At 41.6% G+C, this 144,179-nt stretch overlaps 1 protein-coding gene across 2 annotated transcripts; it reads left to right on the top strand.

Annotated features, from left to right (window-relative positions):
• Positions 1–28,127: 28,127 nt before the first annotated feature.
• On the top strand, positions 28,128–124,398 carry LOC126236618 (facilitated trehalose transporter Tret1-like). 2 transcript variants are annotated; one of them, XM_049946071.1, is made up of 3 exons: positions 28,128–28,219; positions 114,005–115,035; positions 123,304–124,398. In XM_049946071.1, the coding sequence occupies exons 1-3, from the start codon at positions 28,174–28,176 to the stop codon at positions 123,643–123,645; spliced, it is 1,419 nt and encodes a 472-aa protein (XP_049802028.1). In that variant the 5' UTR covers positions 28,128–28,173; the 3' UTR covers positions 123,646–124,398. The 2 variants fall into 2 exon arrangements, with proteins under 2 accessions (XP_049802028.1, XP_049802020.1); XM_049946063.1 differs by lacking the exon at positions 28,128–28,219 and adding an exon at positions 91,833–91,924.
• The last annotated feature ends 19,781 nt before the right edge of the window (positions 124,399–144,179 follow it).

The following is a 144,179-nucleotide window of genomic DNA, read 5'->3' as shown; positions in this document are numbered from 1 at the left end:
TTGTTCTAAGTTCTAGGGGACTGATGACCTTAGAAGTTAAGTCCCATAGTGCTCAGAGCCATTTGAACCATTTTTTTTTTGAAGCGTATTTTTTGTTTCTACGTCTGGTTCAGGTTGCATCTGTTCACATTAAAATGATGTCTGTCCTCTCGGTGCAGAAATATGAATGGATATGGGAGGATATCATATGAACGGTGTGTGTCTGCAGTGCTTTGTGGCCCTCCTCTTCTTCGTTGTACAATTGTGTCACATCTTGTGGCTTCACCGTCCGCTATTACGATGGCGACTTCGTCCGCCTGAGCTGCATTAAATCGACAATGGTGTTCTCCAGCCAGCAGTCGTCAGAAATCATTCTGGCTAGTGCTGTCCTGAATGTGTGAATCAGTTGATTGTATTTTTCTAAGATCTGCTGTGTATCTTGACCTATATCTCGTCTCAATCCACTGATGTTTGTGTATCGTCGGTCAGTGCCTGTTTCTTCAATTCCGACGAAATGTAGAAATTTATGGTCTTCGTTGGGTAGTGGCAATAATGACCCATGCTGTGTTGGATTTGTCCTTCGATGCAAAAACAATCGATTTCATCTCTGTTAGTGTTAGTCGAAACGACACCGTAGGTCATTTGGAAGCAAGCATTGTATGCTTTCATGTTTTGAAGAAAGTGTTTTGATTCTGGAATTTCCCCGGTCTTGTAATGCAAAAATTCCTGCGGAGTTGCTTCCATTGGTGGAAATCGAACTCTTCTATTCATGCAGCAGAGTCCTGGTGTTTCTCTACTGAATTTTTTCGCGTTGCAAAATTGGTACACGTTATCCAGTTTTCGATTACGATGTGTTTGTGTTTGTTATATTCTTTCGTCGGGTCGTACTGGAATCCTTTGTTTTTTAGGATATACTGCTTACTTTTCCTCGTCCGCCCTTCTCGTAGGGTGATATTTTCATGGCTGGCTTGAGTTTGCAGTCTGTTATTACAAGATTGTGTCGCAATTCTTGACTGTTCAACACATTAGTTTTATAGAAACTTCCTGGCAGATTAAAACTGTGCGCCGGACCGAGACTCGAGCTCGGAACCTTAGCCTTTAGCGAACAAGTGCTCTACCATCTGAGCTACCCAAGCGCGACTCACGCCCCCTCCTCACAGCTTTATTTCTGCCAGTACCTAGACTCCTACTTTCTAAACTTCGCAGAAGCTCTCATGCGAACTTTGCAGAACTAGCACTCCTGGAAGAAAGGATATTGCGGAGACATAGCTTAGCCACAGCCTGGGGGATCTTTCCAGAATGATGTTTCTCATTCTGGAAACATCCCCCAGGCTGTGGCTAAGACTTGGCTCAGGAGAGGAGAGGGGCATGATGACGTCATCTTGCAGCACCTGTTCTCTTTACTGCAGCCCTGGCGAGCTGACGGTTTAAGATCGTTTTTGGCTGTTGTATTCCTAATCGCTGGAAAAGTTTTTTGAACTGATGTGTTGTAACTAGACCAACAATACACACTATGTGATCAAAAGTATCTGGACCTGGTAAAAAATCACTTACAAGTTCGTGTCGCCCTCCAGTGGTAATGCTGGAATTCATTATGGTGTTGGCCCACCCTTAGCCTTGATGACAGCTTCCACTCTCGCAGGCATGCGTTCAATCGGGTGCTGGAAGGTTTCTTGCGGAATGGCAGCCCATTCTTCACGAAGTGCTGCACTGAGGAGAGGTGTCGATGTCGGTCGGTGAGGTTTGGCACGAAGTCGGCTTTCCAAAACATCCCAAAGGTGTTATATAGGGTTCAAGTCAGGACTCTGTGCAAGCCAGTCCATTACAGGGATGTTATTGTCGTGTAACCACTGCGCCACAGACGATGCATTTTCAACAGGTGCTCGATCGTGTTGAAAGATGCAATCACCATCCCCCAATTGCTCTCCAACAGTGGGAAACAAGAAGGTGCTTAAAACATCAATGTAGGCCTGTGCTGTGATAGTGCCAAGCAAAACAACAAAGAGTGCAAGCCCCTTCCATGAAAAACACCACCACACCATAACACCACCGCCTCCGAATTTTGCTGTTGGCACTACACATGCTGGCAGATAACGTTCACCGGGCATTCGCCATGCCTACACCCTGCCATCGGATCGCCACATTGTGTAACGTGATTCGTCACTTCACACAACGTTTTTCCACTGTTCAATCGTCCAATGTTTACGCTCCTTACACCTAGCGAGGCGTCGTTTGGCATTTACCGGCGTGATGTGCGGCTTATGAGCAGCCGCTCAACCATGAAATCCAAGTTTTCTCACCTCCCGCCTGACTGTCATAGTACTTGCAGTGGATCCTGATGCAAGTTGGATATCCTGTGTGATGGTCTGGATAGATGTCTGCCTATTACACATTACGCCCCTCTTCAACTGTCGGCGGTCTCTGTCAGTCAACAGACGATGTAGGCCTAAACGCTTTTTTGCTGTAATGCCCCTTCGCGTTTCCACTTCACTATCACGTCGGAAGCAGTGGACCTAAGGATGTTTGGGAGGGTGGAAATCTCTATTACAGACGTATGGCACAGGTGACGCCCAATCACCTGACCACGTTCGAAGTCCGTGAGTTCCGCGGAACGCCCCATTCTGCTCTCTCACGATGTCTAATGACTACTGAGGTCGCTTATATGGAGTACCTGGCAGTAGGTGGCAGCACAATGCACCTAATACGAGAAACGTAAGTTTTTGGGTGTGTCAGGATACTTTCGATCATATAGTGTATCTCCTATTGCTACTTACACTTGAGGTATATGGAGTTCATACAGTGAAAGCAAAAACTGTTTGAGAACCTAGATATTTCTTTTTTGAAACTCGTTCAGGATAAAATCACTGCACTAACAAGACAATATACTAGAAATGTCAGTGCAAAAAGTTAAAAATGTAACGCTAATACGTCAGATAAAATAAATTCGGAAATAGTTGTCCGTTTCTGGCGTGCAAGTGTTTATAGCTGTACCAAAAGGTATTCATAAATTCATCATTTGAATTTGCTGCTGTTACATTTGAATCGTTTACAGTTAAAGTTATTGAATATAAGGTCCATCTGTTACGCAAAACACTGCTTTTTCATATGACCATATATATTTTAGCACCTCAGTGTCATCGACAATGTTTCTTTTATTCAGCTTTTTGAAATGTGAACATTTTTTAAGTAATAACTAAGCTGCGAAAATTAGACCTAAAGACAGTTTTTTGTTTTTTATCGTTGCCTTAATTTTACGTTATACTGCTGGGAAGGACCACTTGTACATTATTATGTACTGCTAAATTATCGTCTGCAACCAGATGATATTAACTGGTTGGCAAGTTGACACGTCGCTTTTATATATAAATGTAATTTTTTGTGTCAAGACATCTCGCACATATATTTGGTATTAATTATGTTTGCGATTTCAAATACTTTTTCTTTTGCGTTCTCATGAGTTAACAAGAAACACACATGGAATAACAAATATATTTTGGAGGATTTTGTTTACAACAAACACTTTTCACTTTGCCAAAGCACAGAGTAAACAATGCCATTGTGTGATCCTTCCTAGTCGGCGTTCACATGTTCTCAAGTGAGCTTGGCGCCGATTTTGAATACGTATTCTCTCTCTCTCTCTCTGTGTGTGTGTTTGTGTGCCTCTTAACTGTTTATGTTGTCTTTTTTGTAAAGTTTCTTTAATGTGTCAAATACGTTGAGATGACGGAAGTCTTGGATAGCGATACGCACATATACAGATGGCGGTAGTATCGCGTACACGTGGTAGAAAGGGGTACCGCATTGGCAGAGCGGTCATTTGTACTCGGATGATTCATTTGTAAAGGTTTATGACTGAATATGGCTGCAGGACGGCAATTAACTGACTTTGGACGCGGAATGGTAGTTGGAGCTAGACGCATGCGATATTCCATTTGGGAAGCGTTAGGGAATTCAATATTCCAAGATCCACAGTGTCAAGTGTGTGTCGAGAATTCCACATTTCAGGCATTAACTCCCACCATGGACAACACAGTGGCCGACGGCCTTGACTTAGCGATCTAGAGCAGCGGCGTTTGCGTAGAGTTGCCTGTGCCAGCATACAAGCAACATTGCTTGAAATAACCGCAGGAATCAAAATGGAACGTACGAACAAACGTAACAGTTAGGACAGTGTGGCGAAATCTGTCGTTAATCGGCTATGACAGCCATGCCATATCACCTGCAGCAGCTGCCCTGAGCACGGGACCATTTCGATAGGACCCTAGACGACTGGGAAACCGTGGCCTGATCAGATGAATCTCGATTTCAGTGGGCAAGAGCTGATGGTAGGTTTCGAGTGTGCCGAGACCCTCTAAAATCATGGAACAAGTTGTCAAAAAGGCACTGCGCAAATTAGTGGTGGCTCCATAATGGTGTTTACATGTAATGGGCTGTGGCTTCTGGATGTTCTGCTACTTGAAGACCATTTGCAGCCATTCACGGACTTTATTTTCCCTAACAAATTGGAATTTTGTGGTAAGGTCTTATGGGACAAAACTGCTGAGGTCATCGGTCCCTAAGCCTACACACTACTTAATCTAACTTAAACTAACTTACGCTATGGACAACACACACACCCATGCCGAAGGGAGGACTCGAACCTTCGACGGGTGGAGCCGCATGGACCGTGCGTGACAAGGCGCCCATAGACCGCGCGGCTACCACGTGAGGCCTTCCCTAACAACAACAGAACTTTTATGGGTGACAATGCACCAAGTCACCGGGCCACAGTTGTTTTCAACCGGTTTGAAGAACTTTATGTAAATCTGAGCGAATGCTTTGGCCACCCAGACCATCTGACATGAATTCCGTTGAACATTTATGGAACGTAATCTAGAGGTCAGTTCGTGAACAAAATCCTCCCCCGGCAACATTTTCGCAATTATGAGCGGCTGCAGAGGCAGCACGGCTCAATATTTCTGCAGGTGACTTCCAACGACTTGTTGAGTTCAAGTCATGTCGAGCTGCTACACTACTCAGAGCAAAAGAAAATCCGATACGATGTTAGGAGGTACCGCATGACATTTGTCACCTCAGTTTAATGCATCTTTGCGTAGTGTAGTGTATTCCTATATAACCTGTTTACCTTCTGCCATTGTTTTCTGTATGTGGAAGTTTCCTTCTGTTGTTATTTTACGGTATAGTCTGTGAATAGATTTTAGTATTTTTAAATCAGTTTATATTTTAGTTGGGTGGGGATTGTGGGCTGTTAGGTGGTCAGCAATTGTAGTGTGGGAGCTTTTACTTTGCAGAGTTCTGAGGTTTTCTGAAAATCTTGTTTAAAAGTTCCTGCACGTTCCTCACTGATATTGCACGTGAGTTCGTAGATGCCTGATCTGTTGAATTTACAGATGCACACAAAACCTTACACAACAGAGAGGGAAAGAAGACAGAAATACTCAGAAAACAGGAAACATATTGAGGAACATACAGCATCTTGCAATCAGCACGAGTGCAGGCATCTGGGCATGGAGAAGGCAAGTAATCAGAATTCACGGAATCTGATTTACGACTCACTTATTGCATAAAAAAAGGCTTTGTAGTGCGGCTGATGGGAGCAACTCAACATAAAACATAGACTCTTTTGCACAGACTGCAACGGGAAGCCATCACAGAAGATTATGAACTCCGATAAAGAGTTCAAAACATTCCCCTCAGTGTGGGATCAGTAGGTGGAAGACGATATAACAAGTGAACAACTTTGCTAGAGGACGTCACTTCCTAGTCGATGTCTGCCAACCAGCAGCAGTACTAAGTACTTCAGGTGTGTATCGCAAATTTTTATTAGCTGTAACAATAGCCAATAGTTAACTGTGAGTAGACAACTATTAACGTGAGTAGCTTACAGAATACAAACTTTTAGTTGATATTTCCATACAGTCAAGTGTGCACCCTACACTGGCGTTTTAGCTCAACAGGCGCCTCGCTTCAGTCGTGGCGGAGCCTACGTTTGCAAGCTGTTACACCATCAGAGGATGAGTTTTCACAGAACACATAATCTCTTTGTACACGGTTATGTAACTGGGTAGCTCGTTACTTCCTCGTCTTCAAGTAGAACAACTCGCGTCGTAACGTAACAAACAACTTCTAGATAAGGTGAAATGGAGTTGCTTCCTAACAACGCGTATAACGCTTACTATCTTGTGCAGCACTGTAAACCGATAACTTCACAAGATAGAGCCTCTCTTGGTTGGACCATTTTGTAGTGTTTAGGTATGAGAAGGTGGAGTCAAAGTTTTCTCGCATTTTCTTATATGCCTCAATTACCTATGCCACCTAGGTAACTTAAATCCTTGCGAACAGCCCTCGCAAGGTCCAGGATGATTTTTCAGAGAACGCATAACCTCTTCGTACACGTTTATGTAACCTGATAGCCTGTTACTTCATCGTCTTCAAGCACAACTCTCGTCGTAACCCAACAACCAACTTCTAGATAAGGTGCAATGAACGGTTGTTTCCGAACAACGCAGATAACGGTTATTATCTTGCACAGGTCGGGTAATTGATAACTTGGCAAGATAGGCCTCTCCTGGTTGGGCCACTTTGCAGTGTTTTAAGTATGAGAAGATAGAGTCAAAGTTTTCTCGGATTTTATTTCGTGTCTCAGTTGCCTATGCCACCTTGGTAACTTAACTCCGTCCGTACAGGCCTCGCATGGCCCAACGGTACCGACCTATTGCCTGTCATCGTCAGCCGATAGGACGCGAATATGGAAGGGCATGTGGTCAGGGCATGTGTCAGTTTTCGTGGCAGGAATCGCTACTTCTCAGTCTAGTAGCTCCTCAGTTATCCTCACAAGGGCTGAGTGCGCCCCACTTGCCAACAGCGCCCAGTGGACCCGCACGGTCACCCATTCCCCTTTAGGTAGCGGAATGCTTAAACCGCCCCCAAAATACCGGATGTTTCGGAAAATGTGTTTTACTCTGTAGCTTGCAAAACAGCAAATGAAAGGAATATTTATTTACATAGTAAACCTAAGAAACGGAATTCTCTCTGTGTGGTTGTGAACACAGACTGACAAAAAAAGGGAAGCACCTAGAAGGAGAGCAGGAAACGCAATAAAACCATTTATACGAGGTGTGGCTAGAAAAAAACCGGAATAGTACTGGTGAAACAATAAAACGAATGCAATAAGGCTGAAAGTCGCGTGGCCTGTCACGTGACTCTCGCTCCGCCTACTGCTCGAGTTTCATCTGCCTCCTGCACTCAGTCTGCCCGTGGCGTCTGTTTTAAGTAGTTGACGTTTTGTCTGTGCGTCGGGAAATGTTGAGTGTACAGAAAGAACAGCGTGTTAACATCAAATTTTGTTTCAAACTAGGAAAATCTGCAAGTAAAACGTTTGTAATGTTACAACAAGTGTACGGCGATGATTGTTTATCGCGAACACAAGTGTTTGAGTGGTTTAAACGATTTAAAGATGGCCGCTAAGACACCAGTGATCACACTCGCACTGGCAGACCATTGTCAGCAAAAACTGATGCAAACATTGAAAAAATCGGTAAACTTGTTCGACAAGATCGCCGTTTAACAATTAGAGCAGTGTCTGAGTTAACAGGAGTTGACAAGGAAAGTGTCGAACAAGTTTACCGTGCTTCAAAATTGCTAAATATGTGTGGCAACTGGACATACGTCCTAATCTGAGATAAATAGAAATAAAATTAAAAAAATGAATCCTTATCACAGAAACATTTCATTTATCTCTAATGAATGAAGTTAACACGTTTCATTGTGTTTTCGCTTTTTGCGTGCGAAGACACAGTGTGAGCAGTTTTATCTCTCTGTTATTGTGGACGGTTCCGGTGTTACAAGATCTGTGGCTTCAATATTATCTGGTGCTTTGGTCTTTGAAAGCTTTATCAACTTATCGGTAGCTAAGATGTTTCGGATTATTTTTGGCTCCGAGAAAAGCCATCCCATAACTCAACATAATTTATTCTCTTCTCCAACTTCGTGCGCCAAAATACAAAAGAAGCACTGGACTACATTATACAGACTTCTACTTCTTTTTTTCTGAGTCATCAGTCTTCCGACTCTGACGCGGCCCCTCACGAATTCCTCTACTGTGTCAACGTCTGAGAGTAGCACTTGCAATCTGTGTCCTCAATTATTTGCCGGATCTGTTCCAGTCTCTGTCTTCCTATACAGATTTTACGCTCTAGAGCTCCCTCTAGCATTATGGAAGAGATTCCATGATGTCTTAACAAATGTCGTGTCATCTCGTCCCTTCTTCTTGTCAGTGTTTTCTATACATTCCTTCCTCTCCGATTCTGCGCAGAACTTCCTCGTTTCTTACCGTATCAGTCCACCTGATTTTCAACATTATTCAGTAGCACCACATCTCAAATGCTCTTCTGTTCCGATTTTCTCATAGTCCATGTTTCCCTACCACACTATGCTGTTTTTCAAATGTAAATTCTCAGTAATTTCTTCCTCAAATTAAGACCTATGTTTGATACTAATAGACTTCTCTTTGCCAGGAATGCCCTTTTTACCAGTGCTAGTCTAATTTTTACGAGGTCTGTTCACAAAATTCCGGAACATTCGCAATTGCGCGCCAATGGTGTGTTGGAGCAGAGTGCGGTTGGCATCCTTGAACATCCCTGTGCTTAATGTGTGACTATCGGAAGTTTCATTGTTGTATGTGTGTTAGTTATTCCTCAGTGCTGCATTGATTAGAGCGTTGTGTCGCACAGTTTGTGAATTTCGAGATGGCAGAGTTAGGGCAGTGACGCGTCTGCATTAAATTTTGCGTGAAACTCAAGAAAACCTTTACAGAGACACGCCCAATTATGCAGGAAGCCTACACTGATGAGTGCTTAAGCTACAGTCGGTGTTACGAGTGGTTTTACGCTTTAAAATGGTCGGACGGAAGTTAGAGATGACCCTCGTTCAGAAAGTCCTTCGACGTCTACCGACGAACGTCAACGAAACTGTGCGTGCCAATCGAAGACTGTCTGTCCGAGAGATTGCAGAAGACTGTAACATTTCACTTGGATCATGTCATGAAATCGTGATACAGCATGTTGGAATGCAGCGTGCTGCCGCCAAGTTCGATCCACGGCTCATTAGCCAAGACCAGAAAGACCTTCGCCTCGCAGTCTGTGAAGAGGTTTTGGATCGCACAAATGAGAACGAGACGTTCCTTAAGAGAATCATAACTGGTGATAGACCAAGATTCAGTCTGCACAATGAGTCGGGAGAGGTTCTCCAAGACCAAAAAAAGCTCATCATGCAAGCTCAAATGTCAAAGCCATGCCGATAGCCTTCTTCGACTTTGAAGGATTAGTTTATCATGAAATCATACCACAGGGAAAAAACTGTTAATCGATGGTACTATAGGGACGTGTTGGGACGCTTGCGAGGAAATGTGGGAAGGAAACGGTCTGAAATGCAGCGAGACAAATCATGGGAATGGTTGAAACTTTGTAATGGTTGAAACTTACATTTGTATTCTGAGTGCCCCCCATGAAGACATTTACAGAGAAAAACAGGATCACTCAGGTCTCTAAAAACTGGTTTCATTTCATTCATAGCAGTTTCAGGAAAGGAATGCTTAAGACCGTATATTTGACCACTTTCTTTTGCTTTTTGGTAACCACATCAAGAATCTGCTCCTTTAGGGTAAAGTCCGTGAACAGGGTGGTCATCTCTGGACAACTTATGAAAGTAGGTGGCCCATACAGCTTTTTTCATTGCTGTACTCCTCCTGTGCAGTTCGTCTAATGGCCAGTCCATAATAACTCTGAAGAAGGTCTATTTCAATTCCTGTCAATCTCCCTTGGCCAGACAGAGATTTTCCATCAAACAGCAACCTTCCTTTCATTTCTCTTCGTAGCTTCCTCAACCTAGCACGCATCCTCTTTTGCACATGTCCACAACACCCCATTTTTGTTACCAAGGTATCACCATAAACATTGAACGCATTAATTTTGTTGAAAGGTTTAGATTCCCCATCTCCTAGGTTCTTCGTATATCTAAAAAACGGGCACCGATCTCTGAAATATTTTTGGAGCTCCATCACACTCCGTACCTCCACTGTAACCATCATAAGTCTTAGAACGCTGATGTTCAATATGTTCCTTCACTGTTTTAATGGCAGGCGTGGCAGTACTTGCACTCAACATCAACAACTTTCCCATTCTCCAGAGAAGTAGCACTTAAAACACCATTCAGGGAACGATGTCCTCGACGTTACCATGTCCCATCAAGTGCAACAGCAATGTCCCTGGTTCCAGTAACATTTACAGTTTCTTCTACTGCACGTTTCATAGATGCTTTAGACACAACCGTCAAGGCACCAAAAGTTTTTTATGTACTTGCTGAAGCTACTGGAAGGAGGAGGAAGGTCCATCAAACCACAAAACGTTTGAGTAGCCTTTTTTCCTTTTCATATTGCACGCATTGCATACACTAACTTCAAATTCATATCATATGCATTATGCACAACGTTCGAAGTCATTTTCGAGGTAGATTTCTTGCAGAATCTACACAGAACAACTAGTTTTGACGCTAAACCCCTCCTGCTACTTTGTTGTTCTGTTATTTCCAGACAGCCTACAGAATCACACTGTTTACATTTTGCCACTTCCTTTATCAAAGAAGATAAGGTGACCACATCAACAAGAACAAATCCACTACAAACAGCGTCATTGTTAAACACAAAAATTTGGATTACCAGGAGGTGTGCCATGTGGGGGTTTCTTCCTCGAAGAACTGATACATAGGTTACTTTCAACAGTGTGGCTTGCTTTGTTTGTGAACTGGTTACCACGGAATTTCCTTTAATTGAATTTCTTGATGCGTGGCATAGTTCGTATTTATTGAACACTAAAGTATATGTAATTCCACAAATATATGAAGCACTGCGACAACAAACATTTAGTAACACGTGAACAAACTACTTTAGCGAAACAAAAGTAAATACTAGCAAAGATACAGACACTAGAAACCTGTACTGTTACCAACATATACAATGTATCATACGTATAATAGCTGGAAACCGAAAGTTCACAGTTCTTTCCGAAGCAATACTGGTTTCTGTAACAGAAATGAAGAGGATGTGGCGGCGTACATGACTGTAACTTTAAAATTTTGTATATATAAGTTGAAAAGCGTCAAAGCTTTTCATGTTTATAATTAAAGGAGATAATTGCTTTTAAAATCGGTCATTAGTTTATTGCAATATATGAAGTGTGATGGAGGTGATTTATCGTGTCATTAAGCATCGGTAAAGGGCTATGATTCTTCTCTTTGCAAACTTGGTACACTTTGTGTATGAATGGAATTTTTTGAAGCGTTCCTAGATGGGAAGCCCGGCGACCAGGTGGACACAGGTAGTGCCAATGGATCTATGTCGGCACGCTTCACAGAGGGCAGGCCCCCAGGATTAGCGACAGGCGAAGACGCTGCATACATCAACACGCTGCCAAGGGAAGCCGTGGACATTCACAAGTGTGCCCGAGGCAGCGGAAACTACAAACTTCGAGCGAAAAACAGTTTTGTCACGATTCTGGGTAACACGGACAGAGCGGCGAGTTGAATAGCAACAGCACGACTTGGGTGTCCAAGAATCTCAAGTGGCCCGCTTTCCTAGCTGCGCATTCTTCTTTCGCTTTCTTCAATTTCTTTGCAATGTGTTAAATGCTCATAAAAATGCAAGACACAGTATTCACCGTTTGCCCGCTAAGAGAGTCATATGTTCAGCTGCTTTTTTTTCTTTTTTTTTTTTATTCCTTCCTCATTTATTACACCAGGTCAACCTGTCTCGTGTAATTTATTTATATGTTAAATTAGAATGAAGTCATACAATGCTCATGTTAAAAGGCAAATACCAGGGCAGGCACCTTATATAATTCACTTTTTGTGTGCTGCTGGTGCCAATTCAATTATATTTGTTGTTTTTTATGATACTTTCTACAGTAACTGGCGACTCAATTTTTTTTACTTTTGTTTATCATTATTTGAATAATTTGTGTGTGATTGTTAAATGAACTGGATAAAATTTCAATAATTATTGCATATGCAGTTTTATGCAGTCTCACTGAATAAACCACTTATATGTTGAACAGCCCACCTTGCGCATTTCATTTATAGAGTTTAAATAAAAATTCACACCTCTTTCTCCCTTCCACCAAGGTATATTGCACAACGACAGTTCAACTTGACAGTAACTATATATTGGCTGCTGCTCTGCTATAGGGCTTACATATTATTATTATTATCTTTACTTTCTCAGACGTTAAGTCTGGTGAGGAATGTAGTGACGCGGACCTTTATCAAGCGTCACTTCCTTTTTGCTGTACGGTATATGTTATATTGCATTTAGGAACTTTCGGGTAATTGAACATGTATCAATAATTACGGATTTCTGTAATTGTATATATATGTTTGGATGTAGCTGTATTGCATTGATGTATTGGTGGATATTGTGTGGTATGACTCCTGTAGTTGATAGTATAATTGGTATGATGTCTACTTTATCCTGATGCCACATGTCTTTGACTTCCTCAGCCAGTTGGATGTATTTTTCAATTTTTTCTCCTGTTTTCTTTTGTATATTTGTTGTATTGGGTATTATTATTATTATTATTATTATTATTATCTCTATTATTCTCAACATTATTATTGGTGGCAGTGGTCAGACATAAAGCACTGGCTCCGTGAGCTAATTTCTATCACTTCAGAAGTAAGGAGTTCAGCAATCAAGTGATTTACAAACAGTAAGTATAATGAATGCATTTTAACTTGGTTGATTTTTAATGGAAGTGCAGAGTTTGGGTGAAGCGAATATCACTTCACTAAGGAGAGGAGGATGCATATTTCGTAACAAATGTGGTACTCTCAATGTGGATAGTTAGCTTTCATTTGTGGGAAGGAGTTGTAGATGTCATTCACAATACACTGGGATTGCTTTACCATTCAATAAAAAAATGTTGTTCGAAGTTGGTAGTACTAGTGTGCTGAAAGGTGGCCGTCAATCCATCTTTCCCCTCCCGCCGGAGGTTCGAGCCCTCCCCCTGGCATGAGTGTGTGTGTGTTCATAGCATGAGTTAGTTTAAGTAGTGTGTAGGTTTAGGGACCGATGACCTCAGCAGTTTGGTCCCTGAAGAATTTACACATATTTGAACATTTTGATTGAATCCATCTTGGAAGTGGTTTAGTAACATTCTTAAATTCGGCAGACTGTCCTTTCTCTTCCTACGTTTTCTCAGATTTTTATTATGCCTAGGGGAAACTGATCTGATTGATTGTTACTCTCATTTGCTTTATGCCTGATATTCGTCATACCATATACCTTTATCCACCTTTCTGAAACTTGGATGGTTGCTCGATTGTATGAATGTGAGTATAGCTGCAAATGCTTGCATGCCGGTAAATACGGATGGATTTTCTTGGTTTCGCCTTGTAGCATGGCCTGGAAACGGCCATGGGGTTTGTCTCGGAGGCTAGCTTGCAGCACCCTTTCGGCGGGACCTCTGCCTGCTCGTCCTTTCTCAACACAGGGCCTCCGATTAGTTCCTTCAGAGCCAGATGCAAGAAAAATGGTTGTCCAAATTGGAGAAGTTGAGATGGTGGGAAATTTTGAAAAGAGGAAGCAGGCGTTGTGTCTACTGTCCCCTGATTGAAGAAGATGCCTGGTACCATTGCAAATTGGTTTTGTCAGTTGGTCAGTTCGCCACTGCCGAGTTTTTTTTTCTGTCTCTGTCCACGGAGTAGGATAGGATTGAATTTCGTTCAGAGTTAGCAGACGTTGTTCGGTATCTGGCGAGATGATGTGCCACTGCCTTGTGGGCTTGGAATGTGATTGTGGATGTGAATTAGTCAGTTTTTTCACGTTAGGAGGTTTCTGTTATTGTTAATTCATTTGTGGGTGGCATTTTTGTGCCCAATTAAGTTTTGTGATTTCTTTTCGCCACAGGTCACAAGCAAGCTCTCACAACTCAAAGTGTGCTAGAGATGGAGAACTTTGCCTTCCATTATCTCTGAGTGTATGAATTTTTGTAGCACTTATGCCTATGTTGCATTCTTCACTTAACATAATCCTTGCTAAATACTGATGACAAACTTTGTGTAAGGCATCCCTTAAAGAACCCTACTGACTGCTGAAGTTGAGGAGTTAACCCTTTTCATGAATAAATGTAACTTGGAATCAACTTAGTATGCTAAACTTCTTCCTAATGTGCACTCCGGCATACCCTCCAGTATCCCTGAGTCCATTAACCTCAACTGTCTTGTATTGAAAAGATATGAGAAGGCACATGTTGAAATTTTATCTCCTGATCACCTGTTTTGAAGCCTGATAATCAGAATTCCCGTTGCTACAAAACTTAGGGCCAAATTATTAATGTGACTTCAGCTGGCGGAGCATTCAGTGAGGGTTAAGAGAATGCTGGGTATGGTTTGTTGAAAAGAAAGCATCCAACTACGAAAAAGTCTACGTTATGTACTGAAATTTCATCCCACAGTAAACTCTGTTACAAAATTTAAAATTTTGATGATATCAGTGTTTTTTAAACAGTGGGTTTATTTAGTGTCATTGACTAGTTAGCTCGTGATTTAATAAAATACCTACAAAAAGTAAACATTTGTCTTTCGTCGTTTCAGAAATAGAAGTTTTCAAAATATTATTTTCCTTATGTCGAAGAAGAGAGGGCAGTGGAGGGCGGGGAGTACTAGCTAACATCTGATTGCATTCAGGGGTAATAGTCTCAGAAAAACTGGGAATCACTGCAATAGAGGCAGGGGTGCGCGAAGAGGTGGCCAGTGGGGGCAGCTGCCCTTAGTGAGAAATTTTACAGTTTAACTCTCCAAAGCCTGAGAGTTAAATTGATACGTAATTGAAAATTCTAAGCTTGTATAAAATGTTAAGTGTTAGTGGAGTAACTGGCTTGGTTTCAAATCTTCTTGACTATGAGAACTTTGGAATATCTCAAGGATGTAATTACTATTCGCACTGGCAAATCGGACTTCGCAAATTAAATAACAAGCGGGTTCTGAGTAATGACTACAATCTGCAGCCGTCTCAGTGAGATGGCCGGAATGGAGGCCACGCGAACTTGCACGAAGCCCCTTATTTCCGTTCACACAATATGAGACTCAGCTGTCTTTACAATAAAAAAAACCTGTTAATAACATATAAAGGATATTAGTGGTAAGACATAAAAAAGTATGTGTGAAGTCAGGTTTGTTGTTACTATTGTTCAGACACATTACATTAACATATACTTCTTTAGAATGCAAGGCCAGCAGGAGAGAGGGTGAAGAAGGTAGCGGTAGGTGAAGGGTTTCTTATTTCTCATTACAAATAACACCTTTTGTAGGCAGATTATTATATCTGCTCTTCAAATACGACAGGAAATAATTTCACTTAAACAAGAAAATAAATAAAAAATACTATTTTGTCTCTAAATTGCCCTCTTGATCGAGGCTCGGGAATATCCATATTTACTTGACGAAATCAAACTCGTTCGCCTTTCATTAATTCTAAAAGTCCATACACTGTAAAAATTTTGTTTTTAAATAGGTTAAACACTCGAGTAAGTATTTATTCGAGGACGGAAGTCAAGTCTTTCATAATTTTCTTCGTTAGAACCACAAATTGCGCAATTACTGTTTTCATCATACTGAGCTGTCGAGTGGTCCTGTGACGTTCTTTTACAAAGAAAGCTTTTATACTTTGAAATGCTTAAATGAAAGTGTAAAGTTCTTTAAAAGAAAACTTTATGATTACATTGAATGAATGTCTGAACTGTAGACTGGATACTAAACTCGAATTATAGTGTAACGTGTTTTAAGTGCAATTGGTGTGCTTACTCTGTGTTATTGTTAGCAAAAGCTGTACATGAACTGTTCGGGCAATGCAACTCCCAATATCAGTAAAGAAATACAGTTACTGAAAAATACATTCAGCACCATAGGCAATTAATCCTCTTGCCCTGTTCAAAACTGATAACCTTGGTCCCTGTGCACATAACAATAAATGAAATGGTCTTACCTCTAAAGCAGCACGGTGGAAAGCGATATATTCTGGTCTCTCATGAAAAAAATACAAGCTACAGGCTCAGCGGTGTGCTATACCGGCGGTAATACTAAGAAATGTACAAGAAATTCTACTGGGTGATAAATGAAAACATTTAAGAAAACAACTTCTTTGAAAAACATATGACCTGGATAGGGAGGCGGTGCTGATTGTGGTAAATAACTAATACTGATTTTTTTAGCAAATTGTATTGCAAGTTAAGTTTGTCTTTTCGAAAACATCTGACAATTGAAGTTGGTTATGATCTGGACAGGGAGGCGGTACTGATTGTGGTGAATTAATGAGTTTTTTAATAGCAAAATTACATTTCAAGCTAAATTTGTCTTTTCAAAAACGTCTACAATTGAAGTTACACTAGTTAGAATAATATATCACATTTACTAATTGATCCACAAACAGTGAGACTTATACAGCAAGTGTTATCTAACCTTACTAAACCGGCATAAATGCAAATCATCAAATTACATGTAGCTCTGATAACAAATCATAGAAACATTACAAAAGTGAAATATCTAACTAGTCTTTTTATCGAATCAGTTTGCGTATAATCTGGGTTACTCAACAATTACAAATTTTCAGGTAACTCATCTATACTAACGCACTGGCAAAACAAAAATCATAATTATTTAACATCTTTACCTTGCTTATGAGAGGACTTCTGCTTAAATGTTCTCGTAATTCCTACATTAATCTAACTCTTGGTTGCTTCATACAGCACACCACAAAAACTGCCTAGTCCATCGTCTTTCGCTCACAGACAGCTACCTACTCTAACACAAGACTCTCAGGCCAGAAGTAGTATCTTTGGCTCAGAGATCGTACAGATCCGCATTATAAACCCTATCAAAGACATACATCATTTATAGTATACTACTTTCATTTTAATTTACATTAATATTGTTGTCATATTCGGGTGCCACATACATGTGTGCCCCAGTAGACTCCTTTCAGTCCAAAGTTGTGTTTTTTACAATTCTATCAGTGACACAATTATTACAAGAAGGTTACTCAAAGTCTAACACTAAAATACAATCGACTTGTTTACGGATATAGGCTGCTTATTAAAAAAGGTCTTTATAAAAATTCCTTAGTTAAGTCATTCATGTGAATCTTACGTAAGCGTCCCAACTGGATGGTGTCGTAGACACGAGCGCTGCAGACGACGAATCAGGCGTGTAGGACTGCAGTCGTTATGGCGCGTTGGCTTGGAACCCAGAATCGGAAGCCAGGACCATACAGGAAGGTTCTCTGGAATTAATGGACAGAATACCACGAGTTTATTCAGGACGGGACTCTAGAACATTATAACGACGTCCACATTTGGGGGAATCACATGAAAAGACACATAGACATGAATTATATTAGTTTCACACACAATATTCTTGCCTGCGTGATAAGAAAAGCTTATTTTAGTATATGGATAATTTGTGTTATCTTCACTTAACATTAATAATTATCATTTGAATCAACATTTATTTACGAGTATAAATTTGAACCCACTGTACACTTTCGTGGCTACGCCAGTTTCACTTTAGTACAATTTATTTGTGGAATACTATGGATAGCTCTGTCTTTGTGCATGTTTTGTCACTTTACAAAAATGGCTCTGAGCACTATGGGACTTAACATCTGAGGTCATCAGTCCCCTAGAACTTAGAATTACTTAAACCTAACTAACCTAAGGACATCACACACATCCATGCCCGAGGCAGGATTCGAACCTGCGACCGTAGCAGTCGCGGGGTTCCGGACTGAAGCGCCTAGAACCGCACGGCCACCGAGGCCGGCTTTGTCATTTTAAAACACCTCTTACTTGTCGACGTTAAAAATGTAGGCGTCTGTATCAGAACTGTGGTCTCACGTCACAACACCGGACAACTGAATCTCAATCGCATCCCGCTGCCACGCTGCTGGGGCCTACACACTGATTTAGTGAACGTTCAAGACGCGTGTATTACCAGCAGTTTACAGTATGTGGTGTTATTCACTGAACGAAGCGAAGACTCCTTTTGAGACTGGTATTGGCAGTCGCTTCCGCAACGTCCCACCACTGGTAAGTGAAATGTACTTTCACATCCACATAGTTTATTCAGAGTGTGGCCCAGTTACTTCGCAGAGCCACCCATTACCATTTCACTATTTATCCATCACAAAAAATCCTAGATGCAGGTCACACAATTCGTTGCAAAATCTGAATCAAACAAATTAATTCTCTCTTCTTTGCCGTACTTACAGAACATTTTATATTTGTTTGGGCCGCAGTCACGAGTGGTTAATTAACATTTAGCCAAGATTTCATCCGATGCTTTCACACTGCGTTACAAAATTTTATACATTTACAGCTTTCTTTTTCTTTGTGCGGAGATCATCCGAGTGATCGGAGTATTAATATTTCGCTCTACAATTCCTCTCAGACGGGAACACAATTACGTATCTATAGTGTAGTCAGAGTGTACTAAACAAGACAATATCACTCACTCGTTCATTGGAAAGTGACTGCAACAAATTGTCAATACGCAAACTAAATCATCACAAGCACCGTTGTGCGCAGGAATCGGCCTCATGAAAGGAGACAAGCCATGAAACGTATAGCTGTGGAGCTGTTCGAAAGAAAAATAGAAATAAAATCAATTTATTTGATACTTGTACACAGAATTCTATAGTATTTCTCATTTACTTATATGTTCCTTGAGATAAGTAGGAAATATCGCTATAAACATAAATGGATGGGAAAAAATCACAGCATCAGGAAGGAGTCGTATGACATAAACAATAGTTGGTAGGTATGTTTCTACACCTGATAGATGATGTCTGTTCAAATTTCACACCAGTCTCATAAGAGTGCTAGGACACACTGGGCTGCACCTGCAGTTATGGCCTGGGCTCTGATTTCGTACGACACAGCAGGAGCTCTCTCGTGGTTATCCCACGCAACCTGTCGCGCAAATTTGTACGTCAGTCTGGTGATTTCAACCTGCTCTGCTGCCACTCATTGAAAGCATTCCATAGGGTGTTTTTCAACAGGATAACGCTCGTCCACATACCGCTATTGTAACCCAATAGGCTCTTCAGTGTGTCGACATGTTGCCTTGGCCTGCTCAGTCATCAGATCTGTCTCCAGCCGAACCTGTATGATACACCATCAGACGACAATTCCAATGTCATCCACAAACAGCATTAACCGTCCCTGTATTTAGAGATAAAGTGCAACAGGCATGGTACTCCGTCTCACAAACTGACATCCGGCACCTGTACAACACAATGCACACTCGTTTGCATGCTTACATTCAACATTCTGGCGGTTACACTGGTTACTAACGTATCAGCATTTCAAATTTATAATGGCTTATATTTTAATCTGTGATATAGCAGTTTTAATCGCTTAAATATGTTGCCTGGATAAATGTATTACCGAAACTTCATTACTACTCACGTATCAAATGATAGTTTAATGACTGTTCTGGTGTATCACTACTTATTTACTGACTACGAATGTGTATATTTTCGTTTACAAAAGTTCATGAGAATAGAAGATAGCTGAAACATCACGTGCCATTCAAAATTCTGCACTTACTTCAAAATCTTGACCAGTGATATGTTCGTGGCATACCAAGCATCATATTATCCTTTTTTACTTGTTAATTCTGCTTAAAACATTTCTTATCATCTGCTTTACATACGTACAGCTCAGAACGCCATTATGTAGCCAAACTACTTGTCAATATATGGTCATTGAGTTCATGCCATAAATACTACGACTTTATCTCCTAGGTAGAGCATAGCTTACTCCAGCGGTCATGGCCGGCCGCGGTGGTCTCGCGGTTCTAGGCGCGCAGTCCGGAACCGTGCGACTGCTACGGTCGCAGGTTCGAATCCTGCCTCGGGCATGGATGTGTGTGATGTCCTTAGGTTAGTTAGGTTTAAGTAGTTCTAAGTTCTAGGGGACTGATAACCACAGCAGTTGAGTCCCATAGTGCTCAGAGCCATTTGAACCATTTGAAACCAGCGGTCATGATTAAAGTCTATTTTTATTCTTATTACATTACCAACACATGTCGCTTATGGTCAGCCTTTATTACAAATGCCTTTTACAGCTTTGTTTTGTTAACATGAGGCAGTTACTTATGCCTTAGAGAAAGGGATCCTCATATAACTACTAGATTTCATTTTATTAATCAAATTGCTTCCACGGTATTTGGTGCTATACTCTCATCAAATTGAAGTGAAAAGCTTACTTTTATTCACAGTGTATGAATTCTCCATAAACGCTGTGAACGAACGCTGCATCAAGTATCATGGCCAAGGCTTCAGACCTGAGTATTCATATTCCTTATTCATATTCCTTTTATCACTTAACACAGTTAAACTAAGATTCGCATAGGCGCTTGTTACCGGATAACTTATTCATACAGTTATATTTTAGCTAACAATGATAACATTTCCTGCTCTACCTCAGACAGTGTCTCAATATTGCACAGATCCTTAAACATCTGTTTACACGTCCGTTAGTTAAATTCCATTCCTTATGGAAGGTCTGTCCATTAGTCCCTTCGCAACATTCCGTACTCCCGACGAAACTATATCTAATTACTCATTTGGGCCGTGTCAGTTGACTCCGATTCCGCTTTACGAAATTTTCCTAAAATTGCAGTGGTTGTATACCTATCCTTACTCACCACAACAAGCATCTGGCCATCAGTGTATTCTAATTAGTTACAAAACACCATTTAAATTCACGTTATAGAACATAGCCAGAGTATTTCAGAAATAAGTTAGGATGTCATTCGTTTCTTAAGAATAGGACAATAGGTGTTAACTTTTATATTACCGTAGTTTAACCGTAATTTGAAAGCATTCAACGGTGCCTAACGGAACAAGTAAAAAATATGTCATGTAAAGAACTGTAATTTATGAGCGCCTTGTTCACTTTCTACTTCTGACGTGGTGAAAGTATTTCCTTAGATCTCGATGTGAATAGAGTCCTTTAATCTTTTTACTAGTGGGGCATGCTAACAAGTAACTGGCATCATGTGGAATCTTTACTGTTTGAAAAGATCCTGTGTTCGTCAACTATCAGTTCTTGTTAATACCATTGAGGGTTAAATGAGGCCAACCTTGTTTGTTAAACTAGTGACAAGACGGCTCTCGTCAGTGAAGTCAGCAACACTGACTGCGGGATTCTGATTTTGCCACTTCGTGCCATCATTGCTGTTCAGTTTAGTGTTCGGTTGTTGCGAAATGCCATTTACATTAAAAGGTGTCTCACTCCTTTCACTAGAATGCCACTGATTACTTGAACCGTGTGCCTTAGAGTAAATCATATTTGATTTTATGCACTGGAATACCACTGATTATAACTACTATGGTTATTCCAGGGACGTGATTAATTATTATGGCGGCTAGGATTATACCCACCATCGGTCCTCCACCTCTTTTTACGGTTCGGACAACTTCAATTCATGCATCCACTGCCACACGACATCTGCGGAGCCGGCGCGACCGTCAGTTGCTCTCCGGTGATTGTTGAAAGTACTGACTGTGTGGTTTGACTCTTGCCATTGCGGTTTCGGTAATCATTATTGTTATCGCTAGCTCTAACGTCTTCGTTTCATAAATCAGTTGTGTCTAGCACTGATAAGAAATATTCTAAGTTTGACTCAGAGACTTGGACTAACTTTTTACTAATGTTGATCGGCAATTTACCTTTTAAAATATGTAATACATCGTTGTGGAATTATGGTTCATCCCAGAAGTGAGTTTTATTTAGATACTTCACAGCGTACATTCTTCAGTTTCGTTGTTTTACATTACATGGCTCTGGATTTAGTGGTTATTTTCGCAAACAGTCCTGAACGCATTTATACCAATATTTCAACTAAGGGGCATTTTCAAACTGTTCGTATGTGTGGTAAAATGCAGCTGTAGCAGTTGCTCAGAGGACGGTTTCACCTGCACGAAAATGTATTGTATCTTTTGCTCGTAATACCATGATTTGGGCAATACACCTTTAAAAGGTGTAATAAAAATAACAGAATGTACACTTTTCTTTTCCGGTATTAACTGTCTGTGTTTAAGGAAATTCTCTTCCAGACAAACGGAAGAAAGAACAGAGCCCGTCCCCATACTCCTACTTCTGTGGTTTTGTCGTAACTGATTACTACAATGTATTTTGTCAACGTAAGTATTTTCATTCGGTACTGGACTATGATAAATATCAAAAGTCTCAGCTATCTGAGCTACGTGGGATGAGTCATTCGTAACCTATATCTTTATCATTTTTCATTCTTTCTCTGTGTTTCCTATCTGATCATTAAACGGAGTCTGAACATCCTCTTGCCATTTAGGCAAATCTTGTGTGAATGTTTTTGTATGAATTCTAATTCATCTTTAACCTTCTGTGCAGAAATGCTCTGTTCGGAATACACTTCGGCAATAGTTTGCCGCTCAGCGTACTTAAGCTTTAATATATTTCTGTAATTTTTTGCCCTTTTCCTTTAAAAAAAATTCCTCAATTTTCTTTCATGAACAGTGCAGACACTCTGCTTGGGTTACTACCTGTTGAAGGGTGAATTTCAAAGTATCCTGCTCGAGCTGCAAAGTACCGAGTTTTTCAGTCAATTTCTCTACAGATTCAGGAATGCCTCCAGTGGCGCTTTTCAAATCCGAACACTCGTTAGTTATGGTCTCTAATCGGCTCACAGCTTGTTGGTCACGTGAGTAGCAACCTCGATTTTTGACTGCTGAGATTCATTGCTGACCTGTCCAGTTATTTGCTCAACTTGATTTGATAAACTGTCTTATTGCTGTTTCATAAACGCAAAGTCATTAGACATAGTTTCTTGCTGTCGACTCATACTTTCTTGCCTTTGATCAGTATTGCGTACTTGTTGATTCTGAATGATTGTATTGTTATCCATATCATCTAGTTTTTGTAAAAGGATCTAGTTCCGCACTAACAGATTTAGCTATGGTCCCGCCTTTAGACAGTGACGGTAATTTCACACGCCGCAGGTATCAAGTCATTTACGTTTACAGCTCTGTATTCGCCCACTGGTCCTTGATCTGACTCAGTCTGTGGATTTGTAAGAGGCCATCATACTGAATTGTCTTCTTGTAATATCATACTGACGTTCAATATAATTTGATGAAACTGCTGATTGCAATGCAGCTAATGTGTAAACAGCTCGTAGATGGTATTTCCGAGCAACTCAACATTATGAAACACTTCTTTGAAGGAGAATTGCAGATCGCAACTGCAAGCTACACGTCCGTAATTACGGAAATCCGCCGTCATTTACAATATATGGATCAATTACATAATAACTACAAAATTTTCAGATGATTAATTCTTTCAGTCTACAAGCCTCAAATAAGGGATTTTAGTGCTACGAAAGCCAGCAATAATATTTACTGCTGAATGATTGATGTATTGTCGCACTGTATTACCACGTGTTGTAACCGCAACAATGACGTCTTACCAAAAATGTGTCAGTTGCAGTTTTTTTCTTATTTCATGCCTTTTTCATGGATTCATTGGTTTTAAATACTTTCTCGAGGTAGTTTACGTCTATCTTCAAGGGTCCTCCAGTTCAGTTCTTTCAGTATTTCTGTGACACTCTCCCACGGATTAGACAGACCTGTGACCATTCGTGCTGCCTTTCCTTGTATACGTTCAATATCCCCTGTTAGTTCTATCTGGTCTGATGACCTACGATGTCTAATAGTGCTTAGAGCCATTTGACCCATCGTATCCGGTACGGATCCCGCACAATTGAGCAATATTCCAAACCAGTCGCACGACTGATTTGTAAGTCATGTCCTTTGCAGGCTGACTGTGCTTCCTCAGTATTCTACCAATAAACGACTGGACCTATGTGATCATTCCATTTCATATGCCTAGAAAATATATTTATATCAGTTGGCCGATTGTAATAGCGACTCACTTATATTGTAATCATTGAATACTACGTTTTTTGCGTCATGAGAAGTGCAAAATTTCACGTTTCTGAATATTCAGAGCAAGTTACCAGTCTCTGCACCACTTTGAAATCTTACCAAGATCTGACTGAATATTTAAGCAGATCGTTTCAGATAGCACTTCATTATAGATAACAGCCTCATCTGCAAAATGCCTGATTTTACTACTGATGTTGTCTGCAGGGTAATTAATATAGAACACGAACTGCAAGGGTCCTAACGCAATTCACTGTGGCACACCCCAAGTTACTTCTTTATCTGACGATGCATCTCCATCCAAGATAACATGCTGCATCCTGCCTGATAAAATCCCCCAATGCGGTCATAAATTTCAGTTGATACCCCATATGATCGTACTTTCGACGATAAGCATTGCTCGTCAGCATCCTTGGTCTGTCAACATTTGGTACGGTATTAAAGGCGTCAGTTTAATCCACTCCCTATAATGCATGTTACGCCGATTAACTTCGACGTGGTTCATAAATGTTGACGCGTTAGAGAACATTACGTGAGAAAAGAATTGCAAGTCTCTCTCTGTTTGTTTGAGTGCCTAATTGCAAAACTGCATCTGATTCTGAAAATCATTCCGAAAGAGTTCTTGGCACATGGAGATTCGGTAAGGACGGCATTTGTGACGGCGTAAGATCACCAAACACTTGGGTGGGCAATTCAAGACTGCCGCGGTGGCAATTCAAGACTGCCGCGGTGTTTTCGGTTACTTGCATGTGGATTTGAGGTACCACAGCAAGACCTGCGATTTCATTATTGATGTTTCCTTTTAGTTGCTCTGCGAGTGCGGTGTTTCGGCGTCAGACTTTCCTCGGTAGTAAACTGTTGCACAACACGATGAATAGTTGTACAGGATCACGGCCCATCAGCAAAACGTTCTGCATAAAGAACAGTAGCGGCGTCAACTTTCTTGCCGCCTGGCCGTTAATTAAAATTGTTTCGGTGTTCTCTGCAACAGATTCAACGTCCATTACGTCAACTGTGCCAAAAAAAGAAAGAAAAACAGGCTCCAGAGAGGAGTGGTGCCGAGACTTCACTGCACGTTGTGGGCCGCAGAGCGATGGGACGGGCTGGTGAATGTTTACACGACACGTGTAAAACCATGGCAGGTGCGACTGTCATATCACTTAATGGACATTTCACTATATTGTGGTGGCTGTGGTTTCTATTTCGCCAGTAGTCGCTTAGCGGCTAGCGCAGAAGTTTCGGCGGTTGGGTAGAAACACACTGAAACCAACACCCTGATGACGTGGACTAGCACGGCCACCGAAATTAAGCATTCCGACGGTTTCGGGACTCACTACAATCAAATCCGTAGCGAACAGAAAACTATGTTATGATACAAGTATCTTATTTACTACAAATGCCAATGTGGAGCCTTATTAGTTGTACTATACAATCACATTTTCAATACTAAAGCATCATTTGAACGTAAGAGTCAACCGTTAGAACACAAGGTTTACATTTACATCGTGAGTGAAGTATAGAATCAAATGCGTCCGTTCTTGATTGTAAAAATAGGTACACTTCATATTTGTCGATTACAGCGCCACCTACCACGAATGGAAAACAATGCTTTGAGTAAACCATACCTATTTTTTGACGTAGAATCCGAATATGCCTTAAAAATGGGATGTTCCCATTTTAAAATACAAGGTTGACCCCACCCATGAAGGAGGGATTGCTAGGAGATGGCCAGTAAAACACAGACAGGTGTCCCATTTACTGATATTAACTTTTCACCTAGAACATTTTCTTTTTCATACGATGCGTCGTTTGCGAGAAATTTAGTTGTCTCGAGTTAAGTACTAAAAGCAATGCTACATATTTACAATACAAATTTTGGTATTTCTATGCATTTATTTCACTGTTGTACAAGATTGTATTCTTCCGTATTATTATTTACAGTATAATCTTGAAATGCTGAACAAATGATTTCTGCATTACGATGTTTATTATCCTCTTTTATACACTCCTGGAAATGGAAAAAAGAACACATTGACACCGGTGTGTCAGACCCACCATACTTGCTCCGGACACTGCGAGAGGGCTGTACAAGCAATGATCACACGCACGGCACAGCGGACACACCAGGAACCGCGGTGTTGGCCGTCGAATGGCGCTAGCTGCGCAGCATTTGTGCACCGCCGCCGTCAGTGTCAGCCAGTTTGCCGTGGCATACGGAGCTCCATCGCAGTCTTTAACACTGGTAGCATGCCGCGACAGCGTGGACGTGAACCGTATGTGCAGTTGACGGACTTTGAGCGAGGGCGTATAGTGGGCATGCGGGAGGCCGGGTGGACGTACCGCCGAATTGCTCAACACGTGGGGCGTGAGGTCTCCACAGTACATCGATGTTGTCGCCAGTGGTCGGCGGAAGGTGCACGTGCCCGTCGACCTGGGACCGGACCGCAGCGACACACGGATGCACGCCAAGACCGTAGGATCCTACGCAGTGCCGTAGGGGACCGCACCGCCACTTCCCAGCAAATTAGGGACACTGTTGCTCCTGGGGTATCGGCGAGGACCATTCGCAACCGTCTCCATGAAGCTGGGCTACGGTCCCGCACACCGTTAGGCCGTCTTCCGCTCACGCCCCAACATCGTGCAGCCCGCCTCCAGTGGTGTCGCGACAGGCGTGAATGGAGGGACGAATGGAGACGTGTCGTCTTCAGCGATGAGAGTCGCTTCTGCCTTGGTGCCAATGATGGTCGTATGCGTGTTTGGCGCCGTGCAGGTGAGCGCCACAATCAGGACTGCATACGACCGAGGCACACAGGGCCAACACCCGGCATCATGGTGTGGGGAGCGATCTCCTACACTGGCCGTACACCACTGGTGATCGTCGAGGGGACACTGAATAGTGCACGGTACATCCAAACCGTCATCGAACCCATCGTTCTACCATTCCTAGACCGGCAAGGGAACTTGCTGTTCCAACAGGACAATGCACGTCCGCATGTATCCCGTGCCACCCAACGTGCTCTAGAAGGTGTAAGTCAACTACCCTGGCCAGCAAGATCTCCGGATCTGTCCCCCATTGAGCATGTTTGGGACTGGATGAAGCGTCGTCTCACGCGGTCTGCACGTCCAGCACGAACGCTGGTCCAACTGAGGCGCCAAGTGGAAATGGCATGGCAAGCCGTTCCACAGGACTACATCCAGCATCTCTACGATCGTCTCCATGGGAGAATAGCAGCCTGCATTGCTGCGAAAGGTGGATATACACTGTACTAGTGCCGACATTGTGCATGCTCTGTTGCCTGTGTCTATGTGCCTGTGGTTCTGTCAGTGTGATCATGTGATGTATCTGACCCCAGGAATGTGTCAATAAAGTTTCCCCTTCCTGGGACAATGAATTCACGGTGTTCTTATTTCAATTTCCAGGAGTGTATAAGGGAGGCCCAAAGGCCTTGCTATAGTGGTAACATCGTTTCGCGTAAGATCACCAAAGTTTAGCGATGTCGGGCTTGGCTATCACTTCGATGGAAGACCACCAGGGTGCGCCGTGCGCTGTTGGCAAGCCGGTTGCTCTCAGCCGTTGTCAGTCCAAGTGAGGAGCTATTTGACTGGGAAGTAGGGGCTTCGGTCACGAAAACTGACAACGGTAGGGAGAGCGGTGTGCTGGCCACATGTTCCTCCATATCCGCATCCAGTGACGCCTATCGGCTGAGGATGTCAAGGCGGTCTGTGGGTACCGTTGGGCCTTTCGAAGCGTGCTCGGACCGAGAGAGAGTTTATATAAGGGAGGATGAAGGTAACCTCTATAAGGCCACTCATAGACCCCCATATGCCTTCACACTCAGCCGAAATATTGAAAGTGAATCGTCTTGGTTGATATGTTATCTTCAAGGAATGATTAGGAGAATAATAATTTGGAAGCTAATGACACGAAAGCTTTAACTGCGTAGTTTCGAGGATAGAGATAAATTGTTATTCACTAAATAATAACTTGTAGATAATAAGAACTGGAAATAAGAGCTTCCTCCAAGTCGATTAGCATCTACGGATTATCTGCAGGTACTTATCGAGCTATTAACAGCGCAAATTGCGGGGTATTCCACCATTCGTGCGAGGAGCTTTGGCTGCGCCTGGATCTGTTCGCAACAGCCACGGCAGTCTGGAGCACGATGCAGAAACGCAGCCGGCGGTTGCAGTACCTGGCTACACTAGCAGGTAAACAGGCGCTGTGACGTTTCCCATGCTCTCTGGGGATCATTTATAAGTAAGGTAGTGTGAAACGTAGTCCATTTCTGTCGTTGTGCAGGACTAAAAAAAAAAAAAAAAAAAAACGAAACGTCTTCCCGCGCATATGAAATAGGAGGATGTAACATGTGTGGTTACGATATTTGCGGATGCTGATGGAGACAGATACTGAGCCGGCCGGAGTGGCCGTGCGGTTCTAGGCGCTACAGTCTGGAACCGCGAGACCGCTACGGTCGCAGGTTCGAATCCTGCAACGGGCGTGGATGTGTGTGATGTCCTTAGGTTAGTTAGGTTCTAAGTTCTAGGGGACTGATGACCTCAGAAGTTGAGTCCCATAGTGCTCAGAGCCATTTGAACCATTGAGCAGATACTGACAGGTCTCCGGCTCTAGACAACGTACTCGATTTCTGTATCTACTAAGTCTGGTAACTAGTTCTACCTGTATTATAGGCCCTCGCAGGAAATACAGTTGGGTGTAAGTCGGAAACAGCTGGAATACTATTCACTAAAAGTTATCCCACTGATGGTTAAAACTGATGTAGTTCCCTTCTGCTATGTATTTTCTTGGCTACTAAATATTTAAAAAAATTAATTATTCTAGTGGAACAAAAGTACCTCATAGAAAATAGTGTCTTCTTAAACAATGTGAACAAACAACAGTGATCTACTACGATGACGAGAAAAATGTAGACATGAAATATTTTAGCGTTGGCGTAAATAATTTAACGAGTAACAGATATGAGTTTGACAGCACAACTCTTTTAGTTCATATATCGCCAAAGTAAAGGAATTTGTTTCTTTGTTGTATTTGTTAATTACACGCACAGTGCCACGGTGTATTGTTATCTGGAAAAGCTTTTCCAAACGAAAGTTTCTTCCATTTGATCGTAGGAGCAGTGGGCACTTTCCTTGTATACTGAGTCTATATTCTCTACTTTCTCTCCAAGTACGTATTTTACTTATGTGATATTCCTCTGACTACCAGCGGATTTCGATTAGTCTTGATGAGAGTCCTTGGCCGGCGTCAGCTCAGCAGCTTACGTCGTCCAAAGTTTGAGTAATTTTCTAGTAGACTTAAATGGTATTTTTATAAATGGTAGCCGAAGTCCCAGTTTTTCGTTCTGTCACGGGTTGCTCGCCAAGAAATATGTTTAAATAATAATGAAAAGTTGCCTGTAGTTGTATTCGGTCTGATTCCTGATACTGTACCTGCAAACATTCAAGTATTCTTTTACATTCTTTCTCCTGTACGTAGATGTATAATGTGTCACATTTTCTGCCAGATATCAGCTTCATATTTGGCAGCGTTGAGTGGTTTGCAGTCGGGCTGCAAAATATTGAATTTACTGTGCGGACTACATTTCGTGTGATGAGACCTCGGTCTTTTCTGGTACATTTCCTAATAGTCATCGTGTGCTAGCATGAAAACAAGTGGATGATAATTTCCTGCACATAGCTCTTATCGTCGCAAACCGAAGTTTTTATTAGATTTATCCTTTGCCTCCTTTCCAGAGATGTCACTAAATCTGACCATGACGCTGTCACTTTAATGGGCAGGAATCTAGAATCAACAATGTTCCAAATTAGGCTCCAATTTGTTTCTGGATGTTTCAGTGTCAAGTAATGTCTCGGGACATGCCACGAGTGAAAGTGGTATAGACATACAGCCGTCTGTTTGGATCGGTGTAGTTATGTTGCAGATAATAATAATAAATACAGCATGGTATTGATCGCCCCGCATCTAGATTTATTGGTTTGGTGGCATTTGTTGACATATTTTGAGGCGTGTTGGTATCTTCCTGTTATAGTGCCTTCGTTCTTACTAACAAATCTGTAAATGTCTTTAACTATATGGCCACGCAATGTTTGTAAGTGTCGCGCAAGCCAAGGTTACCACCATGGTAATGGAACACAGTTTTGAGAATGTATAATTTAAATATATTTAAACTCTACACGAACCACGCCACTAATGCCATGATTTATCTAGCATAATTTCTTCCCATCTGTAAGACTGCCGAGAAGTAACCGTGTTTTGCAAGGAGATAAATAGTGTTTGCATCTGTTCAAGTTGTGCAGATGCAGATATGTACCTAACAAAAATAATAAGATAATACTAAAACCTCATGGTTCACAAAATTGATCAGAACACTGTTCCAGATGCAACGAAAAAAACGTGCCAGATTTGACGCTTTATCTACTGTAATTGTAAAACCTGTAAAGCCAAGCTCCATCATTTTCATTTTCATTGTCAATGAAGTATTATTTAATTCACAGCAAATTATTTTGTTTGAAAAATGATAGGGATTCATTAAAATGCATGAATCGTTCAGAGATCTTGTAAGTCCGAACGCTGTTATACAGGCGAAGTACGCTGAAGTGAAAAAAATAGTGGGGTACCTCTTGATATCGTGTCGGGCCTCCTTTCGGCCGTCGTAGTGCAGCAACCCGATGTCGCAGGGACTCAGCAAGTCGTTGGAAGTCCCTTACAGAAGTACATAGCATGCTACCTTTATAGCTGTCTATAGTTGCGAAAGTGCTCCAGGTGGAGGATTTTGTGCACGAACTGACCTCTGAATTATGTTTCAAAAATGTTCGATGGGATTCATGTCAGCAATCTGGGTGGCTAAATCATTCTTTCAAATTGTCCATAATGTTCTACAAACCAATCGCAAACAATTGTGGCCCGGTGACAAGGCGCATATCATCCATAAAGATTTCATCATTACTTGGGAATGTGAAGTCCACGAATGGCTGAAAATGGTCTCCAAGTAGCTGATCATAACCATTTCCAGTTAGTTGGACCAGAGGACCCAGCCCATTCCATGTAAACACAGCCCACACTATTATAGAGCCACCACCAGTTTTCACAGTGTATTGTTGACAACTAGGATCCATGGCTTCGGGGGAGGGGGGTGGGGGAGTGATGCGTCATACTCGAACCCCGTCACCTCATACCAACTGAAATCGGGACTCAACTAACCAGGTCACACTTTCCCAGTCGTCTTGCTTTCAGGTCCAACTGTTATGGTGACGATCCCAGCAGAAGCACTGCAGGCGATGTCGTGCTGTTATCAAAGGCACTCTCATTGGTTGTCTGCTGCCATAGCCCATTAACGTCCGGATTCGCTGCGAGGCCCTAATGATACGATGGTCGCATGTCCTACCCTGTTTCTGCTGTTATTTCACACAATTTTACTTGTCTGTTATTACTGACAACTCCAAACAAACGCTGCTGCTCTCGGTCGTTAAGTGAAGGCCGTCGGTCCTTTCGTTGTTCGTGGGGAGAGGTAATACCTGAAATTTTTATATTCTTGGTACACTCTTAACACTGAGGTTTTCCGAATATTCGATTCCCTAAGGATTTCTGAATGTTCCATGCGTCTAGCTCCAACTACCATTTCGCGTTCAAAGTCTGTTAATTTCCGTCGTGCAGCCATAATCATAGGGGAAACCTTTTCACATGAATCACCTGGCTACAAATGACAGCTCCTCCTAAGCACTGCCCTTTTATAACTTGTGTATGCGGTACTGCCGCTATGTGTACATGCGCATATCGCTATCCCACGACTTTTGTTATCTCAGTGTACATCAAGAGACTGAGAAGTCCAAAAACACTCATACAGTATGATTATTACTTATGGTGATACTTATAAATTCAGTAAAAATATTACATTCTCAACACTTTGATTTGGGTCTACATTTCCTCTTTGTAGATGAGCTTCATATCTGCCTCTTGAATTAACAAATGTTGGCTTTTTTTCTGAAAACTTATGTCGTTTGGAAACGAAAATGCTGTCTTTTTTCTGCTTGGAGTAGAAAGAGAATATATTTTTTTTTTCGTCCCTTCCATTGTTCTGGACGTTCGCTTTCAAAGTGTGAGTAGAGCAAGTGCAGTTCTACATTTGAAATCAATCAATGGATGTGTCCCTTTTACGCCAGAGTGTGAAATGTAGGGATACATGAGGGTCATTTCAACCACTGAAAAAAACGTTCAGTACCAATACTGTTTTGACTTTCTGTCTATCTTATGTGGAGATCTCACCATATCAGTTCTATCTGCGCGACCCAAGTGTTCATTATAATCATATACGACTGTTAGTGACTCCACTTCAATCTTTGATCCATCGTTCTGGTTTCTGAACATACTGCATACTTTATTTTCATGATAATTTGAAAAAAAGTGGATTGCACGATTGTCAGTCCACATTCTGCGAAGTATTAGCACATACCTGAAGAGATGCCATTTGAATATTTTGTTCATTGCCTGCGTCTTTCTCATTAGCACTTAGTTCAGGTTCATTAATATTTTGTGAGGTACTAGCATACGCCTGAAGAATATTTGCGTTATTAGTCCGTGGAGTTACGCATCATTTCACCCTCACTGTCGTCACTACATTCAGAGAGTGTATTAATATCATCAATTTTCTAGTTGAGTACGAATTTCTTTGTCTGTTAGGCCTCGTCTTCAATAGGTAGTCATAACCTGAAACAAAAAGTTCACTAACGTTTTACAAATCAAGCATTATTTCTATTGCTTTTTTTATAAAATGAAACGTCATATTGTAATCAGCAAGTTTATGTCTGTATTTACAAAATGTGAAAGCAGAAAAAAAGCTGTAAACATCAAAACAAACTTGTGAAGTCCCTATCCTGGACCTGACGGGACTGATAAATCCCAATCATATTTTCCGTTGTAACTGAATATTATTGTTGTACAGTATTGATATTTTACCCGGATTAACATTTGTTTGCACAAAGGTAAGTTCACAGAAATTATCACATATATTAGTTCACATATAAATCTTATTTTTACTTACGTAACATTGCAGCGTTGATCCACACACCAAGCAGCCATTTGTAGTACAGTTGCTCACATTTCAGGCTGGTGTATTGGCTTCGGAACGGCTGTACTGACATCCAGCGTAGTAAGCAAAAACTGCGTGAAATAAGTCTAACAGGTTAACTCCAACCTCCCACCACTCAATGAAGGGCTGAAAGAAGGTAGAACCCCAAAGATTGGCGAAGTTTTACCGAAGCTCGAAATTTTGCGCAAACTTATGTGAGATGCTTTTAATAGTTTCGATAGCGAAACTCTGTCTCGAAATCTGGCAGAAATCAAAAATAGATTCTGGTCACATGTGAAGAACACCAGCGGCAAGACGCCATCGATACCCTCACTGTGCGATAACAAAGGTTATGTTACTGATGACAGTGCAATTATACAAGAGTTACTAAACTCTGTTTTCCGAAATTCCTTTATCAAAGAAGACGAAGTAAATATTCCAGATTTAGTATCAAGAACTACTGCGACCACGAGTAACTGAAAAACAAATATCCTCGGTGTTACGAAGCAACTTACATCACTTAATAATCGCAAGCCCTCCGGTCCAGATTGTACCCCAGTGAAGTTCCTCTCAGAGTATGCTTAAACAATAGCTCCATTCTTAAAAGTCGTAAACAACCGCTTTCTCGTCGATAGATTCGCATGCAATGATTGGCAAGCTGCAGAGGCCACATCAATATCCAAGAAATCACAGAGCCATATCGCTAACGTCTATTTGCAGCATGATTTTGGAATATACAGGGTTATTACAAATGATTGAAGCGACTTCACAGCTCTACAATAACTTTATTATTTGAGATATTTTCACAATGCTTTGCACACACATACAAAAACTCAAAAAGTTTTTTTAGGCATTCACGAATGTTCGATATGTGCCCCTGTAGTGATTCGGCAGACATCGAGCCGATAATCAAGTTCCTCCCACACTCGGCTCGTCATGTCCCCATCACTGAGTTCGAAAGCATCGTTGATGCGAGCTCGCAGTTCTGGCACGTTTCTTGGTAGAGGAGGTTTAAACACTGAATCTTTCACATAACCCCACAGAAAGAAATCGCATGGTGTGGTGGTCGTTAGTGTTTAACGTCCCGTCGACAACGAGAGCATTAGAGACGGAGCTCATGCTCGGGTTAGGGAAGGATTGGGAAGGAAATCGGCCGTGCCCTTTCAAAGGAACCATCCCGGCATTTGCCTGAAGCGATTTAGGGAAATCACGGAAAATCTAAATCAGGATGGCTGGAGACGGGATTGAACCGTCGTCCTCCCGAATGCGAGTCCAGTGTGCTAACCACTGCGCCACCTCGCTCGGTAAAATCGCATGGGGTTAAGTCGGGAGAGCGTGGAGGTCATGACATGAATTGCTGATCATGATCTCCACCACGACCGATCCATCGGTTTTCCAATCTCCTGTTTAAGAAATGCCGAACATCATGATGGAAGTGCGGTGGAGCACCATCCTGTTGAAAGATGAAGTCGGCGCTGTCGGTCTCCAGTTGTGGCACGAGCCAATTTTCCAGCATGTCCACATACACGTGTCCTGTAACGTTTTTTTCGCAGAAGAAAAAGGGGCCGTAAACTTTAAACCGTGAGATTGCACAAAACAAGTTAACTTTGGGTGAATTGCGAATTTGCTGCACGAATGCGTGAGGATTCTCTACCGCCCAGATTCGCACATTGTGTCTGTTCACTTCACCATTAAGAAAAAATGTTGCTTCATCACTGAAAACAAGTTTCGCACTGAACTCATCCTCTTCCATGAGCTGTTGCAACCGCGCCGAAAATTCAAAGCGTTTGACTTTGTCATCGGGTGTCAGGGCTTGTAGCAATTGAAAACGGTAAGGCTTCTGCTTTAGCCTTTTCCGTAAGATTTTCCAAACCGTCGGCTGTGGTACGTTTAGCCCCCTGCTTGCTTTATTCGTCGACTTCCGCGGGCTACGCGTGAAACTTGCCCGCACGCGTTCAACCGTTTCTTCGCTCACTGCAGGTCGACCCGTTGATTTCCCCTTACAGAGGCATCCAGAAGCTTTAAACTGCGCATACCATTGCCGAATGGAGTTAGCAGTTGGCGGATCTTTGTTGAACTTCGTCCTGAAGTGTCGTTGCACTGTTATGACTGACTGATGTGAGTGCATTTCAAGCACGACATACGCTTTCTCGGCTCCTGTCGCCATTTTGTCTCACTGCCCTCTCAAGCGCTCTGGCGGCAGAAACCTGAAGTGCGGCTTCAGCCGAACAAAACTTTATGAGTTTTTCTACGTATCTGTAGTGTGTCGTGACCATATGTCAATGAATGGAGCTACAGTGAATTTATGAAATCGCTGCAATCATTTGTAATAGCCCTGTATAATGCGTTCGAATATTATGCATTAGGTCGAAGGAAACGATTTATTGATAAACAGGCAACAGGGATTTAGAAAATATCGTTCTTGTGAAACACAACTAGTTCTTTATTCTCACAAAGTAATGGGTGCTATCGACAGGGGATGTCATATTGATTCCATATTTTTATATTTTCGGATGGATTTTGAGACCGTTCCTCACAAGCGACTTCTAATCAAACGGCGTGCCTATGAAGTATCGTCTCCGATATGCGACTGGATACGCGATTTCATGTCAGAAAGGCCACAGTTCGTAGTAACTAATGCAAAGTGCTCGAGTAAAGCGTGCGCCTGCTTAGCTGGGTGGTAGCGTGCTTCCATTCTCTGTACTGGGTCCGGGTTCGATTCCTGGCCGGGTTGGAAATTTTCTCCACTCGGGGACTGAGTTTTGAGTTGTCCTCATCAGCGGCCGCAAGTCGCGCCGACTGAAATATGACTTGCACTTGGCGGCCGATCCCGATTGGAACATCCCGACCAAAAATGCAATAGGATAGTTTTTTTTAATCGAGTAATGCAAGGAAGTTTTATGTACCCTCTGCTGTTCCTGCTCTACATTGTTTGTAGATGATGCTGTCATTTACCGCCTTGTGATGTCAACAGATGATCAAAACCAATTGCAAAATTATTTATACAAGATATCTGTAGGCTGCGAAAAGTGACATTCGATTCGAAATAATGAAAAGTGTAAAGTCTTCCACAGGAGTAGTAAAGTCAGTCAGCTAAATTTGTATTACACTATAAATCAAGCAAATCTAAAGGCAGTCAATGAAACTAAATGCTTAGGGATTACAATTACGAACAAGTAAAACTGGAACGATCACATAGATAATGTGGGAAGAGCAAACCAAAAACTGCGATTTATTCGAGAAACACATAGAAAGTGCAACAGGTCTACTAAAATGAGTGCTTACACTACCCTTGTCCGCCATCTTCTGGAGTATTACTTTGCGATGTGGGATTCGCATCAGTTAGGATGACGAAGGACACCGAAAGAGTACAAACAAGGGCAATTCGTTTTGCACTGTCGCGAAATAGGGGAGAGAGTGCCACCGATATTATACGCAAATTGGAGTGGCAATCATTAAAACCAAGGCGCTTTTCATTGCGGCAGGATCTTCTCGTGAAATTTCAATCACCAACTATTTCCTTATAGTGTGAGAATATTTTGTTGGCGTCCTCATACATAGGGAGAAATGATCGTCGTAATAAAATAAGAGGAACTGGATCCTGCACGATAATATTTAAGTGTTTGTTTTGCTACGCGCTACTCGAGAGCGGAACGGTAGAGTAATAGCTTGAAGGTGATTCGATGAACCCTCTGCCAGGCACAAAAATTGTGAACTTCTGAGCAGTCACATAGATGCAGATGTAGATGCTATTCCATTAATGAAGCCTTAATTAGCTGTACTTGCCTTCACAACGTTTTTCCTTTTTTCTCTTGTGGCTTGGCTCTAATGAAGTTTCTCAACTAGAGTCTGGAGTGTATGTATATCTTCGAATATACTCCGCCAGTCACTATGCAGTGTGCACGGTGGAGGGCACATCGTACCGGTATTAGAGATGGCTGTCTGTATGCCTCCTTACACCCCTTATCTCTCTTGTCTTACTCTTACGATCTGCACGCTTGTTATGCGATTGTGGCAGCGTAATGGTCACACAGTCGTCTTAGAATATAAGCTCTCTAAACTAACCCATGAGGGTTCCACAAGAACTAGGGTGGATTCTTTCTTTCCTTGCAACGATTCCTATTTGAGTTCCACGAGTATTTCCGTTACACTTTCGTATGGACTATGCCGACCTGTTACGATCGCTCGACGTTTCTGGTCTCAATAAGGACTCCGGCAAATGGGATAATACGCTACAAATGAACACAATGGAGTCTCGTATTCTGTTGTTATAACAGATGCACTCCATCAAATCTAAGACTTCTCTTCGCCTTTCCTAACACAGCTTTTCCTGTAATGTCCCAATCGTGCAACTTGTTAATAGTTTTGTTACGTACTTATACGGTGTGATACGCTCAGGATGCTCACCATAAACCTTGTAATCAGCTATTATAGGGTACGTCATCTCTGTTATAGTCATACTCTTGCGTCTAGCGATACTGAATCAGAGCTGCCATCCGTCCTACCAACTGTAAATCTTTTGCAAGTCGTCTGCATTTCCTTATCGTCAACTAAAGACGACACTTTCCTGTCTACGATAGCATCGTCAGCCAACAGTCTGATAGTGCTTCTGAACATATCTGATAAATTGTTTACGCGTACTAAGTCTGAGGCGGCTGGAAATTAGGCGATGAGAAATTAGGGCCCATACGTAGACTTACAAACAGCCGTTTTTTCCCTCTGTTTTTGCGGGTGGAACAGGAAGAGAGATGACTGGTAGTGGTACACTCACCGTGCGGTGGCTTGCGGAGTGTGTAAGTAGATGTAGTGGAACAAGCTTGTAGGGAAGGCGAATGGATGACTTCGATTTACTTCCAGAATTTTGGGAAAGTGAGGTTCGTCTGTAGAGGAGACCGCCTCTAGGACGCTAGTGCGACCTAAGTTTTAATCTTGGTATCGTTGATTTTTTTCGTGTAAAACAAACTGAAAAAGAATGTCTCCAGTCGCAGGTTTATGCTCCTGAAAACACACTGTTCCGGAAATCCACTTACATTATTTTTTTCTGTTTTAAGTTGCGTTTCTAACATTTCTATAAAGTCAAGGTGTAGCGGATGTCTCCCAGTCCGTTCTGTTGAAAAAGATGGAAATAGGGGCTCTATGTGCCTTGATAAGTTACTACCTCCAAATATGGTAACATAGTAAGTTGGCCGTTAGAAGAAGTTGCATATTGAGGGGATAAACTGCACGTCTGTCAGAATGAAGTTGGCGCTCCACTGATTGTCTGAGATGAGGACTGTTTGCCTCAAATCTCTTGAAGACGTCTCGTTGCTCCTACTTGGAAACCTTCCCCGCAGATAGCTTTTTTTTACGCTTTATTGCGGCCCCCTCTTTGCTACACACCAGCGGCTATTTGCCGCGAGTCCTTTGTTACCAGCCATCTCCGCCGTCCCCGCAGAGTCTTCTGGGCTTGACGCCCCGGGGCAATCTCGCTTCGCGTTAGAAAGATGTCGACGCCTGGTCACGTCCGAGGAACATGGACGCTTACATGTCTCCGGCAAATGCATCTCATATCCTGTGTTAAATAAAGAGTATTCCCCTGCTGTTAGCGTCTTGCTGACGACCGATCCCGTAACGCCCGCGTGGGAGAGCAACTACGCCAGCCTCACGACCGGAGGAACGGCTACCCACCCCTCCAGTAGCGGGCATACCACGACAGGCGGTTACGTCTGAGAGAACCTTGCTTAGCTCCAGGAAGGTCACAGTGTTGAAACGTGGGGTATGATCTAGAACCATGAAACAGACGGATGTTAGCGATATTGGTTGCAGTACTATGCATTAGACTCTTACCCTTTTTGTGAACAGCGCAAGAGGCTCTTGATAAATGTGAGGAGGAAAAGTAGTTGTCTCCTCGATGTATTCAATGTAAAATCTAATGTAATTCCGTCAGGGCCTGGTGCATTGTTCGCTTTAAATAGTCTTAACTGTTTCTCGATATTGACGGTGCAAGTACCCAAATCTCCCAATTGTGAGTAAGGGTGGCAATCAAACATGGATGCATTGGTATCTTCTTGCGTGAATACATATTTCAACGCAGAATTCTTTCAGTTTCCTACTTCTATCTTCAGTTTCAACACGAGACGGGTTCACAATAGACTGCATGATACGGTCCCGTTCAGTTACTTCGATTAGGATGAGAACTTTTCCTACGATTCTATAATAACGTCTGAGTGTGGAAATTATCACAGGCCTCACGTATCACCCTTCTAACAGATGCATGAGTTGCTATCAACTTCTTCCTTTCCACATCTACATTTACACCGTATGGTGCATGGCGAGGGGTACCTTCTACCACTCCCATCAGTTGCCTTTCATGTTCCACTCGCAAATGGATCGACGAGAAAACGACTGCCTGTATGCTCCCTTTCAAGCACTAATTTATTATTATCGTGATTTCGCAGAGCTTACCAAAAATATACGTTGGTGGCAGTAGAATATCGTTCTGCAGCCCGATGCAAATGCCGATTCTCTAAGTCGTCCCTACAGGGATTCCCATTTTAGTTCACAAACGAGCTCTGTATTACTCGCGTGCTGATCGAATCTGCCAGTAACAAATCTAGCAGCACGCCTCGGAATTGCTTCGACGTCTTACTTTGATCCAACATGATGGGAATCGCAAACACTCGAGAGCAGTACTCAAGATGGGTCGTACTAGTTTTCTATACGCGGAGTCCTTTATAGATGAGCTACACTTTCCGAGAATTCTCCTAATAAACCGAAATATACCATTCGCCTAACCCGCTACCACCCTTAGAGCGAGTTACATCTCATATCACTTTGCAACGTTTCGCCTAGACATCACCAATAGTGTATTTGAACATTACAGATATGTTTTTCCTGCTCATCTGCATTAAGTTACAATCGTCTAAGTTTATAGTTATCTGCCACTCATCATACCAAATAGAAATTTTGTCAATTCAACCTGTGTCCTCGTATAGTCGCTCAACGACGTCACTGCCCCATGCACTACAGCGCCATCAGTAAACTCGCTGCCTGCTACTCACCCTATCCGTTAGATAATTCAGTTATACAGAGAACAAGAGCGCTCTTATCACATTTCCTTGCGGCATCCCTGACGAAACCTCTGTCTTTGTTGAATACTCACTGTCCAAGACGGGTTCTATTACTTAAGAAGTCTTCAATCACTGACATCTGATAACTTATTCCCTTTATTCGGAACTTCTGTGTGTGAGCATGTGTGTCTGTGTGGCTAAGGGACCAAACTGCTGAGGTCATTGGTCCCTAGACTTACACACTGCTTGAACTAGCTTATACTAAGAACAACACACACGCCGGAGGGAGGACTTGCTTCTCCATCGGGAGGGGCGGTGCAATGGGTGACATGGCTCCTCAATCCGCGCGACCACTTCGCGCCGGCAATGGGGCATTGTACCAGACGCAGCCTAGTAATATGCAATCTGGCAGTTGCCCTTCACCTGTCATTCGCAGGATATCGTGTGATAAAAAGCAAGCTGAGTTTGGCAAGAGAGATATTTTCCAACTCCGTGATGATCTATTGTCAGAAGTTCTTCTGTCTCAAGCAAATTGTTTTATTTCAGCTTAGAATGTGCTCAGAATTCTGCAACAAACCGATGATACCGATTTGGTTTGTAATTTTGCTTGTCCTTTCTTTTGCCTCCTTATTTATAGCGCAATTACCTGCGCTTTTTTCTCGTCGCTTACAGCTTTTCGCTGGCTGAGAGATCGCGATAAGTGCATGCTTAGTAAGGGGCCAGTTCCGAAGAAATCTCTATGTAAAACCGAACTGGGATTTTAGTTATTTCTCAACGCCAGGGATGTCCTTCATAAGGAAGCCTGTGCAACGATCAAACGAAGTTATCTCTGTACGATCCTCCTGGGTGAATGATTTTGTAAACGCGAAGTTTAAACTTCAGGTGCCCTTTTTCATTCTTTTGTGCCGCAGCAAACTTGTCGACGAGAAGCTGGGTAGAAGCCTTCGACCAGCTTAGAAATTATCCACAGCACTGGAATTTTCATCGGTCCCTGGCGAGATCTTCCGCTAAGGTGTTGCTGTGGATATCGTTGCATGGGTTACGCATCGATCTTTTTATAGAAGCACGCATTTATACTAACTTTTACCAGTCAATATTTTCACTTTCTGTTTTGAACATAGAATAAGACCGTCTCTATTTCCTTAGGAATTTTTGAATTTTGTTATTAAACCACGGTAAGTCTTTTCTGTCCTTAACCCACTTACTCGGCACATATTTATCCAGAATGTAGTGTACAAACAGTTTGTACTTTGTCCATAGTTCCTCTGAGTCCATCATATTAGAACATATTTTTTTTTGTCTATGTATGATGCTAATAATTGACTATGTGCTCTTTCCAGCATAAAATCTCTCGCAGCCTTTTTGATGGTTTTATTAACTTTAGTATGCCAATAGTACTGCACCGGTTGTATTGGTCGCTAAACAAGCCACCAGATTTCTTGTTTAATGACCCATACAGCAGTTGCGGAGTATCCTTATTGATTTGCATTGTGGTTGCATTCTTCCTGAGCGACTTTATGTTACAATTATATACCTTAGTCACATTATGGTTGCTTGGTTGACTAGGGGGAGGGTATCAAACAGTGAGGTAGTCGATCCCATCGGATTAGAGAAGGATGAGAAAGGAAATCGGCTGTGCCCTTTTCAAGTGAACCATCCCAGCATTTGCCTGAAGCGATTTGTGGAAATCACGGAAAACCTAAATCAGGAGATGTCATCGCGATCACACTCGATAAGGCCGGGCATGTTTCTACTATAAGGTCTAAAATACAACTGGGTGGTTTGTGACTGGTCCGAAACAAGAACTGTTGAGCCCAGGGTAGCAGGTAAGTGCAGCAATTTAGAAAAGATGGTCAGGTAGTGAAAAGGTGGTTTTTAAGGATGTGATTCTGGTAATGTTGGCAGGTAGCCAAAAAGAATGACCAGATACATCACAACAGGGGCCATTGATTATTAGACCTTACACGAGTAGATCTAACTATTGTGTGTTACTTGAGCGTTCCTGTTCTCAGCATGTGCAGATGGTAATTGTCGGGTGTCACTGAGTAGCAGCAATGTGAGCCTACCCTTTGGAAGTAGTTGGTGTTTACTTGCAATCAGTTCCTGTGGACACCCACACGTAGGTTTCCCCAAGTGAAAAGGTTGAACTGGGTAATCCTGGCACCATACATGTATCAGCTTTGCAGGGAATACTCAGCCGTCCATGCTACCATTTACACGTGTATGGCGTGCACTCAAAGGTACAGTCTCTGCCTGTACTCCAAAGCTGACCCAGGATCAAATCTCCGCACCCTATAGGAAGAGGATTTTCAGTTAGCCTGTAATGCTATCCTGTGACCTAAGGTAGTACACATAAGCTGAAGTAGCTACAGAAGTAATTCATTCATTCAGCCAGGTCTTGCATTCCTTCTCTACCACTTACCACCCCCCACACCAAGGAAGCCACTAGCAACTGAGATGGGGTTCTGGGTCTACCTTAAACAGGCGAACTCGCCCCCTCATGCATGATATTGCTACATGTCATGAGATGTAACTTTACATTGTTACAAACGACATTTAGACCACCTGACAAGGCCCTTGGTATCACGTACAGCATTTATTAGTCTTCCCTGGTCCATTCTCACATTGACTAGATCCAAAGTTAAAAATCCAGTGGTTAGCCAATGCCTTTGCTACTGTCTTTGTTTGCTAATTTTGCACAGTAATGATGGACAAATAACGTGAAAGTGATCAGTTTAGTCAAACATGTCGATTGGCTCCTAATTCTGTGCAAGGGGTACAAGAATATCCATACCAATTATTTGGAACAATTTGTTGGTCTCTGGTAATATGTGCAATGAAGTATGAAATTCAATGATGATTCGGCTCATCTCTTTGCGCACTTAAGCTTGCTGGCGCATCTGTATGTCGTCTGGACTATGTTTGTTTGTACATCACTACACTGTCACCACAGAACCGACTCTGAGTCAAGAACTGCTGTCAGTCTTAGCCAGTGGCCTGAAACTTGAGTCGCACATCTGCAGAAATGTCAACAACTTCCACTGTGCATACTATTAATCTGTGAAAGTGAGGACAGGACTAGTCATCAATAAGTGCTTTATTCACACAAAGGTTTCTCGACTATCAGGAGTCCACTGAAACTTTATTACCGTCTTTAATGGATGTATATATGGAATCTAGCTATTTTTGCCAACTTCAACACAAACTGCATGGGCTGGTACCCTCATCCGTTACTCCAACATGGTGTTGTCATTAATTGCTTCATCATATGTGATGTGTAACTTGGTATGGTTTCCTGTATAAGGCGTTTCATACCCAGAGGATACAGTAGACAATACCAAGTTCCACGTCACCTCCAACAAGAGATGATGGAATTTATAAACTAAAAGCACCATGACAGGATAACAGAAGAGAATACCAAGGCCACGGAGTTCACTGGTAGTAATTGTGCAAAAAAAAAAAAAAAAAAAAAAAAAAACTCAGATAGAATAACGCTTGTACATTCTGTTGTTACTATCGATATTTAAATCAACATGTGGTGACAGATATACACCTAATGCCACACATTATAGAAACTCTGGTTAAACTGAGGTAACAACTTTATTTTATGACCATCGATTTATTAAGTGGGTGCCATCGATTGGAGGAAACGCCTGAGGCATCACCAAGGCGATTTTGCAGTATTGTTATTGAGATATTAAACTTAATAAACCTGTCAAAAAGGCTGTGAGAGATTTTATGCTGGAAAGAGCAGATATGCAGTTGTTAGCACTTTACTTAGACAATGAATTCAGTTTAGTATGATGGGCTTAAAAGAATTCTGGACAGAGTTTAAAGTGTTTTGTAAATCGCATTGGACGGAAAAGATTAATCTTGGTTTGATTACAAAATTTAGATAATCCCATGGAAAGAACTGTCGCATTCTCGGTTAAAAAAAAAAAATCACGCAGGAGGGTCATACAGAGATACCTACGTTTGATCGTCGCGCTGACTACCGTATGAAGAACATCACTATCCCTGAGGAGCAAGTAAAAGAGTTGTCAACAAGTAAGTCGCCAGGTCCAGATGAAATTCAACTTGAGTTTTACAGAGTGTTTTCCTTTCAATTGGCCTCTTACTTAACTTGCACTTACCGTGATCTCTCAGCCAGCAGAAAGTTCGAAGGGATTAAACAAAGAGCCGATGATTGCTGTATAAGAGCAAAAGAGCGGGCCCGCAAAATTACAGACCAAATCCTTAACATCTTGTGCAACCAAGACTGTTTTAATTTCCAAAAACCTTTCACGGTACTTCATACCAAAAAGAGAAAAGCGTTTTGTTTTCATTAAACAGGAAATTGATGATAAACCAACTTGTAACTATCTGTGCACCTGACTTCTAAGCGAAACGCGTGTGTTAGTCATGTGTGGAAACTTGAAAGAGAGAATCACAGCTCAAATAGAAGTCAGGACTTCAGAGATTCCGCATGCTCTCAAAGAAGGAAATTGCTTGAACCCGGCGTGTGCACTCGTTGCCACATGTTAACAAAAATGGTTCAAATGGCTCTGAGCACTATGCGACTTAACTTCTGCGGTCATCAGTCGCCTAGAACTTAGAACTAATTAAACCTAACTAACCTAAGGACGTCACACACATCCATGCCCGAGGCAGGATTCGAAACTGCGACCGTAGCTGTCGCTCGGCTCCAGACTCTAGCGCCTGGAACCGCACGGCCACTCCGGCCGGCCACATGTTAACCTCTAATAGAGTATGATAAAAATAAAAATGTTCTGGAATGTTTGCGAATAGTCTGGAACATTCGGGAAGAATCCAGAATGTTCGGTAACATCCCGGAACATCCAAGACCATTGTGGAGCATTTCAGAACACTCTGAAATGTTGTGGAATAATCTGGAACATTCGAAGCCTTTTTTCGGTGTTCTGCAATTCGCCTCTGTTGGGGCTACCCGACGGTAAATACCCGTCGTAGCTTCGAACGTCAGTGACGAAGGGAGGAAGTGAAAAAGTTGTGCAGTCAGTGAATAAAAAGAAACAGTGAAGTGTGAGTACTCAAAGTGATACAGTGACTGAATATAAAGCGAAAATAAAATGTGAAAAGTGTGTAAAGTGTACTTACTGTATTTGTTAATAAAAAGATGATTTGATTTACATTTTAGACAATACCCAAACGTAAAAGAGGATGAGATCTTGCCAGTTCTGAAGCAAAACGGCGAAAACAAAAATAACAGCGTAACAGCAAAAGAGACGAAGAGCTTGAAGCTCGATTAAGTCGCCAACGAATGACAATAAACACAGTGAGAAGCAGAGAAATCGAAGAACAACGAGACGAACAGACTGAGGAATCAAGAATTGTGACGCAAACTTATAATAAAAGACTGCGAACTCAAACCACACACGAAAATATACCCCTACGAGAAACTCGGACGAGGGCAAGTAACAGTACAACCTAACAAATGAAGGATTCCACTACAACCCAACGAATGGATATAACAAACTCAAACACGACCTAATCAGAAAAATAGATAACATCTGCCAATATTGCAAAGCGAAAAAAATCAGTGGAGAAGCTCCAGGATTTTGTTGGATGCATGGAAAAATTCGGTTACCACCACTGGAACTACTCCCGCAGGAATTTTTACATTACATGACTGGGTAAACTTTAGAATCAAAACGCTGTCTTCATAATATAAAAGATACAACGCTTGCTTCCAAATGACTTATTCAACACTAACAGAGATGAAATCGATTATGTTTTTTCCATCCGAGGAGAATTCTGTCACACCATGGGATCATTACTACCACTACTCGAACTAGATCACAAATATCTGCAGGTACATTTCATTGGAAATGAAGGAGCAGAAATTGATCTACGATGCACAAATGTCAGCGGATTGAGACGAGAAGTAGTCCAAGTTGTACAGAGGATGTTACACACATATTATTTACTGATTCACATATTCATAACAACACTAGACCGAATGGTTTCTGATGACTATAAAGTTATAATTCGAGCTGACAAAAGACCATCTGAAGAACACGAACGTCGATTTAGTTCACCTCAAAGACGAAGTCGCCATCGTAATTGTGGACAATGAAAACACAAGCCGTGACATAATTGTACAACGAAGAAAAGGACGTCATCGCATAGCAGAAACACACGGTTCATATGATGCCCTCAAATATTCATGAATATTTCTGCACCTAAAAATGTGAAAAAAATAACCAAAAACAGGCATAGAAACAAAACAAAAAAAAGAAACTTTCAAGTAGTTCTACGCTTACCACTTAATGATCAGAGACAATGAAACATACAATCCCATTCTCAGCACTCACCGTTTATTCCAACAACCCCTAGTAGACATGTACGCTAAAATAGAAGCGGATCGGACGCTTTACATAAGACTGAATCAGAAGAAACTATGCACTTCGAGACGCAGTCAAAATGACGGAAACATTGACGACGTTGAAACAATGGTAATCTAACCCTCACCATACAGAGGAAGTCAGAAAAACGTAGACGAATACACTCAAGATACCAAGACCTAAATAAGAAAATATGGACGACGTGGCCTCTTCATAACATTCACGTGCAGCTTGTGGCCCGAAATCAAAGAACCGCTAAGACACAGACAAGCCCCCATGCATCGACACGACGTCAGAGCCCAGGTTTCCGACAAAAACAAATGAGATTTATTGAAATCATCGACAAATTACCACACCTTTAGAACAGTTAGATACTGGATGTACACAATTGAATGGCAAAGATAAGGACTGCCTCTTTCACACTATCTCATATGGCTACATGGCAGAATTCATCCCGCGGATATCGACAAAATCATCCAAGCTCAATTTCCCAATCGAGAAGACGATGCAGAACTGTACGACGTAGTAGTGAAAAACATGATTCACGGACCATACGGCCATTAACCCTTTGTGTGTCACATTTAGAAAAAAATTGGGAAAACTTTTTTTGTGATGAATATTTAGTGTATATGTTGCACATATGCAATATCCATTGCAAAAGTTCTTTTGAAGCTATTGGTTAGTAAATAAAATAATGATTCCAAATGGTATCATTAGAAATTACATAATAATTACCGGTACTCAAAAAAAGCATATTGTAAACTTACCGTATTTCTTTCCCTTGCCCTTGAGGAACTACTTAAAGTTGGTTCGATAACCAAGAATTTGAGTATAGACAGAATAAAACTAAACACAACAGTTATTGTTTACTCACAAATGCAGTAGCACAACTCACGGAACTTCTCTGTTCTGCATTTCAAACAAACGGCGAGTCATGAAAGCAAACGCCACTATGACCTATTGGCCAAACTTGGAACTATGTGAAGCGATGCCAAACGGTATCATTGAAGCATTGGGAAGCTCAAAAAGCCAGGAATACTTAATGATTCCATTTGGAATCGCAGACACAGAAAGGGTTAAACCCCAATTCGCCATGTATGAGTGATGGAAAAGGCACAAAAAAGTACCCGCAACCGTACTTGAACGATACAAAAACCGGAGGTGATGACCATCGCAAACATGGAATGCGATCACCGTAAAACGGTCGCTTCTCAGCAACGAACTTGAAATGGATAATCAGTGGGTAGTACCATTTAACACACTACTTTCCAAAATGTTTCGAGCACACATAAACTTAGAATACTGCTATTCAGTGAAAGACCTCAAGTATGTGAATAAAGGCAGCGACATGACAGTATTTCAAATAGCAGCGTGGCGTATTTTCGGTTTTCCCATACACGAACGCGAACCACACGTGCAAAATTTATCACTACATTTGGAGAAAGGACAGAGAGTTCACTTCACTAAAGACACCGCCAGGAGAATTGCAAGCGCACCACCTCGGAAGACAGCATTAGCACCTTTTAGCAACTGTGCCAAACTGATCAAATCCCGAAAACATTACTATATGTCGACGTTTTTACCCATTATATGTGGAACACAACAGGAAAAATCTTTCAGCGAGGAAAATAAGGAATTCTAGTAGACGATAATACAGGAATCATGAAAGCTGGCGCACTAAGCCAAGTATACGCTGTACATCCCAACAACGCCGAGTGTTTCTATCTCCGGACGTTACTACACGAAATGCGGGGAACCACAAATTTTACAAATCTCAAGACTATTGACGGATACTTATGCCAGACGTACACAGAAGCATCCCAACGCTTAGGAATACTGTAAAACGACAACCACTGGTAATTAACACTACAAGAAGTATCACTCACAGTACCAGCTGAACAAATGAGACACTTTTTCGCCATAATTCTAACAGCATGCAGCACATCGACTTCAAAACAGCTATGGAACACCTTCAAAGAGAGTAAGCGTGATTAAATACTTTACCAAATCCGACAAGTTTATCCAGAACTGACCATCGAATTCAACGACGGTATCTTTAACGAAACGCTCATTCACTTACAAACAGACCTTGTGCTACAACCTGGGATGCTAGCACCACGAAAAGATGCTGTCAGTGCGTTAAACTTCGAAATTGCAAAGGAAGAAAGCTACAACATCAACGAAGTACTTAAATACATTGCTCACAACAAACCACTCCTCAAAGACAATCAAAAGGAAATTTACAAGTTCATCATGCACCGGGCCGGCAACAACACTGGCGGAATTACTTACTTTGACGCTCTGGCAGTGACATCATCTGGCATTGCAGGCAGCCACACTTCCGGGAGGAGGACGAGCTGCCCATTCCACCCTACAGCTACCGTTGAATACAGCCAAAGGACAATGCCCATTATGTAAAATCTCAAAAGTATCTGGACACGGTGAACCTCTAAAGGAAGCTAAAGCTATCTTGTAGGATGATTGCACAACAGCACATAAAAAAATCAATCGAAGCCGTGATCAGAACGTTACTAAACTTGGGAGGAAACTCTCAAGTGATGGGAGGATCTCTCTACTCATACTCTCAGGACATTTTCGATAAACATTTCTAGTTACCCCCCCCCCCCCCAAGTCAATACCAGCAAACGAGATCATGTTTTCTTAAAAAACCGCACACACATAAATATTGCGACTAAGAAAAAATATGAGAGCTGAACTATGAAAAGGCGAAACAGCAGCACATTTTGCTCAACAAGTTTCACAGATAGTCGAAGGCACATATCCTACTGACCAGACGACCGGCCTCATTAAACTCAACAGTGATTTCTGCACCATAGCCACTGCTGAAAACGAACTCATCAACCAAATTTATCCAACCATTTTTCAGAACTATAACAATCCGGACTGGCTGTTTAAAAGGACAACTTTGGCAACTAAAAATAATACTGTGGACGATATCAATTTTAATACATAGAAAATTTCCGGTGAAGAGAGAATATACAAATCAATTGACAGGATGGCAAACGTTGAAGAAAGTGTGAACTTTTCTACAGAATTTCAAAACTCTTCGCAAGTACCAGGAATACCATTACACTGTCCTCAACTTGAAATTGGATCTCCGATCATACTACTCAGAAATCTCAACTCACCAAAACTATCTAATGGAACAAGGATGATCATCAAACAGCTATAAAATAATATCATCGAAGCCGAAATTGTGACTGGAAAGTACGAAGGATACACACTATTTATCTCCAGAATACCACTGATCTCTGCTGAACTGCCATTTCAATTTAAAAGACTGTAATTTTCAATCAAATTAGCCTACAGTTTTGCACTTAACAAAGCGCAAGCACAAACTTCGAAATATTGCGGTATTAATCTCAATGACTCCTGCTTCTCTCACGGTCAACTCTTGAGTAGGAAATTTATACATATATACCTCGGATAACAAAATGAAAAATGTTGTTTGTAAACAAATATTGTAAATTGTTAGAAATGTTTTTAATAAAATATTTTTACCTCTTATACTTTAGTTAGTATTGTAAATAGTTACAATATATTTCCAATAATTTCTTCTACTTCTTATATTTTAAAGTTTGTTCTATTTTTCCAACTGTCACATAATCTCGTATCAGCTCCGTGAGTGAAGCCGGGTACCCCAGCTAGTAATTCATAAGACCATAAGACCTCAGAAGACGTAACTGTATAGAAGAACACGTATGTTTTGATATTTTTGTGATCAATATGTTAAGCTTAATTTATTGATATGAGATATTTAAGAAAAGCTATGTTTTGAAAATTTTTTGTAATTGGTGAGTTGAATTTAATGTATTCATATGATGTCTGGTGTTACTTGTGCATATATTGAAAGAAATACTTTCAATACATACATTTGCAGTATATGAACAATTAACGCCAGACATCACAGGAATAATTTAAGCTTGAAACATCAGTCACAAAAAAGTTTCAAAATGGTCCCTGTTTTACGTATGGGTACTTCTTTTGTGATCTTATGAATTATTTACGTTTTTACATCATTAAACAACTGAATGGGTGTTAGTCGAAGTGTGACAGCAACTTAACGTTTTCTGTCTTGGAGTAGCAACCTTTATTCTCTAGTAGCTGCACTTCCCTGTAGTTTCATAAAAGCAGGATGTATCTGTCAATGATGCGCTCCCTGGTTCTTTCAATAACTTTATGCATCAGATCATATATTTCAGGACTGTGTGAACTATAGACATCATTATACACCTGCTTTCAAGTTTCTCTGAAAATGTTAATAAGATATTACGACTAGATTTCTTACCTGAATGGTAATTATTAGGCTGTGTACTGTAATTTCTTGATTGTAGATGACCACTATGCGTATAGAACTTGAAATTTCAGAACTTCAGGGATGCTTTAAACGTAGTATCGTTGATTTCTCTCATGTAAAACGAACTGGAAAAGAGTATTACGTCCCCAACCACAGGATTACATCCGTGAAAAAACACTGCTCTGACAGTTCCCTTCAAGTAATTTTCTTTTGAAGTTGATTTTGTAACATTCCATCCTGTTGAAAAAGATGGAAACAAGGAGCCTATTGAAAAAGATGGAGGTAGGTACTCCACTTGCCCTGATACATTACTGCATCTAAACATGATAAAACAGTAATTTAATTTGCCCGTTAGCTGAAGTTGCACACGGAGGCCAACGTTGGACAAATGGGAAGTCTATCAGTCTACACTCGGCGGGTCGCTGATTGTTTGAGGACTATCCGCCTCGTACCTTCTGAAGCAGTCTCTTTGCCCACTGGAAATCTTCTCCGTAGGTCGCGGCATTCAGCATTCGTATTTTTTAAGGTGTAATTTGATGTGGCTTTTGGGATTGATACTGTTCTCACTACATTAATATTCAAGTATTTAAGGAAAAGGGGGTGCTACCTTACTTATTAGTCTAAATGAAATAAGTGAACACTTCTATCTGGCGATATGACAAAAACAATGCTACGGAAGAGGCAGTCAAAATCCAGAAATCAATGAAATGAGAGCAATGTCTAAGTATACTATCTCGAGCAGCGTAACTTCATTATCAAATTCACGTTTCAGGATCCAAGATTATAGTTTTCATTGCTTTTACTTACAGAAATACACCCAGTACATTTGATCACGAGTTACGATTTCAAATGATAATGTCCCGACTGAGTGATACATGGTGACATCAAAGAGGCTGATAGATGACTACTACTAAACGTTTCCCGTCTGACCGCGCAGGAAGCTTTTTCGTGATACCTCGACTATCTCCGCCGATATTCGTCATAGAAATCTAATTCATTTGCTATCTTTTGCTACTTAGCCTTGAATAAAAAAATAACAGTTATATAGCGCCATCATTTGCAAAGACTCTAGCGTATTTAGACTGGTTTCTAACAAGTCATGCATTGAATATTATTGCTGAAATGTTTGCAATTTTGGAGTGGAAGTTCCTCCAGTCTGGCGTCGTTCAAGGGCAAACTCTCTTACTGTCAAAACATTCATACATTTCTGTTCTAGGGATCTTGACCATCATTCATTAGCGGAGTGGGTAGTATACACAATCTTGTAGTTTCATCGTTTTTACAGGTTGCTGGCTGTCTTATTCATAGTGGAAGGGGACGAGTAACATCATTCAGATCCGAATGATTCCCACATTATTCCTTAAATAAGTTTGACTCTCTCCCTGCCCTGTTTTCTACTCGTCAGTAACCTTCATCCGTTCTTCCCCTCTTTCATCCATCTGTTTTATTTATCTGATAAGTATCATAGGACAGGAAACAAACCAACTGTATATCGATACAAAATTATCCAACTATCTACAATGTAAATAGTTTTCCATAGATTTACACCTAATGCATCAATTTCCTGTCTAGATTGTTCTGTAGTAGTATTTATTGCTAGTCTTTTAAGCTATTAAACTTAACTTCTTCTTGCAACTAAAGTGGATTATACAGGATGAGCACAAAGTCTTGCTCAGATTATAAAAATTTATTTCAGAATAGCCGTTTGACTTAATAATTTACATTTGATGCCGTTACCTAGGTTAGTGTTACTAGTTTTTTTTAAGACCACTTACGTTTGTGCTCCATTGGAAGCTCGGAGAATGTCGAGGCGGTATTCCAGTTCCCGCAGGTGTTTCGTAACATGTGTTCTGTCACAGTACCCACAGCAGCTTGTATCCTAGCCTTCAGTTCGTCGACGTCAGCAGCTGGTGTGACGAAGACTCTGTCCTTGATATAGCCCCAGAAAAAAAGTCTAGGGGCGTAATGTCTGGAGAGGGGAGTAATGTCCGGATCTGTGGATTGGAAGGAACGGTCCAACAGCCTGGCCACCCCTCTCTCCAGATATTACGCCCCTTGACTTTTTTTCTGGGGCTACATCAAGGACAGAGTTTTCGTCACACCAGCTGCTGACGTCGACGAACTGAAGGCTAGGATACAAGCTGCTGTGGGTACTGTGACAGAACACATGTTATGAAACACCTGCGGGAACTGAAATACCGCCTCTAAATTCTGTGAGCTACCAAGAGGCCACACGGTGAGGTTTACTAATGTAAGTGGTCTTTAAAAAAATAAAATAACCTATGTAACGGCATCAAATGTAACTTATTATGTCAAACGGTTATTCTGTTACAAATTTTTATAATTAGGGCAAGACTTTGTACTAACCCTGTATATTTACTTCTTCCGTTATATTTGCTTTTTCCAGCTGTGTGTGAACACATCGTTACCCTGTATCCACAAAATCCTGTTTTAATCTCAGCACTAGATCAGATTTCCATCTACTCTCAAACTGTCGCTTACTGATACACATAATGCAGTAACTACAGTAATGTGGATGCCCATTGCAGCAAATATTTCACACGCCCATACTTTCCATATATTTACAGAAACTAAACTATTTTGTTATATATGTATAATTACACTACCATTACTTAGTTGAACTGAATCAGATCCTGGCTGTATAAATCTTTTATCCAAGTTCGCTTATGGCAACCACTACAACAATCAATAAACCATGTTATAACTTTAATTAAAATCTTTAGCTGTAAGTCGTTTGCTTAAATGTACCCAAAAAATTTAATTTTGAATTCAGCATGGAGGAAAAAATTAATCTGGTGAAGTAACTATGTTAATGTCGTCAAGAAATACGATGCTGCAGTGCCTGTGTTCTTAAGACGAGCGATGGAATGTTGCTTCGGATAGGCTCGCGGTGACTACGACCATTACGAAACACGAGTGCCTGTAATGTATTCGCAGCGACATCTATCAGCTGTATAATGGAATGATGAGAATGAAAATTCTTGTGCCGGATCGAACTCGAACCTGGATTTCCGGTTTTACGCGAGTGGTTGCCTTAATCGCTTTGGCTATTCGTGCAAGACTCACATCCACCTCCAAACTTGCATATACAAGGTGAGTCACCTAACGTTACCGCTGGATATATTTCGTAAACCACATCAAATACTGACGAACCGATTCCACAGACCGAACGTGAGGAGAGGGGCTAGTGTAATTGTTTAATACAAACCATACAAAAATACACGGAAGTATGATTTTTTAACACAAACCTACGTTTTTTTAAATGGAACCACGTTAGTTTTGTTAGCACATCTGAACATATAAACAAATACGTAATCAGTGCCGTTTGTTGCATTGTAAAATGTTAATTACATCCGGAGATATTGTAACCTAAAGTTGACGCTTGAAACCTCCGACGTTCAGTTGCGTGTTGTAACAAACACGGGCCACGGTCGGCGAGCAGCATCTGCAGGGACATGTTTAAGATGACGACCGTGTTTACGATTGTGGCTGTAGTCCACTGTTGTGGTTTGGTCTAGCTGTCGCAGTGTCCGCATGTAGCGCTTGCTGCTATTGTTATTCTGCATTCGACTACGCACGCAGACCAACTGTAGTACACCGTGTTACCAGACGATAGTGTAGTGTTGTAGGAACTGTGACCATGGTGTATTCGAACTCTGAAAAGGCGGAGATGATACTCATTTATGGCGAGTGTCGACGAAATGCAGCTGAAGCCTGCAGGGTGTATGCAGAACGGTACCCGGACAGAGAGCATCCAACGTGCCGCACATTGCAAAACATCCACCGCCAACTGTATGCAACAGGTATGGTCGTAGCACGCAAACGGGTCCGTAACAGGCCCGTCACAGGAGAAGTGGGTGCAGTTGGTGTGTTAGCTGCTGTTGCCATGAACCCACACATGAGTACACGGGACATTGCGAGAGCCGGTGGACTGAGTCAAAGTAGTGTCATGCGCATACTGCATCGTCACCGCTTTCACCCGTTTCATGTGTCGCTACATCAGCAATTACATGGTGATGACTTTAATCATCGAGTGCAATTCTGTCAATGGGCATTAACAGAGAATGCGTTGCAGTTCTACCTGTTTACCGATGAAGCGGGTTTCACAAACCACGGGGCAGTGAATCTACGGAACATGCATTACTGGTCCGTGGACATTCCTCGCTGGCTCAGACAGGTAGAGCGACAGCGACCGTGGACTGTAAATGTATGGTGCGGAATCATTGGCGACCACCTCATTGGTCCTCACTTCATTGCAGGGGCCCAAACAGCTGCAACATACATCGCGTTTCTACAGAATGATCTGCCAACGTTGCTCGAAAATGTCCCACTGGAAACGCGTCGACGTATGTGGTATCAGCATGATGGTACACCTGCACATTCCGCAATTAACACTAGGCCGACCCTTGACGGGATGTTCGACGGGCGTTTCATAGGACGTGGAGGACGCATAAATTGGCCAGCCCGTTCTCCTGATCTTACACCTCTGGACTTCTTTCTGTGGGGTACGTTAAAGGAGAATGTGTACCGTGATGTGCCTAGAACCCCAGAGGATATGAAACAACGTATTGTGGCAGCCTGCGGCGACATTACACCAGATGTACTGCGGCGTGTACGACATTCATTACGCCAGAGATTGCAATTGTGTGCAGCAAATGATGGCCACCACATTGAACATCTATTGGCCTAACATGTCGGGACACACTCTATTCCACTCCGTAATTGAAAACGGAAACCACGTGTGTACGTGTACCTCACCCGTCATGGTAATGTACATGTGCGTCATCGAAAAAGACCAATAAAAAGGTGTTAGCATGTGGACGTAATGTGCTGTTCCAGTCTCTTCTGTACCTAAGGTCCATCACCGTTCCCTTTGGATCCCTACGTGATTCGGTGCTCTCCGATACACCCGATCGAACAGCGGAGGAGTGGCACTCAATCGTCACCTTTAGGTTACAATATCTCCGGATTTAATTAACATTTTACAATGCAACAAACGGCACTGATTACGTATTTGTTTATATGTTCAGACGTGCTAACAAAACTAACGGGGTTCCATTTAAAAAAACATAGGTTTGTGTTAAAAAACATACGTGCATTTTTTTACGATTTGTATTAACCAATTACACTAGCCCCTCTCCTCACGTTCGGTCTGTGGAATCGATTCGTCAGTATTTGATGTAGTTTACGAAATATATCCAGCGGTAATGTTAGGTGACTCACCCTGTGTCACAACCTATACTCGTACACACATTATGTAGTTTCCGTACAGGGAAGGACATTTTAATTTATCCGTCGACACCAGGCAGCGATTTTAATGTCCTCCCCTGTATGGGAATTACATGATGCGTGTACAGGTTATCACGCAGGAACGACGACATACGGGAGTTTGGATCCTGCCATGGAGCGTACGTGGATAGCCACAGCAGTTAAGGTGACCGCTCGCGTAAAAGGGGAAACCTTGGTTCGGTACAAATTTCCACTGTCGTCATTTCTTTACACAGCTGATGGTTGTATTCGCAAATGGTTCAAATGGCTCTGAGCACTATGGGACTTAACTTCTGAGGTCATCAATCCCCTAGAACTTAGAACTACTTAAAACTAACTAACCTAAGGACATCACACACATCCATGCCCGAGGCAGGATTCGAACCTGCGACCGTAGCGTTCGCGCGGTCCCAGACTGAAGCGCCTAGAATCGCTCGGCCACACCGGCCGGCTCTTATCCGCAACTGCGAATACATTTCATGTTATCAATAAATTGCTCTAATTTCATGCAACCAAGCAAAATTAAGGGGGAGACAACTGTATCAGTGCTTCATACTTTGACACAATACAATGGAAGTAGTAATTATGTATTGGGTGATAGAATGAGATATGAATCAAAATATTACGCGGCTGGAAAATCTGTTGCAATATCATGAAGTTTGTTTTGGAATGTGTATCAGTGGTTACATTTCATTTACTCATATTAACGGTAGGGCAAGGCGGGAGTTCAATGAATCATTTCAACTCTTTGGGACCGAAAGGGGCAGTAAATATCTTACTACGCATGTTAAATTGTGACTGTGAATATATCATACATACAAGTTTTGTTTGATACAGGTACATTGCTTTGAGGTCTATTCTTCTTCGTTGTAAACAACTACATTTAAAATGTAGGAACAACGGAAGAATTAAAAATTTGTCGGGGTATTTGTATCGTAAATGGGGCTACGTGAATCATCCTAAAATACCATACAAATATACACCGTGTGGAAGATTCCACTCATCAACTGTTACAGTTGTTGGTACACGCATTTCCCATGCGGAATTGGTTACGACCAGCTGTCCCCATACAAATTTCGTGAGACCACACGTTGCACTTATCACACCTGATTTCACCTTTTTTCACAAGTAATACTTGATGCTTGAGAAACCACAATATATGTTTTATTCCTCCGCGTCAGCTTCAGGTGATGATGGAGGCGAATCCTTTGCTCGATTTGAAGGTTTCTTTTGGACATCCAGCGCTTTTCTGCAACCCTTGATCTTCTATCGTTGGTAGTTTTCAAAAAGGAATTTCCTCTTCTCTCTTGTAAGACTGAGATGAACTGGTGAAGTCAGATAACAAGCTGAATTTTCCTCTCTCGTTGCCCATCTGGTACCTGTGGGTTTCGTTGCGGATGGAGAAACAGAAGAAAATGATGGTGACGCTGAGCTCTGCCTTTTCGAATTTCTTGGAGGATTAGTAACTGCACGACCTGGATTTACTTCTGATTCTGTGTTCACAGTGTGGTACTAATCGTATAGGAATGTTGACGAAGGAAGAAACTTGTGTGATGGTATTTTGATGGGATTGAATGGGAATAATTGCCGTGCAGTCTGATCTCTTCACATAACTTCCTACGTTAGCTCCACGTCTCCAGGTGACATCGAAAATTTTACTAAAAACAATGTTTTTAATGGAGGCTGAGTGATTATTGTGTATCATTAGGCTACATAAATACTTTAAAGATACAGAATGCATATTACATTCAGAAAGCCCCACGAAGACTGATTCGCCTAGCTCCAATACCTTATTTTGTAAATGTAAGCAGTCGCTCAGATTTATAACAGATGTCGCTAGTTGTTCTGTAGACTGACCTGGTAGGTGCTACACGGTACTGTAAATCAATATAAAGTCATGGATCTTCGAAGGAAAATTAACATTGTCTAGTGGAATAGTTGTGCATAGTGTATATGCATTAGTATGAGATCGAGTACATTGACCAATGAACCCAGGTGGTACCACACTTGATGTCACTAGTAGGCTACATAACAAGACGTCAACAATTTAGGTGGAAGAGAATGGAACTCTGTGTGAAGGCAGTGGGCTCTGCGTAGTGCTAGTGTGAGTCTATGTGCCTACACTGCGGATAGGAAACATACGCCAGTAGTGGCAGTGCGGAGGAAATGAAAATCTCTAATCGTCCGGTCGCAAAGAGGTTGAATCGTTCATGTACAGTGATTGATTATGTGAGTGCACGATAGGGACAGAATGGAAATTATGGGCTAAGCAGAAAATTATTTGAGGCATCGAAACCGATCTTTTTGCGAAAAGCGAGGGATCACGAACCGTTATTCTTCTCAATCTGTTGCTAATTTACAGTTGCCAGTAACTGCCAAACGTGTGCAACAGACATCCTGAACCAAGAAACGACTGCAGTAAAGTTTTCTAACATTCAAACCTAAACAGGCTAGTTTGATGTTCGCTAAGAAACCTAAGTCATGGACTTCATAATGGGTAAAGTGATCTTCAGTGATGAGTGTAATTTAGATGGGCCTGATAAATTTCAGTCTTTAATGTCATGATCTGAGAACAGAGAAGGAGGTAGGAACGAGCAAAAATTTTGGGTGGGGTGGGGGAAATGTAATGATTTGGACAGCTTTCTGCAGTAAAGGCACATCTTGCATTGCTTGGCTGAACATTGAAATGAACTCTAACATGCACACTGAGATTCTAGAGACAACTGATTAGAATGCATGAGGATTGAGGGAAAGAATGTCTAATGTTTTATAACAAGATAGTGCACGTGTTCGTGTTTCTGCTACAACCAAAAAGTGATTCGAAGATAAAGATATCGCTGCCTTGCCCTGTCCTGCACGTAGCCCAGTCATTATCCCTAGAAAACCTTTGGGGAATATTTGCAAGGCATGCTAATCGCAATGGAAGACAGTTTGAGAACGATACGAGAAGAGTGGGCGACAATTTCACTGCAAGAACTACAAACCCTAACGAAAATAAATCCGGAGAGAATTTTTGAGGTGATTTAGAAGAAGGCAGGTTGGGCAAAGTAATGACAATGTAATAACACAGCAGGACAGCGAGGGATTTTCTATCAATTTCCATCCAGGACATGCAAACGCTTTACTTGGCACTCGTGTTATGAGATAAACTATGTAATTCCGTCTTGATTGTTTATGTCTCATGTGTATCTGTTACTTTCATAATAAATTCATACAGTATGCTACAGATATTGCACTATTATTTTCGTAGTAACCATGCCTTTGTACTGACTTCAAATACTGTACAATTGGCAGCGGAAAGATTTTTAATCAAATTAATGTATTTCAACAATAGACCTTATTTTAAAAAGACTTAATAGTGCATGGCGATTTGTTATGAGCAACACCGTCTTATCCCTTCTACCTCCTTCTGGATGTTTACTGTCTGAATTAAATATATTTGGAAAAAGCACCTTCTCGCCTCTGCACTACTTCTCTAGCAACAGTCCTGTAACGTAAAGGCGTCTGAGTTGCGCACATGGGCTGACCAGTAGAATATTTTCTTATTTCTACCCACATATCCCAATGATTAGGAAAGCCCCACCATAACCTACGTTTTAATGGCATTCTTTCATTTTATGTTGTAAGGTGTTAAGCAAATCCAACACCTTCCATGAAAACCTTACATGACAGCAAATCCGGCAGTATGTCACATAGAACCAAATAAATCCTGACATTAAATTAACCAAAGTAATATGATCAACGAGTGAGCAAATGGAATACCACGGACTAACACAAGAACGCCTAAATGCATGCCATACCTTCCCACTGTGAAACACACGCAGTTCCGAGGGGAGAAACGAGAACAGAAGCTGAGAGCAGAGTCGTGTGGGCTAGGAGGCCCTACGATAAGGGACGGACACCCACATCGCCGGCCGATCGCTAAGAGCAGCCCCCAGCACATGTTAAAAGATAGAGCCCTCCAGAAGAACAGTATAGATCTTACGATAACACTAAAAGGGCCACACTAGCTGCAAGTTTTAGCGTGAGACTATACGCATCTCTGTTACGTATCAAACATTAGAAACATTGCCCCACCACGAAAAGTATAACGTTTCTCATTGGATAGACAGAATTTTTGTAGGCGGAGCTTAAGGTTAACATTGAGACCCGAAAACACAGCCAGATACCTTTTTCTTAAAGCCACTTCAGTAAATTGTAATAAAGGGAAGTTCGAGAGAGTTGCTACCGAGATGGCAACGTGTGTGGAGCTGTGCCGCCTGCCGCCCCCTGACGCTGCCTAACCACCAACAACGTAATGAACGCACGCGATGCCACATAAGGGCGCATAAGGCTTCTCTCAGAACTGCAGAAGTCTCATCTGTTACATCCCCTTTTTACGTAATACTAGTGTCGATCGTCAATTAAACTTCGTGGTATTCACACTTGCTACTTGAAGTTAAAATCTGAAACGCGATGATTTTTCTGTTATATAATTATTGAGAAGCCACATTAGCCACTGTAATTTACAAGTTAAATAAATAATTAAAGATAATTGAGGGTCACTGTAGACCATTTTTTATAGTTTTATCTTTTATGAAACTTAATTTAAACCTAGATTATAGATGTGATATGGCATAGGTCATCCTTCGATCCATTATAGAACTTGGAAACCCATTCAGGGAATATTCGTTCACATTTTTGTTGAACGAAGTTGGTTTTTATCATCCTGTATTAAAATATTTCCTTTTATCAATAGTGCAATTTATAAACAATATTTTGTGAGTAGAATAAAAATTCCAATGGTAAACGTAACTGCTTTTTCGACGTTATTTTACCAGCAAACTAAGAATAGGAAAGCCTTGAACCCCTTCCACTAAATTTAGTTAGTATTAAGATTCTTTTACATGGAGTGAAGTGGAGCTGACGCTGAAATCATTAAGTATTTGGTTATATCATCGCTAGTGTCACTGAACTCTTCTGAACTCTACATGTCATGTGTGGTCTGGCGTCTCCTTACCAGCAACAGGTCACAGGTTCAAACTAGTCAATTCCCTAAAAAACACGCTCAGAGCGTCGTTGCGCGAAAGTGGTAGGGAGACACGACTCAGAACAAACAGACACCATGCAGAATGTTAGAATGTTAATAGCTTTCTTTGGCCTATCACAATTTTTTCTGTGTTTATTTTATTTATACCATAATTGTTAGCCTCTGTAAATTACCAATATGAGTTTTTTCACAACCAGCTTCAATTAGATAACAATTTTAATTGTATGTTCACAGCGTCGGTGATACACTTCGCTTTCGGCACGTTCATGGCTTGGTCGCCGACGACTGTTCCCATCCTGCAGGAGGAGGACTCGCCGGTGCCGCTGACGCCGGACCAGGGCTCGTGGATTGTGTCCATCAACTCGCTTACTAGCTTGGCGGCCGTCCTTACCACTGCCTATGTAGCTGATGTCTTCGGGCGGAAGACGCTGATACTGGCGGGCGCCGTGCCCGCTCTCGTTTGGTGGCTGATGGTCGCCTTTGCCAACTCCTATGAAGTGCTGATCACCGCCAGGGCCATTGGGAGCTTAACTGGCGGTTTCATCGGTGGCTCTACCACCATGTTCGTGTGTGAGATAGCTGACATCGAGATAAGGGGGACGCTCATGGCGTTTCACAATATCTTCATGCACTGTGGAAGTCTGCTCATGTACTGTATCGTGCCCTATCTGCCCGTAGCTACTGTTGCCTTCAGCTGCATATCTGTTCCCATTATATTTTTGCTCACGTTCATATGGATGCCGAAGACCCCGTATTTTTATCTCCTACGGGGCAGAGAATCGGAAGCTGTAAAGTCTCTTGTGAGGTACAAAGGCGAGCTGACACCAGAGGAACTCCAGTTCGAGCTAGAAACGATGTACAAAGCTATCCGCCAGAAGCAAGAAACCAAAGGGAAGTGGAAAGACGTATTTCTCGTGCCAGTTTACCGGAGAACGTTGCTTTTAATGCTTGGATACGGACTGATTCATACATCAATGGGATCTATTGCGTTCTCTAACTACACGACCTACATATTTCAGAAGAGTGGAAGTGAAATAGATGCGAATGTGTCTTCGATCATAGTGACTACTGTTTCTTTAGTTGCAAGTCTAGCGTCGTCATTTGTCATCGAGAGGGTCGGCCGGCGACCTCTAGCCGTAGGCACAGCACTAGTGATGGGCGTCTGCCTTGCCATAATGGGCGGATACTTTTATGCTGACGCCGTCCACGGCGACGTGAACTCCGCCTTCGACTGGGTACCACTCACTTGCTTCATCTGTTACAATGTAAGCACATATTTATTTTTACGACGAGGGCGTTCTGAAAACTAATGCCTTCTACTTTTTTTATTCTGTTCTGAGAATCGGTTGAGGTGTAAAACGTCATGCTTGATAGTCGACTTTCTGCTTCGATGACGCAAGTTGAAACCCTCTGCCGATAGAAGGTCCGAATTCTAGCTCGTAAAGGCGTGATGTACAGTAACTATGTCGTGTGGAAAAGAGTTTGTGTAATAGACTTTGTAACCGCAGAAAATTTCGTCCACACATGGCGCGCCCTCTCACGACACACCGATCGCTGCAGCATCTGCAATAATCTGACGCCTTGGGTTCACTGTCATTGATCGTCCTCGATATAGTCCCAACTTCGACCCAGCCGATCGTATGGTTACAAAACTTTTAGAACACCTTCGAGGACTTCAGTAATGAATCGACGCAAGCTGAGGTGAGGTTGTAGCTCCGTCAACAAAGTCAAACATTGTACAGTAACGGTATCAATAAACTGGGAGTCATTTGTTCGCCTCAATGGTGATGTAGAATGTTGTCAGAATTTGTTCGATTTAAGAAGTCTTAAGATTTTTCACATAAAAAAATTCGGAGGCATTACTTTTCAGCACACCCAAGTATTTATTTATTGTTGAACTTCCTTCAGTATTTTTTCCTCTATAGAACGTAACATTATGTTTTTCTTCCACATAATTTACTTTGTTGTTTACTCCTCACGCTTGCCGCACATATGGTTACAAGTTACATTGATAAACCAAAGCCGGCCGTTATGGCCGAGCGGTTCTAGGCCCATCAGTCCGGAATGCGCTGCTGCTGCGGTCGTAGGTTCGAATCCTGCCTCGGGCATGGATGTGTGTGATGTCCTTAGGTTAGTTAGGTTTAAGTAGCTCTAAGTCTACTGGACTGATGACCTCAGATGATAAGTCCTATAGTGCTTAGAGCCATTTGAACCAGTTTTTGATAAACCAAAGCATTATGACCACTTCGAAGCGAGCACGTGATGAGGGAACAAAAGTATGTAAGGGGAGCAGACACTCGCTCTAGCGAAGATATGGGCTTCAAGTGTGGAAATCCCTTGAGACAAGCGACTTTGACAAAGTGCGTATTATTATTACGCAGCGCCTGTGAACAAGTATCTCGGAAACGGCGAAGCTAATCAATCTTCATGTACTACTGTCGTGAGCAAAAGATGTAGGAAGACAGTAAAACTACCAATAGACGTTAAATGGTTGGACGTCCACCACTCTTCACATTATGTGCGGTTCTGAGGCTTGTCTGTTCGGTAAAGTAGGGTAGATGGTGCTCTGTGGCATCTTTGGTGAAAGAGTACAACGCTAGTGCACGCACAAGTGTTTCGGAGCATACCGTTCATCGTTCGTTGTTGAACATGGAGCTCCGCAGCAGAGCACCCCTAGGCGTTGACATCTTGACCCAACGACATCGTCAGTTACGATTGCAGTGGGCGCGGGACCATTGGGATTCGGCTCTCGATCAATGGATACGCGTCCACTTTTCGGGAGAATCACATTTTTGCTACGCTAAGTCGATGGTCTTCTCCACAAACGCCGTCATCGAGGTGAACGGCGCCTCGAAACGAGCAGCGCGCAGATGACGCAGGCTGGTGGGAGCGTCATCAAAGTATGGGAGAGTTTCTCAAACGCTTGCGTGGCACCTGTGGCAGTAAACGAAGACACGCTGACGGCTTCGACCACCTGCATCCCTTCATGCTTGATGACTTCCCTGACGGCAGTGTCAGCTTTCAGTGGTACAGTTGTCTGCGTCTCGGAGCCAGAACCTTACTATTGTGCTTTGAGGAGCTCCATAGTCTCTCTCGGTGACCAAATTTGCCTGCCGTGAATCCTATGGAACGCATTTGGGTAGCTATCGGGTGCTACCACCGCGTGCGCAAAACAGTGTCCCGTTATTTACGCTAATTACATGACTTGTGCGTAGACATCTAACGCCACATACCTCCACAAACCTACCAATGAACTGTCGGTTCCCTGATATGTAGGATCAGTGATGTATTTCGTTGCAAAGACGGACACTCAAACTATTAAGCAGGTGGTCATAATGTCTTGGCTCATCAGTGTGTACTGATACGCATGTTTCATGACCACAACAGTATGATGATTTCATGCTTTTTCTGTTTCGACAGACAATTTGCAGCAACAACCTATAGTCAGACATGATAACGTCCATAGTTATGGACTGCAAATGAACTCGTAATTTAGAAACAAACCGTACATTTGTATTTATTAAAATATTTTTCTCAGCCTTACAGAAGGTACGCAGTGCCCAATACACTGCATCACAAATGTTAGTTACTACACAAGGAAGAAAGTCTCCTCTTTGACCAAAGCTCGAGAGATACTACGGTGTAAAACCAAAAGAGTAATGTGGATGATGAAATTGAAATTCTGTCCTTTGCAGCAATGGGGCCTCAAATAAATTCAGTGGCGACAAGTCAAAATTTGTACCGGCAAGGGACTCGAACACGGAACTCCCGGTTTAAGCGAGAGGCTGCATGAACCGTGTCAGCTGTGTGAGCTCACGTCGTGTCCAACCGAAATTCTCTACTTGTCGCACATTACAGACTCAGTGTGTCTCCACTACTCTCATTGTTCGCAACCCTACGATGATTCCGAGGAGTCTTTGGACACTCGGTAGGCCATTCTTTGCCGGAAAACAGCGAAGAGTGCTAAGTGAAGTGTCGAGACAGCATGTAATCACACCTTCTGCGCAACGACACAAACTCAGCACAAAAGGCTGTAGGATGATAGGACTGGAACAAAGTAACACATCAGGCAATCACCATCGACAGTTGCACCTAACATTTTATTTGTTACCTTTGAGCAAGAGAACTTGACAAATAAAACCACCACATGTTTAAAACTACCACACATCATCGAAATTTACCATTCAGGTGAAAATAAATTAGTTCAGTTTTAAAAATTCATAAAAACGTGGCACTTATGGCCTATTTCAAGTTTACTGAAATGAGTTAAATTTTATAACTAATGTACTCTTTCATTAGTGATTGTTATTGCCAAAATAATTCAATTAATTTAGCATTTAACATATAAAATTTCATGTGAGTAAACAAGCTCGTGAGATTCAACAACTACGCTCAGAAAACGGACGATTGCCCGTTCAGCTGTTTCCAATACAGGCTCGACATGGCCCCCCAGATGGGAGCAGCAACGGTCAAGAGTGAGCACGAGAAAATCACAGAACTAGTGGGTATCTACAACAGGCTGACATCTGCCTTAAATAACTAGAAACATAATAACTCATTACAACACATCAGTAAAATTAATCCATGAAATTAATTACAATATCGATCTACTGTAATTGAAGGAATTCTAGAACCACCATCAACAGAATCCGTTTCAGGCCATTAAACACACAATAACAGCTGGCCTCTCAATAACTGGTAAGAATTTAGGAAACTACTGATTTCAAAAGAATTCACGTGGCTCTCAGACTCGCTATTAGTTCAAACAGAAACGTAACAGTAATGTTATTACAATTCAGAGATAAATATATCCAGGGAAATATATTTAAGCGACTGGCCACCTTTTAACTCCGTGGTGTGATATAAATACAATAACCAGGCTGTACTTAAACAAGGACCAGCAAACTGTTTCAATGGTGGTTAAACCTTGACAGTAGGGATCTACAACGGAATGACTCAGCATTCCAGGCCCTCGTAAACGTTAATGATCACACTACATACAACATAAAACGTTGCGTATTAAACCAATTAAAATCAACACATTGTAGGCAAGACTCAGTAGGAGCAGCGACGGTCGCCCAAGAAAATACAGTCAACCGCACAGATCCCAGTAACTGACGCTGACTACAACTTACAGGACAAGCGGGGCCCTTCCTTGCCCTCTTGCTTGTTCGACGAAGCCAGCCGCCGCAGATCCCGATGCCAGGAGACATGAAGCAAGCGGAAAAACAACACCAACGGCTTCCCAGTAACGTCTCTTTCCACGCTGGCGGTATTTGGTACGGCGCCGTCACCCGGGTAAACGGCCCCTTCTTGACTTGCCCTCCTTGCTGGCTGACACCGGACCCTAGCTGTCTGGCACAGTTGTCTTAACGCCGTTACTGCACAGCCTTCCAAAGCCAAATCACTCCCTCTTCCTCAGCTTTTCCTCTCGCTCCCTACCCGCCCGATAGGTGGCGCCAGCGCGCGCTCTGCGCACACCGCCGGAAAGATGACCCATACCGGCGGCGGGACTATCGCTGATCGAGCCACGCGGCTCACTAAGGAATACAACAATGCAATTAATGTGGGAATCGCTCGTCAGAAAACTGCTATTAATCAAGTCACTTTAAGAAGAGGTCGATCATGCAGCTGTCTGGTTGGTTGGTTGGTTGGTTGGGGAAGGAGACCAGACAGCGTGGTCATCGGTCTCATCGGATTAGGGAAGGATGGGGAAGGAAGTCGGCCGTGCCCTTTCAGAGGAACCATCCCGGCACTTGCCTGGAATGATTTAGGGAAATCACGGAAAACCTAAATCAGGATGGCCGGACGCGGGATTGAACCGTCGTCCTCCCGAATGCGAGTCCAGTGTCTAACCGCTGCGCCACCTCGCTCGGTATGCAGCTGTCTGGTACAACCCGTGCGCATACGAAATGCAGATATTGGCGAACCCATCGGCACGGGTGTAGGGAGTGTCATTTGACTTTGGCACAGACTCTACAAGCCAAAGGGGAACAAGCTCTAGGAACTAAAATCAGCAATATCCTTTCGATGAAATATTTATTAAATACAGTTAAAATCGTAATTATTTACCAGTTTCAGTTAAAACCACCAACAGACTGTGGTCGGATGGTCTAACAGAGAAGCCTTTTCCTCTAAAAGTGATACTGAAGGTGCCTGTCATCAATGCAGCAGCCAAACCTATGCACAAAGGGGCGAGTGAACTGCTTTTCACTGAAACGGAGGGAATACACGAAACATGGTTCAAAATGGCTTTGAGCACTATGGGGCTAAACTGCTGTGATCATCAGTCCCCTAGAACTTAGAACTACTTAAACATAACTAACCTAAGGACATCACACACATCCATGCCCGAGGCAGGATTCGAACCTGCGACCGTAGCGGTCGGTCGGTTCCAGACTGTAGCGCCTAGGAGGGGAAAGGACTGATTAGCTGAGCACCTAGAAGAATGTCTGTGTGTGGGGGGGTGGGGGGTCTACGAGCACACAAAGCTAAATCTCTGTGCTTTATGGAGTCAGAGGGGCAAATTTTTTAGGTTAGACCAGGTCATAGGCGTGCAGTAAGGATAGAAATTAGAAAGAATAGGACCTTAATACATGTGACAGTTTCCAGAAAAGGAAAATTGCTTTGTTTCGTCAGAACGCTAGGGGGCTGATTCACAAGATAGATGAGCTTCTTGTATGTGTACGAGATGTGGAAATTTCTGTAGTAGATGTTCTGTCTATGTCTGAAAACCATGTAACTACAGGGATGGAGAAGTTTAATGTAAAGGATTATAGGCTAGCATCATTTTATGTGGAGTGAACAAGTTAACACAAAGTTTATAATATTGATACAGGCTGTTTTTGTGTAGAGAAACACGTACTTGTGAGCTGTTACTGCAGAATATTTCTGCAGTTTATAAATACCCTCTAGGAAACTTTCAACTGGTTATAAGTAATCTATATACTTTATTGAGTTACCTGTCAGACATGAAGGAACTGATTATACACTCCTGGAAATTGAAATAAGAACACCGTGAATTCATTGTCCCAGGAAGGGGAAACTTTATTGACACATTCCTGGGGTCAGATACATCACATGATCACACTGACAGAACCACAGGCACATAGACACAGGCAACAGAGCATGCACAATGTCGGCACCAGTACAGTGTATATCCACCTTTCGCAGCAATGCAGGCTGCTATTCTCCCATGGAGACGATCGTAGAGATGCTGGATGTAGTCCTGTGGAACGGCTTGCCATGCCATTTCCACCTGGCGCCTCAGTTGGACCAGCGTTCGTGCTGGACGTGCAGACCGCGTGAGACGACGCTTCATCCAGTCCCAAACATGCTCAATGGGGGACAGATCCGGAGATCTTGCTAGCCAGGGTAGTTGACTTACACCTTCTAGAGCACGTTGGGTGGCACGGGATACATGCGGACGTGCATTGTCCTGTTGGAACAGCAAGTTCCCTTGCCGGTCTAGGAATGGTAGAACGATGGGTTCGATGACGGTTTGGATGTACCGTGCACTATTCAGTGTCCCCTCGACGATCACCAGTGGTGTACGGCCAGTGTAGGAGATCGCTCCCCACACTATGATGCCGGGTGTTGGCCCTGTGTGCCTCGGTCGTATGCAGTCCTGATTGTGGCGCTCACCTGCACGGCGCCAAACACGCATACGACCATCATTGGCACCAAGGCAGAAGCGACTCTCATCGCTGAAGACGACACGTCTCCATTCGTCCCTCCATTCACGCCTGTCGCGACACCACTGGAGGCGGGCTGCACGATGTTGGGGCGTGAGCGGAAGACGGCCTAACGGTGTGCGGGACCGTAGCCCAGCTTCATGGAGACGGTTGCGAATGGTCCTCGCCGATACCCCAGGAGCAACAGTGTCCCTAATTTGCTGGGAAGTGGCGGTGCGGTCCCCTACGGCACTGCGTAGGATCCTACGGTCTTGGCGTGCATCCGTGCGTCGCTGCGGTCCGGTCCCAGGTCGACGGGCACGTGCACCTTCCGCCGACCACTGGCGACAACATCGATGTACTGTGGAGACCTCACGCCCCACGTGTTGAGCAATTCGGCGGTACGTCCACCCGGCCTCCCGCATGCCCACTATACGCCCTCGCTCAAAGTCCGTCAACTGCACATACGGTTCACGTCCACGCTGTCGCGGCATGCTACCAGTGTTAAAGACTGCGATGGAGCTCCGTATGCCACGGCAAACTGGCTGACACTGACGGCGGCGGTGCACAAATGCTGCGCAGCTAGCGCCATTCGACGGCCAACACCGCGGTTCCTGGTGTGTCCGCTGTGCCGTGCGTGTGATCATTGCTTGTACAGCCCTCTCGCAGTGTCCGGAGCAAGTATGGCGGGTCTGACACACCGGTGTCAATGTGTTCTTTTTTCCATTTCCAGGAGTGTAGTTTGTGGAGGTTTCAATGTAGGTTTATTAAAATATTCTGATAGGAAAAACAAAATGTATTCATTATTTTGTTGTGTGAGCCTCATTTCAATGACAAATTTTTCAGCTTGCATGCAGCCTGATAGCAAGATCTGATTCATAAAATTTTTAAGGGTGGTGCTCAGCCTGAAACAATTAACATATTCCAAATTGTTAATGGACTAGATGATCATGAGGCACAATTAATGAGGACAAACAAATCACCATCTTACGCGGCTGAGAAGTGGCGCTTACTTGTAATAATGAGAAAAGTATAAAATGTTTTAAGAAGAAGTTAAAAGAGATAGTGTGTGATGAGGTACATAAAGAAAGAAATGCTAACGCGAAATTAAATGTATTCCATGGAAAATTTGTGTCAATATCTGAAAGTAGTTTTCCTAAAAAGTTATCCAGAGAGTACATAAAACATATGAGCAATGATAAACAGAAAATGCGTGTTTATGTTAAGGCCAGAGTAAGTCAAGAACTGACGTAACTTGAATTCTACAAAAAATTATGTAATATTTTAAGGAACGTCATTAATATGTCCAGAAATATGCTCTTCGTAACAGAAATTTATAATACAGATAATAAGATTAAAACTCTAAGAGGTACAGTGGAATGGGAGAGAGGGCAACCATTCAGTGCACAACGTATCACAACAATTAAAGAAAATGACAATGTTGTGACTGGTAATCCACAAGTTGCAAGTACCTTTAAGAATTACTTTCTAAGTGTAGCATTAGAAATGGGATAAAATGGTTGAGCTTAAGAAGCAGGAGAATGTATTAGAGAAGTCATTCCATAAAACTTTAGGCTAATAGATGTAGAAACAACATTCTGCACTAAAAATTAATAGAATTTTAAAGATTCTAAAACATGAAAGCTCAAAGAGTGTTGACAGAATCTGAGAAGGAATTCTGAAAAATTGTATCATTGGCAGAAGGAATTTTTCTAGAATAGATTTTTTTAAAAAAAGTGACATAGAAGACTTAAAGATTTATGATCCAATTTCGGTACACACGTTTTTTTTTTCAGAATGTTCGAAAATTGTACACTGGTCTTACGTTTGAAACAACTTACTTAGCAAATAACAGTTTGGATTCCAGAAGGGTTGCTCTACAAAGAATGTTATTTGTACATTCACTTGCCAAACATTACAAGCCTTAAATCATAAAATGTGGATAGTTGGGATTTTTTGTGATCTTACCAAGGCATTTCATTGAGGAAAACATGTTACTCTCTTAGAAAAAGTTACATTTTATGGAACTGATGCCATCACACACAGCTGGTTGGCACCATATTTAAAAAACAGAATGTAAAATGTTGAAGTGAATAAATCAAACAGTGTTGAAAGGGGAGAGAATTTTAGTGCATGGGGTCAAATCGCAAAGGGAGTGTCAAAGGTTGAATTTTGGGTCCACTCCTATTCCATGTCTATGTGAATGAGCTTAAACTTAACAGTGATAATTGGTACTTTTTGCGGACAATACTAGCTTTACCACAAATCCCATTAAAGAGAAAGACAAGGAAGAGATCGTTAATGATATTTTTCAACGAATTATTATATTATTCTCTGAAAATGAACTCTCTTTCAATTTTGAGAAAACACCCTATGTTCAGCTCTGAAAAATAAACTGTCATAGCAACAAGTGATGTAGCGCAAGTACAGGAGGAAGCAAACGGGGTAGAATACTCCAAAGTTTTAGATGTGTGTGCTGATGAAAGCTTGAACTGAAAGAAATGTATTACTGGACTACTCACACATTACGTTCATCTGCCTCTGTCTTTCATATAATTGCTATACTTAGAAACAAGCGATTCAATCTTATGACATAGTTCGCACTTTTGCAGTCAATATGATCTTGTTGATTAATTTTCTTGGATAACTTACCACTTAGAAAGTGTTCAAAGCTCATATGCGGGCAGTAAGAATAATATGTAGTGTTTACCCAGGGTCACCGTATAGACACATCTTTAAGAGGCTAGGCATTTTAATTGCACCATCGCAGTACATATATTCGCTAATGGTCGTTTTAAATCTAACTTAAAATCATTTCTCCTGAACATCTCTCTTATTCCATGGATGAATTTTTAAAAACTGATTGCCTGTATTCAGCGGCATGATTAGGACTAAAAACTGTGTTCACTAATGGTGACACTAATCGCGTCCAGGTATCCTATAAACTGACTCTTTCCACACAATTTCGATAAAAGAACCGTTAAAATGAAATACGGAACATGTAACTACCTAAATACCTATCAGAGATGCCCTGAGAGACTTTCAGGAACCGCAAGTTCACTACAGGTGCCGCCAGGTACTCCCAGTAACACTCATAGAAACAGAGTTCACTTTCCTGAGTTGAACTTCTGAGCACGGTCTTGTGATGAAACTGATAAGTAATTACAGATAATTACGATTTGGATTGTATTCAACGAATATTTTTTCATAATTTGGAACAAACACAACACGTACACAGATAAAACGGAATCTTAAGACAATACTTCTAAACATGGAGCTCAAGATATATACATGCATTCCAAAACCACAAGAAAACAAGTGACACGGTACATAATGAGTGAGAGACATTCGGAACTGCGCATGAAATAAGGAAACGGGGCCCATACGACATGTCTGCGGCAGTAACAATTCGTTCTTCTGCGGTTCAGTTTAGAATGGTGCTAACTATGTGAGCTTATATAAAAGAATAAATTATACACATCTGTAAAAGTTAAAAAATATTTGATTCAGTTCATAAAATACTTAGGTCACTTTAACTTAACGTTACATATTAATGCATAGTCATTGAGATGCAAATAATGTGTCAACATCACATTTTTGTTGTCGCTGTCACAAGTAGACAACTATGGGGCAAGGTAAAATGTAGTTTGCAAGTTTCATAGACACGAATTTCAAGTGGCGGATATATTGTAGCTTTAATTTCAAAATTACAGTGCTGCTTGCAGAAAAATGAGGTGACAAGAAAAAACAATATTCAAAGAGTGTAAGTTTTAAGCAGAAGTTAAATATTCTATATTCATAGAACCCTTCAGTAATGTTATTTTTTATTATTAACTAGCTGAGTCCCTGGAACTGCTCCGGTATGTAGGAGTATTTATTCCAATTTTCTGATAGTCTACCTCGTCTTTTGCCTCTTTCTGTCCATCTCATCCCACTCTCTACCATCTCCTCCTCCCTCATCACTATCTATCTCCTCCTAACCTCTCTATGTCCAATTCCTCCTACCCCCTCTCTGAGACTGCTCCTCCTCCTCCTCTCTCTGAGCATTTGCTCCTTCCACCCTTTGTCAATCTGCTACTTACCCCACTGAGCATATTCCCTACTGCTCGCTCCATATCCTCCTCAACCTCTGTATCTCCTACCCCCGCCATCTTCCTCTCGCTTACCCGTCTCCCTCGTATATGTGTCCTTGTTTTCCTTTCTCCTGTCTGTCTGTCTGTCCATCTCTTCCTCCCCCCTTCTTTCTCCACGTTAGGACGTTGCTGGTTCTTACCCCCTTTCCAGACTGTAAATAATATGAGCAACAAGTCTGGTTGAAATCGATAGATCGGTTTAGAAGGAGTATTTTACCCACGGATTTGCTCACATATGTTCATGCCACATGTATTTGGCATATATTTAATATATTTCTCATATAACTGCACACGTATTTCATTTGTATCTCTAGTGAATTTCGACCTGTAATTTCGTTTACACGAAGCTCGATGTGTATGATGTCATATCGCCTGAAGAATAAGTCGTACAATGATATAATTTTGCAGGTACATTTAGCGGCTTATGTGGACTCTGTCTGTGAAATGTGTAGCAAGTAGAGTTAGTGGGATATAAGTAATAAGTTTAAACGGCATGTATAATGCTGTAGTTTTTCACGCATTTAAGTTTTTATGATGCCTTATCTCCTGAGCTTCGTGTCGTACGATGATACAGTTTTGCAGATACATTTGAGAGATATTATTTGAGAAAGTGACCCGTATACATTTATTAGTAAAGAAGTAATAAAATGTCATACCCGATGCAGTAGTTTTACTGCACGAAAAGTGAAAATGGGATAAGCGATAACCTCTTTTTTCCTTTCATAATTTTGTTTGGTTTGTCAGCGAGTAAAAGTGTGGAGTTATCAGTACTCATTCTCGAATACATGTTGAACAAATTCTGGGTATTCGCGTGTCGAGGTTTAGACTTCGTTTTCATCCCCCATTTCCATCCTTTGACAAGCAGCTGGTTTTTAGCCCCAAAGCTATTCTCTCCAGACAGTTAGTGATATTTTTACCAAGCTGGTCTGATATCGGTCCCCTGGCTTAGGAGGAGATGAGGAACATACTGTATGTACATACACAGATTCATATGTGGACGGTCCAGTTACATTAGTGCGATCACCTGTCAGAAGCATGAATAACCACCTATCCCAGCGTGCCGGAAGAGAGTCAGTGAGGTTCTGGAAGATATCAACAAGGATGTGGAGGCATGTCGACTCCAGTGACGAGGCCATGCTGCAAAGAGCCCGATGAAGGTGGTTTCATAAATTCTCAATTGGCTTTAAATCCGGAGAATTTGGTGGCTAGGGGAGTACCGTAAGTTCAATGTGGCGCTCTTCGAACCGTGAACGTACACTAGGAACTGTGTGACAAGTTGCACTGTTCATCTGGTAGGTACCGTCGTGTCGAGGAAAAACAAACTGCATGTAGTGGTGGACGTCCCCAAGGATTACCTGTTTTTATCCAATGTGCCTCCCAGAATGGCGAGATTGTCCAGTGAATGCATGGAAAATATTTTCCAGATCATAACGCTCTCTCATCTGGCATGGTCACTTCCGACGATTGTTGCAGCGCCGTACACGCCAATGGCCATCTGTCCGATGGAGCATAAAAGGTGATTCATCTGTAAAGGTTTCCTGTTGTCCGGGAATGACGAAGGTTGCTGATATGGGAACAGAAAGTTCTTTCTTGATATTATTCTTGAACTCGACAGGTAATGCGATTTTATTGCTCAACTTGTGACTTGTATTAGTAATATTTGTCGAAGGTGATAGTAAAAAAATAAAATGTTCTAATGCACCCCAATGTCATGAGTTTCCTGAATCATCTGAAAAAGCCCCCTGTCACCACTCAGTGGACGTCCAGCTACGGTACAGGCTTGAAAATTCCAGCCTTCATCGTCGATGAACAGCTGCCAGCTTAGGTGCACGAACCATGTGACTGTTGTGGATGGAGGCCGTAACGTTCTTTGAACGGTAGTTGAGGACATACTTTTGGTAGCCCCTTGGTTCGTCTAGGCGCTCAGTTTCTCAACTGTTGGACGTACGAGGGCGGACCAAAAAGAAACCGGATTGTTGTCATAAAAAAATTATTGATGAACCTTTTTACAAAATTACATCAGTCACCTTCAAAATACTCTCCATGACATGCGATCCACTTGTCAAGTCTCTTTTCCCACTGTTGGAAGCATGTTTGGGACTCTTCACGTTTGATATTGTCCAGTGCCCTTTGCGAAGCAGTTTTTACCGCCTCCACATCGTCATAACACTTCCCTTTTAGCGTTTTTTTAATTCGTGGAAATAGGAAAAAGTCGCACGGGGCTAGGTCCGGCGAATACGGAGCGTGGGGAACGACAGACCACCTCTGAGATACCAAATAGTGGTCACGCGTAAGGCCGTGTGTGCTGGAGCGTTGTCGTGATGCAGAAACCAGTCACCTGATCGCCAAAGTTCCGGGTGTTTCCTCCTCACATCCACTCGCAGACGCCTTACAACATCCAAATAAAAGTGTTGGTTAACAGTCTGGCCAGGGGGTACGAATTCCTCATGCACAATTCCACGAACATAAAAAAAGACAATGATCATCGTCTTCACATTTGACCTCACTTGCCTTGCTCTTATTGGTCTGGGAGAGTTGGGAGTCCTCCACTGGCTTGACGCTTGCTTGGTTTCTAGGTCATACCCGTAACACCAACTCTCATCCCCTGTAATGACTTTGTTCAAGAAGTCTGGATCACGTGCAATCTCTGTTTTCAAGTCCTGACACACATTCATGCGGATGGTTTTTTGCTCCTGTGTGAGAAGGCGCGGAACATAGTAGCAACACGTCTCATGTGCAAATCGTCACTCAAAATCCGCTGGCACGAGCTACAACTGATTCCTGTCTCTGCTGAAATTTGGTCGATCGTTTGGCGACGATCCTCGTTGATATTTTGGCGGATCTTTTCAATGTTCTCCTCATTTCGCGATGTTGAAGGGCGTCCAGAACGAGCTTGGTCTTCAACACATATCTCACCACGTTTAAAGCGCCCAAACCACTCGAAAACCTGTGTGCGGCTCATAGCGTCCTCCTGGAAAGCTTCCTGAAGCATTTGATGTGTCTACGTTGCAGTTTTTTAAAGCAGGAAACAAAATTTCACACACACACACTCTTTGTTATTTTAAAATTGCCATAACGACTTCGCAAAGGTAACCCGCCAACAGTCAGAGAAACACAATACCACACTTGCACGTTCAGCTCTACACACTGACGCCGTCTGCACAGCTGTTTCATGAAGGTCTCTACTAACACCATCTAGCGTGGGAACCCTGCACTACGTCTACGAGTCGCAGCACCCTCGGAGTCCGGTTTCTTTTGGGTCCCCCCTCGTATGTCTGCCCATTAAATATTTCCACGGCCCTCGTTCACCCCGTCATCTACGCCCCCTGATGCAGCAGTTACCTCGGCGCCGTTTATGGATAGCACCATTTGGCATGCGCCGTGTGCTTCAACCATGGCTGCACGTGACTCGGAAGCCACTATTCATGCTCTTTTGGACATCAGATAAATTGCTCCGTTTCCGCATAACGACAGCGAGTGTACTGATTACCGCTTTCTCACTGTATTTAAACCCCCTACTGCCAGTGCGATCATCTGCTATATGTGAGCGGTTATTGCACGTTCACGTCGAACTTTTTCGGCGCTGGTCATACTAACGTGGGTGGGCCGTCTACAACGGGCATTAAAAAGTTCCCGTTCTAAGACCGTACAGTCCAGAATAAGTATCCCAGTCAGGCAAAATCGTGTGTTGGCTTAATTTCAGCGTTACGTTATTTGGGATCTGGCGACGTGCGTTCTCATGAAGCAGCAACGCCCCTTGGCCCCTTTTTCCCTGAAATTTCGCCTTAACTGCGAGCCGTAGTTTCTCCACCGTTGTGCAGTACCTTTCCCCACTGATGGAAACATCAGGTTTCTTGAAATCAATAAGCAATGGGCCTACCAGGTCGACCGGCGTCTCGTGTTGAATCGTGGCGAGTAAGAAACTTCGGGCAGGATTTCACAATGGTGGTTTTCGACAGACAAGCTGTCTCTTACACATTCTCCATTCTCTGAAGGATGTCTGCCGGTGTTTATCCTTTGGTAACAAATTATAAAATAGCACGTTGTTCCCCCTTGGACGCTCGTGGTAATAACGTTGCCGTAGTGCACGCTTCCGCATTTGTCGCACACACGTTGGAAAGACGCGAATCCCTTGCCTACATATCGGAGATTATATACACTCGTCGAAATCTTGCTACGTTGCATACACGCTTCGTCAGCACCCTCAAACGTAAACTATTGATGCCCCTCTTACTTACACACATACATCCACCCATTCTTATAACATGTATGGACTCACAAAAGATAAAAGATAAAATGACCTGGGAGTCAGCATAACAAATAACCACAATAAATACCTTCTCTCAGTGCAAAATAAATTATTATGACCATAGGATTGTTGTAGGATTTAAGTGAACGGTAAGTGACAGTAGTTTTAATAGTATCGTGATGAAAAAGAGTGCCATAGTTCAATGATAAATATTTATTTATGAGCCAACTAGTTTCACGGCATTAGAGGCACATCTTCGGCGATACGTTAGGTATATAAACAAGAGCAAAACGTATAAAAATCCTGTTTTGGCTAAAATGAAGTTGAACTGTACACAAAGGAAAATTATTTATTCATTTATTTCAGCGATAGCCAATACACGACCAAACATTCTCTGTCCAATTGTACTAAAATTGTTCGACCGTAAAGAGGTCGATAGTGAAGTAAAAATACGGCAAACTGTAGGGACATCATTCCGATAAAGAAAACTTAGAATAAGGACAAAGCGATAAACCAGAAGGATGTAAAAGAATAAAACAAATTATATGTGGTATAATGAAAACCTACGTTAAACTGGTAAGCTAAAGTAAATCTCAAAAAAAGAGTCTTCATAGTTTTAAAATAGATAACGAAGGCCAAATCTAGCTAAAATGCTGTTTACAGAATTGACAGTCATCGAGATAAAAGAATGACCCGGAAATGGAAAATTAAAAGTATTATGCAGGGTGAACATTAGCAAAACCGACAAACTGCAGCGACGGACTGCTGACTGGAAATGGAGGAAAAGGGGTCCTAAGAACATGTGTCAGGAAATGCATCGTTGCCACGATAGGTGCCACTGCCGAATGAAATTTACTCTGACACGTGCCATGTGTTCCTTGCTGTTGCAGGTGTGTGATGGACGCAGCGTACTGTAAGCAGCAGAATGGTTCATTATTCATGTCGGGAACAAGCCGAGGTAGTGTTTGTGCAGATCGAAACGGTCGAGAGGCAGCTCTGCTATACCAAAACAAGTTCCCTCACACAACCGCATCACACAATATTTCAAGTCATTTTTGGGCGTTTGTGTGATAATGGGTCCTTTCAAAAAGACGTACTGTACGTATACTATATTTGGCAGGCAGAATTCTATAGGATATTGAGACGAACCCTAGTACAAGTTCCAGGCTAATGGCCCGCCACCGTGGTGCAAGCCAAAGTACGATTACATGTATCCTGCATGACAACCGCCACTATACCTATCACATACAAACGTAAGGACTATCAGCAGCGGATTTCCCTCTACAGGAAGGATTTTATGGACAGTTTTTGCACCAGATCATCACAAATATGGGATTTATGCCGTCAGTCCTCTTTACCGGCGGAGTATCAATCTGCATAATCATCATCTGACGGCTACAGGGAATCTTTGGGGAATGGTCGAGGCGCCTCATCAGCATCGATTCAGCATCAATGTGTGGGCAGGGATTCTTGACGACCGCATACTTTGACCTGTTATTACTCCTCAGCGGAGGAACTTATGTGTAGTTCCTGCGGAAGCCTGGGCTGCTTGAGAATGTGCCTTTGGTAGTACGACAAGTTATGCGGTGTCTTCATGACGGATCACCACCCTACTTCCACATTACAGTTCGTTGACACCTCAGAAACATCTTCCCTGGACGTTGCGTAGGACATGGAGGCCCTGTACCATGGCCTACTACGCCACCGGACTTATGCACCCGGGATTCCTACCTGTCGGGGCATCCGAAACGCTTTGTGTAAGCTGGACCAGTCCCTGATGTGCAGGCCCTAAAGCAGTGTCTTTCACGTCGCCTGTGACTCTATCCGGAGAGCAGTCGGAACGCTCGAGAGAGTGCGGCAATCCACGATGTGACGTGTGAACACGTGCACTGCATCCCATGGAGGTCGCTTTGAACATCTGTCGTGTCGTGGGTGTGATGCAGCTCTGTCCTGTTTCCGGGATTATTTGTTATCGCACGCACACTGTGCGTGTCCGGACACATGTTCATAGGACTTTGTTTCCTCCATTTCCAATCAAGAATCAGTCCCTGTAGTTACCAAGACTGCAACTGAGCTGAACCAGAGATGGTAGTGACAAGGAAAACGGGCGCATGCTCATAAGAACGTGTACACAAGGAGGCGACATGGGAACAATATCATAAAATATGGCACAGAAATTTGGGTAGCATCTATACAAGTAATTTTACAAATGAAAGATAGAAGAACGTAAGGTATAATAGTTACCAGAAGACACAAAAAGCGCTCCAAATGCATACACTCAACGGGTAATTAGAGTTGCGTCATTGCAGTGTTTTAACTGACTATGATTGCTTGAGTAGAATAACCTAGTACATATATTCTGCTCCCTATTTCAAACCGTTTTTATATGGAGTCATGTGGCAATCATCTCTGAAATCACTGTACTCCACTCTGCCGTTCCCTTGATTCACCTCTGGTATTGTCATTATTGTTATGTGGTTTATACATCACCATTTATGTAATTCCTGCTCCTAAAGTTGTTTTTAATAAACTTGTACATATTTGTTATTTTATAATTGTATTCCACTAAGCATGGTTGCCCCCAAATTGGTTAGGTAATAAAACAACTATTGTAACATTTTATGATTCTGTCTCTTGTCGCCTCCCGGTGTATACCTTCTTACGCGTATCCACCTGTTTTCCTTATCAATACTGCCCACGGTTAAGCTCAGCTGTAGTCTTGGCTGTCTCTGCGTGCCTCATGTTGTCACCACGATATTACAACTTTCGTACTTCTATACAATACATTTAATTTTCCCTTTCCTCAGCTCTTCTTTTAACTCGATTTTTTAAGCAGCATTTTACTGAGACTTAACTTCAATATTTATCTTGCAATTATGCAGATTCTATTTTTGAGATTTAGGTTTTCATCATGTACACATATAATTAGATTTATACTTTTATGTCGATCTGTTTCACGACTTTACCTTTATTCATTGTTCTGTTTATCGGATTGATGTTCCTATAGTCTGCCATATTTTAACTTGACTACCGAGCTCTTAACGGTCGAACGTTTTTAGCACAAATGGACAGAGAATGTTGGGTCATCTACTGGTTCTCACTTAAACTAAGTTATTAAATAGATTTGAGTATATAATTTCACTGTATAGTTTCGTGCACAGTTCCAAACTGGATTTTTATACGTTTTGCTATTGTTTGTATACATGTGTATGTCTGAAGATGTGGCTGTAAGGCCATGAAACTGTTTGGCTCGTAAATATATGTTTATCATACACCTTAAGCGGTCTTTTCCATAACGATACAACAGCTGTGGATGCCCACCATACAAAACTTTCAGTAGTTTTGTTAGTGTAAGTTATTTCAGGCAAGTGCTCACGCAGACATATGGCAATACAGGTTACGATAATTCTTGGCTTATGATTGTGTCAGACCATGCAACGGATGTATAATCCCATCAGACTGCTACCAGTAATATACAAATGTTGCGCTGTATTCTCAGAAATGGAGTAAAATCTTAACATCACTGAGGTGGTATTGAAAGTCGCGAGCTGTATCTTCTTATCTCGTTTTCTACTGAAAATCTCGTGCTTGTACTCTTGTTAACTTCACTATTGCACAGATCGCCTAAACTTTATTATTTTTTTAACTGGTCCTGTGCGCAACAAATAACTTACTTGGTCTTTCTGCTGCCACTTCTTGATCTGCTGCATTCCATTATTTAACAAAAACATAAAAACCTATTATTCATGCTGAGTGCAATGCATGTCCTGTATGGCGGCTCCTGCTGTTTCTGCGGTTGCTACTGCTAACTACAACTAGATGTAATTCAAGAGAAAGGGTTTGGTCAAATCTAAACTCGATAAATGATAACCCAAACAAGTAATTCCTTTTTTCAAAAACTATATTCTGAAAGCGATTCTTTCTCATTCAATCAACAAAACGCTAGAAGCTCTTTGAACAATCGCTTCGTATGTAAATCTGCCTCCAGTGGCATTAAAGCAATATTACAAATTAATCAGACTCTTGAGACAGACTGTAATACTTCTCAATTAAATACACAGTGAAACAATTGCCTGACAATTACAAAAGAAATCAATGACAAAAATCAATACTTAATCTATTCGCCTAACAATGGTTTCCCTTACGAGTTCAACTCCTATCATTATCAAAATTACCGTCTGCTGCTACGCACATACACGAACCCTTTTCTTTAAATTAATAAGCGCGCTGCAAATTATAAAAAATATCAACTCAATACCAAATCCTGTGTCGCTGTTGGCTGACACGGCAGTACGCAGCTCGGCGACGACCCCTCGCCCAACACACTTGTGCACCGCAGCAGGCGGGCTCCTACACTGGCTTCCAGACTGCCACTAATTAATCCGTGCGCTGCGAAGCGCGGCAACAATATCTTAGATTCCAGAGCTTGTGTATGCGCGCTGTAGCCAACCTTTAAATCCTAAGAGAGTATTGCCAACTCTCAGTATGTCCAAGGGTGTCAATGAAATAAAGTGTTTATTTAAAGTGGAATAAGAAATATAGAAAAATTAATTTTTTTTATAAAAAGTTAGTAGCAGTCATGGACCCAAGAACTAAAAGAAACGTTTAATGCAAAATTAATTTGGTAAAATCTATGCTCGTCTTTAGTTACTCATCATATTCACCTATGAATCGCCAACAATAGTTCCTGTAATTTATATTTTGCAGAATATTTAGTTGTCAAGGGATATAAAAGTCCTTTACATTTGATCTGTAGCATTTTGCTAAAAAGAACTTAATATGTTTCAGCTATGTAGTAGTGGTGCGTCAGCGCCAATTGGATCCCTGCTCACAGGAGAGGTGTTCCACGTGTCCGTTAAGGCCATCTGCCTGACGTTATACAGCACAACAATAGCTCTCTATGGCTTTGTCCTGAAGAAGCTGTTCCAAGTGGTGTCGGACGGCCTGGGCGCTTACTACTCCTTCTGGGCGTTCTCTTTCATGTGCTTTGTCTGTGCAGTGTACATGTACAAGCTACTGCCCGAAACAAGAGGAAAGACCTTTGCAGAGATCAACGACGATATGGAAAACATCACTGTCGGACATGCTGACGGTGACAATAAAGATTCAACGAAGACAGGTTCTGGCTGAAAGTTAAAAAGAGCTTGATCTTATACCTAAGTTAATGACGCAGCAATGAAGTAAGATACTGCGTTCCACTTCATACCTGTTACATCAAGAGCAATAACTCTGAAGGGAAGGAGCAACTGAATCCATTTCCATTAAAGAAACACCTTGAAATGTCATACAGACGAACCTGGTGCATGTTTCGTAGAAACTCAAAGTGTGTGACGTTTCACGAAAAGTTGTTGGATGATGTTATTCTCATAATAGACAGTGCATCCTTCACCAATCTTTGTACTGTAAGTTTGACAACTATAGCTTCTGTATACGTAATATAATTTATCATAGGCGATCTTTTGCTCATGGTAACAAATATGATGTATGGATGACGTTTTCCCCACGTTAACAAATACGTTTTCTGTATGATCTGTTTCTGAACAGCTACATCTCAGTGATGTCACCACATTTAAAAAAGACTTAAAAAGTAAAGCACCGCAAGAGAAACTTTCAAAAAATTGGAAGTGATTATCTAATTGTCGACGGGACGTGTTTTTAATGACAGCAGATTGTTTGTTATTTACCCTAAGAGAGTGAAAGACGAATCTTGCTTTGGAAAAAATTGTTCAATCGTCATATTGTGTTCATTTCTATGAGATTTTACCACTTATTGCTGAGATTTATATGGGGTTTAAATTAACCTTCTTGTAGTTTCTTAGATTTACCATTATAATGAAATTTTAAGCGTTATTACTGTGCTAGAAGAAAAATGAATTTATGCTTGCGAGAATCTGATTTTCATTAAATTATTTAATCATAAAGTTAGCTGCGAATTCACTATTTTATCATTACTGTGATGTAAGTCTATTTAGCTTTCTAATACGCTAGACATTGTGAAACTGTCGGCTTTTATCAGTTAATTGTGACGTGAAGTAAAAAGTTTGGTACTTACCGTAACTCCTTCCGTAAGTTTTAGTAGCATCTGCAGTGGTGTGCGTCTTCAGACGAAAATTGCTTGGAATGAAAATAATGTGGCTTTGTCTTGCTTTCCTTAACAAATGTGAAGTATGTGTAAAGAACTGGTCAACTAATTTTATTTATCAAGAAAGCAATTCTCTTCTCGCATTATTTTATAGAACGTCTTTACAATACTACCAAACAAACATAACATTTTCAGGAAACATCATTCTTTGTATGCTGAAGAACTGTTCTCGTTTGGTGCTCGGACTGTAACATTATTTTAACAAGAACATAATTCAAACAAAATTCGGAATAAGAGTCCACGAAATATATCTTTTAGCTACTGAAAATGAAGCTTCTCTAAGAAAAACTACTAGCGAATACTTTCAGTTTTCGATACAATAACAGTAGCTGTAAAAATTGTCCATGTTACAAGTGGGTGGCAAAGTAATTAAGTGACAACACTTCATTTAAAGCTTTCATCGCTTGCGTTTCTCAACACTCACCACGTCTTCCTGTACATAGACAAACGTGTGTGTCCTACTCAGTGTACAAACTCTGCTGCACTGAAGAACCAAAGAGACTGGTACACCTGACTAATATCGTGTGGGGCCCCCGCGAGCACGAAGAAGTGCCGTAACACGACGCGGCATGGACTCTACTAATGTCTGAAGTAGTGCTGGAGGGAAATGACACCATGAATCCTGCAGGGCTGTCCATAAATCCGTAAGAGTACGAAGAGGTGGAGATCTATTCTGAGCAGCATGTTGCATGGCATCCCAGATATGCTCAATAATTTTCATGTATCGGGAGTTTGGCGGCCAGCGGAAGTGCTTAAACTCAGAAGAGTGTTCCTGGAGCCATTCTGTAGCAATCCCGGACGTGTGAGGTGTCGTATTGCCCAGCTTGAATTTCCCAAGTCCGTCGGAATGGATAATGGACATGAATAGGTGCAGATCGTCAGACAGGATGCTTATGTAGGTGTCACCTGTCCGAGTCGTGTCTAAACGTGTCAGGGGTCCCAACTGCACACGCCCCACACCGTTACAGAGTCTCCACCAACTTCAACAGTCCCCTGCTAACATGCAGGGTCCATGGTTTCATGAGGTTGTGTCCAAACCCGTACACATCCATCCGCTCCATATAATTTGAAATGAGACTCCTCCTATCAGCAACATGTTTCCAGTTATCAACAGTCCAATGTCGACGTTGACGGGCCCGACGAGCATAAAGTTTTGTGGCGTGCAGTCACAAGGGTACATGAGTGGACCTTCTGCTCCGAAAGCCCATGTGGATGACGTTTCCTTGAATGGTTCGCACGCAGACACGTATTGATGGCCCAGCACTGAAATCTGCAGCAATCTTCGGAATGGTTGCACTTCTGTCATGATGAACGATTTTCATCGTCATTGGTCCCATTCTTCCAGGATCTTTTTCCGGCCGCAGCGATGTCGGAGATTTGATGTTTTGTCGGATTTCTGATATTCACGGTACACTCGTCTACTGTTGAGTTTTAATACTAATAATGAAAGTCGCTGGTGCTTGCGCCCACTGCTGATTCGTGTGTTCCATATTTTCCAAACGATTATGCTTCAAATAAATAATTACAGACACAACGAAACAACTGCATGAAACAAAGCCAAATTTCACATATCACTTTCTGCCATCTACTACTTCCAACTTTTAGCCATGAAATACAGATATAATATATTTATCAAATAAATTATTTTGCTTGACAAATAAGTTACTTATAAATAATATTTTTTCTTATTATTTGAAAAGATTAAATTTAACAGCTGTAATGAAATGACTTCAAATAAAACAAAAAAATGAATCACGGAACTTCGAAATAAGTATAGTTCCGTAGTAGAAACCGTATTCTATTTTTAAGCAATATATTTCACATGTTAAATAATAGTGACGCCTCACTTGTAATATTAACTTATAGTGCATTACAATTTTGCCTGCTAAAGTTGGTTTCTTCTTTGCTTCAGTGACATTCTCTGCCTATGTCACTGTAATGTATGTTTTCGTATGATAATCAGATGAAATTAATATTACTCTACATATCTCTGAACATTCATGTTTACTAAATTAGATTTACTGTACCTCTCATCAACCATTTTTATTGCTCTTTTTCTTTAATTATGAATAATTTCCGATTATTTGATACTACATGATTTCATAAACATAATTTACTACCATACATGACATACAGTCCCTAACTACAGCTTCCTCAACCTCCATTTATCACCACATTTATTTTTGCTCACATAAAATATCATCATAAAGCCCTAATACATTCTAAATATCTCACAAGTTACAGTGCTTCAAAGCTTTCTCAAAAGCAATAAACTTTCATCTTACAGTAACATCATGACAGTGCATTTTACTAGCGTTACTACAAGGCACCATCTGAACCACGCCATGACTATGTCCTCTACATTACCTACGTCACACACATTAGGAAAAGAGCATATAATACTAGTTCTCAATTACTATAGCTAAATAAATCAATTAGTCTGACTATACGTTAAGCTGTTCAACTGCAACAGTTGACAAATGTTTCTCACTGCGTCCAGAATGACTGAAAATAGCTGTGATTGATGACAAGCACATTCATTCAGATCTCTGCCTCCATATTACCTTTAACAACATCAGTATTCTCACATAAATCTTTACATTTATTACTACAGCATGGCAATGCAAACCAAACTAACACCACTCCTATCTATAATCTTAGATGGGTCTGGGGCATTCACCTGCCTCGAGATGACTGCATGATTGTGTTGTCCTCATCGTTTCATCATCATTCATGAAAGTGGCGAGATTGGACTTAGCAAAGGTTGGGAATTGTTATGGGCGCTGACAACCGCATAGATGAGTGCTCCACAAAGGATATATCATCATCATCACCTATGAACTAGAAAAGTAACTCTAGTGGGACTAAATAAATGATTGAGAATGTCGGCATAATTTTAGTGTTCCAACAACATTTATGTTTCCTAAAAACAGACATAAATTATGCTAAACAAGTTATTGATTGAATACCGTAAACAACTAACGGGTTACTTAAGACTACACTGGACAAGTATCCTGCGTGACAGACACAGTTTAACTAGTGGAGTGAGTCAAGTACTCTGGCCCTAAAAATGTGGATAACGCAGTCTGAATTGATCTCTACATAGGTGCAGCTGAGAGCAAGTGGCGATTGAGATCCGTACGCCCTGACAATGACGGAGCAGCAGTACGTTACCCCGTTTGCTTCGTGTTGCGATGTAGCTTGCAGCTGGCGTGATGTGTGCGTAGGAGCGAGACACGGAGTGGCACCTGAGATTCGATCGCGGCCACGAAAGAAATGCAGAAATCTCACGGTCTAGCGATCAGGCAGACAGACCGCAATTTACTCTCCACGAGAGCCCTGAAATCACGGTAGATTTCAGTGTGTGACACTCCCAGTGTGTGACACTCCCATTCGCTGGTCGTACCCAGGACCAATCTGTCATATGGCAGAGCGCACAAGGATACCAAACGCCAAGACAGGTAAACCAAACATGAATAAGTGTGCCCTCGGCAAACGAGCAACCTGAGACGTTTGAAGTCACACTGTTGGTACACTAAGAACTTCACCACAGGCTCCCCACTCTAAACTACTCGCTATTGAAGTCAGTCTCAGGATAGGTCCCAATTACCAACCACACATGCCAGAGACTCGACCAGAAGTGCCTACCAGATCCAAGTCCTGCACCTGAGTGCTTCGCAGCATTCCAGAAAAAAATCCGTTTTTCCCCAAAGTGCACAAACAACATCGCCTTCACACCATCTTGAGCCAATCATAGAGCTGTAGACGCGCTAAATCTCCCCTCTCAGATGACAGCACAAACGCATGTCAAACCAGGCAAGAGTTAAGAAACCTACATCTCTGAAAAAAAAGAAACCGCCAATTACTGGATTTTTTAAGTTCTAGTAGAGGGGGAGAGCTGATTTTCTCCAAAGTCATGTTGCTTTCCACGGCAACAAGCTAACAGATACAATCTCAAAGATCTTTATGTAAATCGTCTGTGCCTTGGAGCTTGTTAGTTCTATCTATGCAGTGTAATGAAGATTCTATATCTCATTGTTTCTCAAACGCCACAGGGTTCTTATACAACCGAGGCAGCCAATGGAAGTGGTTACTGGCCTATTTGCACTATCAGCAAACACAAAAACAGGTAAATTTTTATCCCGCACGGCTCTGCACACAATGCCTGGTTTATGACTCCATTGTGTAGATGCATTCCTTTAGACTGTCGCCCCAGCCCAGGTCTTCTGCTAGTGCCATGGCAGGTAGCATGGCATTGTTCTGCTGGAGACTTGTCTCGATGAGGAACTGCCCTGTCTGCCCTGTATGGCTGTGCACCTATCTAACAAGATTTACTAAGGGATGGACTCGCTGCCAATTGATTTCAGCTCCCAACATGCCGTTTCTATGAGCTAAGAATCATAAAACTGCCTCATGCTTCTAGCGCCCTAGCAGGCTCCATCAATGTCTGCTCAGGACGTTAACTTTCTAGCGTCTTGTTCAAAGTGTGTCAGGTTGTAATAAAATCTTTAATAATTTTCCGCATACGAAAAATAGGTGAGAGAGTAACTTGTCCTCTTTCACAGTCTCTGCCCCACTTTGAAATCTTATCAAGATGTGACTGAAGACTTATGCAGCTTCCTATAGATAGCACTTCATTATAGATAGCTGCATCATCTTCAAAAACCATGATTTTACTATTAATTTTGTCTGGTCAAATGGTTCAAATGGCTCTGAGCACTATGGGACTTAACATCTGTGGTCATCAGTCCCCTAGAACTTAGAACTACTTAAACCTAACTAACCTAAGGACATTACACACATCCATGCCCGAGGCAGGATTCGAACCTGCGACCGTAGCAGTCGCGCGGTTCCGGACTGAGCGCCTAGAACCGCGAGACCACCGCGGCCGGCTTCTGGTCATTAATATACAACACGAACATGGGAGGGTTCTAACATACTTCCCTAGGGCACGCCCGAAGTTACTTCTATATCAGACGACGCCTCTCCATCCAAGATAACATGCTGTATGCTGCCTTTTAAAAGTTCTCAATCCACTCACATATTTCAGTTGATACCCTATATCATGGTACTTTTGACAATAAGTGTTGTGCGTCAGCGTCCTTGGTCTGTTAACGTGTAGTGCGGTATCATAGACTACAATGTAATCTATCCCCCAACAATGCATGTTACGCCGATTAACTTTAACGTGGTTCGTTAATGTTGACGCGTCAGAGAACATTACACGACAAGGAATTGCAGGTCTCTTTCTATTTGTTTGAGTGCCTAATTGCAAAGGTGCAACTGATTCTGAAAATCATTCCGAAAGAGTTCTTGACATATGGAGATCCGGTAAGGACGGCGTTTGTGATGGCATAAGATCGCCCAAACACTTGTGTGAGCAATTCAAGACTGCCGATATTTCTCGGGTACTTGCGTGTGGATTTGAGGCACCACAGCCAGAACTGCGATTTCATTATTGATGTTTTCCTTTACAGTTGCTCTGCGAGTTCGGTTTTTAGGCGTCAGACTTTCCTCGGTAGTAAACTGTTGCACAACACGATGAATGGTTGCACAGGGTGACGGCCTGTCAGCAAAACGTTCGGCATAAAGAGCAATATCGGCATCCAATACCTTGCCGCCTGGTCGGTAGTTAAAATTGTTTCGGTGTTCTATGCATCAGATTCAACGTCCATTACGTCAGCTGATTCAAAGAAAGAAAGAAAAAAAGGCTCCAGAGAGGGGTGGTGCCTAAACGTTTGCTGCAGTGGAGCTGCCACGTGGTGGGCCGCAGAGCAATGGGACAGTCTTGTGAGTGTTTACACGATTCGTGTACATCCATGGCAGGTACGTCTATCATGTCGCTTAATGCACATTTTACTTTATTGTGGTGGCTGTGGTTTCTATTCCGCCAGTAGCTGCGTAGCGGTCAGCGCAGAAGTTTCCGCGGTTGGGTAGAAACACATTGAAAGCAACACCATGATGCCAGGAACGAGGGCAGCCACCGAAATTAAGCATTCCGACGGTTTCAGGACTCACCACAATCAACCCGGTAGCGAACAGAAAACTATAGACAAGTAACTTATTTGCCAGGAATGTCAATGTCGAGCCTTATTATTTGTACTGTTGACAGGTGTCATGCATAATTTTGGTACATGAATTTTTGGTATCTGAATCGATTGTGAGCGAGCAGCGATGTTGTAAGCTGTATCGCAGAAGTAAACTGAGTATCTTTGAACTGCGCGAGGACACAGACAGTGTTTAGCTTTGGTAGTGAGAGCTGTCGAAGTTCTGCTATGTTAGAGTTACGCAAGTGAAGAAGCTATGGCAATATTGTGATTCAAAATTAATGTCTCAATTTATCATTTTGTTCAATGAAAATGATTGTATGAAAATTGTAACGGAAACTGATTTGTGAAGGAGGAAGTTTAATAGAATTAAGTGTATACCAGAAGTGGAATGTCAGGGGTAAATATTATAATGATGTTCCTTTGTTTCACTATTGCTGCTCCATCGGACTAACTTGGTTATTGTGCTGAGACTTTCGAGATCTGAAAGATAGGAAAGTGTATTATTTGGATGTTAAGACGTAAATTAAATTTGAAATCAGCCATGAGCACTTTTTCACAGTATACAAAAAAAGCATTTGTTTTTGTCATTTATGCTCGTATTTCATTTTTTACCTACCTTTCTCTTACAATATTTAATTGATCGTGTTTTTTTTTTAAATGGGAAAGGAACCAAGCGTGTTCTAAAAATACTTAGATTGGCAACTAACAGAGAACTCATTGCACCTCATTAATGCACCTGTGCAGATATAGTGATTTGCAGCTTTAGCGTAGCCGCGCAAGACACAGCAGTACTGCAACGCGTTATTCAGATTTGCGAAGAGTAGAGGTAAGGACTAAATATTTGGATTTTTTTATTAATTTATTCAATCAGGCCAACTTATGTTATTCAGAGACAGTTTTTGTGATCAAATTTTGCAAAGCCAATTACTCTAGGTTTCATCTTCAAGTTAATTATTTAGGCAGTTTATATTGTGCAAAATTCTCGCAGTCAGACTGCTAGCTTCTGCAGTATGAAAGACTTCCCTTTTCATTACGACAATTAATTACTTTTACACGACAGCTTTTCTTTCACATTACGACACTACAAGTTTCATTACGACAGTTCATTTATCACAGCACTGGCTTACAATCAGAAACAGTATTTCAGACATGCTTTTATTTATTTAGATTGATGTCACTGTACAATGACATTTGAAAAAGTAAAGTAACATTTGAACGTAAGTACCAACCGTTAGACCACCAGTTTTACACTTACATCGTAAATAAAATGTAGAATCAAATGCGTCGGTTCTTAATTGCCAAAACAGGTACACTTGATAGCTGTCGATTACAGCGCCGTCTATCACGAATGGAAAACAATACTTTGAGTAAACCACACCTTTTTTTTGGGGCAGGCTCTGGATGTGCAGTAAAAATGGTGGTTCCCATTTTAAAACACAAAGTTGACCCCGCCCAACCAGGAGGGGTGGTTAGAAGATGATCAGTTAAGCACAGACAGATGTTCCATTTACTTGTATCAACTTTTCACTTAGAACATTTTTTTTCATACGATGCGTCGTTATCGAGATATTTAGTTGTCTCGAGTTAAAACAAACCTCCTGTGTTGTACTATAAGCATTTTTACATATTTGTGATACCAAGTTTGGTGTTTCCATGCATGTATTTCTCTATTGTTCATTATTGTATCCTTCCCTATTATTATTTACTTGAAATACTGAACAAATGATTTCTGCATTGCGATTTTTATTATCCTCCTTTATATAAAGGAGGGCCAACGGCTTTGCTGCAGTGTAACACCGGTACACGTAAGATCACCGAAGTTTAGCGATGTCGGGCTTGGCTAGCACTTTGATGGGTGACCATCAGGCTCTGCCGAGCGCTGTTGGCAAGCCAGTTGCACTCAGCCCTTGTCAGGCGAAGTGAGTAGCTATTTGACTGAGAAGTAGCGGCTTCGGTCACGAAAACTGACAACGGTCGGGAGAGCGGTGTGCTGACCACATGTTCCTCCATATCCGCATCCAGTGACACCTGTCGGCTGAGTACGACAAGGCGGCCAGTCAGTACCGTTGGGCCTTTCGACACCTGTTCGGTCCGATTGAGTTTATATAAGGGAGGAAGACGGTAACCTCTATAAGGCCACTCATAGATCACAACATGCCTTCACACTCAGCTGAAATACTGAAAGTCTATCGTCTTGGCTGATAAGTTATCTTCAAGTAATTATTAGGGGAATAATCATTTGGAAGCTGATGACATGAAAGCTTAACTACTTAGTTTTCGAGGATAGAGATAAATGGTTATTCACTAAATAATTTGTAGATAATAAGAACTGGAAATAAGAGCATCCTCCAACTCGATTAGCATCTACGAATTATCTGCAGCTACTTATCGAGCTATTAACAGCGCAAATTGCGGGGTATTCCAGCATTCGTGAGAGGAGCTTTGGCTGCGCCTGTATCTGTTCGCAACAGCCACGGCACTCTGGAGCACGATGCAGAAACGCAGCCGGCGGTTGCAGTACCTGGCTACACTAGCAGGTAAACAGGCGCTGGGGCGTTTCCCATGCCCTCAGAAGATTATCCATAAGTAAGCTAGTTACAGTTCACAAAAAAATTGACTACAGACCAATATCACTGACATAAATTTGTCGTATAATTGCGGTACTTACGACATGGCCACTTAAAATGACATTCTGTGTATAATATGCGTATCACACGCGTCCTTAGTGTGAAATGCAGTTCATTTCCGTCGTGCAGGATTTAGGAAAACGAAACGTCTTCCTCCCCCTATGACAATGGACGATGTAACATGGTAGACTCGTGGTTGCGTTATGTGCAGATGCTGACGGAGCCAGAAGCTGACAGCTCTCCGGCTTGGACAGCCTACTCGATTTCTGTATTAGCCAAGCCAGGTAGCTGGATTCGACTTGGATTATTGCCTTTCGCGGGAAATACAACTTGGTGTTTGTGGAAAACAGCTGGAATATTATTCACTAAAAGTAATCCCGCTGATGGTTAAAACATAACTGATGTAATCCCCTTTTGCTATGCATTTCTTGCCCGCATCTCGTGGTCGTGCGGTAGCGTTCTCGCTTCCCACGCCCGGGTTCCCGGGTTCGATTCCCGGCCGGGTCAGGGATTTTCTCTGCCTCGTGATGGCTGGGTGTTGTGTGCTGTCCTTAGGTTAGTTAGGTTTAAGTAGTTCTAAGTTCTAGGGGACTGATGACCATAGATGTTAAGTCCCATAGTGCTCAGAGCCATTTGAACCATTTTTATGCATTTCTTGACTACTAAATATTTTAAAAAATTAATTTTTAGTGGAACAAAAATACCTCATAGAAAATAATGTCTTCTTAAGCAATGTGAACAAACCACAGTTACATCTACTATGATGACGAAAAAATTCTAGACATTAAATATTTCAGTGGTGGCGCAAATAACATAACGGATAACAGATATAAGACTCTGGCAGTGCCGCTCTTTTGGTTTACATATTGTAAAACTAAAGAACTTGACTTCTTGCTTGTATTTGTTAATTCATGCACAATGCCCCGGAGTGACGCTATCTGGAAAAGCTTTTCCAAAGGAAAGTATCTTCCATTTGTCCGTAGCAGGAGTGTGCACTTTCCCTGTATATTGAATGTTCGCTACTTACGTGATCAGCAGATCTCAATTTATCTTGACGAAACTTCAAAAATGGCTCTGAGCACTATGGGACTTAACATCTGAGGTCATCAGTCCCCTAGAACTTACAACTACATAAAACTAACTAACCTAAGGACATCACACACATCCATGACCGAGGCAGGATTCGAGCCTGCGACCGTAGCGGTCGCGCGGTTCCAGATCGTAGCGCCTAGAACTGCTCGGCCATCCCAGCCGGCTGACTTTCTGTCTACCCATAAGGAGAGCTCACTGTGTCAGCTGTATCTGCGCGACCCAAGTGTTCATTACAATCTTGTACAACTGTTAGTGCCTCCACTTCAATCTTTGATCCATCGTTCTGCGTTCTGCACGTACTGCATACTTCATTTTCATGATAATTTGAAAGAAAGTGAATTGTATGATTGTCAGTCCATATACTGCGAAGTATTAGCACATACCTGAAGAGATACCGTTTGAACATTTTGTTCATGGTCTGCGTCTTTCTCATTAGCGCTTAGTTCAGTTTCTGTAATATTTTGTGAGGTACTAGCATACGCTTAAAGAGTCTTTGCGTTATTATTCCACGGAGTACTACGCTTTCATTTCACCTTCACTGTCATCACTACATTCAAAGGGTGTTTTAATATCATCTGGAAAATTTTCTAGTTGAGTACGAATTTCTTTGTGTGTTAGGCCTCTTCTGCAATAGGTAGTCATAACCTGAAACAAAATCGTACTAAGTTCACTAATGTTTTATAAGTCAAGCACTATTTCTATTACTTTTTTCTAAAATGGAACGACATATTGTTGTCAGCAATTGTGTGTCTTTACTTAAAAATGTGAAAGCAGAAGTCCCTATTCTGTACCTGACTGGACTGATCAATCCCAATCATATTTTACGTTATAACTGAATGTTACAGTAATACTGTATTGATATTTTATCCAAATTAACATTTGTATGCACGAAGGTAACTACATCGAAATTATCAATTACCTTAGTTCACAAATAAACCTTACTTTTACCAACATAACCTTGCAGCGTTGTTCCACAACCCAGGCAGCCATTTGCAGTACAGCTGTTAACATTTCAGGCTTATGTATTGGGTTCGGAATGGCTGTACTGACATGCAGCGTAGCAAGCACGAACTGTGTGAAATAGGTCTGACAGGTTAACTCATCACTCCCATCACTAAATGGAGGGTTAAAAGAACATAAAATCCTGAAGATTGGCGAAGCCTTACGAAGCTCAAAACTTAGCGCTAACTTATGCGAGATGCTTTTAGTAGTTTCGATAGCGGAATTCTATCTTGAAATCTGACAGAAAACAAAAAGAAATTCTGGTCGTACGTGTACACCAGCGGCAAGACGCAATCGATACCTTCACTGCGCCATTACAAAGGTGATGATACTGATGACAGTGCCATCATAGAAGAGTTACTAAACTCTGTTTTCCGAAATTCCTTCATCAAAGAAGACGAAGCAAATATTACAGATTTCGTATCATGAACTATTGCGACCATGCGTAACTGAAAAACAGACATCCTCGGTGTAACGAAGCAACTTAAATCACTTAATAATCGCAAGGCCTCCGGTCCAAATTGTGTCCCAGTCAAGTTCCTTTCAGAGTATGCTTAACAATAGCTCCTTTCTTAACAGTCATAAACAAGCTCTTTCTCGTCGATAGGTCCGTACCTAAAGATTGGCAAGCTGCACAGGTCACACCATTATCAAAAAAATGGCTCTGAGCACTATGCGACTTAATTTCTTAGGTCATCAGTCGCCTAGAACTTAGAACTAATTAAACCTAACTAACCTAAGGACATCACACACATCCATGCCCGAGGCAGGATTCGAACCTGCGACCGTAGCGGTCGCTCGGCTCCAGACTGTAGCGCCCAGAACCGCACGGCCACTCCGGCCGGCACACCATTATCCAAGAAATGATAGACCCATATCGCTAACATCTATTTTGGAACATATAATGCGCTCGAATTTTATGAATTACGTCGAAGGAAACGATTTATTGATAAACAGGCAACAGCTGTGAAACACAACTAGCTCTTTATTCTCACAAAGTAATGAGTGCTGTCGACAGGGGATGTCATATTGCTTCCATATTTTTATATTTTCAGGTGGCTTTTGAGACCGTTCCTCACAAGCGACTTCTAATCAACTACATGCCTATGGAGTATCGTCTCAGATATGCGACTGGATACGTGATTTCCTGTCAGAAAGGCCACAGTTCGTAGTAACTAATGCAAAGTGTTGCAGAAAAGCGTGTGCCTGCTTATCTGGATGGTAACGTGCTTGCATCCTATGTACTGGGTCCGGGTTCGATTCCTGGCCGGGTTGGAAATTTTCACCGCTCGGGGACTGGGTTTTGTGTTGTGCTCATCACCGGCCGCAAGTCGCGCCAACTGAAATAAGACTTGCATTTGGCGGCCGAACCCGACATCCCGGCCAACAGTGCAATACGATCATTTTCTTTCATCGATTAAAGCAAGGAAGTTTTATGTGCCCTCTGCTGTTCCTGCCCTACATACACGATTTAGCTGACAATCTGAGCAGCTCACTTGCATTGTTTGCAGATGATGCTGTCATTTATCGCCTCTTCAAGTCATCAGATGATCAAAACCAGCTGCAAAATTATTTACACAAGATTTCTGTAGGGTGCGAAAAGTGACATTTGACTCTAAATAACGAAAAGTTTAAAGTATTCCATATTATTAGTAAAAGCTATCAGCTATATTTACATTACACAATAAATCACACAAATCTGAAGGCTGTCAATGAAACTAAATGCTTAGGAATTACAATTACGAATAACTTAAATTGGAACGAACACATAGATAATGTTGTAGGAAAAGTAAACCAAAGACTGCGATTTATTAGCAGAACACTTAAAAATGCAATAGGTCTACTAAAGTGAGTGCTTACACTACGCTTGTTCGCCGCTCTTCTGGAGTGTTACTGTGCAGTGCGGGGTCCGCATCAGAGGACTGACGAAGGACACGGTAAGAGTCCAAAGAAGAGCAGCTCTTTGTGTATTACCGCGAAATAGGGGAGAGAGTGCCACGGATGTAATACGCAAATCGGAGTGGCTATCATTAAAACAAAGGCGTTTTTGGTTGCGGCAGGATCATCCCATGAAATTTCAGTAACCAACTTTCTCCTCATAGTGTGAAAGTATTTTTTTGGAGTCCACATACATAGGGAGAAATGACCTTCATAATAAGAGGAACTGGGTCCTTCACGAGAAGATTTAAGGGTTCGTTTTACGTACACGCTATTCGAGAGCGGAAGGGTAGAATAATAGCTTGAAGGCGATAAACGCTCTGCCAGGCACATTGTGTACTGTTGACCAGTCACATAGATGCAGATGTAGACATGTTATTTCTTTAACGAAGCCTTAGTTAGCTCTTTTCCTGTCGTATCTTGTGGCTTGGCTGTAATGAAGATTCTCAGTCACAGTCCAGTGTCTGTATACACTCCGCTAGCCACTGTGCAGTGTGCACTGTGGAGGGCAAATCACACCAATATTACGAGGTGCATTCAAGTTCTAAGGCCTCTGAATTTTTTTCCCCGGACTGGAAAGAGATAGAAACATGCACATTGTTTTAAAATGAGGCTGCGTTCATTGTCAATACGTCCCAGAGATGGCAGAACCGTACGGCAGATGGAATTTTACCGCCAGCGGCGAGAATGAGAACTGTTTTAAATACTTAAAATGGCGACGTTTTCCTTACTTGAACAGCGTGCAATCATTCGTTTTCTGAATTTGCGTGGTGTGAAACCAATTGAAATTCATCGACAGTTGAAGGAGACATGTGGTGATGGAGTTATGGATGTGTCGAAAGTGCGTTCGTGGGTGCGACAGTTTAATGAAGGCAGAACATCGTGTGACAACAAACCGAAACAACCTCGGGCTCACACAAGCCGGTCTGACGACATGATCGAGAAAGTGGAGAGGATTGTTTTGGGGGATCGCCGAATGAATGTTGAACAGATCGCCTCCAGAGTTGGCATTTCTGTGGGTTCTGTGCACACAATCCTGCATGACGACCTGAAAATGCGAAAAGTGTCATCCAGGTGGGTGCCACGAATGCTGACGGACGACCACACGGCTGCCCGTGTGGCATGTTGCCAAGCAATGTTGTCGCGCAACGGCAGCATGAATGGGACTTTCTTTTCGTCGGTTGTGACAATGGATGAGACGTGGATGCCATTTTTCAATCCAGAAACAAAGCGCCAGTCAGCACAACGGAAGCACACAGATTCTCCGCCACCAAAAAAATTTCGGGTAACCGCCAGTGCTGAAAAAGTGACGGTGTCCATGTTCTGGGACAGCGAGGGCGTAATCCTTACCCATTGCGTTCCAAGGGGGACTACGGTAACAGGTGCATCCTACGAAAATGTTTTGAAGAACAAATTCCTTCTTGCACTGCAACAAAAACGTCCGGGAAGGGCTGCGCGTGTGCTGTTTCACCAAGACAACGCACCCGCACATCGAGCTAACGTTACGCAACAGTTTCTTCGTGATAACAACTTTGAAGTGATTCCTCATGGTCCCTACTCACCTGACCTGGCTCCTAGTGACTTTTGGCTTTTTCCAACAATGAAAGACACTCTCCGTGGCCGCACATTCACCAGCCGTGCTGCTATTGCCTCAGCGATTTTCCAGTGGTCAAAACAGACTCCTAAAGAAGCCTTCGCCGCTGCCATGGAATCATGGCGTCAGCTTTGTGAAAAATGTGTACGTCTGCAGGGCGATTACGTCGAGAAGTAACGCCAGTTTCATCGATTTCGGGTGAGTAGTTAATTAGAAAAAAAATCGGAGGCCTTAGAACTTGAATGCACCTCGTAGTGATGGCTGTCTGTATGCCTCCATACACCTCTGATCTCTCTTGTCTTACTCTTACGATCTGCATGCGTGATATACGATTGTGGCAGCGTAATGGCCACCAAGTCTTCTTTGAATATAAGTTCTGTAAACTTGAGGGTTCCGCTAGAACTAAGGTGAGTTGCTTCTTTAGTTTCTGGTCGTGAGCACCCGATAAGGACTCCGGAAAATGGGATAATACGCTACAAATGAACACAGTGGCGTCTCGTATGCGGTTGTTACAACAGTCGCACTCCATCAAATCTAAGACTTATCTTCGCCTTTCCTAACACTGCTTTTAGTTTTTTGCTTGTTAGTATTTTTCTTACATGCTTATACGTGTAATACGCTCAGGATGCTCACCACAAACATTGTATTCGGCTGCTATATGATACTTCTTTGTTATAGTCATACTCTTGCGTTTATCGATACTGAATCAGAGCTGCCATCCGTCCTACCAACTTTAAATCTTTTGCAAGTCGTCTGCATTTCCTTATCGTCATCTAAAGACGACACTTTCGTGTCTACGACAGCATCGTCAGCCAACAGTCTGATAGTGCTTCTGAACATATCTGATAAACTGTTTACGCGTACGAAGTCTGAGACGGCGGGAAATTAGGCGATTAGAAATTAGGGCTCATACGTAGGCATAAAAATAGTAGTTTTTCCCTCTCTATTTGCGAGTGGAACAGGAAAAGAACTAACCTGAAGTGGTACACGGTATCGACCGCCACTCAGCTTGCAGTGGCTTGTGGAGTATGTACGTAGGTGTAGTGGGACAAGCATGTAGGGAAGAAGAATGGTTGACTGCTACTTATTTCGAGAATTTTGGGAAAGTGTGGTTCGTCTGTAGAGAAGACCGCCTCTAGGACGCTAGTGAGACCTACGTTTTAAACTTGGTGTCGTTGATTTCTTTCGTGTACAATAAACTGAAAAAGAATGTCTCCAGTTGCAGGTTTACGCTCCTGAAAAGAGTGCTCCGGAATTTCACTTAAACTCTTTTTATTGTTTTAAGTTGCGTTTCTAAAATTTCCATAAAGTCAAGGTGTAGCGGATGTAACCCAGTCCCTTCCGTTCAAAAAGATGCCTTCATACATTACTGCATCTAAAAATGGTAACACAGTAAGTTGGCCCTTAGATGAAGTTGCATATTGTGGGGATAATCTGCAAGTCTATCAGACTGCAGTCGGTGGTTCGCTGATTGTCTGAGAAGACTGTTTACCTCATATTTCTTGAAGATGTCTCATTGCCCCTACTTGGCAGTCTCGTCCGTAGCTAGCGGCTTTTTAAACTTTCTTGGGGCACACACGTTGCTACACACCAGCAGCTATCACCCGCGAGTCCTTTGCCACCATCTCCGCCACCCCGGCAGAGTCATCAGCAGCTGTGCCGGTAGTGATTCCGCATCAGCCGTGTGCACGACTATAGCACACCTTCTGTGCTTGACGCCCCAGCACCATCTCGCTTCGCGTGAGCAAGGGGTCAACAACTGGCCACTTCCGCGGAACACGGACATTACCTCTCTCCGGCAAATGTATCTCATATAGTGTGTTAAATAAAGAGTATTCCCCTGCTGTTAGCGTCTTGCTGAAAACCGATCCCGTAACGACCACGTGAGAGGGTAACTACGCCATCCACACGACCGGAGGAGCAGCTGCCCGCCCCTCCAGTAATGGTTGTACCACGACAGATGGTTACGTCTAAGATAACCTTGTTTAGCTCTAGGAACCCACGCTTTTTTCCTATCACAGGGATCTATTCGCTGCGCAAGAGGCTATTGATAATTGTGAGGAGGAAAAGAAGTTGTCTCCTCGGTGTATTCAATGTAAAATTTAATGTAATTCCATCAGGGCCTGGTGCATTGTTCCCTTTAAGTATTCTTAACCGTTGTGCCTGTTATGTTCAGTTTTAACACGAGACTGATTCACAAAAGACTGGATAATTCGGACCCTTTCAATTACTTGGATTAGGACCAGAACTTCTAGGATTCTATGATAACATCTGACTGTGGAAATCATCGTAGACTTCACGCATCAAACTTCTTATAGATACACGAGTTGCTATTAACTTTTTTCTTTCCACATGTACATCTACACCATATGGTGCATGGCGAGGGGTACCTTCTACCTCTTCCATCAGTTGCCTTTCATGTTGCTCAAGCAAATGTAACGATGGGAAAACGACAGTCTATATGCCTACTTTCAGTCTCAAATTTATTATTATCGTGACTTCGCAGCCCTTATTAAAAGTATAGGTTGGCTGCAGTAGAATACCGTTCTGAAGTCAGATGCAAATGCCGATTCTCTAAGTCGTCCCTTCGGGGATTCCTATGAGTTCACAAAGCAGCTATGTAATACTCGAGTGCTGATCGAATCTACCAGTAACAAATCTAGCAGCACGCCTCGGGACTGCTTCGACGTCTTCCTTTGATCCAACATGGTGGGGATTCCAAACACTTGAGAGCTGTATTCAAGATGGGTCGTACTAGTGTTCTATACGCGGTGTCCTTTATTGATGAGCTACACTTTCCGAGAATTCTCCTAATAAACCGAAATCAACCATTTGCCTTCCCCGCTATCGCCCTTAGAGCGAGTTCCATCTCATATCGCTTTGCAACGTTTATTACACTGACATTCCTTTGTCAAGCAGCACACCACCAATAGTGTATTTGCACATTACAGATATGTCTTTCCTGCTCATCTGCATTAACTTACATTCATCTAAATTTAGAGTTAGCTGCCACTCATCATACCAAATATAAATTTTGTCAATTCAAACTGTGTCCTCGTATAGTAGCTCAACGACATCTGTTTTCCGTACATTACAGAGCCATCAGTAAACTCGCAGCCTGCTGTCATCTTATCCGTTAAATAATTTAGTTATACAGAGAACAAAAGCCTTCTTATCACATTTCCTTGCGGCATTCCTGACGAACCCTTTGTCTCAGCTAGATACTCACGGTCCAAGACGGGTTCTATTACTTAAGAAGTCTTCGAACCATTCACATATCTGAGAACCCATTCCCTTTATTCGGAACTTCCTTAAGAGTCTGCAGTGGGACATTGTATCAAACGCAGCCCAGGAATATGGACTCTGCCAGTTAGCCTTCATCCATCGTTCGCAGGATATCGTGCCACAAAAAGCAAGCTGAGTTTCGCAAGAGATATTCTTTCCAACTCCAAGCTGATTTCTGGTCAGAAGTTTTTCTGTCTCAAGGAAATTTTTCTTACTCGAACTTATAATGTGCTCAAGATTTCTGCAATAAACCTATGATAACGATTTGGTTTGTACTTTTTCTTGTACATTCCTTTGCCCTTGTTAATTAAACACGCTTTATCTAGTCGCTTGCAACTTTCAGCTGGCTGAGAGATCACAATACGTGCAAGCTTAGTAAGGGGCCAATTCGGAAGGAATCTCTATGAAAAACCGAACTGGCATTTCATCCGGACCTGGTTAGTTAATTGTTTTCAAATCCTTTAGTTATTTCTCAACGCCAAGGATGTCCTTTATCGGAGAGTCTCGGCGACGATCAAACGAAGTTCTCTTTGTACGATCCTCTTGGGTGAATGATTTCAGCTTCAGATTTCTTTCTTCTGTCTTCTCGACGAGAAGCTGGATAGAAGCTTTCGACCAGTTTATTAATTTTCCGTAGGACTGGAATTTTCTCGGGTTCCCGGCGAGATCATTCGCGAGATGTAATCCTGGAAATTGTTGCAAGGGTTGCGCATCGATCTTTTTATAGAAACACGCATTTACTCTAACTTTTTCTTGTCATCATTTTCGCTTTCTGTTTTGAACCTAGAATTTTCTTAGGATTTTCTAATTTTGTTATTAAACGACGGTGAGTCTTTTCCGTCCTTAATCCTCTTACTCTGCGCATATCCAGAAGGCGATATACAAACGGTTTTAACTTTTTCCATAATTTCTCCAAGTCCATAATACTAGAACTAATTTTTTTGCCTAAGTAGGACGCTAATAACTGATTTTGTATTCTTTCCAGCTTAAATTTTTTGCAACCTCTTTCATGGATTTATTAACTTTAGTAACCCAGTTGGAGTATTGCACCATTGTTGTACTGGTCACTAAATAACCCATCAGGTTTCTTGTTTATGACGCATAGAACAGTTGTGGAGTACCAGTATTGATTTGAAATATCGTCGCACTCTTTTTGAGTGACTTTATGTCACAATTATAAACCTTAGTAACTATTTGCCCTTTGATGGCATCATGACCATAGTCGACATAGTCTTGTACTACAAGATCTAAAATAATACTGGCTGGTTAACGATTTGTCGGAAACAAGTGTTGAGTCCAGGGTAGCAGTTAAGTGCAGCTTTACTCTAAAAGGAATTACGAAAGGATGGTCAGGTAGTGTTTAAGGGTTTGGTTCTGGTAACGTTGGTAGGTAGCCAAAAAGAGTGACCAGATACGTCATAACAGGGGCCACTGGTTATTACACCTTGCACGAGTAGTTCTAACCATTGTGTGTTACTAAAGCATTCCTGATCATAGCATGTGCAGATGATAATTACGGGGTGTCACTGAGAAGCTACAGTGTGAGTCTACCCTTTGGAACTATTTGATTTTCACTTGTAATCAGTTCCTGTGGACACCCTCATGTAGGTTTCTCCACGTGAAAAATGCTGGACTCGGAAACCCTGGAACTATACATGAATCAGCTTTGCAGAGAATACTCAGCCACCAATGCTAGCATGTGAAAATGTATGACATGCACTCAAAACAACAGTCTGTACGTGTACTCCGCAGATCGACCGAGGATCTGGTCTCCGCATCCCAGAGGAAGAGAAATGCTCGGTTAGCTTGTTATGCTATTCTGTTACCTTAGGTAGTACAGATTAGCTGGAGTACCTGTACGAATAATTTATTAATTCAGCCAGGTCTTGCATTCCTTCTCTACCATTTACCACCCCCATACCAAGGAAGCCACTAGCAACTGATAAGGGGTTCTGGGTCTACCTTAAACAGGCGAACTCGCCCCTCATGCATCATATTGCTAAGTGTCGAGATGCAATTTTACATTAGTGGAAACGACATTTAGACCACCTGACAAGGCCCTTGATATCTCGCAAAGCATTTATTAGTCTTCCCTTCTATAACACTGAGTTGATCAATATTACCTATTGCCTGACATGGTAATTTGGCAGTTTCACCTTCCCTTTGCGAACAAAACACAATATGCTTCTCAATATTTTAGCAAAATTATGTATAGATGTCACGACCTGTCCAATGTTTCACCAGCAGGACATAAGAAATAATGCCCTGGTCGGTTATCACAATGACTGGGTCGAAAGTTCAAAATCCAGTGGTTAGTCATTGCCTGTGATACTGTCCTCTTTTGATAATTTTGCACAGTAATGATGGATAAATAACGTGAAAAGTGATCGGTTTAGTCAAACATGTCGATTGCCTCCTGATTCTGTGCAAAGGGTACAGGAATACCCATACCAATGATTTGGAATGAAATTCACTGATGATTCACCTCAGCTCTTTGTACTCTATAGGCTTGCCGGAGCATCTCAATGTCGTCTGGGCTATGTCTGTTTGTACAACACTACATTGTCACCACAGAACTGACACTGAGTCAAGAACTGCTGTCGTCTTAGTCAGTGACCTGAGCATTCAGTCATGCATCTGAATAAATGTCAATAACTTCCACTGTGCATACCTTATGACTCAGTCAGTTACTGTTAGTGTATGGGATAGTGCATCACATCAAAATCAAATACACTAAGCTCTAAAGTTGCAGCTAGTTGGATCTTTAGGGTTCATCGCTATTCTGATGCTGCATGATCCATTATAACTATTAAGTAACTATTTCATAAGTAGTATCAGAAATATGTGACACCATAAATCATGCTAAGCATCTCATTTTCTGTGGATAAGTGATTGTTTTCTAGCTAATTTGTCGTCTAAAAGAATAGGATATTGGGTGCTCTGTCCCATCTACTTCAGCACAAACTTCATGGGCTGGTACACTCTTCTATTATCCCATCATGGAGTTGTTAGTTTACAGATTTCTCCATCACTTGTGAAACTTGGTATCGTTTCCTGTATATGGCCTTTTAGTCCCAGAGGGTACAGTAATCCGTACGAAGTTTCACATCACCTCCAACAAGTGATGGAGAAATTTATAAACTGACATCACCATGACTGGGTGACAGAAGAGAGTACCAGTCCAAGGCGTTCAGCGGTAGTAATTCTGCCAAAAAGAAGCTCATATACAGCGCTTATAGATTATGTTATTACTATCGATATTCAAGCCAACTGGTTAAACTGAAAGAATACCATTATTTTATGACCATCGGTTTATTGAGTGGGTGCCATCGATTGGAGGAAATGTCCGAGGATCTCCCCAAGGCCCCATTCATGGTACTATCTAGTCATTACCAATACTAGTCAATGCCATTTGGGTTGAAAAATGCCCCGGTGGGATTCCTTTACGTATTAGAAGGGGAACTATAAGGATGAAACTAAAACAATATATTACACACTTAAACGACATTATACTGTTTTCTAACGACATCCAAGGGCACGTGGTATGTTTGCAGGATGTATGGGTATCTTCTACTCTGAGTATGAAACAAATCGAGACAAATGTGAGGAGGGCTCATATTTTAAGGGTTATGTATCGATTTAATTATACATGTAAATAGTTGATACACAGGTTGTCATGAGTGTGTTTGCAAGTATCAAAATATTTGACATAAATAGCTATATCTTTTGACTCCATTAATTTAGAAGCTTACATTTTTCACACTGCCAAACGACCATAGATCTTAATGTTTTACAGAAATTTTAACTTGATACCTCTACCCATTCCTGAGAAACAGGGGTCCTAACAGACAGACTGGCAGAGGGGTAACAAATGATCCTATAATGGTTCTGTTTTTACCGACTGATGTACAGAACCCCAAAAAAGAGCTGCATTACTTTAGGTATAGCTAATTATTACAGGAAATTTGTCTTGAGGTTTTCATAAATAGTAAGATTCCATAAGCATTCATTAAATAAGGGAATGAAGTTTCAGTGGGCTCCTGATAGTGAAAAAACCTTTCTCTGAATAAGGGACTTATTAACCACTGGTCCTATCCTCAATTTCACAGATTATCAGAAACAATTCATATTATCTTGTGATCCCAGAAACTATTCCTTAAGGTGCATATTAAGTCGGGAAATAGATGGTAATGAGCACTAAGAATCTTATTCTTCTAGGCAATTAAATGAGGCAGAAAAGAATTGCTCAGTGACAGAAAAGGAGTTGCTTACATGATTTATCGTGTCACATGTTTTTGTGTTACTTCTGAGATAGTTGCCTATTGGTTGTAATGGATTATGCAGCATCAAAATAGCTGTGGGCCTTGAAGATACAACTAGCTGCTTGGCCTGGTAGGCTTTACGGCTCGTGGTACCACGAGAAATCCGAGGGGCCGTCAGCACCAGCCACAGGTGTGCCAAAATATTCTGGCTTGTATATAAGCCGAAACTGGTCAATAAAGAAATATTATTGCGATCTCGACTGTTCATTTTAACTTAAATATAACATCAGGTCGCTGCTCTCCGTAGACTATGTTGTCAAAATTTATGAATTTACAGCTTGGCATACATGGCTTTGAAGTGATGCATCGCCCCATACAGTAACGCTAACAGATTGAGACATATGGTATACACAGTCGAACTTGTTGACATTTCTGTAGATGCGTGACAAAAGGCTCAGGCCACTGACTAAGACTTCTAGTCGTTCTTGACTCGGGGTCAACTCTGTACTAACATCAGAGTGCTGTGCAAACAAACATAGCCCAGATGACATATAGTTGTGGCGGCAAGCTTATGCAATGAGGCACTGAGACAGGCTCACAATTCTATCATTGATGGCATGGAGGTCGTTGAACTACTCCTCATCGCATTATGAAGATTCATTGGTGGCAACCATTGAAGCAGAATGTCGAGCAATATATATCTCCATACCCAGTGCGCAAAGAGCTGAGCTAAATCATCAGTGAATTTCATTACATAGATTACCAGAAGCCAACAAACTGCTCCAGATCATTGGTATGGATATTCTTGTATGTTCTACACAGACATAAAGGGGAATCGGCATCTTTGATAAAGCTGATCACTTTTCACGTCATTTCTTCATCACTGCTGCACAAAATTAGCAAATGGAGACAGTAGCTCAGGTAATGGTTAACCACAGGATTTTGAACAAAGTAACCAGGAACTGTGATACTCAGGATACTGTTTTTTATGTACAGTTGATGCAACACTGGAGAGGTCGTGACAGTTGCGCATAATTTTGCTGAAATATTGAGAAGCATGTTGCGCTAGGTTTAGAAAGCAAATACAAATTTCTTAGAGAGGAAAGAAATCCAAATTGTCCAAGTACCACGTTAGTTAATGGATGATGTTCAGCAGTCCCAGTGTTCAGAAAATGAAGACTAATGAATGCATTAAGCAATTTCAGGGTCCTTATAAGGTGTCTTAATGTCGTCTCCCGTCAGTGTAGAGTTACAACTCTTGACATTTAGCGATATGGTGCGCTAGGAGCAAGTTCGTCCATTTAAGGTTGACCCAGAATCCCTCGCTCACTTGCTTTTGGCTTTCTCAGTATAGGGGGTGTTATGTGGTAGAGAAGGAGTGCAAGACCTGGCTGAATGAACGAATTACTCATATAGCTAATCCGGCTTATCTGTACTACCTAAGGACACAGGTTACCATAGCAAGCTAACTGAGAATTTCTTCTTCCTGTAGGTTGCAGAGATTCGATCCAGGGTCGATCCTCGGAGAATTCACGGAAACTGTTGTTTTGAGTGAATGTCATACACTTGTACCTGGTAGCATGGGCCCCTGTGAAGTAGTCAGCACAATTAAGGGTGCTTGCATACTGATAGTTGCACCTGACGCTAAGTACCATGCACCACTTTATGCTTGAGAATTACTATAGTATCGGTCGAGCGAGTCACAGTATTCCCTGAAAAACTGATACATTTATGGTCCCTGAGTCTGAGAGACCAACCTTTTTCACGTGGAGAAACGAGAACAGATTACTAGTAAAAACCAAATATTTCCAACGGGTAGGCTCACATTGTTCCTTCTCGATGACATCCAGTAATTATCATTTGCACATGCTAACACACATGTAACACACAAAAAAAAAAGTGTGTGAAATCTTATGGGACTTTACTGCTAAGGTCATCAGTCCCTAAGCTTACACACTACTTAACCTAAATTATCCTAAGGACAAACACACGCATCCATGCCCGAGGGAGGACTCGAACCTCCGCCGGGACCAGCCGCACAGTCCATAACACACAACAGTTAGAACTATCTGTAAAAAGTCTAATAATCAGTGGCCCTCTTTATGACTTGTCTGGCCACTCTTTTTGGCTACCTGCCAACGTAGCCAGAGCCTCGTCCCTAAATACGAACTTTTCACTACCATAATTTCCTTTCGAAATTCTATTAGAGTAAAGCCACACATCTCCCTGAACGCTACCCTAGACTCAACACTTCTTGTCTCAGACCCATCGCTATCCATCTAGTAGCATTTTAAACCTTGGAGAATAAACAGACCTAACCTCATCGACTATGATCATGTTGTCATCAAAACAAAGATGATTAACGAAGTTTGTAGTTGTGACAGAAAGTCACGCAGGAAAAAATGTGACGATATTGCAAATCAATAGGAGTACTGCACAAATGCTGTATTTGTCATTGTAAAAAGTCAGCTGATGGCTTCTTATTTAGTAACCAGCACAGCAAATGTGCATTATTCTTATTGAGATACTAAAGTTGATAAAGCTATGAAAAAGGCTGGGAAAATTATATGCATTCAACTTAGACAATGAATTTAGTTCTAATCGATGGACTTAGAGGAATTATGAATAAAGTTTCAACTGCTTGTAAATCGCATTGGACGGAAAAGATTCATCGTGGTTTGATAATAAAATTCAAATAATGCTAAGGAAACAGAAACTGTCGCATTCTCAGTTCAAAAAAGAAATCTTGATGCTGCTGTAGAAGTGGGCCGAGACCAGTCGGGAGCAGCGCTTACCTCCTCTTCACATAGAGGTCACTGCTGTCGCGTTGTCGTCCTGGAGAGGGGTCGGTCAGCGTGCAGTTGGCTGACGTTTTGTCACAGCCCCCTCTGCTCTATCGTTCCAGACTGGTGTGCCGGCGCTTTACTTTATTTATCGATTTAACCTGGCAAGATTAGGGCCATCAGGCCCTCTATTACATCTAATCAACCATTCTACTTATTTTACATTCATACGTTTTAGTAGGCATGTTAAACTACATCTAGTACAAAAAGTGAAATAAACAATTACAAAGGCACACTTGGAAAAATACATACATATAGAGTTTATACTCGTAGATGATAAGTACTGTTATAATTAAACATTATGAAAGAGACAGGGAGTATGAGGGAGACTGATGGTGAAGGGAGGAGAAGAATAGAAGCATGATGAAACATAATTAAGGAAATATAAACGAAAAGAAGATTGCGTGGCTAATAGAGATAGATGAAGAGGAAGAAGAGAAATGAGCAAGATAGGAGACACTAGCTTTGCTATTTGACAGAGGAGAGGATTGGCCTTGTATATTAATTTTGTGGAAAACGTTATGAGGATGCAGCAGGGGATTGAATTTTGCTCAAGCAAAGGGGCAGTTTGTTCCAGAGGAGAACAGCGGAAACTGAGAAGGAAACTTCCTGGCAGATTAAAACTGTGTGCCGGACCGAGACTCGAACTCGGGACCTTTGCTTTTCGCGGGCAAGCGCTCTACCAACTGAGCTACCCAAGCACGACTCACGCCTCGTCCTCACGGCTTTACTTCCGCCAGTACCTCGCCTCCTACCTTCCAAACTTTACAGAAGCTCTCCTGCGAACCTTGCAGAACTAGCACTCCTGAAAGAAGGGATATTGCGGAGACATGGCTTAGCCACGGCCTGGGGGATGTTTCCAGAATGAGATTTTCACTCTGCAACGGAGTGTGCGCTGATACGAACTGGGAACTGAGGAGTTTGCAAAAGTTTTTGGTTTGTGAGTGGGCACAGTCAGGATACCAACTTTACGCCGTAACAATTTATACAACTCGAGTACGAATATCATTTTAATATGAAACAAATACAACCTCAAACAGGCGTAAATACGAATAAAAATGTCACTTTCAAGGAATTCTATGTTTACCTATAATGATTAGAGACGATGAAACATGCAACCACATTCTCAATACTCACCGTTTATTCCAACATTTCCTGAGAGATATGTACGCAAAAGTAGAAGTGAATCGGATGCTCTAAGTACAACTGAATTAGGAGCAACTGGGCACGGAAGAATACAGCCACCTTCCAGATGCAGTCAAAAATGAAGCAAACATTGAAGGAAGGAACTTGTGTGATGGGGACTGAAGGGGAAAAGCTCCCGTGGAGACAATCCCCTCACAGAATTTCCTACATTAGATGCACATCTCCAGGCCACAACGAAAATTTTATCACAAACAAATTTTATAGTGGAAGCTGAGAGATTATTGTGTGTAAGTATGCTACATAAATACCTTAATAAAAAAAGTAATACATATTACGTCCCGTTTCAGAAAGCCGCCCGAAGACTGATTCACATAGCCGCAATCCCCTATTTCTTAAGTGTACGCAGTTGCTGAGATTTATAACAGATCTCTCTAGTTGTTCTGTAGACCGAACTGATGGATGCTATACAGTAGTAGAAATCAGTATAAAGACATGGATTTTTGAAGCAAAATTAGCATTTCCCTGTGGAATAGTTAAAAAATGGTTCAAATGGCTCTGAGCGCTATGGGTCTTAACATCTGAGGTCATCAGTCCCCTAGAACTTAGAACTACTTAAACCTAAGTAACCTAAGGACATCACACACATCCATGCCCGAGGCAGGATTCGTACCTGAGACCGTAGCAGTCGCGCGGTTCGAGACTGTGGAATAGTTGTGCATAGTGTACATACAATAGTATAAGATCCAGTATACTGAAAAATGCAGTCAGGTGGCATCGCATTTGATGTTATTGTACACTTTATAACAAGACATTAACGATTTAAGTGGTAGAGAGTGGAATTCTATATAAAGGTGGCCGGCTCAGAGTAGTGTTAGTGTGAGTCTATGTGCCTTTACTGCAGACAGGAAACGGCCGCCATTAGTGACAGTGCGGGATACTATTATCATGAGATGAAAAAGCAAAATTCGGTGCGCACAAAGAAATGGAAATTTCTAACCACCCAGTCGTCAAGAAGTTGAACCGTTCAGTTACAGTGACGGCTACTTTCGTTAGAGTGGGCGCAAGATTTGGACAGAACGGAAATTACGGGCGAAGTAGAAAATTATTTGAGGCATCCAAACTCTTCCTTTTGCGGAAAGCGAGGGATCAGAGACAGTTATTCATCTCAGGTTGTTGCTCGTTTACAGTTGTCAGTAATTGTCAGACGCGTGCCGCTGTGGCCGAACGGTTCTAGGCGCTTCAGTCCGGAACCACCACGCGGCTGCTACGGTCGCAGGTTCGAATCCTGCCTGGGGCATGGATGTGTGTGATGTCCTTAGGTTAGTTAGGTTTACTTAGTTCTAAGTCTAGGAGACTGATGACCGCAGATGTTAAGTCCCATAGTGCTTAGAGCCAATTGAACCAGTTGAATTGTCAGACGTCACGACAAATTTTGTCCAATGACAAACATCTTGCATTCACGAAACGACTGTAGTAACCTGCTATAACACCCAACCATAAACAGGCTAAATTGAAGTTTGCTGAAAAACACCTGTGTCCGCAGCTCGTGGTCGTGCGGTAGCGTACTCGCTTCCCGCGCCCGGATTCCCGGGTTCGATTCCCGCCGGGGTCAGGGATTTTCTCTGCCTCGTGATGACTGGGTGTTGTGTGCTGTCCTTAGGTTAGTTAGGTATAAGTAGTTCTAAGTTCTAGGGGGCTGATGACCATACATGTGAAGTCCCATAGTGCTCAGAGCCATTTGAACACTTGTCATGGACTTCAGAATTGGTAAAGTTGTCCTTAGTGATAAGTTTAATTTTATTGGGCCTGGTGGATTTCAATGTTATTGGCATGATCTGAGAGCAGAGGAGTAGATGTAAAGGACCAAAAATTTTGGTAATGGAAATGATTTGGACAGTGTTTTGCGGTAAAGTTAAACCATGCTAGATACATAATTGAACAGAATGTATGAGAATCTAGGAAACGAATGTCTAATGTTCCAACAGGATAATGTGTCTGTTCATATTTCTGCTACAACTAAAAAGTGATTCGGAGGAAAAGATATCGATGTCTTGCCCTGGCCTGCGAGTAGCCCAGATAGGATCCACTGGAAAACCTTTGGGGAATACTTCCAAGGCGTGTTTATTGCAATGCAAGACAATGTGACGCCTATGTGTGCTGAATCGTGCGATACTAAAAGAGTGCCGGCCGGAGTGGCCGAGCCGTTCTAGGCGCTTCAGTCTGAAACCGCGCGACCGCTACGGTCGCAGGTTCGAATACTGTCTCGGGCATGGATGTGTGTGATGTCCTAAGGTTAGTTAGATTTAAGTAGTTCTAAGTTCTAGGGGACTGATGACCTCCGCTGTTAAGTCCTATAGTGCTCAGAGCCATTTGAACCATTTTTTTTACTAAAAGAGTGGGTGAGAGTTTCTTTGCAGGAACTACAAATTCGAACAATATCAATGCCGGAGAGAGTTTTTGTGGTAAGAAGGAAACAGAGGTTGGAGAAAGTGCTGATTATGCAATAACACAACAGATAGTGAGTGCCTTTATAGCAATTTCCATCCAGGAAATACAAACGCCTTACTTGGTACTCGTGTTATGAAATAAACTGTCTAATTCAATCATGATTATGTCTTTAATGTCCGCGCCGAAAACTGAATGGTCAGCGTGACGGACTGCCGTCCTATGGGGCCCGGGTTCGATTCCCGGCTGGGTCGGGGATTTTCTCCGCTTAGGGACTGGATGTTGTCTTCATCATTTCATCCCCATCCGGCGCGCAGGTCTCCCAGTGTGGCGTCGAATGTAATGAGACCTGCACCAAGGCGGCCGGACCTGCCCCGCAAGGGGCCTGCCGGCCACTGACGCCAAACGCTCATTTACATTTCATGTCTTAAATGCATCGATTACTTTCATAATAAATTAGATACACTATGCTACAGATATTGTACTAGTACTTTTGTAGGAACCGTGTCTTTGTACTGATTTCCACTACTGTACAACCAGAATTCATGTATTTCAAGCCGGCCGGAGTGGCCATGCGGTTCTAGGCCCTACAGTCCGGAACCGCACGACCGCTACGGTCGCAGGTTCGAATCCTGCCTCGGGCATGGATGTGCGTGATGTCCTTAGGTTAGTTAGGTTTAATTAGTTCTAAGTTCTAGGCGACTGATGACCTCAGAAGTTAAGTCGCATAGTGCTCAGAGCCATTTGAACCATGTATTTCAACTATAGACCTTATTTTAAACAGACTTAATATTTCATGTTGGTTTGTTATGGTTACCTCTTTTACTCTCTTATGGATGATCACTGTCTGGATTAAATTTATTTGGAAAAAGTTTCTTGTCACCTGTACGTAGGGTGGCCAGACGACCGGATTAATCCGGACATGTCCTCCTTTTTAGCTCTTTGTCCGGGGTCCGGGCGGATTTTTACAGTGCCCGGCTTTTTCGCAAAGTTGAGCGTAATAGAGTTGAATTTACAATTCGTCCCGTTCTATTGCTCTTTTCTCAAATACTTTAACTTCGCATTCGGGAGGACGACGGTTCAAACCCGTCTCCGGCCATCCTGATTTAGGTTTTCCGTGATTTCCCTAAATCGCTTCAGGCAAATGCCGGGATGGTTCCTTTGAAAGGGCACGGCCGATTTCCTTCCCCATCCTTCCCTCACCCGAGCTTGCGCTCCGTCTCTAATGACCTCGTTGTCGACGAGACGTTAAACACTAATCTCCTCCCTCAAATACTTTAACTATTGGCACAGCCTTCTTGATAAACACACACGAAGGGGGTGTTAGTACGTGGCACCAGGATCGTCGATGTTACCGTTGATCTACCTATAAGCGAATGCTAATATCGATTGTTTAAAATTTTCGTTTCGTATCTTCGCTTTGTATTGGCCTGACTTCCTTAGTGCACGTGCCATTTATGAGTGTAATTTTTAACCGAGTGAGTCACGGTAAATATTTGGCTATGCCTAAACGAAAGTGTACATTTTCTGATGTCCTTTCCTGCAAATATCCGGCTTTAAGAAAGGGAGAAATGAATTTGAAGCGGAATGTAAGATATGTGGAGCTGGAACGTACGTCTCAGTGGCCAATGAGGGTAAGAAATAACTCAACAGATTATCTGTCATGGTTTTACTTCAATGTTTCATGGTCATTCAATTCATTTGTATTCGGAAGATTAAAGTGCAGTTTACATGTAGTCAGCTGCTGCTTGAATTGTAGATGTTGGTAATGGTGCGTCGAATGAAGGAAGGTGAATGGTCTTACGTTTTTCATTTTGTAAACAATTGACGCCACACTGTCACCACAATCAATGTTTTTAAATTTTTTTGTATTGCTCAGTTAACCACCAACTGACCATCAGTAACAATTAACTACTAGATTTACCGGTAATTCCCGGCAGTCACGTGACTTGTCCAAAGCTGACGGGTGGTATTCTCATCTGCAGTTGACCCGTTTGATGTGTCCTCTTTTTTTCTTCCTTTGTCCTCCTTTTTGAAGCTGTTTGTCCTCCTTTTTAAACAATTGCATCTGGTCACCCTACCTGTACGCGACTTGGCTAGCAACGGTCTTGCAACAGAAGGGAGACCGTGTCGCGCACATTGCATGAGCGGTAGAATATTTTCTTATTTCTATCCACACAATCCCATGATACAGAAAGCCACACCCTACCTTACGTTTTAGTGGTGTTCTTCCAATTTATGTTGATACCTTTCGTTGGACTCTCACATATTTTCTTCCGTGTTTATTATTTATATAATTCCTATTACCCTCTGTAAATGATCATTATTACATTTTTTCACGACCGCTTTTAATTACACAGCATTATTAATTGTATGTTCACAGCGTCGGTGATACACTTCGCTTTCGGCACGTTCATGGCTTGGTCGCCGACGACTGTTCCCATCCTGCAGGAGGAGGACTCGCCGGTGCCGCTGACGCCGGACCAGGGCTCGTGGATTGTGTCCATCAACTCGCTCACTGGCCTGGCGGCCATCCTTACCACTGCCTACGCCGCTGATGTCTTCGGGCGGAAGACGCTGATACTGGTGGGCGCCGTGCCCGCACTCATTTGGTGGCTGATGGTCGCCTTTGCCAGTTCCTATGAAGTGCTGATCACCGCCAGGGCAATCGGGAGCTTAACGGGGGGGTTCATCGGTGGCGCTACCACCATGTTCGTTTGTGAGATAGCTGACATCGAGATAAGGGGGACGCTCATGGCGTTTCACGGTATCTTCCTGTACGGTGGAAGTCTGCTCATGTACTGTATCGTGCCCTATCTGCCCATATCCACTGTTGCCTTCAGCTGCATGTCTATTCCCATTTTATTTTTGGTCACGTTCGTATGGATGCCGAAGTCCCCGTATTTCTATCTCCTGCAGAACAGAGAATCTGAAGCTGTAAAGTCTCTTGTGAGGTACAAAGGCGAGCTGACACCAGAGGAGCTCCAGTTCGAGCTAGAAGCGATGTACAAAGCTATCCGTCAGAAGCAAGAAACCAAAGGGAAGTGGAAAGACACATTTCTGGTACCAGTTTACCGGAGAACGTTGCTCTTAATGCTTGGATACGGACTGATTCACACATCTACGGGATCTATAGCGTTTGCTAACTACACGACCTACATATTTCAGAAGAGTGGAAGTAGCATCGATGCAAATGTGTCTTCAATCATCGTGACTGCTGTTTCTTTAGTTTCAAGTCTAGCGTCATCATTTGTCATCGAGAGGGTCGGCCGGCGACCTCTAGCTGTAGGCTCAGCACTAGTAATGGGCGTCTGCCTTGCCATAATGGGCGGATACTTTTATGCTGACGCCGTCCAGGGCGACGTGAACTCCGCCTTCGACTGGGTACCACTCGCTTGCTTCATTTGTTTCAATGTAAGCATGTACTTATTTTTATTACGAGGCCGAGCTGAAAACTAATGCCTCCTAATTCTTTTTATTCTGTTCTGAATATCGGTTGAGGTGTTACATGTCATGCGTGTTACTCAGTCGACTTTCCCGCTTCGATGAAACAAGTTGAAACCCTCCGCCGCTAGACGACTCCCAATTGTAGCTTGTAGCGTGGCGTGCTGTAACGTAATTGTGTTGGTGCGTGAGAAACAGGTTCTGCAATCAAATTTATAACCGCAGAAAACTTCGTCCGCACATGGCGCACCCTCTCATGACAATGCCAGATCACAATCGAGCTTTGCGATGTGTGTAACAATCTGACGCCTTCGGTTCACTGTCGTCGATCATCCCGACTTGGCCCCATCCGGTTTTCATATTATTTCAAAACTTATAGAACACCTTAGAGGACTTCAATTTGGTAGTAACGAAGCGATATGCTAGCAGAGATTATGTTGTGGCTCCAACTACAAAGTCAAACATTCTACAGTAACGGTACCAATAAATTGGGAGAAATGTGTTCGTCATCATGGTGACTACGTTTAGAAATAAATATGTATACATGAAGAGCAAAGGTGTAGAATCTTAACAAAATTTGTTCTACTTAAAAAGTTTTAAGACTTTTCACTTAAAGAATTCGCAGGCATTACTTTTCAGCTCGCCTTCGCATTTATTTACTGTCGCAATTCCTTCGGTATTTTATTCTCCACAGAATGTAACATAATGCTTTTCTTCCACGTAATTTGTATTGTTGTCTACTCCTCACACTTACCGTAGATATGATCACGAGTTACACTGATAAACCAAAACATTATGAACGCTGCACCCCGCGACGTTGGACGCCACGTGGTGGCGCTGCGAACTTGTGACGTGGTAAGCGGAGCATACACGGACGGTCGATGACCCTAGCGACGAATGGGCTGCAAATGGGTAAATTCATTGTGATAAGCGACTTTGACAAAGGGCAATTGTTATTGCGCAGAACCTGTGAACGAGTATCTCGGAAACGGCGAATATGTGCTACTGTCGTGAACAAAAGAGGTAGGAGGACAGTGAATCTACCACTAGGTGCTAAATGGTTGGACGTCCACAACTCTTCACGGAATGTGGGGTTCGGAGGCTTGTCTGCTCTGTAAAGAGAGATAGATTGTGATGTGTGGCATCTCTGACGCAAGAGCACAATGCTGGTGCATGCACTAGTGTGGGAGCACACCGTTCGTAGTGCGTTGTTGAACATAGAACTCCGCAGCGGACCACCCCCCTAAGTGACCCAATGACATCGTCAATTACAACTGCAATGGCCGCAGGACCATGGGATTCGACCATCGATCAATGGAAACGTGTCGGTTCTTCGGGTAAATCACTTGCTACACTAGGTCGAAGGTCGTGTCCACAAACGCAGTCATAGAGGTGAACGGCGGCTCGAAACGTGCAGTGCGCCACGGACCAGGGACACAGGCTGTGGAGGATGGGGAGGGGGGGGGGGGGGGCGAGCCGTATTATGCTATGGGAGATGTTGTCTTGCGCTTGATTGGGGCCTGTGGTAGTAATCGAAGACACGCTAACAGCTCGAATCACCTGCATCCCCTCATGCCTGATATCTTCCCCGACGGCGGTGGCAACTTTTAGCAGTGTAACTGTCCGTGTCTCGGAATCAGAACCGTGCTACGGCGCTTTCAGGAGCATTATAGTGAATACACGTTGATGTCTCGGCCACCAGATTCGTCTGATGTAAATCCTATGTAACCCATGTGGATCGCTATCGGGCATCACCACCGCGTACGCAAATCACCAGCCCGTTATTTACACGAGTTACATGACCTGTGCGTAGACATCTAATGCCGAATACCTCCACAAACCTACCAACAATCTGTCGGAGCCCCGATACGCAAGTCGGCGATTTATTTCGTTCCAAAGACAGACAGACAAGCTATTAAGCAGGTGGTCAGAATGTTTTGGCTCATCAGTATATACACATTCGTGATCACCACTGTTTGCTGATGATTTCATGCTTTTTGCTGTCTCGCAAGATAATTTGCGGGAACAACCTGTGATCATACATGATAACGTCCATCATTGTGGACTGCAGATGAACTCTTAGGGACAATAATTCAGAAATCAACTGTACATATTTATTTATTAAAATATTTTGCTCAGCCTTACAGAAGGTATTTAGCGTCCAGTACACTACATCAGACATATTAGTTGCTACACAAGGAAGGAAGTCCCCTCCTTGATCAAAGTACCTGAGATACTATGGTGTAAAACCAAAAGAGTAATGTAGACGATTAAATGGAAATTCTGACCATAGCAGCAATGGGGCACTGATATAAATTCAGTGGCGACAAGTCAAAATTTGTTCCGGACTCGTACACGGATTTCCCACTTTACGCGAGTAGTCGCCTTAAGGGTTCCGGCTATGCGAGCACACTACCTGTCCAACCCAAATGCTTCACTTGCCGCACAATACAGACGTACTGTGTTCTTTCTCAATACTCTCACTGCTCGCAACCTCATGCTGATTTCCACAAGTGTTTCGACACTCGATAAGCCAATCTGTGCCAGAAAACAGCGAATTGTGCTAAGGAATACAACAATGCAATGAATATGGGCATCGCTCGTCAGATAACTGCTATTAATCCAGTCACTTGCTTTAATAGCAGGCTAATCATGTAGCTGTCTGGTACAGCCCGTGCGCATACGAAATGCAGATATTGGCGAATCCATGGGGGAAGTGCCATTTGACTTTAGCGTAAGACTCTGCTACTAATAATACAAGGGGGACAGGCTGTAGAAACTAAAATAGCGTTTCGATAAAATATTTATTAAATAAAGTCAAAATCGTAATTATTTACCAGTTTCAGATAAAACCAGACTGAGGTCGAATAATCTAACAGAGAAATCTCTTCTTCTAAAATCTAATGCAGCCATCAGACTTATACACAAAGAGCTGAGTGAATTGCTTTTGACTGAAACGAAGAGGATACACGAGTCAAGCATACACCAGAATGGGACGGGGAAGGACAGATTAGCTAAGCATCTTGAAGAATGTGTGAGGGGTCGACAAGCACACAAAGCTGCAACATGGTCGCGAATTGAACAGTGAACCGAATATAGAATAAATTTCCTTTACTTCACGTCTATGGTCACAATTTTTTTGTCTGGTGCCAAGAAAGTTTGTAACCATAGATGTGAAGTAAAGGAAATTTACAAAGCTAGATCTCTGTGATTTCTGGAGTCAGAGGGGCACATTTTTTGAGTTAGAACCAGTTTATAGACATACAGTACTGATAGAAATTAGAACAGAATAGATCCATTATGTATGTGACAGTTTACAGAAATGTAAAATTGCTTTGTTTAGTCAGAGCACTAGGAGGTTGAGGCACAAGATAGATAAGCTTCTTGTAAGTCTTCCGTAGTAAATGTTCTGTCCATCTCTGAAAACCATATGAGCACACGGATGGAGAAGTTAAATTTAAGGGATTATAGGCTAGCATGATTTTCTTGTAGAGTAGACATGCTGGACAGAATGTTTATAATGCTGCTACAGGAAATTTTTGTGTAGGAAAACATGTGCTTGTTAGTTGTTACTGCAGGATGTTTCTGTTATTGCAGCAGTCTGTAAGTACTCTCTAGGAAGCTTTCAACTGTTTACAAACAATCTATATACTTTGTTGAGCTACCAGTCATGCATGAAGAAGAAATTAATAGTTAGTGGAGGTTTCAGTGCAGATTTATTAAACGATTCTGACAGGAAAAATGAAATGTATTCAATATTTGGTTGGGTGAGTCCAATTTAAATGCCAAATTTTCCAGCTTGCATGCAGCAAGACAGCAGGACATGACTCAAAAAAAATTTCAGACGGTGCTCAGACTGAAATAATTAATGTATCCCAAATTGTTAATGGACTACCTGATCAAGAGGCACAATTATGAGAACAAACAAATAAGCATTTCACAGCTCTGAGCAGTGAGTCTTACTCATATTAATGACAACAGGGAAAAATATCTTAAGAAGAAATTAAAAGTGATAGTGTGGGATGAGGTACATGAAGAAAGAAATGCTAATGCGAAATTCGATATATTCCATAGTAAATTTGTGTCAATATTTGAAAGTGGCTTTCCTAAAACGTTATCCAAAAAGTCCATAAAGCATGTAAGCCATGGTAAAGGGAAAACACATATTTATTTAGAGGCCAGAAAAAGTCAAGATCTGACGTTACTTGAGTTCTACAAAAAATAATGTAGTATTTTAAGGAAAGTCATTAAAATGTCCAGAAATACACACTTCCTAACAGAAATTAATAACACAGATGATAATATTAAAACAATAAGAAATATTGTGAAATGGGAGACAGGACAACCAGTCAGTGCATAAGATACCACAACAATTAAACAAAATGACGATGCAGTGAGTGGTAATTCACAAGTTGCAAATATCTTTAACAGACACTTTCCAAGCGTAGTGGCAGAAATAGGATTTAATGGTTAAGTGTAAGAAACAAGGTAACACACTAAAAAGTCATTGTATAAAATTTTAAGCAACTAGAAGTAGAAACAACATTCATCATTAAAAATTAATAGAATTATAAGGATTCTAAAACACAAGACCTCATACGGTCTTGATATAATTTCAGAAAGAATTCTGAGAAGTTGTTTTAACGTCCTCAGTGATATGTATATATAATGTATCACTAGTAAAAGGAATTTTTTCGAGAGAGGATAAAATATGAAAGTGGTAAGCTATTTTTAAACAAAGGGGACGAGGAAGAATTAAAGATTTATCGCCCAGTTTCGTTACTGACATCTATTTCCAAAATATTCGAAAAAGTAGAGTACAGTGATACCACATTTAAGTAGAAATAACTTACTTACATAATCACACTTTGGAGTCCAGAAGGGTTGCTCGACTGAGAATGCTATTTATACATTCACCTGCCAAATTTTACGAGCCTTAAATCATAAAATGTCGATAGTGGGTATTTTTGTGATGTTTAGAAGGCATTTGATTGTGTAAATCATGTTATTCTCTTAGAAAAACTTATGTTTTGTGGAACTGATGGCTTTACACACAGCTGGTTCGAATCATATTTAAAAACCAGAATGTAAAATGTTATGCTGAATAATTCAAGCAATGTTGAGAGGGGAGAGAATATTAGTGCATGGGGTGAAATCACAAAGGGATTTTCAGAATGTTCAATTTTGAGTCCATACCTGTTCCATATATATGTGAATCAGCTTACACTTAACATTCAACAAGCAGAACTGGAACTTTTTGCAGATGATACTAACGTTAGAGAGAAAGACACAGAAGAGGTCGTCAATGATGTTTTTTAAAGAATTATTATATTTTTCTCTAAAAACGGGCTCTCTTAATTTTGAAAAAAACACATTATGGTCAGTACGCTACTATAAGTAGCTGTACCAACAACTGATGCAGCAAAAGTACGGGAGGTAGTAAACAGGGTAGGAAGCTCCAAATTTTTATATGTAAATATTGATGAAAGAAGCTGGAAGAAGCGTATAACTGAGCTACACATAATTAAGTTCAGCCGCTTTTGCCTATGTTGTAGTTGCTTGACTTGGAATCAAATGAATCAACGTTCTGACATATTTTGCACATTTCAGTTCAATAATATCTTGTGAATTAATTTTCTGGGATAATTCACCACTTAGAAAGAGATTATTAAAGCACAAACGCAAGCAGTAAGAATATTATGTGATGTTCACCTGGGGTCGCCATGTAGGTATATCTTTAATAAGCTAGACATTTTAATTGCACCATCACAATATGTATGTATATTCCCTAATGAAAGTTTTAAATATAAGCTAGAATGGTTTCTCCTGAAAAAAATGTATCTATTCGAGGACAAGTTTCATTTAAAAACTGATAGCCTGTGGTTTTTTTAAAAAAATTGTAAATATAGTTCCATGTTTAGCACTAAAACATACGTTCACTAATGGTTACACTGATCACGTACACGTGTCGTATAAACTGACTCGTTCCGCACCATTTCGACAGAAGGTGTCGTTAAAATGATATGTGGAACATGTAACTAACTAAATAACTATCAGCGATGACCTGAGAGACATTCAGGAAATTCAAGGTTGCTACTGGTATCGCCAGGTACCGCCAGTAGCACTCATAGATACAGGGGTGACTTTGGTGAGCTGTACTTCTAAATAGAGTCTTTTGATGCGTTTTAACTGAAACTGGCAAATAATTACGATCTATATTGTATTTAACGAATATTTTTAAGAATTTAGAATCCACAGCTGAAACAGATTCTCAAGACTATACTTTTGAACTTGGACAAACTATACCCAGACTTTCATAAAACCACAGAAAAGAAAGGAAATGTTAAATAATGAATGAGGGACTCGCAGGATTACGCATGTAATGAGGAAACTGGGCCCATACGGTAATGTCATTGGTACTAACACTTCATTCTCCCGTGGTTCAGTTTAGAATGGTGCTAAATATTTGACCTTTATATAAGTGAATAAATTAGCCACATCTATAAAATTCATAAAATACTGAAGTCACTTTAACTTAACATTGTGTATTAATGGACATTGAGATCCAGATAACGTGTTAACGTCACGTTTTTGTAGTCGCTATCACAGGTAGACAACGATGGGCAGATGATCAGCAATTTGTAGCTTGCAAAGGTAATTTTCACAGATACCTATTTCAAGTGGCAGATATATTGCTGCTTGAATCTCAAAATTGCAGTGATGTGTGTAGTGAAATGAGGTGAAAACAAAATAATATTCGCAGAGTGCACTAGAAGTTATCAGCAGAAATGAAGTACTCCATATTCACAGAACTCTTCAGTAGTGATACTTATTATTACTAACTATTTGAGTACCTGGTACTGCCCCAGTATGTACGAATATTTATTCCAATTTTCTATTGGTCCACCTCATCCTTCCCTCTTTCAGTCCATCTCATCCCACTCTCTCCCTATCTCCTCCTCCTCCCTCTCTACCTATCTCCTCCTAACCACTCTCTATACAACTCCTACTCAGATTTCTATGAGTCTGCTCCTCCCTCCTCTCTCTGACCATCTACTCCATCCCCATCTGTCAGTCTGCCACTTCCCCCTTTGAGTACTTCTCCTACTGCTCCCTTTATGTCCTCCTCAATCCCTCTATCTTCTCTTCCCCCCCCCCCCCTCTCTGTACATCTCCTCCTCGTCCCTCTCCATCCATCTCTTCCTTCACTCTAACTCTCGCCATCTCCTCCTCACTCGCTGTCTGTCCACCTCCTCCTCCACCCTCTCTCAGTTTGTCTCCTCTTTCCGCATCTCTGTCCACCTTCCCTTTATCTCTTCATTTCCTCCTCTCCCACTCTCTGTCCATCTCTCCTCCTTCATACCAGTGGTCTTCTCTCTCCACGTTAGGAGGTTGCTGGTTCTTACCCTCTCAGTATTTCTTTCCAAGATATAAATAATATGTGTAACAAGTTTGGTGAAATCGATCGACCAGTCTAATAGTAGTATCTTACCTGCGACTTTGCTCACATACGCTCATGTCGCATGTATTTCACATATATTTAATATATTTCACACATATCTGTACACAAATTTAACTTTTATCGCTAGTGAATATCGCTCTGTAGTTTCGTTTTCACGCAGATCGATGTGTATGATGTCATATCTCCTGTAACATAAGGCGTACAATCATATGGTTTTGGAGGCACATTTAGCGCCTTATGTGGACACTGTCTGTGATACCTGTTGCAAGTAGAATTAGTGTTTATCACGTCTTATCTCCTGAACTTTTTGTAGTACGATCATACAATTTTGCAGATACATTCAGAGGTATATGTGAATATTGTCTGGAAAAGTGTCGTGTCTACAATTAATTGTAAGGAAGTAATAAAATGTCGAACCCGATGCGTCTGCTATACTGCACGAACAGTGAGAAACGGAGTAAGTGGTGAACTTTTCCTCTTTCATCATTTTATGTGGGTGTTAGCGAGAAAAAGTTTTGTAAAGGTTTGAAATTATCAATACTCAAATTCAAATACTGGATGAATAAAGTTTGGGTTACACTCGTTTTTCACCCCCAGCCCCACCCTAGGACAGGTAGTTGGTTTTAAGCCATAAAGCCATTCTCTCCAGACAGTAAGTGATATGTGTACCAAGTTTGTTTTTATAACGGTTCAGCGGCTTAGTTGTCAAGGGTTGTGCAAAAATCTGTTGCATTTGAACTGTAACATCGTGCTAATGAGTACTAAATATGTTTCAGCTAAGCAACAGTGTTGCATCAGCGCCAATTGGATCCCTGCTCACAGGAGAGGTGTTCCACGTGTCCGTTAAGGCCATCTGCCTGACGTTATACAGCACAGTAACAGCTCTCTATGGCTTTGTCCTGAAGAAGCTGTTCCAAGTGGTGTCGGACGGCCTGGGTGCTTATTACTCCTTCTGGGCGTTCTCTTTTATGTGCTTTGTCTGTGCAGTGTACATGTACAAGCTGCTGCCCGAAACAAGAGGAAAGACCTTTGCACAGATCAACGACGATATGGAATACATCACAGGTGGACATGTTGACGACGACAACAAAGATTCAGTGAAGACAGCTTCTGGATGAAAGTTAAAAAGTGCTTGTTCTTTTACCTAAGTTAATGACAATGCAGCGAAGTAACATATTTCATTCTGCTTCACACCTGTCGTATCACTCGAAATAACTCGGAAGGGAAGAATCAACTGAATCCAAGTTTCCATTAAGGAAACACCTAGAAATGTCACACAGACAAACCTGATGTACGTTTCGTAGAAACTCAGAGTATATGATATTTCGGAAAAAGTTTTTACGTCATGTCATTCTCATTATAGACAGTATGTTCTTCACCAGTCTTTGTATTGTAACTTTGACAACTGCAGTTTCTGTATGCATATTACAATGTATTATAGACGATCTTTGGCACATTGTAACAAATATGATGTGTGCGTGATGTTTTTCACACATCAAGAATTTTGTTTTCTGGGTGATCTGTTTATGAATAGCTGTATCTTAACGATATTGCCGCATCTAAAATTCCGATGAAGGAAAGCACCGCAAGAGAAACATTCAATAAATCGGAAGTGATTATCTAATAGTCGACCACACGTATTTCTAATGGCAGCAGATGGTCTGTTATTGACCCTAAGAGAGTGAAAGACGAATCTAGCTTTGGAAGAAATTGCTCAATCGTGATACTGTGGACATTTCCATGTGATCTTATAGTATTATTGCCAAAGTTTGTGTGTAGTTTAAATTAAACTTCCTGTAAGTTATTAGATTTGCTTTTATAATGATATTTAAGCGGTATTCCCGTGCTTGCAGAAAAATGAATTTGCGCTTGCGAAGATCTGATTTTCATTCAGTTATGTGATCACAAAGTTAACTGTTCTTTCAGCATTTTACTATTCCTGTGACCTAAATCTGTTTACCTTTCTAATGCTGTAGACGTTGTGAAACTATCGGCTTTTTTAATTAATTGTGACGTGAATTAAAGAAGTTTGTTCCTTACCATAGCTCCTTCTGATAGTTTCAGCAGTGACTGCAGATGTGTGCTTCTTCAGACGAAAATTGTCTTTGTTTTGTTTTTCTTAAAAAATGTGAAATATGATTAAAGAAATGGCTCAACTCACTTTATTTATTAACAAACTAATTTTCTTCTCAGATCCTATTTTCTAGAACGTTTTTAACAATAGTACCAAACAAACATTACATACAAACATGAATGTCAACTTCGTGTCTTTGTATGCTGAAGCACTATTCTCTTTTGATGCACGGACTGTAACGTTATTTTGACACAAACCTATTTCAAACAAAATTAATGTACAAGATTGCACGAAATACATCTCTTAGCTACTGCAAATGTAAGCTTCTCTAAGAAGCGACTACTAGCGATAGTAAGGGTAACTGTTAAAATGGTCCATGTTACAAGATGGGTAGTAAAATAATCTAGTGACAACACTTCATTTAAGACTTTCCACGACCGCATTCATAAACAGTCACGATACGTTACTTTAACACAACCAAACATATAGACAAATGTAGGTGTCCTGCTCAGTATACAAAGGCTGCTATATACAAGAAGACATAACAGCTCTATTGTTAATACGGTGCCCAGTCCACCTCTATCGATCTAAAAGTTCTGTGCTCAGAACCTGATGAGGACAGTTTTAAAACTGAACTGATGATATGAAAATCCAATATGGCGGTGGAAAGAGGCTTAAAACTGCTAGATGACCGTGGAGGGAAATGATAAAAAGCGGGAAGGTGGATCTACCATAGTTGTTCTAGTGGGAAAAGCTAACACAGTAGCACATGCAATTGAAAAAATCCAAGGTGACAGAACTAGCCCCCTTGTACTACAAAAGTACCCAGACCTATATATGGCTTTTGCATGGGTGGAAGCCTCTCTGTGTATTATCTCATATCATATTATTTCAGCTGCTTAAACTTAGCAGTCTTTCTAGACATGCATGGTATCGAATTGAGGGCTAGTTAAGGCTTTCTCTGCTTTTCATCTAGCGACCAGCAGCACCCATGTCTGGACGTGTGCATGTGTGTGTGTGTGTGTGTGTGTGTGTGTGTGTGTGTGTGTGTGTGTCTGTGTGCACAGGCTTACAATTTTCGTCATGCACGTACTATAAGCCATAATATATATATATATATATATATATATATATATATATATATATATATATATATCAATGGGTCAAACACACATTTCCGTCATGTATGAGGCCACAGCGTGTAGAACATATACAGTTGTCTTAATAGTCTGTCTTAACACAGTCTATGTAAATGTGCTGTGCCTTGGCGCAATTACAGTAGTTCACATCTGGTGATAACTCCACACTTACTGTGTTTCTTGACGTTCTTTACATTTTCTTCGTGATATTGGCACAGTGATCTTCAGGCACTTAAGATGTGTTCACAGTCGATATATCTTTTCCATATTTTCCAAATGATTATTCTTCAAATAAACCATTACATACACAATGAGACAAGTGTATGAACGAAAGCCATCTTTCACATTTCAGTTTCTACCATCTACAGCTTCCAACTTTTAGCCACGTGCAGTCCGAAAGCGACCACGTAGCTTCCAAGTTACATTGCCCTACACGCTAGTCATCTCCAGAACATAAACTATGCAGACGCTCTGTGTTTAATTTCACAGTTAAACAACTGAGTGACTCTGCTACATAGGCCATGGATAACATAGACTGCGCATGACGTCATCACACTGAAACCAACATCTAAGTCACGTGACTCGAGACAGGACGCAGTTTTAGTTATTACGCACTGCATGGAGTGGAGTTGACAGCCACAGTTTTTCTCATTTATAACTGAAATCAAGCATTGATTTTAGTAAGAAAACAAATAGCCTTATTGCTATTATGGATGTAGTAGTTCAATTAACCTGATGTCTCTGAAATTCATAATATTAATGCCATGCATATCGTTTTTACATTTGGCCACGTGAAACATACTGTCAGTTCTGTTTACAAGCAACAGAATCACAGTTCTTCAGTGCATACTTATTTTTGTTGCACTGCGAGGCTTTTAGTCCACCATTTCCACAGGAGTGAAATACACAATATCTGTTTGGCAGGCAACATTACCTTTCTGACGATTCCTCAACAAAATTTGTGAAATATTTTGTTATGCTTCTATAAGAAATTGAATCTATTTATAACCATAAGGTCCGCTTTTTACGCAAAATGAGCTTTATATTTTATGATTTCTGCCACATAGTAATGCCTATATGTGAAGCAAGTAAAAGATTGCCAGTTTACATTAAAGGAATCTCCTTAGAGAACTTAACTGATTCACTCAACAATAACAGATTTTATAGGGAGAACTAACACTCTGCACCCCCCCATAAACCATGGACCTTGCCGTTGGTGGGGAGGCTTGCGTGTCTCAGCGATACAGATAGCAGTACCGTAGGTGCAACCACAACGGAGGGGTATCTATTGAGAGGCCAGACAAACGTGTAGTTCCTGAAGAGGGGCAGCAGCCTTTTCAGTAGCTGCAGGGGCAACAGTCTGGATGATTGACTGATCTGGCCTTTTAACACTAACCAAAACGGCCTTGCTGTGCTGGTACTGCGAACGGTTGAAAGCAAGGGGAAACTACGGCCGTAATTTTTCCCGAGGGCATGCAGCTTTACTGTACGGTTAAATTATGATGGCGTCCTCTTGGGTAAAATATTCCGGTGGTAAAATAGTCCCTCATTCGGATCTCTGGGCGGGGACTACTCAAGAGGACGTCGTTATCACGAGAAAGAAAACTGGCGTTCTACGGATCGGAGCGTGGAAGGTCAGATCCCTTAATCGGGCAGGTAGGTTAGAAAATTTAAAAAGGGAAATGGAGAGGTTAAAGTTAGATATAGTGGGAATTAGTGAAGATCGGTGGCGGGAGGAACAAGACTTTTGGGCAGGTAAATACAGCATTATAAATACAAAATCAAATAGGGGTCATGTAGGAGTCGGATTAATAATGAATAAAAAAATAGGAGTGCGAGTAAGCTACTACAAACAGCATAGTGAACGCATTATTGTGGCCAAGATAGACACAAATCCCACGCCTACTACAGTAGTACAAGTTTATATGCCAACTAGCTCTGCCGATGACGAAGAAATTGAAGAAATGTATGATGAAATAAAAGAAATTATTCGGATAGTGAAGGGAGATGAAAATTTAATAGTCATGGGTGACTGGAATTCGGTAGTAGGACAAGGGAGAGAAGGAAATGTAGTAGGTGAATATGGATTGGGGGTAAGAAATGAAAGAGGAAGCCGCCTGGTAGAATTTTTCACAGAGCACAACTTAATCATAGCTAACACTTGGTTCGAGAATCATAAAAGACGGTTGTATACATGGAAGAAGCCTGGACATACTGACAGGTTTCAGATAGATTATATAATGGTAAGACAGAGATTTAGGAACCAGGTTTTAAATTGTAACACATTTCCAGGGGCAGATGTGGACTCTGACCACAATCTATTAGTTACGAACTGTAGATTAAAACTGAAGAAACTGCAAAAAGGTTGGAATTTAAGGAGATGGGACCTGGATAAACTGACTAAAACAGAGGTTGTACAGAGTTCCAGGGAGAGCATAAGAGAACAATTGACAGGAATGGGGGAAATAAATACAGTAGAAGAAGAATGGGTAGCTTTGAGGGATGAAGTAGTGAAGGCAGCAGAGGATCAAGTAGGTAAGAAGACGAGGGCTAGTAGAAATCCTTGGGTTACAGAAGAAATATTGAATTTAATTAATGAAAGGAGAAAATATAAAAATGCAGTAAATGAAGCAGGCAAAAAGGAATGCAAACGTCTCAAAAATGAGATCGACGGGAAGTGCAAAATGGCTAAGCAGGGATGGCTAGAGGACAAAATTAAGGCTGTAGAGGCTTATCTCTGTAGTGGTAAGATTGATACTGCCTACAGGAAAATTAAAGAGACCTTTGGAGAAAAGAGAACCACTTGTATGAATATCAAGAACGCAGATGGAAACCCAGTTCTAAGCAAAGAATGGAAAGCAGAAAGGTGGAAGGAGTATATAGAGGGTCTATACAAGAGCGATGTAATTGAGGACAATATTATGGAAAAGGAAGAGGATGTAGATGAAGATGAAATGGGAGATATGATTCTGCGTGAAGAGTTTGACAGAGCACTGAAAGACCTGAGTCGAAGCAAGGCCCCGGGAATAGACAACATTCCCTGAGAACTATTGACAGCCTTGGGAGAGCCAGTCCTGACAAAACTCTACCATCTCGTGAGCAAGACGTATGAGACAGGCGAAATACCTTCAGACTTCAAGAAGAATATAATAATTCCAATCCCAAAGAGGGCAGGTGTTGACAGGTGTGAAAATTACTGAACTATCAGTTTAAAACTGCTGCAAAATACTAACGCGAATTCCTTACAGACGAATGGAAAAACTAGTGGAAGCCGACCTTGGGGAAGATCAGTTTGGATTCCGTAAAAATATTGGAACACGTGAGGCAATACTAACCCTACGACTTATCTTAGAAGCTAGATTAAGGAAAGGCGACCCTACGTTTCTAGGATTTGTAGACTTAGAGAAAGCTTTTGACAATGTTGACTGGAATACTCTCTTTCAAATTCTGAAGGTGGCAGGGGTAAAATACAGGGAGCGAAAGGCTATTTACAATTTGTACAGAAACCAGATGGCAGTTATAAGAGTGGAGGAACATGAAAGGTAAGCAGTGGTTGGGAAGGGAGTGAGACAAACCCTATCTCCGATGTTATTCAATCTGTATACTGAGCAAGCAGTGAAGGAAACAAAAGAAAAAATCCGAGTAGGAATTAAAATCCATGGAGAAGAAATAAAAACTCTAAAGTTTGCCGATGACATTGTAATTCTGTCAGAGACCGCAAAGGACTTGGAAGAGCAGTTGAACGGAATGGACAGTGTCTTGAAGGGAGGATATAAAATGAACATCAACGAAAGCAAAACGAGGATAATGGAATGTAGTCGAATTAAGTTGGGTGATGCTGAGGGAATTACATTATGAAATGAGACACTTAAAGTAGTAAAGGAGTTTTGCTGTTTGGGGACCAAAATAAATGATCATGGTCGGAGTAGAGAGGATATAAACGTAGACTGGCAATGGCAAGGAAAGCCTTTCTGAAGAAGAGAAATTTGTTAACATCGAGTATAGATGTAAGTGTCAGGAAGTCGTATCTGAAAGTATTTGTATGTAGTGTAGCCATGTATGGAAGTGAAACATGGACTATAAATAGTTTAGACAAGAAGATAATAGAAGCTTTCGAAATGTGGTGCTACAGAAGAATGCTGAAGATTAGATGGGTTTATCACAGAACAAATGAGGAGGTATTGAATAGTATTGGGGAGAAGAGGAGTTTGTGGCACAACTTGACTAGAAGAAGGTATCGGTTGGTAGGACATGTTCTGAGGCATCAAGGGATCACCAATTTAGTATTGGAGGGCAGCGTGGAGGGTAAAAATCGTAGAGGGAGACCAAGAGATGAATACACTAAGCAGATTCAGAAGGATGTAGGTTGGAGTAGGTACTGGGAGATGAAGAAGCTTACACAGGATAGAGTAGCATGGAGAGCTGCATCAAACCAGTCTCAGGACTGAAGACCACAACAACAACAACAACACTCTGCACTCATCTTTAGTTTTGTATGACGCTGTCAGAAACAAATCTACACCACGAAGGACTTTCTTACTGGCATATAATCTCACTCAAGATCTACTGGAAGTGTTTTTAATGCTGCGATAAGTCGTGGAGGAGCAGAATAACAATCCAGCACTCTGAAGCTGCTGCCAAGAGATTTTTGGTACGTATTCAGATTGGTACATATACTAGTGCTAATTGCTCTACCATTGTAGTAACTAACGAATATGATTACATACATCATCTAATTTCGTATACTTTGTATTTCGCTAGAAAACTGAACAAAAGACTAGAGTGCCACATTTGGCAAATTTCACAATGTTCTAAAAATTGTAGTACCGGTATCTTGATCATAGATAAACAGAGGGACTTCATCTGTTATATCCAATGATCACGTTTATCGTTGAAAAATGGGCCAGAAACTATTACACAAATGTGAATTTTTACTGTGAAAATCCCTTTTAAGAAATTAGTTACCTCCGCTTTGCAGGACATAACGAATGACGTTTTTCTTCAGCTGAATAAACATGTATCAAACGTTCCTCCCCTTGATAAACACATTAATCAACTGAGCAAAAGCTGTACACACTGAGTATTGTAAAATAAGGCTACATGATGAAGTGAGACTCCACAGCAAGAAGCTACACCATGCTCTGATTAGGAATGTCTACACAAAAATAGATCAGTGATTTTTGTGATATTTTTGAAAATACAATTCCATATACATGTAGTGTCACCTACAGCTACAAAAGTTAACTCACCTATGGCTAAACTGTAGTTTTTGTGTTTATTGTGTGAAATAAATTAATGATTTGAGTAGCCTTCTATGTATTTTTCTTAAACTCCGTTGCCGACAAGTGACAAATGAGTGTCTTATATTTGTTTCAGTGTCTGATTGCGAATAAATTTTTAAATTTCTCTATCTTAAAAATGTGTCATCGTCTTAATTTTTAAGACGACTGTACTATTTTTTGGCATTACACAAGCGTACGATTCCACCCGTCTGCTTAGACCCATGACGTAATCAATATGTCGGAAACGGCTGTTTCCAGCGTATACAAAATGACAGTGACGTCACTACATACACATGTCAACAAACGCAAACAAAAATAAAAATGATAGTAACGCCTCACTCCAAAAATAAATTGAAGCTAATGGGATATCTGGGGAAAATTGAGGGTTTAGGGCGGGGACAAGCTACATATAGAACAATAAAAAAACACCGCGCCATCCCAAAACAGATAATATGTAAAAGATTTTAAATTACAGCATTCCGCTACACCAACAAAACGACAGGAATCGGATATTTCCCTTGACCTATATAGCTCAACATCAGATACCAATGCCAAAAATAAACACCTACAACCCCAAAAAGTGACCTAACCGCAGTTATCGATAGCAAAAAGGCAACACTTACAACTCAGAAAAGTGGAACCAAAACACTCACAACTCAAAAACGAAATATCCCATAGTCACTACATCAATTGAAACACAATCGATCTACCATAAATATACAACACACAGAACGTCACAATTACTATGCGATAAAACCAAAACAAAAATTACTTACTAACAAAAGCCGCCAATACCATTTAAGTACCCACACACCCGCGCGCCGACAACGCCACGCCACAAACGTGACACCTAACATATTCAGCAATAAGACTGGACATCTACAGAAACTGTATGACAGACATCATATCATCACAAATCTCCGAACGTAATGATACACTCTCATATCCGCACCTAACGAAAAAGCAATAAATAAAAGTTAGACTTCTTTCTGCACAAGAAACACCAAACTAATCAGACCTAACAAAAGAGCCAAACACATAAAAAGGAAGAACATTAATCACTCACTGAAAACACTTCCACAACCCACGTTACCGCACCAACTATCTAAACTCAAAACCACGTTAGTAAGATGACAACCAAACCCAAATGAACCAAATGCCACAAATTAAACTCAGCACGTCCACATCCACTACCAGTGGGGCACCATCAAATACAACACGACATCTGCTAACACAACCAACTAAAAAACTCCGCCTCCTGGTGACATCGCATACCCCACCATTACATCATGGGACAAAGCAGACGGATGACATCGGACGCTTCCATTTTTTTTTTCTTCTTCGCCCTCATATAGAGTATCCACTACAGCAAAAACTGGATTAAATAAAGTTAATTCTAAAAGTTCTGGGTAAGTGATACAGTGATAAATTTCCACAGTAGAAGGATATAAGTTTTGCATAATTGCTGTTTTTCTGCGATACATTAAGTGCTTGTATTAAGTTGATTCTAAATGTTATGGGTAAGTGATACAGTAATAAATTTCCACAGTACAAGGATATGTTTTGCATAATTGCTGTTTTTCTGTGATAAATTAAGTGCTTGTATTATTACCATCAGTCCTTTCACTTTTCTTTTGTGTTAATCGCCGATTTTAGAATTCTGTTGAGATATTTCGCACTAGGGTAGGAAGCGACCCCCCCCCCCCCCCCCCCCCGACACTTGACCAGTAAAAGCTGCAGCCTGAACACACATACAAATTAATAATTATCCTGTTAAAAATGGCTATTTATCTTACTCTTCTGAGAGAGCTGTTCGTCTATAGGAAATATACAATAATATTAAGACAAACACAGTTGTATCAAGGTAGATTAATTTCTGTATAAAGTGTTTAGGGTGTATATTGCTGTCCATGTAAATGGCTATTTTTTTTTAGGGGTTGTTGAGCATTGGTGTTATCATATTTTCACTCTGCTGTAAATGAATCCTCTGGGGAAGGCCTTTTTAAGTAAATAGTTTAGACATATGTAGTAAATAGTGTCTATTCAACAGAAGTGATCAGCAAGATTATTGTGTAAATCAGATAACCACACATTGCGCAGAATGCTTTTTAGGGTTCTTGGAATTCTTACTTCCCGATACCTGTACTCCTTAATGATTTTTCTTACGATATCAAAACAAGTTTCAGGTGAATTGTAATGTACTTAACACAATACAAGGCAATCAAAATCATTTTCATGTGCACTTCGTATTCTTACCCAGTGTTCCGAGAGCAGTAATGGAGTCTGCTGCAAAGGTATGATATCCAGCAAGCTCCCATCTAACGGAAAGCAAGAATCGGGAATTTCTACTAATTCAAAAGAAAACTATATTTAAATTAGCCACTCTGTTTTCACTTGAAGATCTAGATTCAATAATTAAAAAGTTCTATTCGTTACTTAGTAGGTATGAATCTGTGCTGTAAAGCTATATGTTAAATAGTAATGCATTACAAGCAAGACTCAGGGTTTGCAGATATAAATAAGTATTCTGTTTGAAAACATCAAGTGTAACCTAGTTAGTATTAAGCTACCAGTGGGAGCCAAACAGGAAGTATTAAGTGTAACTGTGAATGCTGCAGCTTTTTTCAAAGTAGCAACTTCCTTTTTACTTCAGCTAACTAGCTGCTGTAGGTATGAATATAGCTATGCAGTATGGAGGTAGGTACATTTACGTTAATACTGACTGTCTACAATTTTTTTATTGTTATTGTAGGTCTTGACTCATTCCACATCGCTGAGGGTTCTCAATCTCCACTGTAATTTCGTTCCGGATCAAATTTTGTGCTTTGTATTACCAGCATAATTAGTGACCTTCATATATGCCCACAGATGTCTTCTTTTGATGCTACACGTTTCTAAAATGGATGGAAGTCTCTACTGTGAAAGGGAACTATTTCAAAATCCTTGCAGAGGTATTCCCTTGAGTCGAAATTTGATGAATGATTAAGATTTTGAGACAACATATCGTTAATATCTAGCTCACTACACAAATATAATCAACGTTTTGTAATACATTACTCTTCCTATCTTGATATCGCTTCGGTAACTGTAGTGGGTTAAGCAAAAGTCAGAAAATATATGCGCTTATTTTGTGTAAATACCTGACATTATGCATATATACGAATTTCCTTTCTTACAAAAGGAATCGTTAGAAAACTAATGCTGTGGGCAAAATTATTATTTTGTCTTCCACTCCTATGGAAGCGGTGAACTACAAGAATTCACAATGAAAAAATACTAGTACTCACTACAAAACAGTGATTCTGACACTTGTTAAAAAGAACACAGGTCGAATTAGTTGTCAACAGTTGAGACACCTTTCGGTCGCAGTGTAAGAAACTCGACCGACAAAACTATATCACGTGTGCTACTGCATGATAACGCACTCTGTTGATTTGAAAAACAAAACTATCAAGGAGATTGATAGGGAAGTCATTTCTCAGGCACTTGTCCCTTTGATCGAATACTCGTAAAATTTTACCTCTCCCGCTGTTGATCGATGAAGGCTATTCATTCCTAGACGAAAATGCTCTGCAAACTACTCTGGTTTGATGACATCGTTAGAGCCAGCAGGTTTCTACAAGCGTAAAATTTGTAAACTGCTTGAGCAATGTCAGATTGTTTTAGAAGTTGTGAAAAAATATACAGTGACTGATTAATTTCTCTTTGATGATTACTGCTATGTTCAATAAACTAATGGAAAACGTAATTACAATATTCATTGTACTAATACAAATTAAATTCAACTTACGACAGAAACATCACGACGGCAGACTACCTTTATAAAGCATTGGAAATGGAAATGCCGTGTGGCTAGGGCCTCCCAGCGGGTAGACCGTTCGCCTGGTGCAAGTCTTTCGAGTTGACGCCACTTCGTCGATTTGTGTGTCGATGGGGATGAAATGATAACGATGAAGACAACACAACATCCAGCCCCCGAGCGGAGAAAATCTCCTACCCAGCCGGGAATCGAACCAGAGCCCTTAGGTATGACAGTCCGCCGCGCTGATCACTCAGCTACCAGGGGCGGACAATAAAGCATTAAGCGCCTGTAAGACGATTGGGCCTATTTTAACACGAATTAGTACGATTTACCGACTTTTGACTTTGAAAAGGTCTATATTTACTTCATGTCCTGCATCATACTAAAGTATTATGAAAATGTGGCAGTTCATAGATAAAATTCTGTATTCACAACAACAAAACATATGTCGGCGGAAAGCAAAACTGGCATTATCAGTTTAGCAGTACCATAAGGTTTTCGCTCTGACACTAAGCGGTACTGAAAGTAGCAAGACGAGTTTTACTCGAGCGTTGTCTTACGATCTCCTTACTGAGTTTCTATCTGCCTGCTTGTAGCTCCGCCACAAAAAAGTCTGGCTTTCAGCGAGTGTCGAAAGGCGAACGAAAGCAGCTTGCAGCTGGTAGGCAAGCACGTTGTTCAAGTTTATCGTTGATCCATTAACTCATTTTTATTTTTTTTCATACAGAGGGCAGCTAACCCTCTGACTGCACACGCTGAGCTACTGTGCCGGCTAAGTGCGACCTGAGGGTCTTATTTATTTGCCCAGTAGCTGCTGTGACAGATAAACGCATCGCAACATAAGAGACGAGTGTAGTTGTATTCCCTGTGTGGAATGACTTTTGTGGACTCAAAAGCATTAACTGATATCCTTATGTAACAACTCAAGAGAAAATAACTCACATTATTCAATTGAAATGACACAATAGTATCAAGAGAATTAGCAAGATAGTTCCGTGCCATCAAGGAAGCAACTCGTCGGTCACAGAGTTGCCAAAAGTATTCTGCATTGTTGCCAAGTTTCAGTTATACCACCAGGAAGTATACCAGCTGATGTATTCTGTGAGTAACCTCGGAAGTGACTAGAGCTACGTCTCAAAATTGGGGGTGGCATGGGTCGGAACATCCTCATTATATGTCAATGAGTCTTATTCACATTTCTGTAACTAGGTTCAGGGGCTAGAGTGTAATTGCTTGTAATACATTGATGCACTGAGTGCAAACGAAATGTTATAAAGTACTAACTGCGACGATTATTTGTGTCTTAATCGGACCGAAACCTTGAAAGCGTATTCACCAGACGCGATTGACAACTTTGGAGCTTCTCCAGTGGCTGAGTTGGCAACGTATGTTTGCTATAGAATATTGTTATTGAGATCAGTGTCATTGGCACACCCACCAGAAGACAGGTATGACCAGGCTTCTTGTTGTCAGCTTTTCTAACGGATTTTCTGCCTTTGCTCGAAACGTGAAGACTTGAGGTGGATTCGAATATTCCATGTGGCGAAAATTGATATTTCTATTCTTCCAGCTCTAACATTAAAAAAATAGTTACAATAAGCTGCAGAAAAGCGCCTGTGAACCAACAATTAATAATGCAGTCATAATTAGTGGAATCTGTCAGCCGATAATTGTGAAAAACTACTATTTTCATCTGCATAGCACCGCAGTATGAAGTCAAGGGTTTCGTAGGATTCCTATACTTAATTTCGTTATGATCGTTTTCAATGACAGTAGAAGAGGAGCAAAACCATCTGACTTGAAATATGCTTTGCCAGTGGGATTTGAATCTTTGGCTACAGTTGCAGCAGCACATCCAGTGAGGTATCAAGACTGTGAGCATTCACTCATTGCTGTAATATAGGCTAGAGCAGAAAGAAGCAGGTTTCCCACAAAGTAAACGATGAGGGACACTGTGATTAACGCATAAAGTAACCATCTCGCAAACGAAGACTTTCCAAATCGCTGTCACTTATTAAACATGAATTGTTCAGAAAGAACAGACACCACACATATATGCATATATGTGTGGAAGGAATAGTAGATATTTTAGCAGGTGGTAGTATAGACGATTGTGTAAAAAAATTTCCATATAAATTTTTCCACATTTTATTGAATACAGGTGTACAGTTATTAGTTCGTAACCCTAACAAACTCAAAGCAAAGGCAAATGAGGACGTTCAAAGTTGATTTTCAAAAATTCCCCACCAACTTCAATGCACTTTTGACTTCTCTTGTAACACCACATGTAGCTCTTCTGAGGTCGTCTTTGGGTTCTTTATGAGGGTTGCGCTATTCATAATCCGAACGATCAAATCAGCTGTTGGGTTAATTTTTCTTTGTAGACTTCGCTGTTCAACTATCCCCACAAGCAAAACTCCAAAGGGATAAGGTCCGGAGGAAGTGTCACCTGACGATTGGAAAGTACAGAAGCCCCGTCATGCTGGAGGAACATATGCATTCTTGTAGCCAAAGGAACCTCTTCCAATAATGCTGGAAGCTGATTTTCAAGGAAGTGTAGACAACAGGATTCTGTAAGGTCCAACAAATGAAACGAAAGTGCATTGAACCTAACTGTACGTACTCAATAAAAATTGGACACATGTTATATGACATTTCTTGTGCAGTTTGTCTATACCACCACCTCCTACAATATTTACTATTCCTCTTGAAACATCCTGTATAATTATTCATGTCTCGGCGGGCCATCGAAAGTATTCCACGTCAACCATCTATCAGAAACTATCTAGCTGCCACTACTAAATGCTGCTCTATAGTTGCGGAACTACTGGCTGTGTGCATACCAAATGTCCCAGCTGTCCAACGGGTGCCTTCCAGCCGGAGGGCCATCTGGCGGCCGACTTCAGCGATTTGTAGGTGCCTGCCTGGGGATTCATGGTCTCTAACTGGGCCGGCCAGCTACCGAGCCGCCGCTTCCTTTGCGTGGGCACACACTGATGCTGCTCGCTTGTGTTGTGTGGATGCGGTCGACTTCCGCAGGGGCTGCACGCCACGTGATCGGGGCTCTGATGCTGCGTTCCTCACCTCGGAGTGCTGACGGTGCGACGCTATCCCGCTGCGCCCTGCTACCACTGAGGAGACCACGGCAAGTGCCATCACCCGATTTCCCAGAAACTTTGGTCTGTGCAAGAGGAATCAAAATAAGGGAACACTTGTGTCGGCTTCTTCGTGGATACTCGACTGCTTCTGAACGGACAAAGTTCTCGCCGCAATTTGTAAGCCCTTTAGTACGTGGCAGCTTTAACTGAAGCTGCCGCACAATGGTTAGCGTCGCAGTTTAGTGATTTTGCAACCTTTGTTCGAAACCCGATTATTTTTTCTATTTTTTTCTGCGTATCTACCCATGCCCGTAAAAGATTACTATATGAATGCTTCTTACCAAATCAGGGGATACAAGGACGTTACATTAACTGTAAGATTGCAATTGGGTTTCACTAAAAGTGTCATACATTGTGTAATACATCTGTGAATGTTATTTTCAGAGGTAACACTCTTTTTAAATGCACATATTCTTACTTTTCATTCATATATCAGTTCTCATATTAATTCTTACATTTTGTTCTTCCGTTTATTGTTCAGGAATATTTGGTGCGTTCCCTTGCCTGATACCGATCGTAGAAACATTGGAAACATACAAATTCCGAATACCACGAGTATCGTGCGAAGGCAGGGTTGCTACCGTGGTATTTCTTTGTATGAATCTCACTCGGGAAACAAACATTGTCAACACTACTGGAGATTCCACGCTTTGGGAATAATTTCGCAGCAAACTAAGCTTAACGGATAATTTTTCCGCAAACTGGAGCTTGAAACTGATACGAATCAAGAAACACTACAGGAATCTCACCGCAAACAATTTCAAATAATTTCCTCATTCACTTTTTTTAATTCAGTCACCAGACAGACGACAAGGAGAAGAAAAGGACAACGTAGTCCCAGCATACTTTGGAAAACGTTTGTATAGTAATCCTCTATGGGTATGGATAGATAAATGAAATAAACAATAATCAGTTTTCGAAGACACGTCGGAAAAGTGTTAAGCCGTCACACTAAGCACTGTTGCACGGGTTCGGTTGAAAAAAACTATGTGCTAAAAGTATGTAAATTACGGCGGAAACATTGACTCGTTTTCCTTAGAAACGGTCGAGTATCTGCGTATAAGCCGACGCACGTGTTCGCTTAAATATTCAAATGTGTGTGAGTTTCTAAGGGACCAAACTGCACAGGTCTTTAGTCCCTAGACTTACAAACTACTTAAGCTAACTTATGCTAAGAACAATACACACACACACATGCCCGCGGAGGACTCGAAACTCCGGCGGGAGGGGCCCGGCAGTCCGCGACATTGCGCCTCAAACCGTGCGGCCACCCCGCGCGGCGTGTTCGCTTCTACCCTTCTTCCACTGAGCAAAGTTTCTGGCCAATCGGGGGATGGCACATGCTGTGTTCTCCTCGTGAGCTGAGCACGGTTTCCACACTCAGGGCCAGCGACCGAACATAGCTGCTGACGACAGCAATCAAGCCAGTTTAGCAGATGGAATGCTAAGCCAATGTCAGTTTCACTTCTGCGATTCATCAGCTGCCATCTACGTGACTCCAGCCCCGTCGCACAACTAGCCTATTCACATCACAGTCACAAGTCCTAGTGGATTACCTAGTTATACCGACCACCCTGACATCCCGCCACTATTGATGGAGGAAGTATTGTCGCTACTACAATCGGCTTCAGAAGTACTGCGGCCGCCTTTTTCTCTGTTCAGTGTACCAAATGTTATCAAGCTTGAAATGAAAGTGTCAATTTCTGTAACAGACAGACAGTCCTCTTTACATATAAAGTTCACGAAGCGTAATGTGGCTCACTTTTCTGATACACGACAGAGTGATGCAGACGGATGTGGATGCGAGTGCACAGGGAGATGGTTCGTGGTTTGAGTAGCCTGCTACTGACACATCTTGTGTAGTCACCCGTGCTCACATTGTTACGTTTTCCGTCTGTCCTTTGATAAACACGGCGTTACTCTTTGTCAGTGTCGCATACTGTCCGACAGCAAGCGAAAGCGAGGATGACTTGGTATTCCATTTTTCACAATTTTGTAGAGGTGTTAACTTCTATTATTATATTTTCATGGTACTTTCTTGAACGTCATGATGAAGTTTCGCATTACTCTTAACTGGTCACCGTGGAATCCTTGGGTTCTGTGGAACACAGGTTAAGATACTCTGCGCTAACCTGAGCAACTTAAACAAATTATAGCCTCCCAACATGCGTACTTTGCAGACTTTCAGAACTCACACTTCGAGCTGGAACAAATTTGCTGGACACAGAGCATTAGGCTAAAGCGACACAGGTCAAAAGTGAAGCTGATTTTTGACCTAAAAAGTAAAATCTTTCTCTCCAGGAAGGGGCGTTTTCATCATTTCCGGAGTTCAGATACATAGCGCGAAGTCGCAAGGCACACAGTCAGTTTGATGTCCGAAGAATTTTGGCCTCAGTGTATTCCTTTAAAACCTAGAGGTAATACCGTGAAGTTGTATGAAGTAAAAAGAGTCACTATTAGGAAAGGTTGGCTGATGGATTCGGGGAGGGGACCAAACAGTGAGGTCATCGGTCCCATCAGGTTAGGGAAGGACTAGGAAGGAACTCGCCCGTGCACCTGCAAAGGAATCATCCCGGCGTTTGCCTGAAGCGATTTCTAGAAATTACGGAAAACCTAAATCAGGATGGCCAGACACGGGTTTGAACCGTTGTCCTACCGAATGCGAGTCCAGTGTGCTAACCACTGCGCCACCTAGCTCGTTTTAGGAAAGGTAAATGGAAGAATTGTTGAGAGGATTCGGGACAGTGCATTTTATCTGCTAAAATTTTATGAAATTCTGTTTTCCATCTGTTCTTGAAGTACTGCTCCAGTATTTGGTGTACTCATTAAGCTCGCCTGAAGCAGACGTCCAAGGACTTCAGAGAGCTATATTAGAGGCTTAATAGTTACTGACCGTACGACAGTGTTACCTGGTTACTTACGATTGTTAAAGGCAATGCTGTGAACAAAGGTGTTATTTCTATCGCGAATTACTGCCCGTGAAATTTAGATAACTTGGGGAAACAGTAGGGAACTATTATACCGTCTCCACCATGTAACTGGCATAGTGGGGCTCATGGCAATAAGGTGTTTGAGGAATAAGCACGCACGCATACAAACTTTTTGAAATCGCTCCAATGTCGAGAGGAACAGGACATAATGGGATGGTATTGGCACACAATACTCTCCGTTACTCACCGTACACTTGTTTGCGTAATATGTAGCTAGACATCAGTCACCGATAGGGATTCGTGTATAACACCACCGTCTGCTACTGCTATACCATAACCTTAAAGTTGGAGGCAGGTCTGAAATAAAACTATCTTGTTGAAGCAATTATGGTATAAAGCAACAGAGCAGTGTTACCCTCTGAGAGGAATTTTATGTTGACCGTGTTGTACCTAACGGAGATAGCTTATTGGAAGTGAAAGTCAGAATTACGTAAATACTTAAACAGTAACAAACAATATTTTACCTATCTACACTGTTCAAAGAGTAAGGAAAACGGTCGCCATCCTAATTAGGCAAGAGAATTATTGACATTCTTGTTCAAGAAAATAGCTATGAGTAACTTTAACGGATAAACACAACCTATATCTTGCCACATGCGAGTGCAATGAACTCTGACACCTGCACATGTTCACGGTAAGATTGGAAGCTGAGAGAGCAGAACAGACTATTTGCATAAATATAACAGATAACAATACACACTATTACTTTTAGGGATTATTCAAACTGAATGGTCTTAATAACATTAATATTAAAATTCACTGTAGAAACATAAGTTGGACACAGGATCAGTATTACTTTCACACATTTTCCTAGCTGACATAAAATTGTAAGTGTAGTTTACTGAAAAATTATAAACTGATCACAGGTTAAGTCTCTCTCAACTAAATACTATTCTATTTAGAATAAAAGTTAATGTAATTCACTAACAGGTTACTTGTCACTGTCTTTTGAATAAAGAAATTATTGTTTTCATAAATAGTGATCTTTCTATTAATTGTTGATTATCATGAACATAAAGGATAACCTGTGTGTCCTATTACACTATTAATATGCACTTTCAATACCCAAAAGAAACAAGTGCCTAGGAAGCATGAGTCTATAACTTTCCACAACTGCAGTCTGCCACTTTTACTACAGTGAGACACAAAATTAAAATATTTGTAAGATACTGACTCACCATCTGCGATTTACAACAGGCAGCAATGTTATCATTTACTAAGCAAAACTTTATAAGCCTCAGTCTTAAGAATTTTTTATTTCGAAGTTGGCAACAACATATTAATAAGCAGTTTTAATAGGAAAATTATTTTCAGCAAGCATCATTTACTTTAACTCACACTCTTGCCACATTAACTTTAACTTTCTTTTTACTACGCTCAAGAGGCATTATTAGCAAAACACTGGGCTTTAATGTTCTTTCAGTAAGGACACTCGGTAATCACTGTAGTTCAAACGGAGAGGAACCTGAGAGATGTTATGATAAGGAAAAAAATCAAGGTAGGTCTATAAATTCAGTTATAAATTACCTTATATTTGAGCACACTAACACATCCGATAAGCTGATCCTTCACTGTACATTATTATAGTGTTCCATTACAGTGATTGCGCAATGTGGTGGCAACTGCATGTTGGTAGGTGGATTTGCAGGTAGAATTGCCGGACTCTGTCATTTCTTGGTGGCGATAATAATCAATTCCAGAATAGCTCCAGTTCTTTATCCATCCATACGAGGCAATGGAAAGTGGCACGGAAAGCCTCTCTCGGCACCAGTACAATATGCAGCTTTTACACGAGCAATTGACAGTTTGGTAGCTCGTCCCCGACTGACTCTCAATTCCACCTTTTCTATCTAGACCAACCACAACTTGCGCGCGCTACTAAGTTCCGTTCCCGAGGGGAACCACTACACCTTTTACTTCCCCGCATGGGGCCTCCCGGCCAACAATGCCATACTATCATTTCATTTCATTCACATACAAACTAACTAAGAACCCTAAGTGAAGGTCAGCAGTTTACATAACAGCAAACAAACATTTTAAATAAAACAGAACATTTGCACATATTAGTATTTCTACAAAAAATTATTCACCCAAATTCCAAATGTATACAGTAAGTTTTGTCTCCCTCCAATTGAGGCAAAGAATTTAAATTACGGATATACTACATTGCATAGAATCAAACCATGATATCAAAGTTTTTACAAAGAAAGGAGTACACAATTTTGTGTTATCGATTCAATCTAACAACCTTTACAAATACTCAATGTTATAACATTAAACCAAAACAAAAGGCAAAATAAATCCGTACAGAATTAGAGCTATGGTGTTACACGTGTAACGATCTACCTGAGAAAATTTGCTGTAATTTTTGTCTGCTCCTTCTTCAAAAGTCTTTTGCTGCTGTGCGACTGCTATCACAATCGGGTGACGTAACATCATTAAAAGGGTCGTGGTCAAAAGTCTATACAGCCTATGTGCAGCAGTTAAAACATGAGGAATGAGAGTTCACATCGATTAAACGTTGAATCAAAAGGAATGTATCTTTTCTTATGACAATAATCTGCGAATCAAGACACTAGAGCAATCTACAAATTTAACTCTCGTCTGTCAGTGAATACTGTTTAGCTCGACCGAAATGTTTTGTGATAAAATATCTTTAATTACAGTTAGTTGATTAAAAAATCATTTCTTTTGAGGCCTTTACATGACAGCTTTAGCTCTTAGACGTTCGAAGGGCGAGATAAATATCAGCATTGTCATTTATCAGTTCTCGCTTATCGGAAAACAAACTCTGAAAATAATTTGTGACAATTGTGTTCTTACATCCACCGTTTGCTGTCGTTCAGTTAAGGGTTAAATGACCAAGAATTCGCTTTTTTGTATCCACACGACGGGTGGTACTGAATGTATTGTCCCGCCGTTTTGCAGCAGGCACTTCGTTTCCAAGCACGATGTGGTTGCGCGACCGATCTTTGCAGTACCTATCTATAACAGCAGGTAAAAGTCGTTCCCTTCAGCATTTATTCATGTTCTCCTTGAATTCGTGCCGTTGTGAGTAAGCTGTTTGATAGTGAAAAGTAAAATGAATCTAGTTTCTGACATTGTTTCCTATTTTTAGATTATGATAATGTTTGGTTTGTGTGGTGCGCAACTGCGCGATTATCAGCACCCGTACAAATTCCCAACCTTTGCTCAGTCCAACCTCGC

Source organism: Schistocerca nitens, chromosome 1 (genome assembly GCF_023898315.1).
Source record: "Schistocerca nitens isolate TAMUIC-IGC-003100 chromosome 1, iqSchNite1.1, whole genome shotgun sequence".
Taxonomy (NCBI): domain Eukaryota; kingdom Metazoa; phylum Arthropoda; class Insecta; order Orthoptera; family Acrididae; genus Schistocerca; species Schistocerca nitens.
Note: the sequence above shows the minus strand (reverse complement) of the source record. Positions and strands in the feature narration are given on the sequence as shown.

Coding starts and splice junctions, on each gene's coding strand:
- LOC126236618 (XM_049946071.1), top strand. CDS start 28,174: ATGCAGAAACGCAGCCGGCGGTTGCAGTACCTGGCTACACTAGCAG. Junction 28,220..114,004: donor GTACCTGGCTACACTAGCAG/GTAAACAGGCGC, acceptor GTATGTTCACAG/CGTCGGTGATACACTTCGCT. Junction 115,036..123,303: donor CTTGCTTCATTTGTTTCAAT/GTAAGCATGTAC, acceptor AATATGTTTCAG/CTAAGCAACAGTGTTGCATC.